Raw genomic sequence first — 144179 nt, 5'->3', positions numbered from 1 at the left:
ACACCCTCTGAAGCTGGAGGCTGCATGTAACCACTGACATACAAAAGACTTCTTTTCCCACCAAGCTGTCTGAGATGCTTTCAAAGAAATCTAATCGCATCCCTACAGCAAATGCTGTAGTTTCAACTGCAGTGTTTCAGAAAAGCCCTGTTCCGATGTGAACCAACGTGCCATCTGGGACCCTGGCCTCCTGCTGCGTAATAGATGTCCTTGGTTTGGTCTCTTAGCCACTTTCCCAGTTTAATCACCTCCCCCCTTTATAACAACCCAACTAGTCTGAATTGCATGGCTGTTTCATATCAGAAATTTTGTGTCATTTAAAACAGTGGCGATGTACTATGAATAGATGTTTCCCAAGAATCTATTCAAGGAGGAATTTTGAGAATTCCTAGCGGCTGGTTTCTTGTTTGAAATTCCTGCTGGCTGGATTTAGGTATTGCAACAGTCGACATTTTTATTTTTTTTTTTTATAATAATTTTTATTACATTTTTCCAAATTACAAAAAGAACAGAAAGAAAAAGCAGAATAGAAGAAAAAAAGGAAAAAGAACAGAAAATCACATCCATTTCAACAGCTTATTTCAAATTTCCATTGGACTTCCCCACATCTCCCGCATAATGCATTCTTGATAATAAAGTCATCAGCAAATTATACCCTTATTTCGTGTGTTTCTTTATATTTTCAGTTGCAATTTAAGTTTAGATCTCTTATTCTCCATTTACTCTAAAAATATCATTTTTACCCATTTAAACTTTGATTCTTTCACAAATGTTAGCAATTTCATAGATAATTAAATTCCATTGCTGGGGCTAACATTCCAAATCATACGACGTCTTATGTTTCATACAGCTTATAATACTTTTGCAAATAGTCTTTAAATTTTTTCCAGTCCTCCTCCATTGCCTCTTCTCCCAGGTCTCGGATTCTTGCAGTCATCTCGGCCAGTTCCATGTAGTTCATCAATTGCGTCTGCCACTCCTCCAGTGTGGGCAAATCTTGGGTCTTCCAATGCTTGGCGATAAGAATTCTTGCTGCAGTTGTAGCATACATAAAAAAAGTTCTATCCTTTTTTAACACCTTCTGGCCGACAATGCCCAGAAGGAAGGCCTCTGGTTTCTTGGGGAAGGTGTACTTAAACACCTTTTTTAACTCGTTATAGATCATTTCCCAAAAGGCCTTCAATCTTGGACAAGTCCACCAGAGGTGAAAGAATGTCCCTTCAGCCTCCTTGCATTTCCAACATTTATTATCAGACAAATGGTATATCTTGGCGAGCTTGACTGGGGTCATGTACCACCTGTATACCATTTTCATAATGTTTTCTTTCAAGGCATTACATGCCGTAAACTTCATACCGGTGGTCCATAACCTTTCCCAGTCCTCAGACATAATATTGTAACCAATGTCTTGAGCCCATTTTATCATGGCTGATTTAACTGTCTCATCCTGAGTGTTCCATTTAAGCAGCAAGTTGTACATTCTCGATATTACCTTGGTCTTTGGTTCTAACAACTCTGTCTCAAGTTTCGATTTTTCCACCTGGAATCCTATTTTTTTATCTAGCTTAAAAACCTCATTAATTTGGGCATAATGTAGCCAATTTTGCACCTTATCCTTTAATTTTTCAAAGCTCTGCAACCTCCAATTACCTCCAATGTTTTCTATTATTTCCCAATATTTCGGCCAATATGCCTCCATATTGGATGTTTTCCGAGCTTTGGCCTCTATTGGTGAAATCCACCTCGGGGTTTTACTTTCCAATAAGTCTTTGTATTTTTTCCAGACCATAAATATTGCTTTTCTGACAATATGGTTTTTAAACATTCCATGTGTTTTCCCCTTGTCATACCACAAATACGCATGCCACCCTAACGAATTATTAAAGCCTTCCAGATCTAGGACATCAGTGTTTTCCAATAAAATCCAATCTTTCATCCAGCAGAAGGCCGCAGCTTCATAGTATAACCTTAAGTCCGGCAGGGCAAACCCCCCTCTCTCCTTTGCATCAGTTAGTATTTTAAACTTTATTCGGGGCTTTTTGCCCTGCCAGACAAATTTAGAAATGTCCTTCTGCCACTTTCCGAAACAATCCACTCTGTCCACAATCTGCAAGGCCTGGAACAAAAACAACATTTTTGGCAAAACGTTCATTTTTATAGCTGCAATTCGGCCTAACAAGGATAGTTTCAATCTTGACCAAATTTCTAAATCTTTTTTGACTTCTGACCAACATTTTTCATAGTTATCTTTAAATAGATTCAAATTCTTAGAAGACAGATTGACCCCCAGGTATTTCACTTTTTTAACAATGTTTAGTTCTGTTTCCTTCTGAAACCCCTCTGTTTCAGTAACCGTCAAGTTTTTCCCTAACACCTTAGTTTTTTGTTTGTTCAGCTTAAAACCCGCCACCCGACCAAATTTCTGAATCAATTCCAAAACTCTTTTTGTACTAGGTTCTGGCTCCTGCAATGTTAAAACCAAGTCATCTGCAAATGCTTTCAGTTTATATTGTTTCGCTCCGACCCGTATTCCTTGTACCTGCCGATCCTCCCTTATCATATTCAGCAAAACCTCCAGGACTGAAATAAACAACAGAGGGGATAGGGGGCACCCCTGGCGTGTTCCTTTTTCAATATGAAGTTCTTCTGTCACCACATTGTTCACTATCAACTTAGCTTTTTGTTCTGAATAGATTGCCTCTATTCCATTCTCAAACCCCCTTCCCACTCCCATCCCTTCCAAGTTTTTCTTCATAAATTTCCAAGAAATGTTGTCAAAGGCCTTCTCCGCATCAATAAAAATTAACACTGCTTTGGTGTTAATATTTGTTTGTAAAAGTTCCAGAATATCGATAATGTTCCTGGTATTATCATACAAATGTCTACCTGGGAGAAAGCCTGCTTGGTCCTTATGGATTACTTCATTTAGTACTTTTTAAAATCTGTTAGCCAAAACATCCGCAAATATTTTGTAATCCACGTTTAGGAGTGAGATGGGGCGGTAGTTCTTAAGTTGAGTCTTTTCAGTTTCCACTTTAGGTATCAGTGTGATGAATGCTTCTTTCCACGTATCTGGTGCCCTCCCTCCCCCCATAATCTGGTTGCAAACCTCCATTAATGGTTGTATCAAATAGTCTTTTAAAATCCTGTAGTACTTGGAGGTGAGTCCATCAGGGCCCGGAGATTTGCCTAGTTGCATATTCTGAATGGCATCCTCGATTTCCTGTTGTGTTATTTTACAATTCAAGATTGATCTCTTCTCTTGAGATAATTTTGGTAGGCCGTTATCTTTCAAGAATTGTTCTATCTCAGTTGCTTCCTCGGATTCTTGTGTGTACAGTTTTTTAAAGTATTTCTGGAAACACCTTCTAATTTCTCCCGGTTTCTGAATGTTTTTCCCTTCAACTTCTAAGTTGGTGACATAATTTAATTTTTGTCTCTTTTTCAACTGCCAAGCGAGCAGTTTCCCACATTTGTTCGCAGATTCAAAAGATCTTTGTTTCATTTGTTTGATTTTCCATTCCACTTCTTGGTTAATCAATTTCGCATATTGTGACTGGTGAAATTTGATTTCTCTTAAAGTCTCTTTTGATTTTGGATTCACTCTTAATTTTTTCTCTCCATCACTTATCTTCTCCAATATCTTGTCTTTTTTACTATTCCAAAGTTTTTTCTTGATTGTATTCTGTTGTATCAGAAACCCTCTCATAACAGCTTTGCTTGCGTCCCAGATAATTCTTTTTTCCACCGAGGTATTCAAGTTAATTTCAAAATAATCCTTTAAAGTTTTTTGGGCCTTCTTTACGATCTCTTGATCTCTTAACAGGTTGTCATTCATTTTCCATCTGAAGGAGTCGGCAGTAGTAAATCTCATTTCCATTTTCAAAGCGTTGTGGTCGGAGCAAGTCTTTGGGCAGATTTCTATTTTTGTAGTCTTAGGTGCCAGCCCTCTAGTTGCCCAGATTTGGTCGATTCTTGTCCATGACAGGTGGGCCTCAGAAAAGAAAGTTCCTTCTTTACCTAGGGGGTTTCTCGTCCTCCATAAATCAATTAGGTCCATATTGTCAGTTAGTTCAAAGAAAGTTTTTGGTAGTCTTCCATCTTTAGTCAGATTCTGATTCTGTGACTTATCCATCAAAGTAGAGACGACCCCATTCATATCTCCCATCATAATGATGTTGGAATAGTCCAGATAGTCCAGTAGTGTCTCATGCAGCTTCTTATAAAATTCTGATTTCCCCTCATTTGGTGCATAGATTCCTAATATCAAAACTTTTTCTCCTTGGGTCGAAATTTCAATAGCCAGGATTCTTCCTTGTTCATCTTTAAACAAAAATTTTGGTGATAGATTCTCTTTGGCGTAAATCACCACGCCTCTCTTCTTGACTCTATCTGATGAAATAAATTCTTGGCCTAATCTTTTATTTGTTAACACCTTCCTGTGTGACCTGGTCACATGGGTTTCTTGCAAGCAAATTATATCCAAATTCTCTTTCTTTAGGATATGGAAGATCCTTTTGCGCTTTTCTGGGGAATTCGCGCCGTTAATGTTCCAACTATACAGCTGCAGAGACATCCTGTGTCAATCTGTTGTTACTCTTGTTGGGTGTCTTCTTTTTTGTCCAAATCCGAGGGTGGTAACTCTTTTCCTGACTCTGGTGGTGGCCAAGTAGCTGCCGCTCCTTTCTGCAAGTCTTCTCCGTGGTCGTGTAGGAACTTCTGGCTATCCTCTTTCGTTTTGATTTTTATCTTCTTTCCTTTGTATTTGAATGAGAGGCCTTGTGGGAACTCCCACCTGTAAGGTATTCCGTTACCTCTCAAAAGTCCAGCTAGGTCAGTGTAGTTAGATCTTAGATCCAGTAATTGTTTAGGAATATCCTTGTAAATTTGTGCTCTTCTGTCCTGGATCACAAGTGCTTTATTAAAATGTAGGTCGAGTATCTTGTCTCTCTCCTGCTTAGTCCTTAAAATAATCAAACAGTCTCTAGGTCTGTCCTTCCCGGCAACCCTTCCCAATCTGAATGCAGTTGTTATTTTGAAATCTGTATCTTCGTTTATACCCCAGAATTTAGAAAATTCTGCTGTTAAAAAGCCAATCAAGTCCTCTTTCTCAATCTCTGGGATAGAGCGTAATCTCAAATTATTTTCCCTGTTTCGCAGTTCCACCAAAGACAGATAGGCCTGCTGGTCAGTAATATGTTTATGGAGCGGCCTTACCTCTCCTTTCAATTCCTCCACTTCTTTAGTTACTGCTTCTACTTTTTCATTCGCAGCCTCGGCCAATTTTCGATTTTCGGATACCACGTCCTTTAGGTTTCCAATGTCTTGTGAATGCTTAGCCACCTGTTCAGAAAGTTTGGTAATTGAGGATGTGGCTAAGTCAATTTTTGCAGTTTGGTCATCCACTTTTTTGTTCAAAATTGCAAATTGTTGTAGCATTTCCTCTAGTAGAATGTTGGATCCCCCAGCTGCCATATCTTCACTTGTTGATTGTTCTGATTCTTCAGCTGGGGTTGTTGGTAATGGTACAGCCTGTAGTACCGCAGGGACTGAAGATCTGCGGGCCTGGGAAACCAAAGTTGTTTGTACCAATTTGCCTTTCCCTGCTTTCGACGCAGCTCTTGTTTTTGGTTTACCACTCATTCCACACTCATTCCACACCTGTCTTTGGATTCAAGGTCAAACTGTCAAAAGTTCCATGGGAAAGACAGGCCTCAGAGTGAGTAACCAGACCACAGAGAGACAAAACAAAGTCAGTTCTCAGGAAATTGTAAATCCCAAACTCCACTAGGGGGAGTGTTGTTCAGTTCATGAAAGAAGAAACAAAGTTTCAGTCGCCATTAAAGTTCCTACAGTTAGTTAAATTAGTCAGTGTCTTTAGAGAAGATCTTTTCCCTCTGGCAGAGCCCTCTCAATTTTGCCACAATAGTTTCTTAAAAGGTGCAAAATACAGTTACTTAATTATATCCACCGGTAATGCCTCTAAGTATCTGTTTCAGCTTTGTAAGTGTATCCGCAACACAACTTTTTGCCCGCTGCAAGTCCGGGACTAGGGATTTTCAAGTCTTTAAAGTTTTTAAAAGTTTTAGCGGAGAAGAAACCCCAAGCAGAATAGACACGATCACAGAAAAATAAAGATAATTTGCCTTTCCCTTCAATTTCCAAACTTCTCCAGACGTATGCTGTCTCTCATTTAAAAACCCTTTTGTACTGCTTCCAGCTTGTCAGTTCCTTTGCCTTTGATCATTAAGCACCTCCGGGAGACGGACTTCCTTTTTCTCGTCTCCCGCTTTCAGCCGAATTCACAATTTGTAATCCAATCTCAAATAAATCCTACTCACGAGTAGTTGATTTGTAATCCAATGTGAAGGAAGAAAGGTCGGCGCTCATCGGTAACAGCCGCGCGGCTTCACTCCCGCAGAAAGAGCGATGAATCCACAGCACCGCTTCCCCTCCGCGCTTCCGGAGCCCCTTACGGGGTCCCTTCTTCGTTTTGGGGGTCGCTCTCGGTGCCCGCCGGATCCCACGGCCACGAGCTCACTCTGCTCGTGGTTTAACTTAATGGGTCGTCGCTTCGCCGTAGCGAACAACCCTTTCCTGCGGAGCCCCTCTCTGCTGCGCAAAGAGGACCGCCATTACTCGTTTCGCGCCGCCTCCGGAAGTCCGCAACAGTCGACATTTTTAGAGGAATTATCAGCGCCTTCTGCTGCCACCTGCCGGACCATGGGTATTGCAGCTCCCCCAAGTTGCCTGTTTTTCAATGCTGCTCTTTGTTTTTTCCCTTTTTTCTACACTCTCAATTTTTGTTCCTTTGCAGAGCAAACAAGCAACTCCGACTTGCTGATGGAATCTTTTGGTTAACTGTGAGCCATGTCAAAGGATTCAGATTTCCATGTCTTTCTTTGGAAGACATTTAGAACTCGGCAGTGCCTTTGTTATTTTGTCTGGGTTACTGTTTTCTTGCAACTGCTGCTGCTGTTTGTTAATGTGAATAAATGTGGTTGGCTGGCTGCATCTCATCTCGCCCCCCCCCCCGGTGTGTGTAGAAAAGGAATGAGACAGGTACCCAGACGTGCAAACAACTGGGGTCCCCTGGTTCCTCATCCCTGCACTAAATAGCTGTGTTTTGAAAAAGCAGAAATTAGCAGGAGAAAAGGAAACAAACCGTTGGGCCCATTATCGAGTAAAATAAAAAGAGCACGAAAGCACCAATATTGTTCACAACAAAACAAAACAAAAAACAAATTAACAGCACCAAGGAAGTTTTGCAGCACTCCAGCAGATCCCAACGTCAGCTCCAGGTTGGGGAGACTCCTTGGGTAAGACACCCTTTCCATGCCCCCCTCCTTGTCCTCCTCCCTGGTGCAGGGCCAGGGAACTCTTCTCAGTGGGGACTCTGCAGGAACATGGCCCCTTGGCAACACAGGAACCAGCTCCTAGGGGCCGTGGGGGCTTTGGCCTCTGCAAAAAATATTTGAGGCTCCCCCCCAAAGTTGATGGGCATTGGCATTCAAATGGTGTGCGTGCACTGCAACATGTGATTGATTATGTGGGGCGGGGCATACCTGCCCCCCAATATTTTATTCAAGTTGCTCCCCTGCTTGGCAAATGATCCAACATACCGGCTGTTGATGCCAGCCCTAGGTCACCCTCAGGGAATTCTGAGACGACTTCCTCTTGGATTGTGTAAGAAGTCACTGTCCTGAAGGTCAGAGTTGTCTGCCCACTAACCTTAGGTGATATTAACTGATCTGTCAGAGGCCACCAGACACCTGGGGCTCTTGGGGGCACCTGGCTCCCCGCCTTGCAAGGGAGCGAGCAAGAGAGGGCAAGAGGTCAGAGAAAGCAGGATCTGTGCATTTTTCAGCAGCACCACATCATTCAGTCCCACTGCCCTGAGGATGTGGTAACAGTGCTCCACCTTATCCTAAAAGGTACTTTTTTCTTTTTCAAAATAAAAGGTGTTTTTATTGAGAGAGAGAGAGAGAGAGAGAGAGAGAGAGACCAGCCTACCACATATTATTGAAGTACATATGTTCTAAGCTGCATTCATAGTTTAATAAAGAGGTTGCAGCAACTTCCTGTACCCACTATCCCAGCAAAGTGAATGCCAATTGTTTGAAAATATATCTAGATTTTCTTTGTTTGGTGACTCATCACCACAATAGAGAAATACAATCTTGTTAACCGTCTTAATCAAAACGGATGACTCACATGCCACAAGTTAGGCAACCTTTCTTTGGAATCAGGGGGTGGGGGAGTTTCTGAGTCTCAGCTAAACCCACTTTTCCTTTCAGCTGAGCAAAACTGAGCAGCAGTTGCTAAATTGTGAGGTCGAAGTTCTCAGTTTCTTATTCCCACAAACGTTTGAAACAGAGCCGAATAAGGGGCATCAATAAGGAACTGAAATTTGTCCACCACGTGATGAATATGAGCATATACCTCATGGAGTTGCACTGCTTGCAATTGCCGCAGAAAATATCCAGTTGATGATTTGGAATGAAAAGTGTGCCATTTGCAAAAGTGACGCAACAATTTGAACAAATTTAAATTGGGAGCAACCTCGAGATGTTTCAATTAAATTAAGGTTGATTTAAATTTTGATTTCATTTTAATTGTATATTATATCACAGAATCATAGGATTGTAGACTTGGGACACCAAGGGTCATCTAGTCCAACCCCTTGCAAAGCAAGAATCACAGCTAAAGAATTGCTGACAAATGGCCATCAAACTTCTGTTTAAAAAACCTCCAGTGAAGGAGGTTTCACTGTCGAGCAACTTTTACCATCAGAGTTCTTCCTTAAGTTTAGAAGGAATCTCCTTTCTTGCAATGTGAATCCATTAGTTTGGGTCCTACATTCTGTAGCAGCAAAACAAGCTTGCTCCATCTTCCATGAGAGAGCCCTTCAGATATTTGAAGACAGCTATCACATCACCTCTCAGCCTTTTCTCCTCCACGCTAAACATAACCAGCACTATCAGCTGTTGCTGGTAAGGCTTCGTTTGTTTTATTTTATTGTACTTGCCATGGCCTCTGGCTACAAGCAATAAATATTTATCATACCACACTCTGTATCATTTCCCCTTCAGAGCCACAATTCCAATTAAAACTGCCACTTTTTGCAACATTCTTTGACATCTTGGGTAGCCTCATTTGCATGCAGCAACACTATTCACAGGTTTCAGCTTTTATAACTAGGTGAGGAAGTGAATTCATATGCAACTAATTATCTAAAATGCCCCTTTGAAGCATAAATTGCATTGTGTTTGAACTGTCCCACTGCAACCTGCTTTCGGTGCAGCAGAATCATGTATCCTAACGTGTGTGCCTTAGACTACCAATTTCAAAAGCTCTCTTAACATCAAGAAAAAACCAGTTCTGTCTCATAACACTCTTTGATCAAGAGCCACAAGCATTTTGTCTACAGAGTGTGACAAAGCAGTTGTAGAGAGAGAGAGTTCGATGTCAGACTGTTTTCGGGTTCTTCCTCCTCCTCCTTTTTACAGTTTGCACATATTTTACTGCACCCTGAGTTTGACAACCAACAATACATGAAAGATGGGAAGGCTACATTAGCAGAGGGTGCCAAATTGGATGTGTTTTTAAATGCAACTTTCTCTTCATGCCCCCTTTTTATTATTTATTTTTATTTAACAAAATGTATATAACACATGACTGTAGCGAAATCCCTAAGCAGTTTACAACAAGTGTTAAAAATTATCAACAGAAACAGTTAAAAACAATAAAAGACAATAAAAATTAACAGTAAAACATGACAACATATTTTAAGAGGGCATAGGATGTAAATCAGACCAACCAAAGGCCTGGTTAAAAAGGAACATTTAAAGGTGTATAACAAAGGCGCCAGGCAAATATTCCTGGGGAGAGCATTCCACAGATGAGGAGCCACTTCAGAGAAGGCCCTTTCTGTTACCATAAAGCACCAATGCTGCAGCAAGCAAAGGCTCCAGCAGCTCAGTCAGCTGCTTGTGGCTGGAAAGCCAGACAGGATGTTTGTGACTGTTGCCATGGGAACAAAGGGGCAGTCCATTCTGTACTGAGCACCGGATGTTAGCTCAGTGTGTGTGTTATATGACCCGTACTGGAAGTACATGGGTGGAGTTTTCTTCTTGCTGTTGTCGAGTGCAGACGTGTTTCTCTGTACTGATATGAGAGACAGAAATAAAATATGTAAATAGTTTTCTGTCTGCTTCTTTCCCCTCTTGGGGGACACCAAAGGGGAGAGACGAAGAACGGTGTGTTCCTCTCACACATCTGAGATGAATCGCCGGGACCTCGCCTGCTTATCAGCAGAGTGGAGATGCGGGGAGGTCGACAGGAATATCTGCCGGTGCCTACGCTGTGGCACATTCCTCTGACCCAGGCAGAATTCCAACAGTGGTAGCAGAGGATGGTTGCTGTCCATCGGACATCTGGATGAGAGGCTGGTGAATTGTCCTCCTCTGCTCCATGGAAGCCTGATTTGAGAGGCTGATTCTCTGCAGCCAGAAGCTGACCAGAAGAAGCTGACAGCCAAGCCGATGCTCAAGGTATGAGACTTTTAAGGGCTTAAAAGTGTGAATGCAGAATGATTCATTCACTGCTTCACGGAGAGCGTGTGTGGGAAAGCAGCTCCAACTTAGAAGAGGCCTGCATTCCGGGCATTTTTGTGGTTTCCTGTCCGAGGAAAGGATGTTTGTGACTGTTGCTAGGCAACGTCCTTCAGAAGGCTGTGCCTCAGAGAGGAGAAATGGAAAGTTACTCGGAGGGCTGGACAGTCAGACTATGCTTCAGAGAGGCGAAAACAAAGTTTGTTATGACTAGGTCCTCACGAACTGCTGGAAGGGACTTTCCAACGCAGCCAGTGTCAGAGTTGCCAGGTGTCAAGAGTGTAAACAAGCCAGCTATTGGATTTTAGGGGCTTGTGTTTTAGAGTCAAGGCAAGGACTCAAAATGGATGCCAAGAAGGGGGGAGGCTTGACTTCTCCACCCCTCCTGACCAATGACAATTATTCATCTTGGTCTGTAAAGATGAAGGCCCTGCTGCAGAATCAGAGACTGTTTGGGGTGATTGAGAATCCCATCCCAGCAGCACCAACGCGTGCTTGGGAGTCACAGAATGTGAAGGCTAGGACTGCTATAATTCTGTGTGTGTCAGACTCGCAGCTTGTGCATATACAGCATTTGGAATTTGCGCAAGAGGTTTGGAACACGCTGCGTACAACGCATCAGAGAGATGCTGGTTCTTCAGCATTGCTGTATTTTGAGAAGTTGACCAATCTGAGATTAGCGCCTGATGGAGATGTTCAAGCGCACCTGACAGAAATGAAGTATCTGCGTCAACAGATGGTGGAACGCAATTTCCGTCTACAGGAGGAAGTGTTTTGCTTCATGATGATAAACAGCCTGAACCGGACTTACAAGGTTGTTGCCAGTCAGCTTGGTTCTCTACCTGCTCAGGATCTGACCGCGGAAAGAGTGTGTGCCGTCGTCCTGAACGAACACGACAGACTTGCTGCACTGGAAGTGAAAGACAGAGGGAGGCAAGAACAGAGTTCAAATCTTCCCACTGCTGAATCTACTGGAGAGCATGCCGTAGCATTGAGTGCCGTCCGATGCCATAATTGTGGACAGACTGGGCATCTACAGCGAAACTGTAAGAAGCCGCGACAGTCAAAAGGAGCCAAGAACAGCTCTACGAAGCCTGAGGCGTCAAGCAAAAGCCGTACCAACTGCCAGGTGAAACCTGCAAAGGCTATGATGGCGAAAGGAACCACGCAAGATGTTGGAAATGCATTCATAATCGATACGGGCGCCACGAAGCACCTCTGCCCACACAGAGAACTGTTTTCGACGTTGAAGAAGCAAAGCTTCACTGTGAAACAAGCCAACGGTCAAGAACTGGAAGCGACCGGAATTGGAACTGTGTATCTTGAGAGTCTGAACTTGACTATAAGCGATGTTTACCTGGTTCCAGAACTGAAATTTAGTCTGCTGAGTGCTTCGCAGATTGCAAAGAAGGGACTAAAACTGTACTATGATGCTAAAAGATGCAAGATCTACAAAGATGGAGAACTGTTTCTTACTGCCAAAGAGAAAGATGGACTGTATTTGTTGACTTTTGATCAAAGTAATTACATGAAATGTAATACTTCTGATTCTAACGAAATTTCTCTTGCAGGTGTGACCAGTGTGGACACCAAGAAGGTGGCCAAGAGGGTCCACAGAGCTTTTCAGCGGGTGTATGCTGATGTGATTGGTCCTTTAGAACCATCTAGAGGCGGTGCAAAATATTACCTTGTGTGTGTTGATTGTTACACTAATTATTCTTGGGTTTACTATGATGAAGAAACCGCAAGAAACTTTAGAAAAGTTTCAGGAGTTTTGTGACAAGGTTAAAAGTATGCATGATGTTAACATTGATTGTCTTTTCACAGATGACAAGCCAGTTTTTCTTTTACAGGATTTCCAGAGGTTCCTGGATGAGAAAGGGATGAGACACAAACTTGCTACTTCCGAAGAAGCGTGGAAGAAATGTGTCTGTGTCAGGGTGAACAAAGAATTGCAAAAGGGGATGCATGCGCAATTGCTGAGTTCACATTTACCACATGATTATTGGGCCGAATCTTTAGCGTCCTATCTTCATGTGTGGTTGAGAAAAGTCTCAACAGAGTTGGGATGTTCTCCTTTTGAGAAGCTGTTTAATAGAAAACCTTCTGTTGCCTATTTCAAGGTTTTCGGGTCTCATGTGAGAACAGAAGCTCCAAGTGGGGTAAAGAATGCCAGAGGCATCTTCGTAGGTTATGAAAAAGGTCTCTACAGAGTAATTTTGTCTGAATCTGGTCAGGTGATTCTCACAAAATTTCTAGAGAGTGCTCCTGAACAAGAAAGAGTGATTGTTCACACATTTTCCACAGATGATTCTGATGATGATGATGATGAGTTTGATCTTATTGAGTTCAGTGGTACTGATGATGATGACACTGATAGCTCAGACAGCTCAGTTGTCACAGTCATTGAGAGGAAATCTCAAATAAAGACTAGACCCTCAGAAAAGGAGGATGAACCACAGATTAAGCTTAGTACTGGTTCTCCAGAGAGTTCAGAGGCTGAACCAGAAAGCAGAGAAGAACAGCAGCTCTTACGGAGGTCTGAAAGAGCAACGAAGGGTGTACCACCCAAGAAGTATTCAGAGGAGTTTGCTAACCTTGCATATGTTGCTGTTGTAAACGACCAAGGACAAATTGAAGCTGTGTCTGAGTCAGAGACAAAGGCACAACAGAGAGTTGTTAACCAAAGTAATGTAAAGTCAAACAACCAGAGAGGTACATTGGTAAAACCAGTGGCGGGTAGTTCCAAGGGTGGAACTGAAACAACAGGGGAATGTTATAAGTATAACAACTGTTTGTTTTCTTCTCTGGATGACGCTTTGCTCGCAGCACGCATTGATACTTTAGGGGGAGTATGTTACCATAAAGCACCAATGCTGCAGCAAGCAAAGGCTCCAGCAGCTCAGTCAGCTGCTTGTGGCTGGAAAGCCAGACAGGATGTTTGTGACTGTTGCCATGGGAACAAAGGGGCAGTCCATTCTGTACTGAGCACCGGATGTTAGCTCAGTGTGTGTGTCATATGACCCGTACTGGAAGTACATGGGTGGAGTTTTCTTCTTGCTGTTGTCGAGTGCAGACGTGTTTCTCTGTACTGATATGAGAGACAGAAATAAAAGATGTAAATAGTTTTCTGTCTGCTTCTTTCCCCTCTTGGGGGACACCAAAGGGGAGAGACGAAGAACGGTGTGTTCCTCTCACACATCTGAGATGAATCGCCGGGACCTCGCCTGCTTATCAGCAGAGTGGAGACGCAGGGAGGTCGACAGGAATATCTGCCGGTGCCTACGCTGTGGCACATTCCTCTGACCCAGGCAGAATTCCAACACTTTCTTGTGTTGCCACCCTCCAGACCTCTCGAGGAGGGGGCACACAGAAGATGATCTCAGGGTCCGGGTAGATTCATATGGAAAGAAGCGGTCCTTGAGGTGTTGCGGTCCTGAGATTTTTAAGGCTTTATAGGTCAAAACCAGCACTTTGAATTGGGTCCAGAAACTAATTGGTAGCCAGTGCAGTCGGACCAGGATCAGTGTAATATGCTCAAACTGTCTTGCTCCGGTGAGCAACCTGGCCGGTGAGTAAAGTATGCCTTCTTTGCTGCCTTCACTGTTACTAGGTAGGCTTGATAATGAGCCCTTACCAGTCTTCGGTTGCATTCATTCAGATCTCTCCTCCACAAGCCGTCTCCCAGCTTGTTTCCTCGCCCTAAGCTCTGGAGTGTACCAGGGGGCCAATGGGGTTCCACAAAGTGGGAAAGGGTGCTCAGTAGTCAATAGCCCGAGGTGTTCCAGAGGTTGACCAGTCAAGGTTTCAGGCCAGAGACAGCATAGGATTCCCATGAACTGTGTTTCGGTTCCCTGTCTTATAAAAGGGCACTCAGCATCAAAGCTTGGGCTCCGCATAGGAAACTTTTTGTCTCTGTCTTCTTGGCCGTGTTGGAGGTGCTTTCAGAGGGATAGAGTTGGTCAAATCTTTCAGGACCTTGTGCTCTGTGAAGAGTCAGGAATTTGTTATAAGAAAAACGGCTCCCTTTCCCTTATGGGGTATTCCATAGCCCATATAGTGTCCTTAAGTGAGTTCCCTATTGGCAGGAGAAAATAACATAGGCCAACCATAGTATATTGAGAAGCAAAGCGGCTCGTAAGCCTGATCTTTATTAAAGAAACAGTTGCAACAGGGTCCCCACTCACCACACGCTAGAAGAGAGCTCACTAGGCTTCTAGCTGGGTTGATAATTAACTGTTGATGTTCTCTGCTAGCCTTCACGGAAGTTGCTCATTCATTACATGCCATTATAAAAATGCTTCTTCCTGCCCATGCATTCATTGCCTGACTTAAATGACAAGGGGAAACATCCCTTCAAGAGGCTGCAGGAGCTGCTTCATCAGATGTGTAATTGTGTTTTGCTTGCAGCTAACACAAAAAGCTCACATATAGATTCATAATGCTTTAAACTTCAAAGCAGAGAAAAATGGCATGCATCAGAACTATGACATACTCATATGTTCTTTGCAGGCAGAATAGCCAAAGAGGGGAAAACACAGCTCTGACTCACTCTTTGGTGGTCTGTCCATGTCAACTGCCAACCTAGCAGTTCAAAAGCATACCAGTGCAAGTAGATAAATAGGTACCACAGCAGCAGGAAGGTAAACGGCGTTTCCGTGCGCTCTGGCCCTTGTCACGATGTCCCATTGCGCCAGAAACGGTTTAGTCATGCTGGCCACATGACCCAGAAAGCTGTTTGTGGACAAACACCGGCTCCCTTGGCCTGAAAGTGAGATGAGCACCGCACCCCATAGTCCCCTTTGACTGTACTTAACCATCCAGGGGTCCTTCACCTTTACCTTTTACCATGTCACTAGTTCCCCAGTGTCCATGGCATAGCGCTCATCTGGAATTTCTGTATTTGTTGACAATCATATTGTATGATTTTTAGCTTGCCAATTCTGAGATGGAAATAATTTCACTGATACTGGCACAAAGATGCAAGCTGCCCAATGTCTTTGTATTTTACAACCATCCTGTGATCCCAGCCATGTGGTCCTGCACGGTAACGCTCCACAAGTAGGCAGTAACATCTGGTGTCGCTTGTCACATGATTCTTCCTGGCATGGGGTCATTATGCTTGTAGTACCACTTCTGCTTGCACAGCGAAACTTCCCCACCCTCTCTTCCTTCATGCAACAACCCCAATCTACTCTAGGGGGTTCTCCCAACCCTCTGGAGCAGACTTCGGAGAGAGAGGGGGCGGGGAGGAGGCAGAAGAGGAGACATTCAGTTGCTTGAAAGGAAGTCTTTGTGGGTTCATTGACTTCCCTGGATACAAACCATGGAAATTCCCCATGACATGGGAAGAAGCCACATGAGAAGCCATGCTTGACATAACAGCTAGAAAGCTGCCACTGTGAAGCAACCCTCCATGTGAATAAGGTAAGATGTAGACCAGTCTTTAGATGAAGACAGGTGGGCCGTGACTATGTACAATCATATAGGCTAGGAGCTGGTCCACATGGTGCTCCCCAGATATTGTTAAACTACAACTCCCATCAGTCCCAGCCATCAGGGATGATTGTAGTCCATCAACATATGGAAGGCACTGTTTTGTCTACTCATGATATAACCCAACTGCCTGCTGGAGAGGATTTCATTAGAAACATTTGTGAATGTTCATTCATGTGTTGTTGTTTTTTTAAACAAAATCATCCAGGCAAGCCTTAAATGCATTTGCCCTCCAAAAATACCTAGGCATGAAATTCAGCTAAATCTGGCCAGGTGTCAGCTAAACTTCATTGGATATGTGGGAGTCACAAGTGTGAAGAAATACACAAGACGGTAACTTAGAGCAAATTTAAATGTGCAGAAAGCACCGATCTCAATGGTATCTAGTGCCCACTGGGGCTGATAGGGGAAAAGGCAGGCAAGCCAACAGTAGATGGAGACCATAGAGTTCTTCCCACTCCTGTTCATCCTCTCTCCCATCTACTAACAACCAGCACCATCTCCTGAACCAGTTGAAAGAAAGGAGGTAGACAGGTGGAGGCTGGCAGAGGGCTGATTGAGTTTGGTGAGGAAATGCCTCATTGGCCTTAATGGACCAGGATGATTCCCAACTCAGTACTCAGCCTGCATCCTTCATTATAAGCCTAGATGCAGAACCATTAATACACATCCATGTTTGATGCCCGAAAAGTCATGCTTCTATGTAGCAAGAAGTGCCTTCCATCAACTGAGTAGGGCTGGACTGTAGGTGGTTGTGACTAAGGGCTCAGCCAAATTTCCTCTTGCGCCACGTTTCTAGGCACAGGTCTATGCTTTCAAGCGCCACGTCCGAGCACTTTTTCTCTTGCCCTAAGCATATCCAATTGGGTGGAAGATCAGACACGTGGATTTGAAAAGAAACTTCTAGATAACGATGAGTGGAATGATGAAACTGGGTACTTTCTCTATGACCTTCCTGCAGATGCATCAGTCTGGTCTGATGATTATCTGCTGGAATTAATATAAGCCCAGTGAGTCATTCACTGGGATTTGTTTGCCTTGCCTTCAGATCCCAGTGCTGCGCACATGGGTTAGCTTGAAACAGAATTCGCTGAACAGGCTGCATCTACCCAGCTCAGTGAAGAACTGCGTATATTTACTGGGAGTATGTGACAGCAAAGCGTAAATCCGTGGCTATCTTTTGCATGTTTCATCAGGAGAAGGTTTTTAAAAAACAGGAAAGGCTTCATGATCCTTTGACAGTCCTCACCCCATTGCCACTTCCCTAATTTTAAGTTGTACATTAACTTCTGGACTTCAAATTGAGTTTCCTAGAATGAGAAATATTTATAGCAGGCCTACTTCCTCAAAGATTTTTTATTTTTTAGACTGCCACTTCCTCTGAACTTCACTATGCAGACACATTATTATTTTGTTGCCGTTGTCCTTCCACTTCACAAAAAAGCCTCAGCAATCTTGCCAAGATATTAATGACATTTCACTGCTTTTCCCCATATATACTTTTAAAAATTAAAATACAACAACCACAAAGCACTCTTTCTTACTAAGCAGCCTCTTTGGGATTTAAAAACAGAATAAACAACACAAGGAACACTTCAGCAAATTATCAAGCAACATGTTTCTCCAATACTGAGAGGCCTCCTGCATGTTCATCCTACCTATTTTTCCTACCTTCATTTCTTTCATTTTTCTAGCAGTGGACTCATTTGGCAATGCATACAGTTTGCCGGGAATTCAGGTGGCTTATTATTATTGACTCAGCAGCCTGTGTGAAAAGACAAAGAAAAATTGGATCAAATGGCCAGAGTTTTGAGGCAAATAGGCCCCTGAAAAGTGTAAAATGGGGAATTAATGGGGAAATAGTGTGGAGTGCAGAAAATTTTTTGATACTCCTCTTTTGATAATCCTCTCTAAGAAGTGAAGTCCAACAGATCTGTTGAAGGTAGACACCTGGACCTGGTAAGGAATTAGTGAGGGCAGCTGGCAAACAAGTATAAAATACTGTTGTGGGCTTGAAGTTGGTCTTTGGGGGTTGTAATGGCTAGGGAAGGAGGGAGAAATTAAATTCAGTTCACAAATTTGCACTCTCTGAAACAGTATGAGAAACAAAACACAGCCATCCTTCAAAATCCACACTTACCTAAATTTTGCAATGCAATTCTCCAGCCAAACCATATTTACAAAAATGCACAAATCAGGCTGAAGTGTGAATAAAAATGAACAACATACTAAAATGCATTATATTAAGAAAACTTGCAAAACTGTAAATATTAGTAAAAAAATCCTACCAAACTGTGTTTATCAGGGGAAATTCCCACTAAAATGCTGCTGAATTTTTATGATAAAAAGACCAGCAAACAAATCATTGCAGAAATGTGAAGAACTGAACAGAAGAATGGAAAAATGAGAAACTGAGAGAACCACAACTGGCACACCCTTCCATCCCTAGACTAGCAGCCCATGGGCTGGGGTGGAGCTGCCCTCATGAAACACAGTAATTGCTGCTGCTCAGAGGCGTAGCTGGGGAGGGCACTGGGTGCCACATCAAGGGGGGCAGCACTTACCGCGCCTGAGCCACGCATCTCTCCTGGGACTGACACGGTGACTTGGGCACCTACAGGCTCTGTACTGCCCCAAAAAGCAAGGCAGGTCTACAGGGCACCGGAATGGAACAGGGCTTGGGCACTGGAATTCTGGCACGCCCTGCCCCACCCTGCAGGCACCTTGTCCCACCCCCACAGGTTCCCTGTCCTGCTACGCCACTGCTGCTGCTTATCTGAGCGAGGCTGGGCAGAGGAGTCCTGGGTTGAGGTCCTGGGTTGCATCTGTCGGAAATCAAGCCTTTATCAGGAGAAACGGGCAACTCTCCCAGGCACCTGGCTTGGTCTCCTGTTGACCTCCCTGTCTGCTTTCCCAGCAAGATCCAGGCAGAGGTCATGATAGGCGATCCTTCTCAGCATGAGAAGAACACACCCCTCTTTCCTGCCCCCCAGCAGGGGAAAGAGATAGACAGAAACGTATTTACATGCCTTTATTTCTGTCTTTGCAGCGTTACAGAAAACATGACTGCTCTCTTCATACTCCTGCAGTCGAGAGAGAACAAACACTTCCTGTCCAGCTCATATTACACTCTGAGCTAATTCCGGTGCCCTCTGCACTGTGAATTGACTGTCCCTCTGTTTCCCACAGAACAGTCCCAACATTCCCATTATGTTTTGTTTTCAAGCTACCAGCAGCTCGCGGCTGCATTGCTTCAATATCATAACAGCATCATTGGTTGCCAACCTGCCAACCTCCCTGCTGACTAACAACTTGGTGATTCTTGATTGTAAGAGAGAGGGTGGGCCTTAAACATGTCCAGCAGGCAGATATAAATTATTGGGTTTGCAGGAGGCAAGAATCTCCTAAAATTGCTGGGTGCCAGGTTCTCCCAATGATGAAAGGTGGGACATTCAGTCTCAGAAGGGGATGTGATGTCACCACAGGAAAAAATGTACTTTTTACCCGAGACTTGGGCTGTGTTTTTAGGCAGGGCTTTGGGGAAGAAGAGTAGGGCCAGAGGCCGCGTGGGCTGATGGATGGACAAGCTGCGTTGAAGGAGACACAGAGATGGTGTTTTGGCTGCCTTTGAATCCAATGTTGTGCCACTGTGGGAGCAAGCCCCTCTTGAGATGTGGTGCTTGGAACCCTCTCTCCATCCAGACACAGATGTAAATATGTGTGTTAAATAAACCATATTTCATAAAGGCACTACAGCCTCTTCTGCCCCTCATTTTTCCCAAAGGAAACAAACCCTGGCTGAGTGCGAAAACCCCTGGAATTTCACACCGCTCGGTAAAGACTGGGGTGGCCACTAAGAATTGCAACCTGCCCTGGGACCTTGTGATGCAGGGCAGGTAAGAAATCTATTAAAACAGAACAGAACAAAAGAAAAGAAAAGTACACTGCAGTGACAAGTTGCCCGGGATCCTCCTGTTGCTAAGGAGATTGGCTTTATCAAAGGCTAAAGAAACTCCTCCTAGAAGGGAGAATATCTTTTCTCCTCCATCTTCTCCCTTCTCTGAGCATAAGGTCACCCAGCTGTGTCTGTGAAAAGGGAAGTGAGCTGCAGTTGTTGAGGGTCTACAGAGGCTGAGGGTCAGAGATAAGCTGGAGCTCAGAAAGATTTTACTTATGCTGCACCTGTATGTTTGCAAATCAAACCAAATCTTACAAAACACCAACAAGCCTCTAGTGACCTCATTCAAAGAAAAGCGAGTCTGAGCAAGCACTGCAGACGGTGGCTGTTTATTTAGCACCAAAAGAGAGGGAACACATTGCCAGGAAGAAGGGTACAGTACTAGAATTCAAATAGAAGCACCATACATCTCACCATAATAGTAAAGACTGGGAGCAGGTGATGTGGCAGCCTGCTCAGTCTGCTGTCCAGGTGCTGAAGTGTTAATGGGCAACTTCATGGTCCCTGCTCTATCTTTAAACTGGAATTGGATCAGACAGCCCTTCGAAGAGAGAGCTCTGTCTTCAGACAGCCTTTCCAATAGACAACTGTCCTCTGTAAAGCAGGATTAATTGCCACCACTGCATGGCAGTGTGGTGCTGAGCCATATTACTGTATTGTAGCGAGCCAGCTCAGGCCCATCCTATCTTGATGAGTTCACAGGGTGAAAAAGAGAATGAACAAAGGAGGGAACTTAACTGCCTGGGGCATCTAGGAACATAATTCTATGGTCTTAACCCCTTCATGCATTAACTAGCGCTAAGATTGCTAGCTATATTTGACCGCAATTTCCCACACAAATTGCCACCCCTCAGCTGCCTTTCTTGTAGGGAAAGTGAGGTGCTAAATACAGCCCTTTAACGGCTAAATTGCTCTCATCCTGTAGCAATTACTTTTGAACTGGACATAATTGCTCCCAAACATGGGGGGTGGGGTGGCACAGGTTCCTATTAGCAACAGGCCCCTGCTGTTTGTCCTGCCTGGTGGGAAGTATACGTATAGAGACTCTTTCTAGGAAGGGAAAGAAAAGTTTTGCATGCTATGCAGGCAATGAAAGCTGGATCACAGCAACCTACTGTTCTTTTCTCATCGCTCATCTCCACTTCTGCATTTACCTTGGGAGTGATTTTCAAAAAAAATACTGAAGAGAGACAAACAACAGCATTTTTTTTTTAAAAAAAGAAGCTGGTGGAGCATCACAATGTACAGGCCTCTAGTGGTGATGATAGCACTCCAATCAGTTGCTATTACAAAAGCTACTTTAGGCGATATGCCTTGGAGTATAATAGCTCTTCATAAAGCTTCTGCTATTTGTGACTACCGGCAAAACAAATTATTATTTATACAGAACAATCAGCAGGCATGACACTTTTCAGCTGTATAACGTAAGCAATAGAGAGGTCCTTACTAGAAACGAGCAAATTTTTCTCAGAACACGTATTTATTTACTTATTGTATTAACTTTGCATACTGTAATAGGTATGAGTTACTCGTGTGTAAACTGGTGCCTTTCTCGGTTAATTTGCCTTGTTAAACCTTTCTGACTGCACAGCCCCTTCTCATCGTGGCTGCCTCAGTCACTGGCAGAATCCGTCAGTGGGCGTTTCTTGAACCTCTTCCAACATAAAAGTTGTTTGACACCCAGTCTCCTCCTCCTCTCACTGTGCGGGAGTCTTCTGCGCAGGGAAGGCGTGGGCAGCGGAGGACCTGGGCTCTCCTCACTGGTGTCCAGTGAAGAGTCCTGGAGCCCTCTCTCCAATTCCCCCGTCTGCCCCCCTTTATCCCTGGTGTTGCGCTGATTGGCTTCCCCCCTCTACTGAGCTGTTTCTCCCCCTGCTGCTGGGTCCTTCGCCAGCATCATCTGGGAACCTCCCCTTCGCCTCTCCCTCCGATGTCAGTTCCCTGACCCATACCCTCCTTCATCTGAAAATCCCAGAGTGGTTCACAGCATAAGAATACAAAATAAAGACACAAAAAACATAATAAAAAACAAGACAAACCAATAGCCCCTACCCCCACCACATTTAAAAGAACATCGAATGATAATGAAGGTGCCAAGTGAGCTTCCCTGGGCAGAGCATTCCGCAAACAGGGAGCCACTGCAGAGAAGGCCTGTTCTTGCGTTGCCACCCTCTGGGACCTCTTATGGGGGAAACAGACAAAGAAAGGCCTTAGAGGATGATTGCAAGATCTGGGTTGGTTCATATGGAGAGAGGCAGTTCTTGAGGTACTGCAGTCTTGAACCATTTAAGGCAGGGGTCAGCAACCTAAGGCCCATGGGCCGGAAGTGGCCCATGGAGGTAGTTTGACTGGCCCCCGAGCCACCCCCGAGCCGAGCTGCCCACTCGTGTGCTGTGCTAAACTGGCACAGCACAGCATGGGGACTTGCTTCCGCGGCACCGCAAATTGTGTCTGCGCAAATGCAGAAAATTGCTCACGCGCACCTGCGATCCAGCCCACAGATGGATCTCTGCAGGACCAATCTGGCCCAGGCAAGATAAAGCTTGCCAACCCCTGATTTAAGGCTTTATAGGTCAAAACCATCACTTAGAATTGGGCCTGGAAACTAACTTGACTGGCAGTGCGGTAGGGCCAGGATCAGAGTAATATAATCAAACCGTCTTGCCCCGGTGAGTAACTTGGCTGCCAAATTCTGCACCAGATGAAGTTTTTGAGCCATCTTCAGAGGCAGCCCCACGTATAACACATTGCAATAATCTAAGATGTTTCCTCCACTCCCTGCCAACCCACTGTGAAAACCCACTCACTAAAGAAGGGTGCTGGGTAATGTGACAGATATTTTGAGTTTGCTAATACAGTGGTACCTCGCAAGACGAATGCCTCGCAAGACAAAAAACTCGCTAGATGAAAGGTTTTTCCGTTTTCGATTTGCCTCGCAAGACGAATTTCACCTATGGGCTTGCTTCGCAAGACGAAAATGTCTCGCGACTTTGTTTCCTTTGTCTAAAAACAAAGACATGTTTTGTTTATAAAGTTAATTTATTTTCTCTTCAATTTTTGAACTGCTCTTTACAGTATGTGTGACTTTAAAGAGCAGTTAATAAACTGTTGTTGTTCCAAATTTGGCTTTGTTTGGACTTTTTTTGACCATAGGAACGCATTAATTGATTTTCAATGCATTCCTATGGGATTTCGTGATTCGCAAGACGAAAAATTCGCTAGACGACAAAACTTGCGGAACGAATTAATTTCGTCTTGCGGGGCACCACTGTAGCTAAAACTCTCTCTAGAGGTCTAGACTAAAACATTTGTGGAAACATTTATGACTTCACAGCAGCAGCGTATTATATTTCTGTAAGGGCTGCCCAGTGTCCATTTACTCCCCACCCAGAAGTTCAAAGCATGAAGAGGCACTTCTGGAACAAAATGGCATGTTTAACTAAAATCTGTGAGAGATTTAACTTTTGATGGTTTCATAAGGAGACACGGTTTCATAAGAAGCACACACTTTTTCAGAGAAACCTTTAAACAGCACTCTTTATTGAACAAGTCTCAGGTAGACTTTCCCCACCTAAAATGGTTATCAGTGCTCTAACCCATGGGTAGGTAAACTAAGGCCCAGGGGGGCAGATCTGGCCCAATCATCTTCTGAATCCGGCTCGCAGACGGTCTGGGAATCAGCATGTTTTTACCTGAGTAGAATGTGCCCTTTTATTTAAAATGCATCTCTGGGTTATTTGTGGGGCCTGCCTGGTGTTTTTACATGAGTAGAATGTGTGCTTTTATTTAAAATGCATCTCTGGGTTATTTGTGGGGCATAGGAATTTGTTCATTCCTCCCCCAAAAATATAGTCCAGCCCCCCACAAGGTCTGAGGGACAGTGGACTAGCCCCCCTGTTGAAAACGTTTGCTGATCCCTGCTCTAACCAGTAACACCCACTTCTAGGATTTAACTTTCTCCCAGGGACTCAAAGGTGGGTTGCTCTCCCTAGCTAACCCCACCCAGATAGTTCAAACCCTAACTGCCCACACTGACAGTTACTACCCACTCAGGTAGCCAAAGACACCCCCCCATCATCCCCGCAGAAAGTCCCTCTCCCCATCTAGCCAATCCCCTACCTCTAACCAAGGCAGCCCTTATCTGACTGTTAAACTGTCAGCAGCTCACTTAAATTCCAGCCTCTCTCTTCTGATTGGCTGTTGGTCTGACCAGGGCTCACTGGTTGTAGGGTTAAGAAGAGGCTGACCCAGGGTGTGTCCATCACCTACCCAAATAAAAATATGGCTGTGGACGACCCCAGCTCCTATCTCATATTCCCCACATTTTTGTGGCTACTGCCATTCTCCCACACAATGCCCTGGAATAACATTAGAGCTTCATCTGCATTACTATTATTATTACTACTACTACTATACTACATTTAAAGCAGCTTCATACAAATTTTAAAAGTCATGGCCTCCCCCAAATAATTCTGGGAGCTGTAGTTTGTTAAGGGTTCTGAGAGTTGCTAGGAGATCCTTATTCCCCTCACAGAACTACAATTCCCAGAGTTCTCTAGGAAAGCGGATGGATTGTAAAACCACTCTGTGTCTACACAGTCAGAAGTTCTCTCTCTCTTTCTGAATTGACACACTTTACATTTCAGAATGAAGTTTGATCTCAGAGAAACATAGGAAGGTGCCTTATTCCAAATCAAAGTTGCCTATGGCACTGACTGACATCAGTGGCTCTTTAGGGTTTCAGGTGGAATTTCCTCCACAGCCCTACTTGGAAGTGTTTGGAATTTGACTCAGGCTCTATTGCATACAAAACGATGCCTTGCCGCTGAGCAACAGCCCTTCCCCAACTGTTTGGCTGATGGAAAGTGCACTACATTGCCATATGTTCAAGACCATTCCCAGTCAAATCCTCTTGGAAAGTCCCCAAAGCAGGCCAGGCCAGCTGTTACCTGCCCCTAACTCATAGCAATAATCTCCCAATAAAACTTAACTTATCTGACTGGCTTCCTTACATAGCTCTGGTAGATCCCTTGCTATAATTGACATTTTAATTATAATTTTGATATTAAAATATACTTTAATAGCCCTCAAGATAAAAACAACAACAACCTAGTACTGTGGGGTTATGGAACAGAAATGGGAGGAATATACTGAGGTATTTATGTAAGGTGTGATTGGTAGCGAAAGGAAAGTCATCTGCTTAAAGAGCGGGAAAGTGCAGACAAGCTTTATAGTCTGTTTATTACCTTAGCAGACATTTAGAGTGTTTGCACACAGCAGTTTAAAGGTGGTTCAAGGCATCCCATGAATGCACTTTCTTTTTTTTTTGTATCATCTACACAATGTCATCCTATCCAAGTAGCAGCTTGCACTCCCCTCCCATTTAATTTGGAATATGGGGATTATGGTTCATAGGGGTGAGCCCAGTTGCCCCACCATGGATGTCCCTGGGCACAATTTCATTTAAGCCATGAACAAAGATAGGGGCAGAAGGCTAGTCGTGGCACACACTCCATGGCACCAGCATCTGACAGCTGAAGCCCCCGTCTCACTTTGTCAAATGGCTGGGCCATCCCTGAAAAAGCCCACAGCACCCTCATGAGTGTATAGGAGCACTACATCTGTGCAAAGTTTGGCAGCATATAATCATTTATTTATTTAATTCACTGATTCGATTTATCTCCATCATATACAATCTCAGGGAGTTACAGATAGGTAGCCGTGTTGGTCTGCCATAGTCAAAATAAAAAAATTCCTTCCAGTAGCACCTTAAAGACCAACTAAGTTAGTTCTTGGTATGAGCTTTCGTGTGCATGCACACTTCTTCAGATACACTGCTATCCAGTGTATCTGAAGAAGTGTGCATGCACACGAAAGCTCATACCAAGAACTAACTTAGTTGGTCTTTAAGGTGCTACTGGAAGGATTGTTTTTATTTTGAATCTCAGGGAGGATTGCGATGTAAAATCACAGTACAGCTAAAACAACATATAGGCAACGTGAAGCTTGTAAAAGGGCACTATACTTGAATTATTTCAATTTCTGATCTCCAGGGGGAAAGGGGATGACAGACAAGCATTTGCCAGCCTTGTTCTTCCAGGCTCCTCTTAACAATCTCATTGCCATCTATTTCCTAGCTTCTTTGCTGCTTCCTGCACTCCTGTTCTCATCACATCCTCTTTGGACTTCTGATGGCCTCAGATTTGAAGTGTTGCTTTTAAAAATATCTATATATTTAGCTGGCTGCACATCCTTTGACATCTCAAAAGGTAGCAAAGATAGGTGCTGATAGGTGGTGTACTTGTGATATGAAAATCAACATGAAAGTAAAGGTGACAACTATAGCCTGGCTAAAAACCAGAGTCTTTCATTATGGGATAGATGGAAACAAATAATTGCAGCAGACAAGCTTTTAAAAGCTTGATACTACTTTGCATGTTGATAGTTACTTTGAAACTTTAAACTGGATGTGCCTGTGTATATTGTACAGTGCCTTCCCTTGAGTGGCTGTTTTAACTGGCATCTCACGAGCAGAGGGTCTTTAACCTCGAGGTATTAAAGCATAAAACTGAAGAATAAATTGCACTTTCACTGGACATCATTAAAATAAAAACCTCGTAAATCTACTTCCCTTCATTACATATCCTTTCCTCTTCAAAATGGATTAATGTCTTCACCAGAGAGCAGAAACTAGGAACAAGCCACTTCATTGCTATAGCAACATGGGCTACAAGCTAATGCATCCTTCCTCTGTTGTAAGCACTATTTGATAAAATTCCGCACACCAGCCAGATGCTCTCTGGATGTTCTGTGCTACAGCTGAAGAATGGCACGTTGTAGCTGAGGCTCCAATACTTTGGCCACCTCATAAGAAGAGAAGACTCCCTGGAAAAGTCCCTGATGTTGGGAAAGATGGAGGGCACAAGGAGAAGGGGACGACAGAGGACGAGATGGTTGGACAGTGTTCTTGAAGCTATGAACATGAATTTGATTTGACCAAGCTGCGAGAGGCAGTGGAAGACAGGAGTGCCTAGCGTGCTCTGGTCCATGGGGTCACGAAGAGTCGGACATGACTAAATGACTAAACAACAACAAAAATGCTTTTGAGTGTGACTAAGTTATATCAATGCCATTGGTGGAAGATTCCAAGAGCAGCTCAGTTCCTCCTTCCTCCTCCAAATTAGTATAGGGGGTTCAGTCTCATGGGAATTATTATTATTACTGGTTGGTGCAATCTTAGATTACATTTGGTATTAACCTCATAGCAATAGGCTGCTGATGCTGCAATATGGCCTTTTTATGTATGCCACGGATTGAAAGGAACAATAATCGCTAATAGTATGGGAGAGTATACTTGTGTTTTGAATGTGCAGGCATAGATTGAGGTGTGTGTGTAAGTGGGTTTGGAATTAATGTGGATATTGAGCCAGCAGAATTCTGTATTATGCGCCCCCCCCATTTTATCTACTGTGCAAGGGTGAGAGCCAAAGCATTGTGAGCAGACTGAGTAGCACTATAGGCTTCTCCTCCTCCAGCCCCCAACACATCCCCAAAATCTGCTCCAAAAGGTTAGAGGGAACCGCTTGGAGCAGATTCTGATACATGTGTTTGGAGACTGGAGGGGAGAACCCAGAAGTTATCTTGTGCTAGTGGAGTGCCTTTTCTACAAGTGGGTGGATGTAATTGGATCTCACCCTCTGTTATTTGGTGCTGTGGTCTGCTTGTCCTTGTAAACTACTCTGCAATCTTTTCCAATTAAACATACTTGAAACAACAACAGCTTTTCTTGACACGATGAATGGGAGATATGTTGGTTCAGATTTTGTCTGTCTTCTACCTTACTTTGCCTCATGGCAGCCTCTTAAATTCTAAGCCACCAGTTGGCTGAACTGGATTGGAACTACAATCCTAAATACATCGACTTATTAGGAAGACCCATGTCCTCTATGACCAAAATAAAAAAATTCCTTCCAGTAGCACCTTAAAGACCAACTAAGTTAGTTCTTGGTATGAGCTTTCGTGTGCATGCACACTTCTTCGGATACCTCTATGTCCTGTATGGTAAAATTTCCTTCCAGGCTGGATTATTTTAAGATTACATCCTGCCATAGGATCAAAGACTTCCAGAATCCTGAGCCATGGCAACATAAAATGATCTTAATACAGTTCAAAGCATTTTATAGTTAATGCTAGTTCTATTTTAATGTGGGGGGTGGGGGATCCTAGTCTGTCTCCTCACATGAATTGGGATCTTCAGAATTCCTCACAGCAAAGGAAGGATCTATCTCTTTGACCTCAGATGCTTGACACAACTTATTTGGAGATTTCTGTTTGGGAAATGTTTTATCATGCCATTTGGGTGTTGTTCACACACCAGGGCAAAATGCCAGAATCCTGCTTGCTTCTTGCAAGGCCTTTTGAAATGTTTGGCCTAGTCACTGCGAAGCGTGTGTTTTTTCCATTATTATATGAGGATGTTTATTCCAAGCAGAAGCTTTGCTCTTTTCATGGTGATGGTGCTGCAATTTCATGTGAAACGAACAAAATGAAAAGGATTGCAAGTACTATTATGTTTGCCCTAAAGTCAAGTGCCTGGATTTGTACAAAAGGCTTTGAAGTGTTCACTTGCATAATTATTGATTCGTAAACATGGTGTTTGTTATAGAAAAGGCTGAAAACAGCCACTGGATACCAATTGCAGTGGCAGAATGTTATCCTTTCAGGTGCTTTAAAAGCAAAAGTTTGTTTGCCTCTTTTGTGGCTGCATGAAGACTGACTGACCAAGATCTCTTGGAAATAACCCTTAGTATACTGAGTAGGATTTATCTACATTATGTATGCTCTTTCAGAACCTGAAGGGACCTCCAGTGTGGCTAAAAAAATAAGCACGGTAAAAACAAAACAAAACAGAACACAAAACTGTGGACAACCAGGGTAGCCAGCGGTTTAAAGTGTTGGTGCAAAAGAAAAATATAGGATGAGAATTCACTAGGTGCCAAGATCCAGGTTTGGGGCAAGTACTCTTTGGTGAAAGAACCTCAGCAGAGATTTTAAGGCACAAAATATGCAGCAAAGCAAAGCCTGGAAATATAGGCTGTTTGACCTTTAAAATATGCCCTTCCAAGTTTCCCTCCTACCCCGGCATAGGAAAAGACTACACTTTTGATAAGTTAGAAATTGATTTATTTACAAATTCTTCAAAGGTCTGGTTCATGTGCTTTTCCATTCATCAGTCAGTAATACATAGCTTAGTTACTAAGTGGCAAAAGTTCCTAGATTAATCAAGAGTGGCTTGTGAGAGCCATGCGGTTGAGCTGGAGCAACCAGCAGAAACCTCTTCACACGCTGAGTTTCTCAGGTAGACTGGGGGGTGGGCAGGCAGTAGGCTTGATTACTTATTTCCTTCCAAGGGAAGTGACATAGCTAAGCCTGGCAGGACAGCTTACTCTATGGTATTAACCCCCTCATGCATTAATTAGACTTAAGCAAGTTGATTATATGAGGCTGGTTATCCCACATAAAGAACCCTAAGAACAGAGATCAGAAGGGACCTTGGCATTGCCCAGCCACACTCAAGACTGACCAGGTCACCTGGTCACAAGTCTTCCCCACAATAGCAAGCTGTTGTGTGTTTCTATTTAAACTGTAGTCACTATTTCTAATTCTGCATCTTTCTATATAAATTAGCACATGCAGATTTTATGTAAAATGGCTTTCTCTTTTGTTTTCCTTTTGTGTTCCTTCATTTTAGGCGATGTGTAAATAGCCACTCTAGGCAATACTGAATCTTAAATGGTATCAAAAACAATATTAAAATATCAAATGTAACCCCCCCCCCATATTAGACATGTGAACATATGTAATGATGAACAACATATTCCCACATGGATTAAAACACGCATCCTCGACTCTTTCAGGGCTTCTATGTCTCTTAATTAAACCAGATTTACAGTAGCATACAACCACTTTGTCCATGTCTCATTTATCAGTACAATCATTTTAATGGACCCAAAGCAATAGGAAAATCCATTTAATTGGATTGGTATTCTATCATTTTAATATGACAGCCACAATTACTTCCAACACTCAATTGGGGTAATTTCGGGTGCAATTACTGTCACTCACAATTAGCCATATTAAAATTGCCAGCAAAATGTAAGCAAATATTTCATGCATTTTGCCCTCTCGTTACAGCTCTGCAGATAAGGAAAGGCCCACTCCTAATCCTGCTTTCAGTACTTTATGTACAGTCGCTCACAAAAATTAGCAGGACGCCATCTCCTAAGGCTGGCAGCGTGGGAGAATCAGCGGTACCTGACCTTTCCTGAATGGCCAGGTAATGTGAAAAGACTGGGGCCCACGGTATATACGGTTGTAGATCAAGCCATTCAGGTGCTTGACACAACTCTGCTGTTTTTACAGTCCCTGGCAAAGTACAAAGGTGGGAGGATTATTTTGTCCTCGGTGGCCATCATTCATGACTGACAGGCTGTGTTGAGTTTGGTGAATACTGAATTTGACACATCTAACCAGGTGGTCATAGAATCATAGAAGTGTAGACCTGGAAGGGTTGTCTCCTCTGCCCATCAGCCAACTGCAGCATCCATCATTCAGAGACCACTTCCAAATATTTTCTTGCATTGGACTGTCACAAATCTAAGTGAAGACCAAGGACTTGGAGAATTGGTTTGTCTTAGATGGAAACATTACGAGCAGCTTGACCAATCCATTGTCTCCTTCGACACACGGTTTGGCAACTTGGGAAGCACGCCAGTCTGCCAGCAGATGGCACTTACTTACCACTTAACTGCATTATCTCTGAAGGGTCCTTAACTTCCAAACTCACCAGGTGAGGAAAATCAAAATAACTACCTTCCCTCTGCTTGCATTTGTGTCCAAAAGCTGCACAGGGAAGCAGCGGCTCCAAGTTTAGTTCCACACATGAATATTTCTGGCATCACTTTGCACTTGTACACTCTGTCACTGTTAACTCTGTGTGACAAAAGGAAGGCACTCCCCCTTCAGTTAACGGAAACACCACTGAGTGGGGGTCTCCAGAATAAGGGCCATCCGAGTCAAAGAAGAGAAGAAAAATATCCACAATGAGCAGTAGGAATGAAGCACTTTTAATGCTGAGTCTCTCTGGTTTGCTCTGGGAAAGAAGTGAGGACTCTTCCTCTTTTACAGCCCCTCACACGCAGAGGCCTTCCCACAACAGGGTACAAACTGAGCTAAATCCCAGGTCGACATCACAGTCTAACACCACATATTTCAATGTAATTTATTGACCTGGCTGGAATGTGGTTGAGTTGCTGTTGTTCTCTGTGCGCCTTAAGCATTTCGAATGAGGTGGGGATTTTCTGCCACAAGTCAGAACTTGTGGACATTTCAAAGGGAGGGGATGGAAATTAAGTTGGGAAGGAGGGAGAGGAGTTCTTCCAACTCCACAGCCCCCCAGCTCTAGTACTCATTTAATTATGAAAAGATAATTGTGGGGGGCAGGTGGATTTGATCTGAAGGGGTCAATCTCCTTGCATCTTAAAAGGATCCTTCAGGAAGGATAGGCTTCCACAGTGCACCTAACATGCTCCCAGCGCAATTTCTGTTCTTATTTTCATGTTGCAAGAGTAGTTCGCTTGCTTCCCTTTAGCTATCCCCTCCCCAGGCCCCATCCGGCAAGAACGATACTTGTGAGGTGCCCTCCGAGGCCAGGAATGTTTTCCAGCACTACAAGTACAAATGCAACATCCACACATTGTCATTTGGAAAGGAAGAACCCATGGCGGTGGGCCATTTCTCCTGTTTTCCGGCATGCCCTCTTCCCATGTAGATGCTACAAGTGGATGTCCTCAGGTGGACATACTACTCTACTGATCCAGAACACTGTATCTACTTCTTAAGTGCCGCTGAAAGACACTCTGATCCAACAAACCCTCCCTGTGTGTGCAGGTTATCACAGACGGCCAGCCTGAAAGTGACTTCGAAATAGAAAGTTAGGGGAGGAATGAGGACTGGGGCCTTTTTTTGATGTGGCACCCTCCTTACGGAAAGCCCTCTCTAGGGAAAGTTGCCTGGGCCCATGCAATCGCCAATCTTAGGGAAAGTGGTTTGTTGTTTCTAGGAACAGAGGCAATATGTCTCTGAATACCAGATGTTGAGTAGCAATAGTAGAAGACCACTGTCTTCACTTCCAGATTGTGGGCCTTCTGTAGGCTTCAAGTTACCCATTGCAGGTTACCCAGTGCTGGACTGGACAGGAGTTTGGTCTAATCCAAGAGGGTTCTTCTTACATTCTAATAATTATGAGATGCTGCATTTTATGAGTTCAGGAATGGATGTATAGTGGTACCTCGGGTTAAGAACTTAATTCCTTCTGGAGGTCCATTCTTAACCTGAAACTGTTCTTAACCTGAGGTACCACTTTAGCTAATGGGGCCTCCTGCTGCTACTGCCATACGAATTCTGTTCTCATCCTGAAGCAAAGTTCTTAACCCGAGGTACTATTTCTGGGTTAGCGGAGTCTGTAACCTGAAGCGTCTGTAACCCGAGGTACCACTGTACCTTGTATTCAGCAGGAGTCTTCTGTGCCAAACTTTTTTTTTTTGGGGGGGGGTTCCTGTAAATTCTTTTTTTTAATAATAATTTTTATTAGTTTCCAATTACAATCCAATAATAGCCTCATTACTGTGCCTCATAAACGTTTGCTGAAAACAAAATTAACACCACTTTACTTGCTTTTAACTTTTTATGAAGTTATTGTTTGGTTTGGTTTTTATACTGCTGTAAACTGCTGTGACAGTTTTATGATACAGATGCCTATAAATATTTTTTTCTAAATAAATACTGGAATTTGACATACCTTTGTGAACCATCATGAGACTAAGAAAATACATTCCATGGCCTTTACTGTTACCAAGTAGGCCCCCATCAACAGATTAAACACAGGCAAGAAAAAACTACATTTGAGCTCTGTTTTCTAAATCAATACAATTTCTCAAATTTATTTTTAAGAATTACTTCTAATATATCTTTTTCACAGAAGGAGGGTATAGGGAATGCTCTCATTCCATCTGTAAACACTGAAATACAGATCTGGGAAACAAGGGAAGAGACACAAAAAAGTGCATTTTACAAAATTATCAACTAAAATATATTTTACATGTATTACATTTCAATTTAAATTCTACTGACTGCATTTTCAGTTTCAAAAATATTTCCATATCTAATAGATTAAAAAAGCATGAAATATTTTCATTTCAGATAAGACATTTCAAATCATTTACATGCTGCCCGCAAAACAGCATAAAACAACCACACAAGTCTTTAAACAATATTTCTTGGCCTGAAGTAGATTCTGACATTATCAGAAGCACGGAAGGGTTAGGGGTTCTCCTCTCCAGATAGGGGGCTTCTAGCCCACCCCCAGACCTGGGCAGATATACAATTTCTTTCCATTTGTACAATTGTGTGAGTTTGTTTTCTTTGTTCCTGCCTGGAGAGGAGGCAGGACGAAGGAGGAGGAGGAAGCAGTAGCAGACATCAGATTTTTCAGGAAATGAGTCTGGTCTCTCAGTTTTCCCAAAAGCTCTTTCTTCAGGGCAGTAGCACCCTGAACACGAGTCTCGAATCAAAAGCTGTGAGGATTCCCTTCACTATACCGTGAACAACACTACTATTTCCCCCCTCCCCGGAAAAAGAGGATACCTAGCAACGTGGTTTCTTTCCCCCACCCCCAATTACAGGGGCGGAGAAAGGAACCCCAAATCTGATTCTGCATAGATCAGACTACTCAACTCCTAACTAACACACACACACACACACACACACACACACACACACACACACACACACACATTTTCCCCATATCATTCTGGGAACATTCCCTATTCCAGTCATTCTCTTTCCCCTACAATTCCCTCTTCAACCAGGCAAATGGAAGAACAGGCAGCAACTACGGATCCCACAGTATTGCTCCCAAACCACCCCAGCATACCTCTAGACTGAAAAGAGTGATGCCAGCCCTACCCTTCCTTCCATCCAATCTGAGCCTCCCTCATGGTTAGGCTCTCTCGCCTGCTTGCAGGAAATATCACATGGAAACTTCTGTTCCATTCCTGTGCTATAACAAGGTGTGCTTCGTAGCACCGGCAACTCCCAAGAGCCCCCCGACGTGCCCAAGCAATGGTTACGGGGGGAAACAAAGCCATTACTTTGGCACTAGCCAGCTTGGATCAGCCACAGATTCTTGCTCGGAATTAGGGTGGGGATTTTCCCCATAACGGCAGGGAGCAAATCCTTCCCCTACTAAAACACAGTAGGAATCGTCTCCTCGTGACCTTGAGGTATAACCAGCCATCTCTTGCTTTGACCTTCTCAACCTCTCTCTCTCTCTCTCCCCTCCCCATCACTTTCCCATCTTTGGTATGATGAGCAAAATCTGCAGATCTCCACTCGTGCTCATGGCACAAGGAACTGAACATGGCGGGGCTACCAGGCAGGCAGAGAGAGCCCAGGTGGCGAGACTCCATTCCAGCCTGCAGGCAAGTACTACTTCTACTTGAAAAAAGACGACAATATTAAAGCCGTAGGAACGTTTCTATCATCGTATAACACTAGTTCAGTTCAGAACACTCCCTCCCCCAACACACACACACCCAAAAAGTAACCCCCACAGGTCCCTCGTTTGGGTGAGCGACTCTGGCCATCAGCAAGCACATCGACTGGTCCAGTGTTAATTCTCATTCTTTAGAATTAGTGCAATCTACAAATGGAATCCCAGCTTGGTGTGACCGGTTCAGCAGGCTCGTCGTATGCTGTCCTTTGGTTTGCTTTTAGAATTAACTGAAATAGCTTCGTGTTAAAGCCAAAACTAAAGTAGTTTTTTTCTTTCTTTCTAACACCTATACATGTAAGGCAAGAGGCAGAAGTATCCGTAGGAATCAGGTAGCAAGTTTTTATTCTCTCTCTCCAAAATGCAAACCTCTCATTGGTCAGTTCCTTTTGGGAGCCAGAGAGTCTCGCCTTGGTGGGCATGCTCAGATGTCAGTGTTAAGAGGAGATATTTTTGGGGGGTGGGTGGGGAGGTGTTTGGGAGAGGAGAGAGGTAGGCAGGCAAAAGCAGACCGGGCTGGTCAAGTTAGGATGCCTGTTTCGAAAAGAATGCAGCTCAAGCGGTACAACGTCCTTGCTAACTCTGGCTTTTAAGCCCTCCCCGAGGACGCTGGAGTGTGCAAATCCAGGTTCTATAAGGGCTGGAAATAAGAGCAAAGAAAATGGAATCGGGATGGGAAAGAATATCCACTCTTTCAACCAGCAGAAGGGATGCCTCTCCAAACATCTGGAGGGAAGGTATCGGTTTTGTAGCAGCTGTCAGTTAAGCTCTGGGAGCTGTTCAGGTTCTTGCCCACTTCTGAAGCAGTGATCCTTAAGGTTGGACCCTGTTTCCTCTCATGTGTGTGTGTATTAAATCTACGCAGCTTTTCATAATGGTCTGAAGTAATCCCATTGCATCTTTCCCACTTCCTGCTTTGGAGCTGAAGCTCAAAGCCAGTCAGGAAAGCATACAATGGACTGGACAACCCCAGAAAGCAAGTGTGGTCATCCTCCCCTTACCAAATCAAAACATGTTCAGCATGTGGCAAGGATAAACGTCTCCCAAACAGGGGTGCTTCTCCAACCTCAAGTATGACACTGATCAGAAGGATCTCTGCCTCAGCCTTCATATCGAGGACGCGAGATCAAGGGCCCACGGCAGCTCAGCTCTCTTCTGCACTAGTTCCCCTTCGGTATGCTCTAACCATCCCCAAGACTGGCTCTGGATTCAGTTTATACTGGCTTTTATCCCCTGGACCACCCTGCCCTTTCCCCTCCCTCCTCCCTCCCCCCTTATAAGATGCTCATTGTACATATATATATATAGATATAGATTTACAGAAGCAAGTACCTATATCTATATACACACACACACATTTCTCTATAGATATATATTTCCATTTATGCTCTTTATATGAAGTGCTGTGCTTTGAACATCTGCCTCGGCAGGAAATCTGCTCCCCAAACGCAGAGGATAGAGCGCTTGGGCATCGCCTCCTGTGCCCGAGGGCAGGGATCCACCAAAGCAGCACGTGCCGGCAAGGAGGTCAGGCTGCCCTCGGCTCTCCAGCCGCCGCCACTTGTCAACCCCACGGAGCTGCAGAGCTCGGCTACTGCGGATTCTTCAAGATGCGCCCATGCCGGAAGTCGTAGACATGGCGGCAGAGGAAAACCAACTCGGGGTCGGTGTCTTCTGGCACCTTGCGATGGGCAGGGGTGGAATACTCTTCCGACGGAGGAACCATCACGGCTTTCTTGCCCGGGATCCCCTCCACTCGGCGCTTTGCCAAGGCACAAAATCTGCAAAGGAAAGAATAATACGACATTTTTAGCATTATTAAATTCATATAGAACAGAATAAATGTCTAGTTGAGCCTCTCTAAAGGGCAAGCAAAACCAAGACTCTGGAATTGGTTATAGTGATCTTCCCATTTTGAATCTGCCAGAAAAATGAGAGGAGGGCCATGAAGGCCCATGATGCACTGATAAGACCTCAGAGAAAACACATGGAAGAAATGTATAGTAATGTGGCCCTCCTGACTGCTCTGCTCCACCCCAGTCATGTTGAAATCCAAAGAATAATAATAATAATAATAATAAATTTTATTTATATCCCGCCCTCCCCAACCGAAGCCGGGCTCAGGGCGGCTAACAACACTAAAATAGTGCAACATTATAAAAACATCATAAGAATTAATTAAAATCAGAATTGATGGCAACCATAAACTAAAGTATTGTAAAGATTGCCAAAGGAGGGAGTCAGGCTGTGCCCTAACCAAAGGCCTGGTGGAACAGCTCTGTCTTGCAGGCCCTGCGGAAAGATGTCAAGTCCTGCAGGGCCCTTGTCTCTTGTGACAGAGCGTTCCACCAGGTTGGAGCTGCAGCCGAAAAAGCCCTGGCTCTAGTTGAGGCCAGCCTAACCTCTCTGAGGCCTGGGACCTTCAAGATGTTTTTATTTGAGGATCGTAAGTTCCTCTGTGGGGCATACCAGGAGAGGCGGTCCTGTAGATACGAGGGTCCTAGGCCGTATAGGGCTTTGAAGGTTAAAACCAGCACCTTAAACCTGATCCTGTACTCCACCGGGAGCCAGTGCAGCTGGTATAGCACCGGATGAATGTGATCTCGCAGCGAGGACCCCGTAAGGAGTCTCGCTGCGGCATTCTGCACCCGCTGGAGTTTCTGGGTCAGTCTCAAGGGCAGCCCCACGTAGAGCGAGTTACAATAATCCAGTCTGGAGGTGACCGTCGCATGGATCACAGTGGCTAGGTCAGGGCGAGAGAGGTAAGGGGCCAACTGCTTAGCTTGGCGGAGATGAAAAAATGCCGCCTTTGTTATAGCTGTAATCTGCGCCTCCATAGAGAGGGAGGTATCGAAGGTTACACCCAAACTCTTGACGGACGGTGCTGGCACTAATTGCACCCCCGCAAGAGATGGGAGTTGCCCCCTCAATCCCATATCGTCCCGTCCCAGCCAGAGGACCTCTGTCTTCGAAGGATTTAACTTCAACCGGCTCCCACGTAACCATCCAGCCACAGCTTCCAAGCATCTGATCAGTGTGTCTGGGGCCGAGTCAGGATGGCCATCCATCAACAGATAGAGTTGGGTGTCATCAGCATACTGATGGCAGCCCAGCCCAAAACTCCGGACAAGCTGGGCGAGGGGGCGCATAAAGATGTTAAAAAGCATCGGGGAGAGAATCGCACCCTGAGGCACTCCACACACCAAGGAGTGGCGGGATGACAGTTCCCCCCCAAGCGCCACCCTCTGTCCCCGACCAGAGAGAAACAAGCGCAGCCATTGAAGGACTGTGCCCTGGATCCCCACGTCGGCGAGGCGGTGGTCCAGAAGTTCGTGATCAACCATGTCGAAAGCTGCTGACAGATCTAGAAGAATCAGCAGCCCCGACCCGCCTCGATCCAGCTGTCTACGAAGATCATCTGTTAGGGCGACCAGAGCCGTCTCGGTCCCATGACCAGCGCGGAAGCCGGACTGGAATGGATCCAGAGCCGATGTTTCATCCAGAAACCTACCAAGCTGTTCAGCAACCGCTCTCTCAATCACCTTACCCAGGAATGGAAGATTCGAAACTGGGCGGTAATTGGATAGATCTAAGGGATCTAATGATGTTTTCTTTAAGAGCGGACGCACCACTGCCTCCTTCAGTTCCCCTGGGAATGTCCCGGTGCCAAGGGACAAATTGATGATATCCCCCAGGGGGGCCCGCACCTCGTCTGGACATGCTCTAATCAGCCAAGACGGGCACGGGTCGAGAGGGCAAGTGGTGGGCTTTCCAGCTCGGAGGAGTCTGTCCACATCGGCTGGGGATATCCGGTCAAAGTGGTCCAGTACTGGACCCGAGGACAGTCGAGGGGCCTCCAGTTCCTTTATTGTGTCCAAATTGGTAGGGAGGTCATGGCGAAGCGACAGGACCTTCTCCGCAAAAAAGCTCGCAAATGCCTCACAGCTGTGTGTCGAATTGTTATTTAAATTTGGCTGTCCTTCGAGGGACGTTAAAGACCGAATTATACTAAATAATTGTGCCGGGCGAGAGCTAGCGGATGCAATGGAGGCCGAGAAGTAGGACTTCTTAGCGGCCTTCACTGCCATCTCGTAGGTTTTCATAAAAACCCTATAAGATGTTCTTGAGGCTCCGTCACGGGCACCCCGCCATACTCGCTCTAGCCGTCTGAGGTCCCGCTTCATTTTCCGGAGCTCCTCAGTAAACCAGGGAGCCCGGTTTCTGCGGGGTCGCAGAGGGCGCTTAGGTGCGATCTCATTGATGGCTGCCAGGAGCTGGGTATTCCAGCCCTCAACAAGCTCAGTCAATGAGTCGCCAGGGGGAGAAAGGTCCCGCAAGGCTTGGCGGAATCTATCAGGGTCCATCAGCCTCCGCGGGCGAGCCCAAATCGGCTCACCACCTAAGCAGGGTGGGGGTGGAACATCAATCCTGGCTTTCATAGCATAGTGATCAGACCATGGCACCTTCATCGAAGGAAACATGATCACATCTATACCAACGCCAAAGATCAGATCCAGAGTGTGGCCTGCTTGATGTGTGGGGCCCGAAACAAACTGGGAGAGCCCTAGTGTCGCCATGGAAGACACCAGGTCCAGAGCCTGTGAGGAGGGAGTGGCATCAGCATGGATGTTGAAGTCCCCTAATACCAATAGGTTAGGGAACTCCAAGGCCCAGCCGGCCACCGCCTCCAGCAGGCCTGACAGGGTGGCTGCTGGTGCGCTAGGTGGCCGGTACACCAGCCAGACAGCCAAGCTCACCTCGGAGCCCCACACTAGGCCAACACATTCAATGCCGGGGATCGATGGCGGTGGTAGAGCCCTGAAAGAACAATCTTCCCGGATTAATAATGCCACCCCTCCCCCCCGGCCCACAGTCCGTGACTGGTGGAGGACGGAAAAACCCGGGGGCGCCATCTCTCGTAAGGTAACAGTTACCCCTTCGCGCACCCAGGTCTCCGTCACACAAGCCAGGTCGACCCCCTGCGAGATGATGAAATCTCGCAGGGTGGCGGTTTTGTTGCCTATAGACCTGGCATTGCACAACACCAGTGACGGAGGTGAGTAATCCTTTCTCACCCTACCCTCGTCTCTCGGGATGGGGCGCAGATTGGAAGGGGTACGAGCATATCCGTATCTCGATCCCCTTCGCCTATGCCATCTGCATGTTCTGTTGACAAGGGTGACTGGGGGGGGGGCGGGATTCACTCGCTTACACAGCAATTGGACTGTGGATGATCAGCAGAAGCTTCTCTCTGCTCTTGCACTGTTGAATCCGTATCATTTGCATGCTGAGTTTGTGTAAGCATAGACTGGATTACTGCAGTGCACTTTATGTGGGGCTGCCCTTGGAAGCTCCAACTGGAGCAGATTGTGGCAGCCAGACTGCTCATGGGGGCACCTGCCCATCTACTACTGAGCCAGGTTCAAGGTCCTGGTATTAATTTACAAGACCCTGAACACCTGAGGTGCTAGGTAGCTTAGGGACACTTGAACACTTCTCTTCCAGCTCAATCACTGAAATCATCAGCACAAGCATTGCTAGTTGTTTCTCAAGTTCGCAAGGTTCATTTAACAACAACAAGTAACTGAGCCATTGGTGTCATGGACCGAGTCTTGTTGAAAACTCTGCAAGCAGATTCAGCAGACGCCTTCTGTTTCAATATTTTAATCCCACTAGGGTTATGCTGGCTATTAAGAATGTATCTTTCCACAATAGTTAGCTTATTTCTCAATTAAGATTTTTTTATATGTGGCTTTTGGTATGGTTTTATGTGTATATTGTTGTAAGCTGCTCTGATACTATTTATGAATCATGGTATAGAAATAATTTATATGAATAAATAAAATGAATAAACAAACAAACGAACCAGTTTTAACCCAATCTGATTTTTAAAAATTATACAGTGGTACGTTGGTTCTCGAACTTAATCCATTCTGGGAGTCCGTTCGACTCCTGAAACGGTTCAGCATCCAAGGCGAAGCTTCCGATTGGCTGCAGGAGCTTCCTGCACTCAATTGGAAACTGCAGGAGCCGCGTCAGATGTTTGGCTTCCGAAAAATGTTCGCAAACCGGAACACTCCCTTCCGGGTTTGTGGCGTTCAGGAGCCGATTGGTTTGGGAGCCAAGCCATACGACTACCAAGGTACCACTGTTGTACAGTCATACCTCAGGTTACAGACGCTTCAGGTTGTGTTTTTTGGGGTTACGGATGCGCCTAAACCTGGAAGTACCGGAATGGGTTACTTCCGGGTTTCGGCAGTCACGCATGCGCAGAAGCACCAAATCACAACCCGCGCATGCGCAGACGTGGCGCTGGGGTTGTGAACGTGCCTCCCGCACAGATCACATTAGCAACCCAAGCGTCCAATGTATTCCCTTTTCACAAAGAAATGCACAAGGCAGTCCTGTTTGTTAAATGAGGAAAACAACAGTCAAATTATTTAAACAGGAGCTTCTTTTAAAAGGGCTAGGGAAGATATAGGCGGTTTGGTTTACAGAAGGGGATGGCACTCTCAATTCCGTCCTACTGCACAGCTTAATCATAAGGCCTGGCCACTTCTTTATCTTATCTGGCCCCATGGGCTAGATAGGCGAGGATTGCCTTGGACGTCAAAACTATTTTATAACAATGAGATACTTTAGGAAATCAACAGCTCACAACTACAAAATTATACAGAAGACTGCTCCCTATAGTCCAGACAAACGTCCTTTAATAATACACAGGAGCTTAGATACACTTAGCAAACATTAAATGTTCCTTCTAAAACGGATTCAAATTTCTCTACTGGGGGAAGAGATATTCTCATGCCTTAAGCTGTCTTTAATGTTAGTGGGGTGTGGTATTCTGATTAAGACTGTGGATTATAAAACGGCACTCTTCAATTTCTTAAACGAGCTTTTAGCAATTCTCCTCCCAACCCCAGTTTTACTGAGAGAGGAATGAGTTGGCAGGTGGGTGGTGAGTGGACAGTTTTTTGTTTAAACTAAAACAGGAAAGAGGCCAAAGCGGTAATACTCTTTTCTCCTAGACATACCAAGAATAACCAACTGAAAATGGATTGAGATGCCCAGACAAGCACGACTAATGCCAAGGCAGAGAGAGAAGAAACACACCCATCAGCCAATGCAGCAAAGCAAAGCACACAGCATGCGTGGAAACTGCCTTTCTGGAACTCTGAGACAACAGCAAAAGCAGGGTAAGAGCACCACCTACCTGCAGTATTCTGCAAAGGTCAGGACATAGCACTTCTCCTCGATACAGGCAACACTGTTTTCATCCTGATGTCGGGATGCAAAGATCTCATTCTGCAAGAGAGAACACAGTTGGGACCGTAGAAATGCATAGCAAAACTTCATGTGCAGGGGAGGCAGTTGTCCTGCGCATACTTTTGTCTCTGGCCTGCTAAGACATCATGCCTGCATGTTTCTCGGCCAGCCACTTTGAACGTAGGCCGTGAGGCAACTTCTCATGGGACACATAAGAGGTGTTGTTCCAAGTAGAACCTATGAGCTGTTGTCTTTTTAGACCAGCCTTTGCAACCCTGGTGTCCATCAGATGGTTGGAACCCAAAGTCCTCACGTGGAGAGCACCGGTTTGGTGAAGGTAGTTTTAGATTATATAAGGCATTCACTGTTGAGATTCTCCTTTAACTTTCTGGGAGCTAAACTGCCCAATCTTAACATATGGGTAAAAGGTAAAGGTAAAGGTACCCCTGCCTGTACGGGCCAGTCTTGCCAGACTCTAGGGTTGTGCGCTCATCTCACTCTATAGGCCGGGAGCCAGCGCTGTCTGCAGACACTTCCGGGTCACGTGGCCAGCGTGACAAGCTGCATCTGGCGAGCCAGCGCAGCACACGGAACGCCGTTTACCTTCCCGCTGGTAAGCGGTCCCTATTTATCTACTTGCACCTGAGGGTGCTTTCGAACTGCTAGGTTGGCAGGCGCTGGGACCGAACGACGGGAGCGCACCCCACCGCGGGGATTCGAACCGCCGACCATGCGATCAGCAAGTCCTAGGTGCTGAGGTTTTACCCACGTATGGGTACTAAGGAGCAAGTCCAATTAAAACTAATCTCTTTATCCCATGTCTCACAGGGTCACACCAATCTACCTGATCACATGCAGGGGGAGGATGCTCCAGACCAAGTGTGACAGGAAGTCCTCCTGGCTGGAGTAACATCCACCTGTGTGTCCACTCAGGGCAAACAGGAAATGTTGTACTTGACTGCTTATGTTACATCTCATAGGTCTCTCTCTCTCTCTCTTTCTCTCTCTCTCCTTGTAGAGTCTTGTGACCTCTGAAGATGTGGCCGTGTATTTCACAGAAAGCCAGGGTGCCCTGCTGGACCCAGACCAAAGGATTTTGTATAAAGATGTCATGATGGAGAATTATGGGGACGTGGCCTCATTCAGTAAGGAACTTGACTTGACGTTCTGTAAGAACTTGAAGGATGGGTATCGCCTCTCCATCACTGGACAAATAAGGAGTCTGTATTAATTTAGATTTCTTCAGTAATTCCTTCCCCCTCTTCCTAACTTATTACACCTGGGTGAGTTGCATGATATACTTAAAAAGGTAAAGGGACCCCTGACCATTAGGTCCAGTCGTGGCCGACTCTGGGGTTGCGGCGCTCATCTCGCTTTATTGGCCGAGGGAGCCGGCGTTTGTCTGCAGACAGCTTCCAGGTCATGTGGCCAGCAGGACTGTGCACAGGATTACAGCCTTAATTTAATCTCAACAGCCACAAGGCTTCTAAGCCTTACTAAAATTCTATCATTTAAATGATTCACGTGAAGGTTGCTGGCATCTGATTGTCCTGATAGACAATGGAGTGTGCCTCTGGGGGTGAAGTCAAACAGCTGTATTAGCAGCACCAAAGTGACCTCCCTGGGGCACAAACCTGGGCAGTGTTTATGGAGGTCCAGGGCTGCCCAGACAACAAGACCCCACTAATACAGTCCAAAGGAAAGCAGAGAAGTACGTTTGGCACCAGCTTGGCTGCAGGAATTGCCGGAAGGAGGAGTACAAAGCGCTAATCATCTTGGAGGCTTCACTCCCAGATTTATGTGGGGTTTACTCAGCCTTTTCTTCTACTCAAGATACCACCCAAGGCAGTAGAGGTATATTGCCAGAAATAGGTAGAACAACTTGTGAAGAATTATACTCCCTAGAGTAAATGTAGTTTTTCATGTTATTTTGCAGCCAGTAAGAAAACCACTATGTTGCAAAATAGTTTTTATAAATGATACCATAGAGTGTTTTTTGACCCTTACGCTTTGCTTCTCCCTTTTGAGAAAATGTTAACTGGAATCCATTTTAACAGCACTGCTACTCTGCAAGCTTTGGGGCTTGGATGTTAATGTTTATATTTTACATGGAACTGTTAACTAAGACAGAACTGTCGGTTCAGAGACATTCAAGTGCATTTTAAAAGGTTGCACTGCCTTTCCAATCACTGCAGAAGTTGGACCAATATACAAGATTCTTCTTTCTGTTTCTGGAACCAGCTTGTCAACTCTTCAAATCAGATGCCTCCCGTATCCTCACAAACTCCTCCTTTCTTTCCCCACACAATTTTAAAGTATTCTTTTAACTTGAAAGGCAAGCAATAGCATACTCTTTCCCCCTGTGTCATTCTAGAACAGATATGAAGCAATCAGGAGTGGCTGAATCATCCTGTCAGCAGGGCAACACAGCTAGAACTAGTTTGATAAAAGGAATTCTAGGGTGTTGCAGTTTTTTGGTGCTGAAGAAACAAGGAGAGCATTTTTGTTTTTGCTGCTGCTCAAAAAAGTGCAATTGACCTATTAAACTGTGGGGAAGGTGATCAAACCTTCCATAACAAACACCTTTGTATTTATTGTACAATAAAAGAATTGCCTGCGAAGGGAGAAATGCAACAGGTGCAGATCTTTAAAATCTAGTATTTAAAAACGTCTCTCTAAATACAGCCGTACCTAGGTTTCCAAACAGAATGCATTCTGGGAGTCCATTTGACTCCTGAACTGTTCGAAAACCAAGGCTGGTTGGCTGCAGAAGCTGCGCCGGATGTTTAGCTTCCAAAAATTGTTTGAAAACCGGAACACTCAATTCCAGTTTCTGATCGTTCGTGAGCTGAAACGTACGAGTTCCAAGGCGTTTGGCAACCAAGGTACAGGTAACTCACAACTTATGCACATTTAACTTGCATGCATTCAAAAAGGGGAAAGATGTTCACAGAGGTAACGGCACACTTCCAAAGCAACAACAAGTTGACTGTAAAATCATGAATGTTCTGAATGAGGCAGTAGAGGGATGATTTTACACCGGAACTCAGATTACTTGCCAATTTATGAGATTATTAGAAGATTCCAAATGTTTTGAAATAGGCAGCACCTGTTAATCACTCTCCCTTCTCCCTGCAAGAAAATGACAGCACAATGATCCCCACCTGATCATACAAACCACCACACGGACACACTCAACTCACCTGATGCATGCTAGGATTGCGGCCTCCCTGAGTGTGCTCTGGTCTGTAGTACCACAGGAGGCTCATCATCAGCTCCCCTGGAAGCAGACAAGGTAGGTTTTCAAAGAAATCTCGTGCATCAGCAGGAGCACAGACATAGCAAAAGAAAGAGAGCTCCCAGCATTCCCTCGACTAGAAGGTGAGCCGGACTTCATGGCAGAAAGAAGAGTTGTGCATACTCATACATTTCTGCACCACTCTGGAATTGTCTCAGGAAGGCTCGTTAAGAAATATTTAAGTAAGTTATGTGACACTCCCCACTTTAAAAAAGTTGTGCGTGTCTTCACCCACAAAATTAACAGTCATGGAAGCAGTTAATTGTTTGCCCGGGATTGAATGACTTGTTCTAGTCAGCTCAGTCTTTACACTGCAGCTTTGGGTCAGCCTGTTTAGACTTCCTTCGGGCTGCTCAGATTGTCTCACAAGCGACAACCAACAGCTTCTACAAACAGGGCGGTGGTTCTGCCCTTTCAAAGCAAGGCAACACGGTTGTGGGTTGAAGCTTTATCTGAGCAATGCTCTTCAACCTTGACTTCCCATATGGATTGGACTACAGCTCCCATGATCCCTGACCATTGAGCTAAGCTGGGAGGGCAAGATAGGAGCTATAGTCCAACATCATCAGGGAACCAGAGGCTAAACTAAAACTGGATTAGAGAGCTCTAGAATTCCAAACCGCTTTCTCAGCCACACAAAGCCTCAGCTGTAGGCACTCTGGGACAATTGCACAGCATTCTTCTTTAGGAAGCCCAAAGGTTTGGATGCTCCTCGTACCCTTTTTACTACTGGCGTTTGGAATGTAACTTTTTATTTTTTGAATTCTTTTTTGTTAAGTTTTCAAGAATAAATAAATAAATACATAAGCAGAGGGTGCTGATACAATTGCATCACGCTATTATACTACCCTCAAATAACTAATCGGAACAAAACTAATTCCTTTCCTCCTCCAATCAACAGGCCCTTTGGTTCAAAGTGTCGTAAGAATGTCCTGTTACTCCTCAACAGGCAAGTGTGGAAAAGAAATGTGAAGCAAAATATAGTAAATCTACCAAAATAGCACTTTACTTTAAGATGTCCAAACCCTCGTATGTTGTGAAGGAACAGATAAATCCTTAGTTTTATCATTAACAAAGGTGGTAAAAGCCCACCACCCTCCCACAAAGTAATCTTTATCTGCTCATCCCCCAACTGCTTCCCATGTATATGTAAGTTCTCCCACTAAAGTTAATGCCATTTAACTTTTAAGTCTTGAGTCATCTTCAGCAAATTAAGAAACTTCACCTCAAAACCCAACCACCCCCTGGCCCGGAAAGGGAGAAACCACCTTGCTCCCCCACAGTACTTTTGCTTTTTGTTCCCACCTGCAGCACGGCACGATCCTAGCTGCTAGAAGACGGATTACAAAGCAGGCAGAAACCAGAGTTTCACGCTATTTCCCAGAATGCGAACTATAAAGAACATTAGTCTAATTAGTGGCTTCTGAGATTCTGGCTGTTAAAAGAATCACGTGGCAGCAGGTGTTGCTCAGATGTTACGATCAGTAGAGAGACAGTGCAACTGTTTGGAGGGTGCACATTCCCCAAGTACGTGGCTTGAGGCAAGAGCCAGAATTTGCAGTTCTTAAGAGCAGTAAGAGAAAAGGCATTCCTGTACTTCCCCCCTTGTTGTTGTTGCTGCTGCTGCTCACAAGGGAAGGGAAATGAAGGGAATAAAGTTTTTCACTTCACTTCGCACACTCTTGGCTGACCTGGCCAAGAGAAGGAAGCCTGCAGGAATGGGGGTTGGGGGGCAAGCTATGAAGGGATGGGGGATGAGGGTGCAAAGGGAAGACTGGCAATGGGGCAGCAGCCCCTAGTACAAAACAATTAAATAGGTTTTCTCGCCTGTCTCTGCAACAGAGAGGGCCACCAGCCAGATGCAATTCTCTGAAATGGGATGGATGCACTTGTGCCCCACATAGGAGGCAATTCAGGGATGACCAACTGATTGCTCTCCTGCACCTTGAATATGGGAGTTGCAGAAGACCTGGCCACGCAGGCTGAAGAACTCCCCGGGCACTAAATAAGAGGCTCTTTCTGTGATAATTACAGAAGCCTCTGAAGTGGCCTCCCATTCAGTACAAAGGGATGAGGAGAGTTATAGTTCGGCATGATCCGGAGAGCCAAAGGTTCCCCACACCTTAATATTCTTTTGGAAGCCGCCCAGAGTGGCTGGGGAAACCCAGCCAGATGGGTGGGGTATAAATAATATATTATTATTATTATTATTATTATTATTATTATTATTATTATTGGTTTCCGGAGCATCACTGCCGTACAGTGCCTCTGTGGTCTGTCTTTAAAGACAGTTCAGAAACTTCCAACTGTTTCAAAACACAGGTGCCCAGGAACTGGCCCCACTTTTATTGCTCCAGTTACACTGCCAGTGCTACTATATTTCTAAGCCAAATTTAAATGTCTCTTGTTGGCCTTTAAAGCCCTGAACAGTTTGGGGCCACCTTATTGAAGGACTGCCTTCAGTCTCATCAGCCTGCCTGTGTGCTGAGAGCCATTTCAGATGCTTGCCATGTGTGAGCCATCAGCCGGGGGACAGAAGGAAAAAAGCTTTTTCGGCAGTGACCCTACGTTTGTGAAACTGTTCCAATTGGGATTCGGCTGGCTACATCGTTACAGGCCCTTAAAGGGACATGGAAAACTCATTTGTTGACCGCCAACTTTTCACATTTTTAAAGATTTTAACTGGGCTGCTGTCCTTGTGACGCTGCTTTATTTTGAGATCTCCTGTTCCACTGGGCTGAGCGCTGCTTTGATATTATTGTGGCTGCTGTGGCTCGGTTCTGTTGAGATGGTGGGCTCACAATTCACTTCCTTAACGTGTTCTGCTAAGCCTACTTGTTGCCCCGTGGGGAACTTTGACATAATTGGCCTTCTGCTTCCTTCTAATTTGGATGCAATCATTAATAAATTACAGAGGCTTTGGCAGAGGTGTGGCGGCCTTCTAGCTCTTTAGTTCTTTGATAAAGAAATTCAGTATTAGCTGGGGAGGTGTGTGTGTGTGCATGCATGCATTTACAAGCCATCCATCACTTGCTACCTTCCATTCCATTTCTCCCTGACTGCCTACAAAGGAGATGGCAGTCATTTACCCATTCAATACCTGTTTTGGGGTCTTCCCATAGGGCTGATATCTTTGCCACATAAGGCATAGATTTCTTTCGTGGTCCAGATTTCAGGAGGACTGTGTCTCGGACCCGGATGATTTCTCCATCTCTCTCCACGGCCTGGTAGCTCTTGCGAACAGCTGGCTCTGGTTCGTTCTACAAATATTGACAAGAGAGAGCGCCGAGGAAAGAAGTGAGGCAGGGAAACAATGCTGAGAAACAGACGCCAGCTTCCTTGAATCCACCTACACCAAGCAGAAATCTTTCTGCCAGAAAGGGTGTGACTGCGCTGCCAGAGGAACCCATGGAGAAGCTGCAGCATACAAAACAGCAGGATGCATCTCTCTCCTCCCAGCAGGTTAATTTCAGAAGCAAAACATGCTGCTCAGATGAAAGGCAATGATTATGAAACCCAGAAAAGAAAGGGAAAAGAAATCTTCAAGCAACTTCAGTTTGTTTGCACCAGTTTTAAGGAAAGCAGCTCTGCAAAAAGTGGGGTACTTCAGCACTCTGGCCGCAGGCTTAACATCCCCGGGAGAAGAATCTGTTTAAACTTCTTTGCAGTAAAACACAACACAGGGCAGTCCCACATAATATAAGGATGCTCTATGATGAAAGATGTTGGAGCCTAACAAGGCTCCACTGGTACTTTTTTTCAGCGCAGAAGCAGGAGCAGGGTGGGGCAGGGCACATAAAGTCAATCATCATCATCATCATCATTAATTAAAATTGTATACAGTCGTACCTTGGTTTTTGAACAGCTTAGTTCTCGAACATTTTGGCTCCCGTACGCCGCAAACCTAGAAGTGACTGTTCCGGTTTATGAACTATTTTTGGAAGCTGAACGTCCGACGAGGCTTCCGCGGCTTCCAATTGGCTGCAAGAGCCTTCTGCAGCCAATCAGAAGCCACGCTGTGGTTTCAGAATGTTTTGGAAGTTGAACGGATTTCCGGAACGGATTCTGTTTGACTTCCAAGGTACGACTGTACTGCCCTGTACCCACAGGTCTCAAGATGGTTACAACATAAAACAATATAAAACACAGTAACACAATTTAACAATAAAACAATATAAAAACACAAAATACATAACAACAAAAACAACCCAACACATTTTAAAAGGGCACTGGATGCCAATCAGCCAAAGATCTGATTAAAGAGGAATGCTTTTGCTTGGCACCTAAAGCTGTATATTGAAGGTGCCAGCAAGCAAGCCCCATCATAAGCAAACCTCATTATTGGAGAAAAAACCCACAGTTTTGGCAGGCTGCTTACCACAACATAGACAGCCTTCTCGGAGGCTGCTCCAATGGGTATCCAGCCATTGGTGGCTCTTCTCCGGTTGATCCGTTGCTGCTTTGGATGAGAGTGACCCCCAACGGTTTTGCTGTCGGACACATGTAAACAGCTGGCGGTGTTGCGGAGGCCTGATTTGGAGCCACTGGGAGGCTTGGAGCTCTGTGGGCACTCACGGGCCATAGTCTGGGGCTCCGAGTTGGGCGTCTGCAAGTGAGGAACAGGTTCTGCAGCTGGTGGCACACTTGGTACCGGACATCCTGAGAGTGGGTGGGCAGGTGAAACAGGGTGCCCTGCCACAGGGATTGTGAGGCTCAGCTGGTCCAGAGACTTGCAGCTGTCTACAAGGAGATGAGGAGGGAGGGAAAGCAAAATATAGCGTGAGGCACTGCTTGTCGGAAGAAGGGAGAAATTATTGGGATGGTCCCTGAGAGCACGACTGTAAAGCCCTCCTTAACAATGACTAAGCACAAATATTACCATCGGAAGCCAAGTGTCAGGCTCAGAATAACAGCAGGAAGAATGACATCCTGGCTCCATAAAAAAATACTTTTTGCTTCTGCCCAGCTCACCTCCTCCACCACAGTATTTACGCAGCATTTTCAGTGTTCAAAATACTTGACTGCCCGGTGCCAAAATTGTCAGAAATGTTTTCAACCTCAAGAACCAAAGTCTCATTTTCCTTGCACCTTCTTTCTCTTTCAAGGGCAAGATTTTAGCTTGTATGCTCTAATTATCAGTGGGGGGGGGGAGTAAATGTAAAAACTCATTTTGACTGAGATATAGAAGGCAAAATGGGTCTTCCAGGAAAAAGATTCCTGTACTTCCCCATGCTATCAGATGCTCTTCTCCCTAGTCCCTACATAGTTACTGCTGCTTCAGGTGTCCCAGAGGGGCTATCTGCGCCATATTATTAGATTTTGAATGAAAATAACAGAAGATGAAAGAGGGAAAGCTCTCATCCCACCCCCAAGAAATCTCCTGCAACCAGAAGAAAATGTGGAAGATCCCTATGATTCAGTAACAGTTCACATGAGAAGACCTCTTCTGCTTGCCACACATGCAGAAAATCCAAACCTCTTGGGAGTGCAGCTGCAAAATCAGTGGCATGGGGGCTGCTGCCATATTTCTGGTCTACCTACCAAGTCAAGTATAAAAGCAATACCAAAACACCAGCGGTTCCTCCTGGCAGAATGCATGCAAAAGGGGCTTCAGTTTCTTAGGAAAAGTTAGAACAGAGAATGACTGAGAGTGTATTTACTTATGGTCTGTGTGTGTGGTTTGGGAGCTGCACGGTCAGGGAAAAAACAATGCTCTCCAGGCTTGTAAAGACTGCGGAGAGAATAACTGGGTGCGCTCTTCCCACCTTGGATCAAATCTATGCTTCCAGGTGCCATAAGAAAGCTGCAGAGATAGCGCAAGATAGTGCACACCCCAGAAATGATCTCTTTCAGCTTCTGCCTTCTGGAAGAAGGTACAGGGTTATAAAGACTAGGACTAGCCGCCTGAGAAACAGTTTCTATCCAAATGCGTTTTTGGTTTTAAATGAAGTGTAAGGTAGTCTCTATGTGAGCATATTGTATTCAATTATGGGGTATCAGGGTTTTTAGGCGTTAACGAGGCTGGGATAGCAGGCTTGCTGGTTTTGGAATGTCTGATGTAGATTTTTTCAATTTTGTTGTTCTGTATGGGGCAATGACAATAAAGATTATCGTATCGCAACTGTTCCAAAATAATGCAAAAGGCTGCTTCCTATGTGGGACTGGGGATCCTAGCTGTCACAGCCAAACACGCCTCGGCACAAAGACGTTTTTGAATGGCAAGAGTAAACATCGGTGGAAAGGTGCTTACCTAGCTCAGTTGGTAGAGCATGAGGTTCTTAATCTCAGGGTTATGGGTTCAAGCCTCACGTTGGGCAAAATATTCTTGCACTGCAGGGATTGGACTAGATGGCCCTTGGGATCCCTTCCAACTCTACAATTCTATGAGTCTATGATTCCCCAGCTGATGACCTGACCAACACTGCAAGAAGGGAGTTCTGAACATGAAGATAAGCCCTGGCCTGAACCTTTCAGAATAGTCAGCGGAGCAACTTCAGACGGCCTCCGATAAGTGAGGAAGTTCACAGAAATGGATGCTGCAATGAGTGGCGGCCCCTACGTACGCAGCCTTGGAAATCCCAGCAAATTAGAAGAATCAATGCCACAGCTGATTTCGATCTAAAGAAGCAAAGTACGGCTGAGTCTTTTTGCTGTGGGAAACTGCTGCCCTCTGCCTCCCACTCTGCAAGCTGTAAAACAAGGCTGGGAAGCAGTCCTCCCACCTCAGAGATGGGAGTATTAACAAGCAAGTGCCACAGCTGTAAAAACAAGGACAGCTAATAAAATATGACAAGATCTTTAAATGACCTGATTATTACAGGCACAGCCACCTTTCCAGGGCTCCCTCAGTTGTGGTGGCCCCGCCTTTTGATATGTTAAAAACATCAGTGCAGAATCCCTGAAATCAGAAAATGGAACGGAGCTTTCTGGAGAGGGTCTCTTCTCCTGGGGAGTTGTAGCACTTTTTGTATCTCAAATCTAGTTCTCAATGAGCTGGACAAACCTTCATTTGGGCTGTTAACACTTCAGGTGCTGACTTGTGATTGAATGAGCCCTTCATACACAAATGGACAAAGGTAAAGGGCCCCCTGACCATTAGGTCCAGTTGCAAACGACTGTGGGGTTGCAGCGCTCATCTTGATATACTGGCCGAGGGAGCCAGCATACAGCTTCTGGTTCATGTGGCTAGCATGACTAAGCCACTTCTGGAGAACCAGAGCAGCACACGGAAAGCCATTTACCTTCCCGCCGTAGTGGTACCTATTTATCTACTTGCACTTGACGTGCTTTCGAACTACTAGGTTGGCAGGAGCAGGGATCGAGCAATGGGAGTTCACCCCAGCGCTGGGATTCGAACCGCCGACCTTCTGATCGGCAAGTCCTAGGCTCTGTGATTTAGACCACAGCGCCACCCGCGTCCTTTCATACACAAATAATAATGCTATAAATCAGGCTTCCTCAACCTCAGCCCTCCAGATGTTTTGAGACTACAATTCCCATCATCCCTGACCACTGGTCCTGCTAGCTAGGGATCATGGGAGTTGTAGGCCAAAAACACCTGGAGGGGCGAGTTTGAGGAAGCCTGATATAAATCACCCACCTAGAACCAGTCTTCCTGAAATATCGTTCTCTAGCATTATGTCTCAGTACACAAAGAGGTAAGGGATGAATTCTAGCTTCCTGCATGACTCAGGGAAGCAACCAAAGATTATCAAGCTCACTGGGCGACCTTGGGCCAGTCACTCCCTCTCAGCCTAGCTTACCTCGCAGGGGTCTTGTGGGAATTAAATGGAGAGGGAGAAAACAATGTAGGCCACCTTTAAGAAAAAGGTGGGATATAAATGCAAAAAACAAGAAAAAAAGTAAAAATATACAAGCAGCTAGAAGGAAATTTGCTGCAATGAATCAAGCATTTTAGATTGGGACTGGAAGGGAGAACAAACAGGAGAAGTTTGGAATCTCATGGGTGGGAACAGAGAGACGGGAAGAAAGGAGTCACTGTCTGCACCCATGCAATAAAGTTGTCAGACAATAGATTTAAGTCAGGACAAAATACTTCGAACATTGCATTAAACAGAATATCCAACACACCAGCACAAAATACTGTGCTGGCTGAAGTGCTAAGATAAAAGGCTTTTAAAACAAAAGGATTAGGTGAACACAGATACCAAGAGGCTAGAAGTGGAACTTCCATCTTGAGTGTTCGCATCTATGAGTATCTGACACTGTGGCAACGAGGGACTGACACAACTGTTTTGACCTGTTTCTGATCTTCTCTGGCGCGTCTGGCTGCCAACAGCAGAGGGAGAAAGCTCAGTTAGGTGATCTGATCCAGCACAAAAATTCCCACAAAAGTTCATTAAAAGGCTAAATGGCAGTTCTCCGCTGCGCAAAGCATGTTTTAATTACGTCACTGAAGACTCAGCTGTTCAAAGGTGGCTGTTATCAGAATACCATCACATTGATATTGTCCTGAGTTATGGAAGACTCGGAAAGTAAATCCACCTTACTTAGTTCTAAATACCAGCTCACACCTTTAAAGCTGAAATAGCCTAAATATATCACAATTAAAAATACCATGAGAGATCCATGCCACTTCCACAACATGGCACAAATCTGTGCAGTCAACCACTAAGCTGACCAGATAGCAAGTCTCGCTGCAAGGATTGCGGAGACTGGTGCAAGGAGCCTCCATTTTGCCAGTGGTCTTTCACCTGTTATTGGATATTACTGCCAGCTCCATGACACTCAATGGATCTGGAGGAGGGCAGTCTGCAACAATCTTCTTGCCAGACTGAGGGAAAGTGAAAGAACTACAAGTGACTTTCAAGCAATTGCTTCTGACCCAACTTAGAAGTAACAGGCGATACATGGATTGTTTGTGCCAGCCAGATGAAAGACAGGCAGTTGAGGGGAGGGCTTCAATGGCCACTGGACCAATTGGCACCTGTAGACCAATTGACTGTATACAGTCCTGAGTACCATCAACTACCAACAGAGGATAGAGCTGTTGGTGGTTACTAGTAATGAGAGCTATATATGATCAGTGTGTCTCTGAGCACCAGTTGTAGGGGGATGTGAGTGGGAGTGTGTTATTGTGCCCGTGACCTGCTTGTGGGAGGCTTCTCATAGGCATCTGATTGCGTGCTGGACCAGATAAGCCTTTGATCTGACCCAGCAGGTCTCCTCTCATGTTTAGCCACCACTCAAACCTCCTAATTTATGAATGACACTCATCTTCCTTTAGCAACTTCATCCCTTTCTAAGAAAGGCAAAACTTGATTAAAGGTCTTCCCATGAATGAGTCAAAATATTTACACCACCTTACCAGTTCTGCCAACTAAACTACAATCAAGTTCTTGATCATAACACAATGTGGCATAGGGCACAGCCCCCTTTTTACAGAGTCTGCACTCCCCCAATTTCCTGAATGTGCTATGCAATCAATAAGTCTTTTGTGCAAGGTAAGATTTTGAAGGCACATAAATCCACCAGGTGAGAACAAAAATGGCACTATGGTAGCACACATATTTACACAAATACACTCTTTGCTCCTGTGCTTCTTTTTTGAACTGCAATATATTCCGCGAGCAGGAGAAAATCGTAATGCCCATCTTATCCCATAGTCCCAGTTTAAACATTTCAGCCATCTACCTAAAACCCTCCAGCAGTTTAATTGGATTAGCTATCCTTTCCTGCGAATCTTAAAAACGGTTTTCACAGCATGGCTGTGCACAGCCAGAAAGAGATGTCCACAGAGGCAACTGCCATCTCGGGGAGAGGAAATTACACCTCTTTATTGACTAATTGTGTAAATAACAGTTATTACAGATATAGAATTTTATAGTCCGGCAGCTTTTATTCTAGACACAGAATTTCCTAGCACAGCAACAGTGAGAAGCATTTTTAAATCGTTGGGATCAACATTTTACATGCAGTAAGAGAAAGATCCAGAGAACACATTGATGAAGCCCGGCTATGCAGACACCAGAAGCTGTACCTGAAACAAATGACCTATGAAGCTGCCTTATACGGAGCCAGCCTCTTGGTTTATCTAGCTCAAGCCTGTCCCAACTGTGGATCACTGGGTATTCAGACAACAACCCCCATCGACCTCAGCTAGCATGCCCAATGGTCAAGGGTGGTGGGGCTGTAGCTCCAACAATTTCTAGTGACCCAAGCTTGTGGGTCTTAGCTCTCTGTGGGTACCAGGCAGAGAGAAATCCTTTGACGTTGGAGATGCTGGGGATTGAACCTGCAGGTTTGTACATGCAAAACATGTGCTCTACCTACTGAGCTATGGCTTCTCTTGACATGGATTCGTGTAAGAACACAGGAAATGAGAACATACGGGTTGTGTATGACTGGGGTCATACTCTGTGCAGGCCCACCAAAATCAACGGAATTACTAATTTGTCCATTGATTTCAATGGTTCTACTGCAAATATGGCTTAATTAAATAAAACCCTATTTAGAGCAGTTTTTTTTAAAAAAAACTTATCTATGTTTTAAAAAACCAAGGTTTTTTGCTGTTTTTCTGTAACAAGCATGGCTTTCCCTCATTAAACTGGATTAAAACAAAACCTTAACGTAACCTTCATCACATAGAACTTAAGTTTTCTTACAAACTTACAAAAGGCTGCTTCTCTCTGTAAGGTAAAATTGTGGAAAGCTATCGCCAGTCACCTGTCATCGCCACGCAGCACAATAGTTTATGTACTTGCACTATGGCCTGATCCTGGGGGCCAGGGACTGGCAAGTCACCACTTATCCCTCTGTAAAAGGGTCATAACTCAGTGGTATAGCTGCACAGTTCCTGCGAGGGAAGCTTCCCACAGTCAATTCCTAGCATGGCCAGGGAGGGCGGCTGCTACCAGCAGATCTGAAAGTGTGTGAAATGAGTAGGCAAGCTTTAAAAGGTGTTGGAACTACAATCCACCAAGTGCAATTTTAGCTTAGGGAAGGGGAAGACACTGAGAAGAACTCAGTGGTGTGACCTACTGGAGAAAGTGTGTGGTACTGAATTAAGAATCTTTTTATGTTTAACTCAACTCAATTCTCTATAAGAATACTAAGGGCCGTAAAGAGAACTTTGCGATATGTACTGAGGCCTCTGAGTTTAGCCTCAAAGTGTCTGCGGACCCCCCCCCCCCCCGCAGTGGGATAGGCTGCACTAAAAACCACTTGGAGAATAAAACAGAATAACCGCTAAATGTGCTCAGGCAACCACTAGGGTGTGTTGACAGGAATCTTTAGACCCAAGCCATAATCTATTTTAACAGAGGTTTGTAAATAGCTACTTGCTTGGTTGCTAGTGAAGAGGAAGAATCAAGGCCAGGAAAAGTTGTCCCTCTTTTTAGGATTAAGTAGGATACTAAGCTATGCAAACCTGGCAAATGTAAGTCTTGATTTTAATTCTATCAACATTTAATGGTTTTTTAATTATTTCCTCCTCACATGCCCTTTAGCTGTTCTTATTTTTATCTGTAAGCCGTGTTGCATCACTGTCAGGGGAAAGGGGGTGGTGTAAATAAATATATAATAATTTATTTGTAAGTTGCTTTGGTCTGAAACAACTGTAGCTTACCCTGACTTTGTGGTTTGTTTCTGTCCAAACAAACCATGAGAAGAAGCCAAGAACAAACCAGTTTGTTGCAAGAGCACTGGTTTGCACATAATGTGATTTGTTTTCCCTGAGCTTGGCAAGGAGAGGAGACAGACGGGCGCAATTCACAGCAAGACACAGTTTCAGACTTGATGTGAAGTGAGAACAGGGTCGCTAGAGGGTGTGTGGGCAGGTGGCATTTGTGTACCAACCTTCACAACTGCCTTTTGTTTTGTTTCCTTCTCTTCCCTTTACAAACTGCTTGGCTTCTTCTGAATACCAGAGCACTAGAGAAGGGTTTGTGGGGCACAGTGCCTCTGGATGAGGAGCAGCTTGGTATGCTATTCAGCATGACCACCAAACTGCCTGCCCTTCCTCTACCTAGTGGGAAAGGATAGTATTCAACCAGCCAGGATCTCTCCATGTTATCAGCAGCGCCGTACACATATTAGCAGCCAGATATGTGGAGCTCTAGGGGACGCGGGTGGCGATGTGGGTTAAATCACCGAGCCTAGGACTTGCCGATCAGAAGGTCGGCGGTTTGAATCCCTGAGACGGGGTGAGCTCCCTTTGCTTGGTCCCTGCTCCTGTCCACCTAGCAGTTCGAAAGAACATCAAAGTGCAAGTAGATAAATAGGTATCACTCTGGCAGGAAGGTAAACAGTATTTCCGTGTGCTGCTCTGGTTCGCCAGAAGTGGCTTAGTCATGCTGGCCACATGACCCGGAAGCTGTACGCTGGCTCCCTCGGCCTTTAGAGCGAGATGAGTGCTGCAACCCCAGAGTCGGCCATGACTGGATCTAATGGTCAGGGATCCCTTTACCTTTATGTGGCGCTCTAGAAAAGTTGGGCAGCTGCTTTCCCCCTGCACCCTCCATAATAGCCTTCCATATGGACTGAGCTGCTCGCTTGGAAATAAAACAAGCAGAGACGAAAATATGAGGTTACCACTGAAATGTGAGACTATCAGCAGAAGTTTCCCACACTTAAAACTATTTGTTTTTAAATATATGAAGGCCCATAAGAACTCTCGGGGGGGGGGGAGTGTTTTGCTTTCATTTTCCTGCAAAGCCTTCTTTTTTTAATTCCCCCTACCCAAATTGAAAAAATTTGGGGTATGACATGTGAAAGGATAGAGAAACTTGTTTCAATCCAAGCATTACTTCAAGTTTTAGAAGTGCTTGATGGATATGATGACAAATATGAAAAAGCAGAAGCTGATAATAATAGCTCAGAAAATGAGACTGATTAAATTTCATGTAATATTCATTGAGTCTTGGTTCCTCTCCCCCATCGGCCTTCACATTTCTTTCAATGGAAATGAGTGATGTGGGGGACTGAAAGAAGCATGGCTGACTTAGGCTCATTCATTTCAATGGGTATGCTCTTGAGTAGGACTTAGTTGAATACAAACCACAGTAATTTTCTTTCTTTACTCTAATGTTGATGGTTTATCCTGTTTTTATTGGGGGGGGGTTGCCTACTCCTCACCAACTGGTAAAATGAGAGATGCCATGTTCCTTACAGCGCAGCATAGCTTTTTTTTTTTAAAGGAAATTCAATACGTAATTATAGTCTGAATAAATGGCATTTCTAATATACCAAACATCATAAAGTAATGGCAAAGTTGAACATGATATATTTTATGTTCCTAAAGTACCCAAATGACTTTCAAAGTGTACAGGATGCTAAAAACCCAAACATTACTTACCCAAACCCAAACATTACTCCCTGAATTCCCCTCTCCAAAAAACAAAACAAAACTCTCCAAATCCCCCCCCCCACGGTTTCAAAATTTCTGGAAATTTTACATTTCTACTCAGGTTCTTTTCATAAATGAATTTTTCTGAGGGGAAAAAACCTGAAGCTGAATACCCACATTGGACAACCTGTAAGTCTGCAAGCCTTTCATCTCACACAGCAAATACGGCACACGGTATGTGTACCCCACTTGCAAACATAATTCAGTTCAAGCCATCTGGTAGGAGAAACTGGGCTGCTATGGGCAACTATTAAAACATATCGCTGCAAGACAGGTCATGCTAGGAAGTAAGATGAGACAGTCGCTTCAAGGAATGTAAATGTCAAGGCCAGCACAGTATCCCAGCATCTGATCATGGAGGCAAAACTAATTCATTCTCAACAGGCTACAGTAAAAAGCCGGCAACCCACATTGTAAAGCCTCAAGTACTCTTAAGTATGAGCAGCCAAGTTTTTCTTTTTCTAAGGCATGGGGAAATCCCATTTCAGACTTACCTGCTGCAAAAGGCATCTTATAAGGGTAGCAGTTCCGCCCTGCGTGCACAGTACTGATTCTGCTCTCCGGTACGTGCATAACTCCACAAAGGCTGTAACTATTAATTGCCGGTCCTTCCCCACAACAGTAGGGAGAGCTACACCAGTGAAATGGCTGAAACGAGGGGTCTGGCGGTAAAGAACCCGGAGACACCAAAAGCCCCTCGCAACCCGTCGCCTGGGTCAGCTCATCCTTCGGGTAAACAGAGCAGTGAGTGTAATCATTGTATCCGCTTTGGCCATAATAAACATAAAACCCATTCAATGGAGTCAAGTCCGACGATTCGTAGAGGCAGCCACAATCCGTATGGTTTCCTGGCACGGGCAAAGGGTGGAACTGAGGTACTGGGAAGGAAGGCTGATGAAATTCCTGCTTGGGAGTCGGAGATTTCTCTCCGGGTCTTCCATATTCAGGTTTCATAGAGGCTTGCCCACCCATGAGCAAAGGCAGTCTGTGATAGAAACCCTCCGGGCCTTCGCAAGAGTTAGGTAGCGGCTCGTAACTGACAGACTCCGTTTCCCCCAAAATTCTAGGAGGATCCTGATGGGCTGCTTTTGTAAATACGCCCTCAGCGACTCCTTGCCAGCTATGATGACCTTCTATTTTTACACTGGACGTTTCCTTTTTGGATTTAATGCAGTTTTTCCCACTGGCTTTGGCCCATTTGAGCTTGGATTTGGAACTGTGGTTTTCAGGCTTGCTCTCTTTTTCGCCAGTGGATTTACTCCTGGGCTTCAGCGGCTGGTCTTTCTCATGGGTCAGTTTCAGAAACGCCGCGGCGTTGAGACTGGCCAGTCTCTTTGGAGCAGGGTGGTAGGAAATCCCACCATCCTCCCGCCCTTTCCCGTCGACGACACCATCCAGCGGCTGAGGAGCACACTTCGGACTTGGTCGGTTTTGGTTCTTTCCCTTTGCTGCCTTGGAGCTCTGCTTTTCCACCAAGGGCCAAGCGCCCTGAGTACTGCAGCATATATTCTTAGTGCAACAAACTCCGCCGACTTTGGGGGGATCTTTCCGGAAACGCCGGCCGGTTATTAAGCCGTCGTCCCGTTCGAAAAGCAGGTTGTTGACTGCCTCTGCGTTCAGCGAGGCTAGCCTGCGCTTCCTGGGTTCTGCAAGACACGAATCGCTTCCCTGCAGCCCGGTCCCAGAACACGATATTGTGCATCTCCCTGCCGATGGCTCTTGTTTCGCTGCTCTCACGACCTGAACACGATCCGGAAGGCAGGCGGGTCTGAAGTCATCCATACAATGGGCGAGACCTCTCTTCATCCCACTCTGCGTCTCCTCCGACAGGGATCCGGCAACATCCTCCAATCTAGTGAGGAGCACGGAGCATGTTTTTTTATCCACGGGTGAGCTGAGGCGTTTTCTCAGTGGATACGTCTTTCTGAGTTCCTGCAAATTCCTGCTTTTATTCACGCCTGCAAATCGACTCTGGCAGGTTTGCCCCTCAGCGCCATTGCCTCGCTCGCAATCCTCCGCCTCAGTCCTATCCATTCTCTCACCGTCAATCGGTGACAAAGCTTGGCCAGCAGAACCAGCTGAGTGTTTCAGAAGTAAGAGCTGTTTCTTCCGGGCATGCGTCATAGGATCAATGTCCACCCCTGAGAACAAAGAGGAAAATGTCTTAATATCACGGGTTGAGAATATCGCACAATACACCAAGAGATGGCAGGGATATGTTTTAGAAGCATTTGCCCTGTAGGAAAAAAATGTGGACCCTTTCAGTGAGGGAGAGCTTTTCGGTCAAATTAAGAACCTAGATACATTAAGATGGGGTTTTATTTCAAATTGAGGAGCTTGATAATTATACGCAAGGCTAAAGGCCCAACTAAGCCTCCCTTTCTTCTCAGATGTGGGCTACCTCAATCACGTCAGCTGGGTGAACGCTATTTATGATGTAGTTACTTCATTAAAACCACATCTACCCCTGTTTCCAATGAGAATTTTTCACTTGCAGTTCTCCCGCAAAAGTGGGAAACCCCACTTTTTTTTGGGGGGGGGGGCGGAATGGAAGAATTGGTTGTCTCTGTGAGTGCCCATATGAGAGATAGAAAGGGATGAGGGCAAGTATGCATTTGTCTGGAAGGGAGGAGCAGATATAGATATAGATACTGCTATATAGATGATATAGAAATAGATATAGATATGTGTGTATGTATACTCTCTCTCTCTCTTAGTATACTAAGGAGTTCAGCCATGGGATGGTGTAATAAAAACACAGTGAGAGGGAGGAAAGGAACTCTGCACATGTTCAAAGGAGGCCACTTTGCACACAGGGAGCCTTGCAAGGTGTTAGGAAAAGAGGAGAGAGGGAGGGACATGGGAATAATGGTGGAAGTTCAAACCCCTAGTACTAAGCAAGCTGCGGAAGAGGAGGGCCAGTAGTTACAATGTGGGGGGGGGGGGAGAGAGATCCAGGAGGCTAACATGGGGGATGATGTGTGTGCAAGGCGGGGAGGTTAGAGAAAATGACTGGGGAGCAGCCGTGAACGTGATGCAAGGATACAAAGCAGGGGTGTAGAATAAGAGAGAGAAGCAACCCCAGAAGTGAGGTTGGGAAGGTTAAAAGGGGGCTTGATAGCTGTGTGGGGTGGGAAAGGAAAGGTGTAGGGCACGCATCCCCAAACTCGGCCCTCCAGCTGTTTTGGGACTACAATTCCCATCATCCCTGACCACTGGTCCTGTTAGCTAGGGATGATGGGAGTTGTAGTCCCAAAACAGCTGAAGGGCCGAGTTTGGGGATGTCTGGTGTAGGGGGTTGCCAGGGGAGAGTGGCAGAGCCCTGGTGAGGTGTAAAGGGCAGGAGGCTGGCAACAGGGCGGGGTGTGCACTGAGGAGGGTTGGAGGGCAACATGAGCTAAAACGGCAGCCCCGTGTGTTTTTGTGTAAACACAACACAATATGGGACACAAAGTACTGAACACCCTCATTTCCCCCTTTCTTGCCATTCTGTGTTAATAATCGAACACGGCTCTTCAGCAGAAGCAGCTATTTTGTGGCAATCTGCTTTAAAAATTTAAGCTGTCGTATGGGAATTGGGATCCTGGAGTGTGTCGTTTTAATTCATGTTTAATAAATGCTGTTAAAAAGCTCTAAAAACCGGCTCATAATCTATTTGAGCTTCTATCTGCACAAAAAGCACCAGAAGGGAACAGAGTGGTGGTGGCCTGGGCCGCGGAAACCCTGTGGGAAATGCGATGGGCCTGAGTGAAAGTGCACTGTGCGCAGTGTCAGAAATGGGCTGCAGAGACTGCGAGAAGGAGGGTGGGAATATGTTGCCGGCTTCCAGGCAGGCATAGTAAACGGAGGCATGGGGGAAGAATAAAGGTGTGCTTGTTAATAGCCACCTAACTTGGTTGCATGCGGCAAGAGCCTGGAGCCTGGATAGCCCAGTGGGTTAGAGTGTGGCCCTGATAACACCAAGGTTGCAGGTTCAATCCCTGTATGTTCTAGCTCTACAATTCTATGATTCTAAGAAAGAACCATGCACACTTTCAAAAAGGTGGTTCGCCCTCTTACCATCTTTAGGCACATATCAAGAACGCAGGTGTGTTGTGGGGGGCGGGCAGGATAGTGAAACTTTGTGGGCCTACTTGGAAGTAGGAAACGGCCACCCACAAGATGGCTAGACTACCAAAGGTTTATCACATAGGTTAGATGAGGCATCTTTGCAGCTCTGCGCTTCAGGGTTAGCTTTTGCATGATTTGTGGATTTATCTCTTGCCCTCCAGGGTTTTGCGACCCGCTTGAGAAAACATCCAGAATAATGCAGCGCGCCACATGGAAACTTCCTATTTTGAAACAGGCAAGCAACAGGGCTCTGAGGAACAGAAACCGGCATTCCACAGGCGCAGAACGGCTGCAGCCGCTCCCCATTTGTTCAAGGAGCTTCCACTTGAGGCCTGCCGCCTGCCACACATTTTGTACACCAGTCGCAATCAAATGCATGCATCACATCTGATAGGAAGAGGACACCCAGAAGAGCCTGCTCTTCCCTTTAAATACAGGAGGGAAAGTCTCTCAAAGACACCAGTGCTTTTTTGCCCTTAATTGGAAAAGGTGCAATCATAACTCCACCTCCCTCTCCCAGAGCCTTCATTCAACCTCTGAAGGTTGCTTTCGGATAAAAGCACAGAGTCCACCCCGAGACAGCATCAAATGTGTAGCTTGTCCTTGGTCACCCATTAAAACCTCTGCACATTTTATCTGCTAAAAGGTAGAATGGAAGCCTCTATATCTTCAAAAGAGGCAGTACAGGTACAACAAAGCCCAAACTGTTGTTTCTCCTTCCAATGAATGGATAAAGTCCAACTACTACAGGGCTATTGCCTTTCTGTTTCTATTATCTTACAGCTTCTTGATTCGGGGGGGGGGGCTCTTCCATATGGTAGGAAACAACCCAAACTGTGGCTGAAACGTATCAGTACAGTGGTTAAGTACTTAATTCGTTCCGGAGATCCATTCTTAACCTGAAGCACCACTTTAGCTAATGGGGCCTCCTGCTGCTGCCGCACCACTGCTGCACGATTTCTGTTCTCATCCTGAAGCAAAGTTCTTAACCTGAGGTAATATTTCTGGGTTAGCGGAGTCTGTAACCTGAAGCATATGTAACCTGAGATACCACTGTACAGTGGTACCTTGGTTTAGGAACAGTCCGGTTTAAGAACGATTCGGTTTACAAACTCTGCAAAACTGGAAATAGTGTCCCGGTTTGAGAACTTTACCTCAGTCTAAGAACGGAATCTGAATGGTGGAAGGGCACCGGAGGCAGGAGGCCTCATTAGGGAAAGCGTGCCTCGGTTGAAGAACGGTTTTGGTTTAAGAATGGACTTCCGAAACGGATTAAGTTTGTAAACCGAGGTACCACTGTACAATATTTAGACTGCCTGGAGGAAGTCAATGGCAACTGAAACAAATCTATTCCTCTCCACCCCCTCCTTTACTTAGAATAACCTCTAATATTAGGCCAGTGACAAGGTTACTTCCTACATTTAGGCTTGGAAAGATTAGGCTGCTGATGTACCCTTTTTTTTGCTTGAATATGACCTCAAGGGTGAACAAGTTTTAGAAATGCTGGGCAAAGACAACTCCTTCTGTTAAAAGTATGTGGCTCATTTTGAAGCCCTGTTGCTGTTCTGCTGACAGACAATTCAGCTATCTCAATCTTGGCGCAGATCATTCATTAGATTTTCTCAACAGCGGGAGAACATTTAAAGTGACTTGCACCAAGAATTCCATAAACTATGAACCCATGACAGAATGTGAAAGACAGTTCTTAAACCATGAAAGTCCATTAAAACGGGCAAAAAACAAAACATTGCAACTGGGCAAGCCTACATGCATTTCTTATTTACCATGTACCAAACTCTACAAATACCAAACTCTAGGCTGCATTTTAGCAAATAAACATGGAATTTATTTTCTCCTACTCTGCACATATCGGCCAAATCTGGACACAATGGTTTGTTACATGCTCAAATCTTGAGTTTGTGTCTCCCCCTTCCCTCTTTTGACATGACCACAGGAAGACTGGAAACTTGTGCTTCCAGTTTCAATTAACAACAGTTTAGTGCTGTATTTGAACCTTAAACCATGGTTTATTTTAACTATCGCTAGCTGAAACAAGCCAAGTTCACAAAGCATGTTGTGAGGTCAACTATGATTTACGTATTGGTTTAAACAAGCAAAGAGTATCTGTAGAATATATTGGTTTAGAAGAATGTTAACTGTGGTTTGTCTTGGGGGGGGGGCGGGGAGGAACTGCTTCCAAGCTCATTCCCCCGGCTGAATTTCTTTTATTTTGAAATCCCTGCACTTCCGTATTAGGATGCAGTTGCATCACTGACTCCCTGCCTGCCCCCCCAACTGTTGTCCATGCATCCTCAAAACCTGCTCCAGAGGGTTGGGTGAGACTCCGCAGCACACAAGAGAGCAAAGTAAGGCGGAACTCCCCTCACCAAGCACTGGATACAATCCACCATAGTTTGGAATGTTTTGCATACGATTTAAAGCTTTCAAGAACCACACCTTTATGGTGACAGCACAGCACCAATACATCAAGTGGCAGACTGAATTCTGCACTACCTCCATAGGAACCTAGTGGGACACACTGCATCAAAACTGAGGCTTCGTCATATTGATACGATTTGTTCCATAGCTTTGAAAAACATGGCTTACATGTCCCAGGACAATTAATTGTTTTGGGACTAAGGTATGAAATTTGCAGTCCATTTTATGTGACAGCATCTTCAAAGTCCCTAATCAAACCCAAATCAGGATTGTTCAATAGCTTTTAAATCTCTGGAGGTGGTGGTATATTAGGCTATTAGAACAAATAGCAGCTGCTAATAAGGGGCAGAGGAGAGAATGCTGGTTTGAATGTGCTACTGGTCTTATCTAATACAGCAATTCTTGAGTTTTGATCCCAGTTAATGCTAGTATGGCCATAAAGATTATGTCTACTTCCCTTTACCTAACTTGAACAGTATTGCAAACTTATGTGTCCCAGGTCACAAAGTACAGAGACGAGTTTCATCATCTAGTTACACCACGGACCTGGCACTTAATCAACTGCATTAACAGCGTAGAAGTCAACACACTGGCCATCTAACCTCTCTCTCCTAGCAATTGTGATTTGGGCAAGGGAGGCTAAGGAGAGCTGCCAGCGTCCTGGTGACGAAACACTCAAACCATCATCATAAAACATAAATGCTGCACTTGGCATGAAGAGGAGGCCCTGGCAATTCACTCCCAATTCCCAGGGTCCTTTGAGGAAACCATGACAAGCAAGTTTAAAACCAATTGGCATATAATTAGTATAGACATAACTGTGTAGATAAATACAGGCACCATGAGTAAACTTGTCAAGTTAAATTTGGCGAGGGCTTTCGTGGCTTTAGGGAGAGCTTCTCCTGGCACCTGTCAAAATTCGACTTTCACGCAGTATCCCACCTTGAGCTTAATCTGGCAAAGCCCGGTATCTGGTGTGTGCAAGTGGCAAAAGTGGAGCAGGGTGGAGCAGTCCTCGTCAGAGTGACACAAAGCCCTGGAGCAGGAGTGGGCAAGCTCTAGGTTTGCAGGTTCTACTTGTTTTCCACTGACATCAGAGTCAGGTGTAAAACAGTGGCTCCGCTAAGAATTTAGGAAATGCCCAGCCAAGGAGTTTGTGATCAGTATGAGAAGTAATCTCACACCCAAATCCACGCCTGGTTCGCTCCCTCCCACCCCTCTTTCTGGTCAGCCTAATTTGGGAGGGGAAAGCTTTTAAGTTGCTTGACAACACAGATAGAAAACCTTACTGATTTACTGCAAATAAATCAATCTATCTGTCTTCTGCACCCCCTGACCTAGAATATAGTTTAAGACAGGTTGGGAACATGGTGGGGAACCCTAGTCGCTGGAGCACCGCAGAATAAAACCCAGAGGTACCACATGGAATATTTTATACAGTGGAACTGAAGTCTCTCCTCCTCCTGGCCCATAAACAATCCTATGAAAAACTAACTGAAAATGCAAAAAGAAGTTACAGGTCCAAACTCTCAGAAGTCCTTCCCTACACAGTTCTCATTCTAATTGCACAAAACTTTGAATAAGCAACGTCTTTGCCTTCCTTGCAAAGTAAAGTACAGCTATGAATAAAGGCCATTTCTGAAATTGGCAGTTTCTTCACTGCTCAGCTCTAGAAATCTGTGCCAAAAAGAGCTGCTGATCTTTCCAGCTATCACATAACCATTGGCGTACCTGCTGGTAATCTTTTGTCAGACCAAAAATGCAAGCGTATGCAGAGTAAGCAGCTTTTTAAATTTTGTTTCTTGTTGAATACGGTGGCTTCAAACATATGGGTCCCTTGAATCTCTGCGGGTGCAGACCCCATCCTAGCAATTATATCACTGTCAAGCAATCACACTCCACAGTAAATTATAGGACACGCTAAGCTGTTATCAAACCCAGCGCTTGCCTTTGCTGCAATGTTTGATTTTAAGGCCATGAGGCAAGCACATATGAATGCAGACACAGTAGTTGCAGGCTCACCGCTTACACAGGATTCTGCTGTGGTAGGCTTGCACCTTCCCTTAGAACCCACTTCTAATTGCAAGCATTTAAATCCTTTGGGGTTTTGCACTGCTGGCTAGGCTTAATTTCTGGCCAAGTGAGTAGTGCCTTGAATCGCTTGGCAGAAGCACAAAACCCACAAGGACAAACCCACAAGGATAACACAATCACCAAGCTTTATTCCAATGGGAAGATAACTGACCCTGAGGATTTAATAATAATCAGAATGAAGGTGAAGTGAAGCAAGAGAGGAACAGCTAGGAACAGTACCGAACTTCGCCCAAATCCATGAAAATCCAAACTTGTACCTTTGGGGAGAAATCATACCTTAGAGCAGCAGTTTTCAACCAGTGTGTCGTGGCACCTTGGGGTGCCCTGAATGAAGGTCAGGGGGGCCATGGGCAACACTGGCCTCTGTCTTTCTTTCTTTCCTTCCCTCCCTCCTCTGATGCCCTCTTGCATCTCTGCCTCACAAAGGCTTGCAAGGCTGTTTGTTGCAGCAGCCCTGGCTATAAGCTCCACAGGCGAATGGTGTCTCTGGGGCTGGCCAGGGGAAGCTGGATGTCAGGAGCTGAAGCGGCTTCAGAGTAAGCAAGCAAGCAAGCAGGCAAGGAAGTCCACCCAGCCAGTCCACCAGCCCTTGCTGTTGGGAATGGATGGACAAGTCCCAGGCCCCTGTGGGGCAGTGTGAGGGGCACCTCTCTTTGGGGCAGCTCAGAGACCAGGGGCGGGGGCGGCAGCTGCCTGGAGGACTTCCAAGGAGAGAGGAGGGGAGAGGAGAGGAGGCTGAAGGAACCCTCCACAAGGGAGGGGGCTCGGGAAGGGGTGAGGGGCTGCCGGCTCTGCAGGCAAGGGATGACATAACTGGGCTACTGAGCCCCACAGGGGTGCCGCAGAAAGAAGGTAGTTGGTCAAGGGAGCCATGGGCACAAAAAGGTTGAAAACCTCTGCCTTAGTGGTAAATCCATAGAATTCTAGAGTTGGAGAGACCCTGAGGATCATCTAGTCCAAGCCCCTGCAATGCTCTAACCAACTGAGCTATCCATGCACATGGATTTGCACACAGAGTGTCCACAATTCAATCCCTGGAGCAGCCAATTAAAAGAATCAGGCTGCAGGTGGTGGGAAGGACCTCATGGAGACTGTCCAGGGCTAGACGGACAAAATAGTCTAACCCAGCATAAAAAGGGGTTGCTTATGAAGGTGACCCAAAGACTTGCAAAGCCTCTGGGCACAGCATTGTATTTATTTATCTGTTTGTTTGTTTGTTAAATTTATATTCCGCCCTTCATCCAAAGATCTCATGGCAGCTCACAAGATAAAAATACAGGCTAAAAGCCCAAAACAAATAGTTAAAACAAAAAGAAAGCGAAGCCCCCCTCCAAACACATCCCAAAGGCTGTAGAATATTAATCAGCCCAAGGCCTGGTTGAAGAGGAACATTCTCGCTGGGCGTCTAAAGATATGTAATGAAAGCACCAGGTGAGCTTTCCTGGGGAGAGCATTCCTCAAACAGGGAGCCACCGCAAAAAAAGGCCCATTCTTGTGTTTCCATCCTCCAGACCTCTCACAGGGGAACTACACAAAAAAGGGCTTCAGATGAAGATCACAGAGGCAATCAAGCCAATCCTTTCAGCACCCACACTACATGCTGGCCAGTAGTATATAATTCCCCCCCTCCCAATAAATAAAAAGGGAAATAAAAATTATAAATATTCCCAATTATGTAGCAGGTGCATAGGATCTGCTGCATATTTCCACCCTTTGCTGTGGCAAAAGTTAAATTTATTCAAATGTTCAGGGTACGATTTTGCTTCTCTTTCAGTTTCAAGAAAACTACAGACTGTTTCAAATTTTAGAACCACAGTTTGTTAGTGTGCTTAAAAAATGCTATATGAATGATAAGATTCTGTTTCTATATTGTCAATTATAAGCCTCCTGGTTTGAGATTGATATGAAAAGTGAAAAAGGAACTAATCTGGCATGACCTGATGGCAGAGGTGGGAAGAGAATTTCCTTTGCAGAAGCATTCTGAAATGCCTGAAGAGGGAAGACATAACAGCTGATTCAATGTTGTTCACAGCCGTGGATAACAATTTCAGAATAATATTTTAGGTTAAATGCCATATGTCTACCAACTATACTTCAACATCTGTCACATTCATGAAAATATGTAAATCATGCTCAAAGGCATCTAAAATATGCAGATTTCTAATCTGGTGCTGAATAAGTTGCTCACTTCTGTAACAGACACATGAGAGTACATGCATTCAGAGCGAGCGTGAAAATAAGAGTTCAAAAAGGAAGGATGAAAATGCAAAGAGAGGATTTGCAAAGTAGCAAATGTAGAGGAGGACGAGCACAAACCAGAAGGGGGTGGCTAATAATCTGCATTTTTATGTTCCATGTCCAATTTGAGCTAAAGTCTGGGTAGAAACTGGCTTGTTAAGGCAAAAGCCCGCAATCCCTGGGTTTAGACCTAACAGGAAGCCAAGGCTTCGTTTATCCTGCTTTCGCCAGAAGAAGCAAAGCAGGAGCTGGATTATCATCACGTGTGAACACACCCACTGTTGTTGAACTCCACTTGAAATGGATGTGAAAAGGCAACCAATAGGGCTGGATTGAACTAACCCAGTGCGCTAGCCAGAGGAAGGACTCCTGCTACTCTAACCAGGCGTTCCTCTGTCTTCTCTCCCTGCACCTTCCCCAAATCCACTCAGGGTGGTTGGGAGGACCCCCAGAACAGTGCAGAGGGGGAGGAGAGGGGAGATTGCTCCATGGGGCAAGCAGCAATGCCTGTGCTGGTGGAACGGTAGTGTTAGCGCAACAGGATAGCTCAATTGGTAGAGCAGGAGACTCAATCTCAAGATCGTGAGTTCAAGCCCCATGTTGGGCAAAACATTCCCGCGCTGCAGGGATTTGGGCTAGATGATCCTTCCAGCTCTGATTCTATGAATACTGAATTACACCCTTTAGTTTTTAATAACTGCTTTTAAAACACGCACACACATGTCAACACAGACTGCCTCTAAGATGCATGCTTTGAAGCAAGAGTGTGAAAAGAGGAAGCCCAAAGCGGCCTCTCCAGTCAGTGTATGGAAAACTGCATCACAAGCAACTGAGTTTGTCAGCTGTGCAATGTTAAGTTCGCTGTGCGGAGAACAGCCTGGAGAAGCGCTCAAGACAAAGCAGCAAGGCTGCACATACTTCTAGACAGGTATATCCATGACTTGCTGAGTCCTCTATCTCTCATATATCCGCAGTTGCTCTCCCACCTGCACATGCCGTCTGCACCTCTATTTCCCTCAGGCCCCAAAGTTGTTGCAACATCCAAGTCCTTTATTCAGCAGAGGCACAGTGAGCTAATATTCTAAAAACTGAATTTAGATTTTTGCCAGTGGCAAACGTTGCCACCCCCCAGATCTTTGGCTATGACCAAGAAGCATTGTGGCTCTCTGTTACTCAGTCTCACTGCTGTTGTTGGGGCAGCAAAAGTACAGTCAAAGCTCGGTTGTCAAACGGAATCCATTCTGGAAGCCTGATCGGCTTCCAAAACGTTCGACAACCGAGGCGCAGCTTCCGACTGGTTGCAAGAGCTTCCTGCACTCAAGAGGAAGCCACATCGGAAACTGGAGCATTTACTTCCGGGTTTTCGGTGTTCGGGAGTCGAAAAATTCGAAAACGGAGCCGTTCGAGAGCCGAGGTATTTGCAAATAGAGCAACTGCAGAGCTGATCACCCAAACACCCCAAAGTGAAAAGGAGCAACAATTTAGCAAAAGCTGTGTAGTCACTGCGACAGTTTATTTATAGACCTAGCCAGCTATGGATTTTGTTTGTGGTTTGTTAATGCACTTTGACTTATCCCTTTTGTTTTAAGTCCAAGTATATTAACACACCACGAACAAAATCCATAGCTGACTAGCCCTATAAATGAAGCTTTTATAGATTATCCCCCAGTGTTAATCTATGTCAATGACTGAAGTACCCACAGATCTTTGCAAGGCCCAACTATTCCTTGCTCCTTCTTAGCATAAGCTGCGGAGGGGGCGAGAGATCCTTCAGGCACATTCTTCCCGCAAGGAAGGACAACAAGTACTAATGTTCTTCCTGACCTTCAGAGTTGTGTGGTATAGATCACAAGAGCGTAAACTCCAAAATCTCAATGATTTATAGCAGCAGCAACTCTTGACAGTTGCCAGCGGGGGCTGAAACTTCTCAGCTGGGGTGGCGGGTGGTTTTTATTATGGTTTGTTCCCTGTTTCTGAAACATCTGCACTGCTGAGGACTGACAGGGCTTTAAGGGCAGTGAGAACATTTTGGCAGCTCAGGGAAGTAACACTAACCCTTGGGATTTCCTGACCAGCAACACCTGAGATACTTCCTTGGGAAGGCCAAGTTGAAGGAAGGTGTCCCCAGAAGGGACAGCAGGGTCATCCCTTGGGGGAGGAGTGAGGGGCAGGGGCACTGTCCTTACTGTACAGTGGTACCTTGGGTTAAGAACTTAATTCGTTCCGGAGGTCCGTTCTTAACCTGAAGCACCACTTTAGCTAATGGGGCCTCCTACTGCCGCTACGCCACCGCTGCACGATTTCTATTCTCATCCTCAAGCAAAGTTCTTAACCCGAGGTACTATTTCTGGGTTAGCGGAGTCTGTAACCTGAAGCGTCTGCAACCTGAGGTACCACTGTATTGGTGTAGATTCCCCTCTCTGCATGGGAGGCAGGGAAAGGAGGGGTGTTGGGTGGGGTCTCCCCATGGGAGAAGCAGGTTGATTTCATGTAACCACAAAAACCTAGGGTGCATATCTGATGCCTTCAATAGGAATCAGCAGTGAGAGGACTAGGGCTGGGCAATATATCAATATATCATCCAAAACCGGTTTGAAGTTTGTATCATGTTATCGGTTTCATCGTTTTTTGACCTGGCAATATATTGCAAATCACGATGTGTGCACTATGCAAAAATCACAATGTGGGGCAAACCGTGAAGCCAGCCAAGGCCTCTATATAGCTCCATCCTTATTTCAGATACTGTGATCTACCATTATATTGTGATGTTTAGCTGGTGATATATCGCGGAGTTGAAAACCAGATATTGCCCAGCCCTAGAGAGGTCGGAATGGAGAGGTGATTGAAGCCACTTAGTGTTGGCAGGAGGGCAGCTCCCTGTGAGGAGTAATGAGACTTATGTTTGAGCACTCTATGGTATATGATCAAGCTGCTATGAAGTACTTTAACTTTTAGCCTCTTTATGCATTTTCTAATGCAAATTTATTAACTGCTATGCATTTCATAAAATAGGACCAAACTGATAGGAACTGTGTGCACTTTAATTTTTAGCCTTCAAAAAAAGAATTACACACTTTGTTACCTTTAAATCATTTGATATAGTACTACCAGGCAGTGTCTGCTGGTTTTATTATTGATAGTATATAATTGTGACTGATTGATTGATAAAAATGCAAGAGTTTATGTTTAAGTAGACTTTGTTTTTGGAAATTTGACTTACGTTCTTCTTTGAGTTTGCTTTTGAAAACTTAATAAAAAGTATTTTTTTAAAAAGATAAAAATTGATGTGTGTTAATGATTAAAGGCTTGTTTTATAATAATTTAAAATGCTGTAACGTTAATATTTGGCCACCTCATGAGAAGAGAAGACTCCCTGGAAAAGACCCTGATGTTGGGAAAGATGGAGGGCACAAGGAGAAGGGGACGACAGAGAATGAGATGGTTGGATGGTGTTCTTGAAGCTACTAGCATGAGTTTGATCAAACTGCGGGAGGCAGTGGAGGACAGAAGTGCCTGGCGTGCTCTGGTCCATGGGGTCACGAAGAGTCGGACACGACTAAACGACTAAACAACAACAACAACATTAATATTAGCAAAGTGAGTTGTTTGGATTGTCATTATGTTCTCAAAGAAACTAGTATTCAAGTGTTATTGTAAGGATGTACTAAATTGCATTTCTGTTGTGCTGTGAGTCACTTTGGGCATGCATACAAACTGAAATAAAATTTTAAAAAAGATACACAGCCCTTCACCAAAACTGGTCACAGTAATTGTTTACAACAAGATAAGCAATATGAAACACATATAAGCAAGAACATTAAAAATAATTCTCATAAAATATGTAACATAATAAGCAGCATCACAACTTAAAAATGACACAAACCCTAAGCCTCTAAAGAGGCAAGTATTTACCTGTAAGCAACTCAACTGTTTCCTATGACACCTTGTGATGCACTCCCTGTTGAATCTAGCCACTTGAACACAATAAACGATTCTGAGAAAAATGAGCAGAACTATCAATCTACTTGTTGTTATTATTATAACTTATCACCTGCCCTTCACTCTAAGGTCCCAGGGCAGGTTACAATTAAAACAAAAGATTAAAACAGTTTAGAACAACTTACAATCGCAGAAATAAGGTAAGTCCTAAAAATATGCATCTCTGGTGTCAAAAGCCAGGGTAAAGAAGTGTGTCTGCAGCATTTGCCAAAAGCTGTACAATGTAGATGCCAGATGCATCTCTGTGAGGAGGTAGTACCACAACGAGGCTACCACGAAGAAGGCCCTCTCCCAGAACACCCCCCACCTGAGCTTTTGGGGGTGAGGGAACTACCAAAGGGTCTCGTTTGAACACCTGTGGGGAAGGAGGTCATTTAATACAAACTCCACTCATTTTGTGTTGAAAGCAAATCAGAAAAGAAAAGCTATGGGTGCACATTGTGGACACAGTATGGTACATTTTATTGCAAATATGATATTTACTCATCAGAACTCTGGATTGGCAGGAGTCCTTCACTACTTGAGCAACTGTTCCTATTCCTTGATGATACTAGAATGCTTCAGGCTAAACCTATACATGAAGCATTTCTGGTAAGAGCAGCATAATGTATCGGATCTTCCCCCAAATTATCAATGTTTATAGATTAAGAGCAGGCCATGTGTAAGTTTCCATGTAGTATGACTGCCAAAGACACTTAGAAATTGAAGCTTGTTACAAAGCCTGATGGACATAATCCAAGGAAATGTAAGGGAGAAAAATCAAGGTACCGTATTTTTTGCTCTATAAGACTCACTTTTTCCCTCCTAAAAAGTAAGGGAAAATGTGTGTGCGTCTTATGGAGCGAATGCAGGCTGCGCAGCTATCCCAGAAGCCAGAACAGCAAGAGGGATTGCTGCTTTCGCTGCGCAGCTATCCCTCTTGTTGGTCTGGCTTCTGAGATTCAGAATATTTTTTTTCTTGTTTTCCTCCTCCAAAAACTAGGTGCGTCTTATGGTCTGGTGCATCTTATAGAGCGAAAAATACGGTAACTGCTTGCCTTTGAAACTTGAACATGCATGCATTCAAATATACATGCAATAAAAACCAATTTCCATGCTACTTGGGATAAAAACAGCAAGTGATGTGAAATTTACATTCAGCTTCATAGCAGAATTAAACAATTCATTCAAAGAGCAACAACAGTGGTGTCTAGTATACTTTGGGGACGAAAATCTTGCTACTATAAAAACTGTGCCAAGACACTCTTGATGGTTCTGTTTCATCCAAGTTGTGAGTGGCACTCTTCATGCTAAAAACAGATGACTAGACTTGATGAAATGCCACATGTGTCATTTGACAGAAAGGCTGGCACTGCTCCTAACTGTGCGGATAGCAAAATATTGACAGGTTACATCTAAAACCAAACTCAAGCGACAAAGAGTCTTACAGTTATAAATATTAACACATGTATTTAGTCTTCCCATTTCTTGTATTAAGTGACAGATTCTACTCCATCCAGAAATTCATTCTCAGTTTTGTTTTTAATCCAGCTATTTTGAATGATCACTCCCCGCATCGTAGGTAAAAAGTGCTCCACAGCATTCTTGCCCTTTTGTTTAGAAGTCAGAGATTTTATTTCAATCAGCGTTCGGGGGGACGGACCATCTCTTTCCCCCCACTGGCTAAACCAGCAGTGTTCACACTGTGTTCCAGAGAACTGTGAGATTTCTCAAGAGAAAAATGTGAAGACTGCTGTACACACATTACATACAGGCTGAATTGCAGGACGTTAAACCGTATGACCCGGTGGTTCCTTTTAACCATTTGTAATTCTACAGAAGCTTAATCATATCCAAGACCAAAATATATGGTCGCTATGAGACATAACACTTAATGAAAAAAGAAGATTCTCACTTGTTATTATAGCGTCTACAATTGTGTACATCTCGAAATATGACATTTGTGACATGTTTGTATTCGTGGTGGGCCGTCTCCAACGTTTTACTAGCACAAGAGACTTGCACTAGAAGAAACAAACTTTCCTCTCCTTTCCAGCTCCCATCCTGTGTACCCACTGAAGAAGATGTGGGGGGCTGCAGGGGAAGGAGAGGAAATGAAACGACCTTGGATAAAACCCTGTACAATGGAACTCGGGTTATGTACCATCCTCCTTACAAACGCTTCGTAACGAGCTCCGCTAACCCGGAAGTAGATGCTCCTGGTAGCAAACTTTGCCCCGGGAGGTGAGCGGAAGTCGCGTGCCGGTGGCCCCATTAGCGAAAGCACACTGGGTTAAGAACGGTTTCAGGTTAAGAACGGGCCTCCAGAACGAATTAAGTTTGTAACCAGAGGTACCACTGTAATAGGCCTGATTTTAAGCGTGGTTACCAGAAGCCAATCCTATTGTGTTCAGTGGGGCTTATTTCCAGGAAAAGGATTCCAACATTACATAACTTACTGGCAAGACCAATAAACTAAAATAATATCCCCAATTAACTGGATATGCAACTTTTTTCTCAAACAGCAGCTTTTAAAAAAGGGCAGGGGGGATAACAGGTGTTTGTCCTTTTCTCACACACCGAGGTAGGAATGCCTCCAATTCATACATGTACCACAACATCTAAGAACGAAGAAAGAACAACTTCTTTTCAGGCTTTTGCATTCATTCACATACAAATATATGAAGATTTGAAATGATTACTGAAACTTGTTCTTCCTAGATTAAGAGATTTTTAAAATGAATAAATCAGGCACAGTGATAATACCTTGCAAGGCTGTTGTTAAGGATTGCAGAAAACAAAGGTGAAGAGTGCTGAACATTTTAGAAGTGCTACTTAAATGCTAATCATTCAAATTATAGGTTATATATTAACCCCACCCTTGCAGATTATCTCAGTGCCTAATGAAAGACAGTCAGGTCGTGTATCTGTAGCAGTGACCAGAGGAGGAATGAGAGCTGGGAGGAATCACAGAGAGAAGCGCTGTGGTGCACCTGTAGATGCCTTCACCTGCCCCAGCTGCAACAAAACATGTCTCTCCTATATCAGTCTCTACAGCCACAACAGGCGCTGAAACTCTCCAACTGTTTGACTTTACCCCCGAAGGTACACTCTTCCACTTTCTCCCAAGACAGATGGATGCCAACAATAATCCTAGGTAAAATATTACGAACAGCTCTGAGAAAGGAGTGAGTTTTTGCTTTGCTTCTCTTTGGATTCCACTCCTTCCATCTAACTACCTGAAATGTCATATTGCCAGCTGCAATCTGAAAAACGTAACAAACTCAACAGATTCTACTTGGGTAAAACTGCAGTGGGCTATGAACAAGTGCCATTAATACTTTAAGACTGATTCTACCTATACAAACTTCTGGTATTTCCAACTCTCTCGTTGCTGCAGAGCAGGGAAATAGAGAAGCTTAAAGTTTAAATAAATGAGAACATGTGGATTCCATTCCACCTGTCATTGAAATTAGAAACACAAAGCAAAGGGAAGCTTATTTTAATCAATCATCTCCCATGGGACTTTCTTTGGACTTTATGGCTACTTCACAGCACCCAATACAAATTTAGCTGATGAATACTATGTGAATATTCACATAGTCCTGTTTTATTTCCCCTCTTTCCTCCACTTGTTTCCCTAAATCCAGCAAGTTCTGCATTTTGGAATGAATCAAAAGTAGTGTGGTGCTATTTATGGAATACACTGAAGGGTGTACTTGCAGGTATTGCAAACGTCAAGGCTGCAATCCTGTCCACAGTTCACTTGCTTAAAACTAACTGGAACCAGCAGCTTTTAAGTCACCCAACTGCATGCAGACTCACAGAACTCTGAAGGAACCCCAGCTTTCTGATTATATTGCTCTGGGGATGATTTTCTACATCCCAATCACATTTTCAAACTCTGCATTCTTACCCTTGCAGTCAAGGTTTGCCACTGAAAGACTAGGCAGGAGGGATGTCATCCTACCAAAGAAATACATGACCCAAGCAAGACCCATCTCTCAAAAGCACCAGCAAATCCCCCATGAGCAGGTGGTGAACCACTGGGGACAACTTACGAAGGGAATCATGTTTGCTGTTCCCGCACTAGAAATACAACTAGCATGACTGCAGTGCAACATTATTCTCTCTATTCCGCCAGGCTTACGCAGGCAACTGAGAAAACATATTTCCACAATAATCAGCTGATTTCTGGTCTTAAATGTTTTATTGCATGGTTTTATGTTTAACATTTCTATTTTTAAAAAAGTGAAATAGACATTATCAAGAGGTCCTGTTTCTACTCCTCAGTTTCTGGCGAAGACAGCAAGAGTCTCAGCTTCTACCTTGGAGGTGGGGACAGAGAGGTGATGGTTTCCATAGTTTCCACAGGGAGTGGAAGTATCCTTGCCCGTTTCTCTACCTGCAAGCTAGAGAGAAAGGTGGTAGATGACTTGGAACACTTCCGCCAGCCAGCATCAAATCAACTCCCTGCTCTTCTCCTCCAGCTCCAAAAACTTTGGCGTGGAGAAGGTATAGTGGTACCTTGGGTTAAGTACTTAATTCACTCTGGAGGTCCGTTATTAACCTGAAACTGTTCTTAACCTGAAGCACCACTTTAGCTAATGGGGCCTCCCGCTGCCACTGCACCGCCGGAGCACGATTTCTGTTCTCATCCTAAAGCAAAGTTCTTAACCCGAGGTACTATTTCTGGGTTAGTGGAGTCTGTAACCTGAAGCGTATGTAACCTGAAGCGTCTATAGCCCGAGGTACCACTGTATCTTGAAATTGTCTCCAGATTCCTGTGCATGCACAGCAGTAGACCACAGGTTTTCTACATACGAAAGTCACAAGCAAAAATTTAGCACTCTCAAGCTGATTCAGTGGTATGGGTTTGCCACCCAATGACAGTGATTGAATGACACAGTGGCCTAAAAGTTTCTAAAATCAAAACTGGAAAATGCCATTTTAAAATGAATCCCTACTATACTATGCTCCAAAACTAAAGTTTTACCCATCGTGTCTCTTATTCAAGCACACACGTTTTTGGCCAGGTAAGGCCAGGTTATGAGAACCTCAAGTTATTAAACACCTCCATCAGAACAGACAGTTTCTACCAGCCACTTTCCTGTAAAAGTTAATTGCCTGGCAATTAAATATTTCATTACTAAGCAATTAGCACTTAAAAGGTTTAAGTGCCGAGCACTCAGCTGCATTCCAGAACTGCACAGGAGGCAGGGAAGGCACCAATCCAGGCAAGGAGGGCACCGATCCAGCAATCCAGGTGGCACAGGGGAGACCAGGTATGACACAAAAGCATGTGTCAAATGCCATATTCCTGAGAGAAGACTCAATGAGGGATGAGCTTATCATCTGACAGTAGGGCTTGCATATTACAAAAGCTATAAACTGGTGTCCAAACAGCAAGGAATGGATGTTAATAAAAGGAGCTGCAGAACCCTCTGAGAAATTTTACTAGGAAAATGTTTTGCTTTGGTTAAAATTCCTTGTGCTCTGGGTTAACAGGAAGCACACACGCGTACAAATGCATCTCAAACCTTCGCTCTAGGAAGGAGCTGGCAGCAACGGCATTCTAGAATTGCAAAGTTGGAAGGGACCCAAGGGTCATCTAGTCCAGCCCCCTGCAATGCAGGGATCTCAGCTAAAGCATCCCCAACAGATGGCCATCTAGCCTCTGCTTAAAACTTCCAAAGAAGGTATTCCAATGTACAGTGGTACCTCAGGTTAAGAACGTAATTCATTCTGGAGGTCCGTTCTTAACCTGAAACTGTTCTTAACCTGAAACACCACTTTAGCTAATGGGGCCTCCCGCTGCCGCCACGCGATTTCTGTTCTCACCCTGAAGCAAAGTTCTTAACCTGAGGTACTATTTTGGAGTTAGTGGAGTCTGTAACCTGAAGCGTCTGTAACCTGAAGCGTCTGTAACCCGAGGTACCACTGTATTCTGTTCCTCAGCTCTTACCCTCAAGAAAGTTCCTCGTAACGTTTCTGTTATAAATATAGAAAAAGACAGAATAAAAGGTGGAACATAGAAAAAGGCTTTATTTCTGTTCAGACTATTTGCCCATCTAGTGCAGAGATGGAGAATCTGTGGTCTTCCTGATGTTGTTGGAACAACAAGTCCCATCAGCCAACATGATCAATAGCAACAAAGGAGGGTCAAAGGTTCCCTTTATCAAGCCCATTATTCTGTACTCTGAGGAGGAATGGCAGAGGTATTTCCCAGAACCTGTTGCCTAATTCCCCCATCCTCCCTTTTATAAAAAGCTGCAGATACCAAAGACTGAACCAGGGAACAGAGCATGTCCTCAACCAGGTATGGTTGAGGAATGGTCCCTACCTTAAGTATGGCTGAGGTTAAACAACCTCTGGAAATGCATATAACATACAAGATTCCCTAAGTAATGAGTCAGTGTTGACTGGAGGAAAAGAGAATGCTGAAGCAGGAATAAATGGCTCTTGGGAACAGTGTCACCATACTAAGGAATGAGATGGAGTTATGATGGACACAAAGTAGGCTTGCTGTTGGGCCAAGGAGGCAGAGGCAATAGTTGGCTTTGCAGGGCACAGCCTTAGCCAAAGATCCTACACAGATCGGTTTACCGGGGGGGGGGGGGATAAAAGGAAAAAGAAAAGAAAAAAGACATGCAACTTACAGGAAGAAGAGAACAAAAGCAAAATTCCACTAAGTGTTATGCAGAGTTCAATCTTGTCAAGTATACAAAAATGCAAACGATTTCAGTTTATATAAAATACTCTTTAACACACAACACAGAAATACTGGGCTGATTACGTAGTAAGAGGAAGGAAGGAGGAGCTTTGCATTCAACTCAGATACTTCCTTTCTCAGTGTAACAGCCCTTTCTTTCACAGTATTACATCTGTAATGTTCACGCAATGAATCTGTTCCAAGCCTTACTGTGTTTACACGACTTACTAGCTAAATTCAATTTTTTTGTACTTAGTAAACAAAGAACCAAAAGCTTTACTGCTACTAGTAAAAAGTAGTTAAGGATGACAATGGTGTTATACAATGGGTAGGCAAACTAAGGCCCGGGGGCTGGATCCGGCCCAATTGCCTTCTAAATCCGGCCCACGGGCAGTCCGAGAATCAGTGTGTTTTTACATGAGTAGAATGTGCCCTTTTATTTAAAATGTGTCTCTGGGTTATTTGTGGGGCATAGGAATTCATTCATTTCATTTATTTTTTCAAAATATAGTCCGGCCCCCCACAAGGTCTGAGGGACAGTGGACTGGCCCCCTGCTGAAAAAGTTTGCTGAGCCCTGTGTTATACTATGCAATCTGTATTAGAAAAAGTCAAATGGAAACCACCACTAGCAGCAAGATACTCGCGATGATTTTTCCTTTTGGGAGAAAACGCAACTTAACAAACGAAACCTCCACTGTTGGTCTCAGGAGTACAATTTAAATAGACTTAACCCAGAATTATTAGACAGGTATAAAAGAAACACACAACCCTTTGACGGCAAACACAAATAATATGATTCATCAATTTCAAAGTAATAGGGGTGGGTATGGTGCTTTAAAATTCCTAGGAACAGCCACACACACAATTTCTATGAGGCTTTCCTTCCAAGTTAAAACTTAAAACAAAGACAATTTTATGAGTTCTTTGTAAAAAAAATGTCAAAGGATGTGCTATAATGTGCTTAATTGTGTGCTGTATAGAAACAGTTTGGCTTTGGAATCCTGTTGTTCCATGTTAAAAACAAAACCCAGCCATAAATTCAGACCATCAGAACTTTATAGCAACTACTGTACTACAAAATATTTGCCTATCTGAGTAACTAATAGTACAAAAGTAGAACATCATCTGATGTTCTTCTGAACCTTTCAGTCTGTTTCTGGAGGATATCAACATGGTTTCTCTAAGGAAAGGTTCTGCCTTACTAATCTTTTCAAATACTATGAGATTAAAGGCATACATATCAACAGAAACAATGTAGACGTTATGTATTTTTGTTTCTGTAATGGTTTGGATAATATTTCTCACAAAAGTTGTGGGATAGGATGTGTCCTTCTATGGATTAGAAGACAGATTTTTTATATAAAAAACACACCCAAATATTTGGAGTAATGGGTCAGCAATGTTGTACCCAGTCCTGCAGATGATATCCGTTATTCGGGACGATGAAAACCTATTCAATGGCAAACAGCTCCCAAAAGAATATTTCCAGGGTTAGCAGGCAGTAAAATGGTGAATGTAATTCAAAGTATTTGATTGGCAGAAGATTTGAGGCTGATAAAAGAAAGTTCCTCTTCACAAAGTAGTTCTTCAAAACAAAACATAATTAATAAGGAATCGTATCCAACAAAGTTGTCCCCTTAGCACACCTTTGACTCTTTTGTCATTCAAAAGTTTAGCCACTTCCCAAAGTTCCAATGCCAAAGGAAGATAAGGCGATTATAGCTGAATTAATTCTTTGCATCTGTCTTCACAGGGAAAGATAAATGAAAGATTCCTGTGCCTGAACTAACTTTTGCAGGAAGAGTGTCTGAGGAACTGAGGCAAACAGTGGTGTTGAGAGATGAAGTTCTAGGCAGAATAGACAAAATAAAAACTGACAAATTGCCAGGTCCATATGGTATCCACTGGAGAGTTCTCAAAGAACCTCTCAAAGGGGAAATTGCTGGATCTTCTAACAAAAAAATGTAATTTGTCGCTAAGATCAGCCTCTATATCTCAGGACTGGAAAGTGCCCAATGCAACACCAATTTTCAAAAAAGGATCAGGGATGGGGAGAGGGAGGTTAATGGAAATTGCAGGTCAGTTAGCTCAACATCTTTTTGGGGAAACCTGGCGAAAAGTATTGTTAAAGATAAAATAGCCAACCACACAGAAGAACAAGCCTTGCTGAAACAGATCCAGTATTGCTTCTGCAAGGGGCAAGTACCGTCTCACAAACCTGTTTGAGTTCTCTGAGAGTTTCAGTAAACATACTAGAGGTGTTCCAGGTCACATAGGAACCAGTTAAACAACAGGAAGCAGGAAGCAGGAATAAATAGTTTTCCCAATGTAGGGATGTAGAAAGTGGAGTGCTGACCCACCAAGGATCAGTACTGGGACCTGTGCTTTTTAACCTGTTCATAAATGATCCACAGTTGGGTTGAGCAGTGAGGTGGCCACATTTGCTGATGGTACAAAACTGCTCAGGGTCATCAAAACAAAAAGGGACTGCACAGAGCTCCAAACTGACTGAATGGGTGGCAAAAAAACGGCAAAAGCAATTCTATGTAAACAAGTGTAAAGTGATAACATGTAGGGGCAAAATATATTTATTTCACATAAACACAAAGTGACACATTTTTTTCCATGTGTAGGAATGCTGTGTGGGAATCCCCACCTTAGTCATAAGCTCCCATACATAGTGGAATGATTTCTACATACAGGAAATGAGTGCAGCAGAGCCAATTCATGCACTACATTTTTAGGGGCATATCTGAAACATCCCTAGTTATGCATCTAAAAATGTGAAGTACAGTGGTACCTCGGGTTACAGATGCTTCAGGTTAAAGGCTCTGCTAACCTAGAAATAGTACCTCAGGTTAAGAACTTTGCTTCAGGATGAGAACAGAAATCATGCTCCGGCAGCGCGGCAGCAGCAGGAGGCCCCATTAGCTAAAGTGGTACCTCACGTTAAAAACAGTTTCAGATTAAGAACGAACCTCCAGAACTAATTAAGTCCTTAACCCTTAACCACTGTATGAATTTACAAAAAAAACCCTATCAAACTAGTAGTTACTATTATTATTAGTTATTTATCTATATGCTGCTTTATTTTAAAAAAAAGTTTTCAAAGAGCTGTGAATATGCTTCCCAGCTGTGTTGGTTGCTAAACCTGGGCTAGCATATAATTTGCTAAATAGCCAGTGTAACAAACACAAAGGCCCAAACTCCCTGCTTCTCTTCACAACCCCCTTTTCTGCCCACAGACGTCTTCCGTTCATAAAATGCACACACAGTGTTTGCATCATCCTACATATCGAAAGAAAAACATCACAAACTCAACAAGGTGCTAAGTATTGCCACTTTCTCTCTCTCTCTCTCTCTCTCTCTCTCTCTGTGTGTGTGTGTGTGTGTGTGTGTGTGTGTGTGTGAGAGAGAGAGAGAGAGAGAGAGAGAGAGAGAGACGAGAACCCCAGACAGTCAAAATCCTCACTGACTGGATTCTTACTCCTTCTCCAAAATCACATAGGAGTCGTGCCATTAAAATATTGTGGTTTTGGAGTTTGCCTTCATTATGGATGACCTTGCAGAGCTTTGTTTGTCCCCTTTCACCAACTGAACCCAGGCTGAGCCTGTAGAAGGATACTCTGCTATGCACCTCGGAACAGCTGCTATAGGATTTCTATTGAACAAGTGCCACACCCATTCTCCCCCCTTTTCAAAGCAATGCTTTGCTTCTTTATGTCCCTTGGTCCTAATATTAATATATCCCCATTAGGGCTGGGCAATATCAGCTTTTCAACATCGTGATATATCAGCAGCGAAACACTGTGGTCTGGCAATATACCGCGATGTTGAAAAATCAAGCTGCGTTGGCCTCAGACTTCGAGGCACCGGGTGAAATTGCCACAGCTCTCACCGCCGGAGCGGAGACAGTTTCACCCCAGCGCCTAGCGGGCTGGGACAAGGCAGTTTGTTTCTACGGCTCAGCTGGCAGAGCCATCCCTGGTGCTCCCCCCGCTTGCGCAAGGGTCAGCGCCAGGCTGGGGGATCCTTTAACTGCTCAGCTGAGGGGAGCGGCAAGCGCACACTCCTCAGCCGAGCAGTTAAAAGATGCAGAGGGAGGAACAAGCTGTATCAGCACCTTGCCAGTGTAGATTTTTTCTTCCCTCTGCGCAGTATGAGGGCAGAGTGGGATGGCGGTTTCACCAGCGATATATCACTGAGTGAAGCCAACATTGCGGTTTGCTCCTCATACCGGTCCTGGGCGATGTATTGATACATCGCCTAGGCCTAATCCTAATTGGAGCTCTTGAAAGTGCCTGGTCAATTGAACTTAGGATCCACCCAACCACCCACTCAGCTACAGTGTATACATGCAAGGAGAGGTATCTGGAAATCACAGAAGAATCACAACCTAGCTGACCGTTATCACTGGACTGAGAAAAACATGCACAGAGGGACCTTGGGACCATTACTATTAGCTACCAATTCTTGTGGATAGCTGAACATCTGCACACAAACTCAGTAAACACTAAAAACATTCACTTGGTCGCAAATAACTTGGGATCATCCACTGCCAAACACAGACTATTAATCCTAGTAGGCATGTAAACCAGCTAAATGTTAGACCAAATGTTGCATTAACAGCATCATTTATAAATTCAATTTCTGGATGCCTTTCCGATCTACAGGACACAGATGAAATGCAAGGTGTTCTGGCTAAGATTTTCCATTCGAATAGTTCTGTGTAATTCAAAAGCTGACTGCATCGTACCAACACGTTTGTATTTATAAGATGCACATGCTACTTTCCCAAAAAACTATGCTGAACTATGCAGTTTCCATCAAACACTGAAAAGGTATTACCTGAACAGAATACATGAGCAGAAACCAAAGAATATGAACAAGAATGTTGAAGAATAATCAATTTTTTTAAAAAAACAAAAAAACCCCTCCTATCACCGGCACACACACACAAAATTTGGCCACACCACTGATATGCAGCGAAAATCTGCTTAACAGCTTTTGTTTCCCAAAGGCACATTTCTCAAGCCATGCATTTTATAGACGCAGTCCTTCCCACTGCAAGCGCCAGTCTACCAAGCAGCGATCCCTTTTTAAGCCTCCTCATGCTTTCATAAGCACCTCCTGCGTCTGCCCCTAGACCTCCTGGAACATACCCATCCCAGCAAGAGAAAGAAACCTTTGCCTTTATCACTAATTGTATCCTCACAGTAGGAAAGATCAGATAAATCCCAAGACAGGCACTTCTATCCGGATTGCACACAGGCCAAGCAGCCACATACAGTAAAAGACACGCATCTTATGTAGTTAAACCTCCCAAGCGTGAGGGGGAAGGTGGAATCATTACTTCCATGACCTCCATAGAGCAGCTATGATTCCTTGGCCTCTAGTAGTCTTCCTTTTCGCTGATCAAAGGTGCGTCTCACACTCCACCATTTGATGGAAGAAAATAGATGCTCTTCTCTCCCGTCAAGTAAACAAGTAAATTAATGGCACTGAGAAGGCAACTTCAAAGGTGTTTTGAGTTAAAAACACTTTACAAACTTTACAATTTCTATCTCGTAGAGAGCACATTTTCACACCCTTTATTGGAAGTGTGTATCGCTTTTTATCATCACAACAAAAACATTTCATTCGTAGAATATGAAATTTTGAAAGTACACTACAGTTTGTAGAAGCCAAATAGAATATTGCACCTGCCAAGTAAGCCACAATTCAAAGCAGAATACAAGGTTATCACACGGTGGTTACAACACTAGTCCTGTACCTATTCTACAGAGACGATTGAAGAGCAACCTGCAGCTGCAGCCCACTCCTATGGATAGACTCAAGAGCAGTGTTTCCCAAACTTAGGTCTCCAAGCTGCTTTTGGAGTGCAGTTCCCATCATCCCTGACCACTGGTCCTGCTAACTAGGGATGATGGGAATTGTAGTCCAACAATAGCTGGAGACCCAAGTTTGTGAAACACTGCTCAAGAGAGCTGTCATGCAGAAGGTGGGTCAGACTTGTTCTCGGCTGCTCCACAAGGCAAGACTAGAACCAACCAGTGAAAGTTGAAGGGAAACAGACTTTAATTATACAATAAGGGAAAGCTTCCTAACCCTAAGAGCTTTGAGCTCTGGGAGGTGGTGGGCTCCCCTTCACCGAAGGCGTTTAGGCAGAGGCTCCATGGCCATCTATTAGGGAAGCTATAGTTGCACCCTGCATGTAGATTTCACACTGAGCAGGGGGTTGAGCTAGTCTGCCACTACAGTCCCTTCCATGTCTATGATTCTAAGTCCCACAATGGAATATTACTCCAAGTGTGCACAAGACAGAGGGTGGTACCAAACAAAGTTGTCCTGTTTGTGCCAGGGCTTCTGCCTGAGCAACAAAACTTCACCTTTCCTTTCCCCTCCCTGTGCGTCCCCCCATTCCGCTCGGGAGGGTTGAAGGAACCAAGTAAACAGATTTGGGGGCTGCATGAAGTTCAGTTTTGCACGCGGGACGACTTTGTAGGATACAATCCTTGAAGTCATAGATGAAGTTCTTCCTCATTTCTATCCCTGCAGAGAAGACTAGTTTCGTTTTTAAGATGGCAATCTTCACTATGCCAAGCCAGCGAGGCAAGACCTATTTCTATCCCATGGCCTCCTTTCACCCTAATCCCCAAAACCAGAAACACCTTCTTTAGCATTGCCTACAATACCTGTTCTCCATGTATGGATGATTAGGAAAACAACACTTTCTACTCTCTATAGGTTAGCCAACAACAGCACCAATTCAAGTTTCATTATTTATATTCTGCCCCTCCTCTCTCAAAGGAGCCCAGGCCACATTCCAGAAGCAAAATAATGTCTACTAAGGCTTCAACCATGTTTTGGTGGTTGTAGCACAGTTGTGGTATACCCTGGGTGTTATTAGGTCTTCGCTGGTTGTGCTTACATTGCTGGGCACTACTGACACAGCAGCCATTTTTCACGACCAAAAGCCACTCTCATTCTATAGATGCTTATTCCAGTATTTACAGCCTAATCATCAAAAAGCATTACTACCCACGGGTACAGAAGTACCATGAAGGTGTATACAAGGGAGAGAGAAACCCCTTGCGCTTGGTTCTTTGCTGTACTGGTACCAATCTTTGTTCAGCTTCTTAAGTTTGATGTGGAATGATCCACCATGAAAATGTTTCATGAAAGCTTGCTATGAGCTGCAATAGTGCAGGAAATTAGTGCGAAAATAAAATTACAAAATTGCACCTCTGGCTACCAGAGACATCTCTCAGACCCAAACCTCTCTTCCCAAATAATCTTTGCTACATATGCTAGACAGCTCTTACCAAGGATCATGCTATTTTTGCAAAAATTACTTAGGCCATCACTTGAGGTCACCTTCAAATGCAAACACCACATCTTGGCCAGCATTACCCAGCATGAAGGACTGGGCGATGTTGGTGTCCCAAAATACAAGCTCTTAAGAGTCAGAAGGCAGGAGCTGCAAGGATGGTTTTGTCATGCAAGTAGAGAAAACCAGCTCTCTGTGCTGCATACTTTATTTGGTCCTTTGCAGTCCTTACTGTTCTAGTCCTTACTGCTTTTTAAACAAATGTTATTAAATATATATAAGAAAAATACAAACCTAAAACAGTAACCATAATCAAGCTCCCACTCCCACTTTGTCCAACACAAACACAGAGTATGAGAATTAATCTTATTCTTATTAAGATTTATATACCACCCTTCATCAAAAGACAGTTCAGGACAGTTCACAAGATTAAAAACACGAGATAAAAGCACAAATCAATAGCTAAAACAGAAACAAGAAAACAGGGTGGTATAACCAGTGCTTTTTCTCCCCCCTAGAAAACTAGGTGTCGGTACTCGCCATTAAGTTATTATAGTGTCACACTTTTTAACAACTGCGTGCCCTTGAGTACCCCCTTTAAAAAAGCACGGGGTATAACCAAAAGGCCTTTGTGACTTCAAAACATTATAAGGAATGTCAATCACTTCTGTATTTCCGGTCATAGAATCATAGAATTGTAGAGTTGGAAGGGGCACAAGGATCATCTAGTCCAGTGGTTCTCAACCTGTGGGTCCCCAGATGTTGCTGGACTACAACTCCCATCATCCCTGAGCTCTTGTCTTGCTAGCTAGGGGTGATGGGAGTCGTAGTCCAACAACATCTGGGGACCCACAGGTTGAGAAAGGCTGATCTAGTCCAACCCCCTGCAAGGCAGAAATCTCAGCTAAAGCATCCATGACAAATGCTCATTCAACCTCTGCTTAAACACCTCCAGACCTTTGATAAATGAAAGAAAACATATTTTCTGAAGAGTGTAGCATTTAGTAGTATTTTAAGACTTTCTGATAAAATGCTTTCCATGACAGATTCATTGACATCCAATGAAGCTAAATGTTGGAAGATTTAGGACAGATAAAAGAAAGCGCTTTTTCATGTGGTGCATAGTCAAACGATGACGCTCGCTCCCCTAGGAGGTAATTATGGCTTTAAAAGAGGATTAGACAAATTCACGGAGGAGAGGACTATCAATGGCTACTAGCCATGATGCCTATAAACTACCTGCACTGTTCGAGTTAGCAATGTTTCTGAATACCGGTTGCTGGAAATTGCAGGAGATCAGAGAGTGCCCCTGAGCTTGTGTTCTGCTCCCGGGTTTCTCACAGGCATCTGGTTGGCCACTGTGAGAAAAGGATGCTGGACTAAGATGGGCCACTGGTCTGGTCCAGCAGGAAATTCATATGCTATCATCAGTGTCCAGATCACAACTGACATATGTGAACGTATGCACCAAGTACAGGATGTGGACTCAGAAATCACATACCCAGAGAGAGAGCTTGGGTATTGTATGAATATGCCAAATCGACTAACAAATAGGCCTGGACATTGTTTGGGGGACTTGTCCTGGGAAAAACAGCCCCAAAGTTAGCCCTTGGCCAGTTTTAGAAATCTCAAACAATGATAATGACGACAGCCCTGTTCTAACTTGCTGTAATCGCTGGTGAAGAGATGATGATGCAGCAGGCTGTATAGAAACATCCAGGTTTACTGTACATTCGTGTGCTGCCCTAATAGAGGGAACAGGAAAGTTCTTCACCTGATGTTAACATTTCCAGGACAGCAGATGACGCCAAACAAAAATGCAGAAAAGCAATGGAGAATATTGCTTGACTAGCAGTGCAGACTAAACGACTTTAACCACTGTGATGAAAATAGCCGTTTTTTATGTACTTATGTTTTCTCTAACTACAGTGGTGCCTCGCAAGACGAAATTAATTCGTTCTGCGAGTTTTTTCGTCTTGCGAATTTTTCGTCTTGCGAAGCACCTCTTCAAGCAATGCACCCTGGGTATTAACGGTTTTAAGAAAAAGGAAACAAACTTGCAAGACGTTTTCGTCTTGCGAAGCAAGCCCATAGGGAAATTCGTCTTGCGAAGCAACTCAAAAAACGAAAAACTCTTTTGTCTTGCGAGTTTTTCGTCTTGCAAGGCATTCATCTTGCGAGGCACCACTGTACTGTAGAATTGTCACATGGTGGGAGTTATAATAAATGAACCCCTGACCCATGAAAAGATTACACACACTGTCTCGATCTCCCCTAGGAAAGCTGGAAGCGTCACATTTTGCATGGATGCCCCCAGCAGCAGACTCCAATGCCTGATCTTCTTGTTTTCTTAGAGCTTAAAAGCCTCCCTCCCTAACTTCTTGCTTTATACCAACGAGATCAGGTGTTAAGTAATTTCTTCAACCCATCAATGCTGTATCAAACCTTTTCTTGCACATTCCTGCCACTATTTAGCAACATTTATGTCTCCGGACAGCGCTGGCCCCCGGCCTATAGATGTGAGATGGGCGCACAAACCCCAGAGTCTGTCAAGACTGGCCCGCTCGGGCAGGGATACCTTTACCTTTACCTATGTCTCTTTATGGTTGCCAAAGTCTCCCCAAACAATTCAGTAGGGAATCCAGGATTTCGGCTTATCCACCCAGCTTCACATAGACAAGTCCTGTTTCAATTGAGCTTCAGCCTTTACCCCAAACGTTCATATCTGCATGCATTTTTTTGCATGAAAAATACTTTAAACTAAGCTAGAGTGAAGATGACAATGCAATGACAAACCTAGACAGAATCTTAAAAAGCAGAGACATCACCTTGCCAACAAAGGTCCGTATAGTTAAAGCCATGGTTTTCCCAGTAGTGATGTATGGGAGTGAGAGCTGGACCATAAAGAAGGCTGATCGCCAAACAATTGATGCTTTTGAATTATGGTGCTGGAGGAGACTCTTGACAGTCCCATGGACTGCAAGAAGATCAAACCTATCCATTCTGAAGGAAATCAGCCCTGAGTGATCACTGGAAGGACAGGTCCTGAAGCTGAGGCTCCAATACTTTGGCCACCTCATGAGAAGAGAAGACTCCCTGGAAAAGACCCTGATGTTGGGAAAGATGGAGGGCACAAGGAGAAGGGGACGACAGAGAACGAGATGGTTGGACAGTGTTCTTGAAGTTACGAACATGAGTTTGACCAAACTGTGGGAGGCAGTGGAAGACAGGAGTGCCTGGCGTGCTCTGGTCCATGGGGTCACAAAGAGTTGGACACAAAAGTGAAGATGCATACAGCATAAGTACATCTTAGTGTCTGTACTGCTAGCAATAATGTAAAGTTTGCTTTATTTACCTTTCAGGAATCTTTTGGGGATTTAAAATGGTATATATAGCAAACTTAGGAATATTAAGTATTTTTTTTCAAAACAATTTTGCACATTTCATACACGTTATGAAATATTAGAATATATAACTGAATCCATGTGCTACATCCCATTAGTATATTTTTGCCATCAGAAAAGGAATTATTTGTCCTCCTTCCCTACATTTCACTGCCAACCTTAACTATTTTAATTATTTCCCACAAACTCACTAGAGACTTCCAAAGCAGGTGCACTTTCTGTCTTGCAATCTCTATTTTCGCTGCCATTATGTTGGAACCACTTTAGCATCCTTTTTGCTAATACGCAGACATCTAACATATCCGAGTAAGATTGTTAATGAATCTACACATAAGGAATACCCAAAGTATTGAGTATGCTTGTATCCTGAATTTTCAACCCACCAATGTTTACAGTCTGCTCCTACTAAACCACACTTCCAAATATAGCCTAGAATTTCTTGAATCTTAGAGGAATCACATATGTATATATGCATTACTCCATATAGTGGGGGGGGGGGTTTAGACTATCAGCTATTGATATCTGGAACTATTTTTTTTAAATGTAAATCCATGCATGTTCAGCTGCTGTAATTTTTAGATCTCTTTTTCCAACCTCTTGTAAAATTTCATTCTCAAGTAACACCTTAAAAACTGATTAAAGACCAGTTATAAGTATGGGCTCTTAACACCTCAGATTTAGTAAACTAGCCCAAAGTACTAATATTCATCACCTGTGGAAGATAAGCAGTTAGCTGGAAAAATGTACACGAATGTGCATTCCGCATTTTTTAAAAATTCCCCTCTGCTAAGATACTAAGTAGAATTAAATACAATCACATTCTTGGAAGCTCAATAGACTGTCATATCTAGAAACTAGCTAGTTTTCCCAACCAATTAAAACACCTATTGAGATTAATGGATTAACAGCTGTAAGAAAATGGACCCTGTGTTCTAAACAATAATAATGTTACCTGCTACATTAAAAGGTATATGAGGAATTGTGACAGGATAAGAATACCTTAGAACACAAGGATACGCCACTCTTGTTTACTCCAAGTTGAAATAAACGATAACAATACAAAGGTGTGAGAATACATTTTTACATTATGTTCCTCCTTTATAACCAGAAATCCATTTTGGACTGATACTGCCTGGCCCACTAAGATGAAGGTGGATATTATTTTAAAATGTTCTTGATAAAGTATATACTTCCGGCCAAAAGAGAAATAAGTTTAGCCATTTACTGTTATCTATGATATTCCATATTGATTCTACTGATCCTGATCTCTTTAAATCTTATCAGCTAAAGGACTGTGTTTGTTTGAAATTAAATTCTAGAGTTAGAAGTGACTTTAATCCCCAAATATTTTATTGAAGGTTTCTAAGGAGTTTGAAAGAAACTATATCTTGCTTTTACAGCTATGTGATATGAAAAGTCATAAATTCCGACTTGGTTGTTAATCCAGGATGAAGACTAAACTCATTCATTAGTGTTGTGGTTTCTTTTTTCCTTCACTTGCCATATTAATCAATTTTGGGCCTTAATCAATCCTCCCCTTTCCAATTAGAAAAAGGGTTCCCATTACCCACTGAAACACAACTGGCTCATGGATAACATAAAACTTTGCCCCAATGATATAATGCATTAGTCTGTGCAAAACTGAAGGTGAAGGAATAATTCCGGTGAAAGAACTAAGCACCACTAAATTAAAGAAGTATAACTTTCATCAACTCCACAGACCTATTTTGCTCCTCTTAACAGTTAAACAAAATACTGCACTTGAAATCATCTCAGGCTGGAACTGTCTGGAATTGGATTTAAAATTTCCTGCCCAAAAAAATGCCCCCTTTTTCAAGGCTATCAACACAATTAACTCTATACAGCAATCTTCTGAAATCTGTATTAGGTTGGTATCCTGATCCCATGGCAATTTTGCTTCTGTATGCATTTCTTGCTGACTTTTCAAAGTTGCCTATACAATCTCTCACTGCTTTGCCCTTGTTCTGTTGCTACTCTAGCGACTGAATCAGCCAAATGTCCTAGCAGAACACAAGAGCGTCATCAATTAAAAAAATGTTTTGTTGTTGCTGTTGTTGTTTAAGGGAGCTAATACCGGTATATACAGAAACGTCACAAGTTACCCTAACTGATTTGGGAAATCAAGAGTGAGCAACCTATTGTATCGCAAGGAATTAGTCAGCACAGGGGCTCACTCATAATTTTGTTAGTGCACACACACAACCCATGGTTGTATCCTACCCTGACAAATCCAAACTTTTTTTACGTAGCACACATTCACTGTGCAGCGCTCCTTACTTTCTCTATTTTGTTCAATACAATTAAATTACAGTTATGCACAGGACTATAATGGCAATTTTCAATTAGTTCAGTTGATTAGCTAAAAACTAGAAGTTGTTCCCACAATAGCCTCTTTGCATTATTCCTTCATCTGGGTGTTTACAACTACTTATGTAGGTTAATAGGGAGAGGAAAATATGCATTGCACAGAAGCAAAATCCAAATGTGTCATCTCAGTATCCTCTACTTGATGATCAAGGCTGGTGGTGAGTTTCCTTTTTTTAATTAACAGGTATTAATTAAAATAGTTATGTTATTTGTGGTACCAATTGATAAGGTATAATTGCATGTCTGACTACCAAGGCTCACCAACTATTTCAGCTGTTTGTTTTGCATCTAATGATTGCTGGGAGTCGAGCCTCTGTACTGGAATAAGTCTGAACAGTATTTGAAGAAAAAGTATTCCCAGCCTTCTATTTCAATAAAAGTTTCAAATACTGCACAAGAAGCACCAGCAATTATTTATTTTTATTTTAAAAAAGGATCACAAGGCTGAGGAAAACAGTCTCTTGTCCCAAGAGCTGACTCCTCCATGCACCCATCTCACATCCTCAACACATATTAACGGACAAACTTTTTAACAACCATAGCCTGAAATCAGGGAGGCACAAGGCAAATGCAGGAGGAAAAGAATGCCAGAGGTGCCTACCAGGTTCAAAGAGTTACTCAGCAGCAACAGCCACAGAATAGTAGTTACTGGAGTACATGGCAGGACAACAGGCCCTGGTTAAAAGACTTACAGTCTATAGTGCGACACAAGAGAACACAAGAACAGGCTGCTGCATCAGGCATTGGCCCATCTAGTCCATCATCTTGTTTTCACAGAAGCCTATCAGTTGCCTGTGGGAAGTTGCAGTGGAGAGGAAGGGGTAGGAAAGACCCACGGTATAAGCAGCCTTTTGTAACGCAACTCTGGATATACCGTATTTTTTTGCTGTGTGTCTTATGGAGTGAATGTGTGGTCCCTGGAGCCAAATTGCCCAGGGGCGAAAAGCAGCTCATGCTTTTTTCTTTTTCTTTTTTTTTGAAAGAGGGAAGTGGGTGTTGAAACAAAGCCGCTAATCACCAAGCGATCGGGGAGGGAGATAAGGGAGCTAGAGATAAAGGAGGCTGCCTGGGAGGGGGGAAGTAAAAGCCCATGGATCCTCAGGATTTTTGCAATGGGTCACCCCAAATTCACCATCAGATCACACAGCATGTCCATGGCTACAGCCTGCACCAAAAACACACACACATCTACTGTTTCGTGGGGCCGCAATGGTTACAAACGTGGTTACAAAGCATGGATCCACATGGATTCTCAGTATTTTTGCACTGGGCTACCCCAAACTCACCGTCAAATCACATGTCTGTGGCCACAGTATGAACCACAAAAATCATACATCTACTTTTCGATCAATTTTTTTTTTTTCTGTTTTCCTCCTCTAAAAACTAGGTGCGTCTTATGGTCAGGTGCGCCTTATGGCGCGAAAAATATGGTAACTTAGTGTCTCTGTCCCCGTAATATATTTTATTCAAAAGGACAGTATGGAAGAGTTACTGTTCTATTAAAAGTTGTGAAGGGCTATAAAGAAGCCAACATTCCATTTATTTATTTGTTTGTTTTGTTAAAGGAGGAGAACAGAAGCCTTCAAAAATGGCACAGAAACTTTCAAGGATTGGTTCAAGGAGGAGCTGTAAATATTGTGGCAGCCGATTCGGTACTGCTACGTGAATGACGGGATATCATTAGGAGTGTTTCTTATAAGGGAAACAAATGGGAGAACAATGGGAAAATGCAAAACTGTCTATGAAAAGTCACACCGCGCCCCACTTTCAAGGGTCACTAATCCCACAAACATTGGGTAGAGGACCCAAATCTAAAGAGTGTCTTAAGTTCTCTCACTGTCTCCTATATGAAGCTTTGCCTCGACAAAGGGCCTTTTTAAAAGTGCTGTAATAAAGAATGTTGCAGACTGTGTTCATAGAGATTAAGGCAGGTTTTCAACAGGAATGTTGGGCTGGGGGTTCTATCTAATGCTTAAGCAAATCCACTCAGAGATCAGAGGATTTCTGGTCCTAAAGGTGCTCCGATTTTCTCTTTGCTTTGAAAGATCAATGACAGGTGCCTTACTGGGGCAAAGGTCACAAAGAGGAAGCATCCAGAATGAAACTGACAGGTCTTGCTTACAGAGGGAATGCCCACCATTCTGGACCTTGCTGTGATTCTTCTCTTAAAAGAATGAAAATGAATCCTTCGCTTGAATCAATTTGCTAGAAAATTCTGTATTTTTAACAAAGGCTCTCAAAACGGCGTTTAACTCACTTGCAGCATATCAACTGCAGCTCGCTTGATGCAGCATCACAGCTGAGGAGTGTGGACTCGGAAGTCCTTGGTCCTCACAGCCTCAACCCACCCAACCCCACCTGCATTATGGTCATAACAATACAGTGGTACCTCGGGTTACAGACGCTTCAGGTTACAGACTCCGCTAACCCAGAAATAGTGCTTCAGGTTAAGAACTTTGCTTCAGGATGAGAACAGAAATCATGCTCCAGCGGCGTGGCAGCAGCAGGAGGCCCCATTAGCTAAAGTGGTGCTTCAGGTTAAGAACAGTTTCAGGTTAAGTACGGACCTCCGGAACGATTTAAGTTCTTAACCCGAGGTACCACTGTATTGACCTACCTTGCAGGACAAGAAGTTATAAAAGATTGCAGAAATATGCATTCAAAATTATTTGAATAGGCATTGAAAATGCACGTTATAAATGCAGTCGTACCTTGGAAGTCGAACGGAATCCGTTCCGGAAGGCCGTTCAACTTCCAAACGTTCGCAAACCAAATCACGGCTTCTTATTGGCTGCAGGAAGCTCCTGCAGCCAATCAGAAGCCGCAGAAGCCCTGTCGAACGTTCGGGTTCCAAAAGAACGTTCGCAAACCAGAACAACCACTTCCGGGTTTGCAGCATCCGGGAGCCAAAACGCCTGAGTTCCAGGGCATTCGGGATCCAAGCTACGACTGTACTAAGTCTTCAAGCCCTGCTCCACAATCTACTGACTAAAATGCAGTTGATAGGTAAACACTGCAAGGCTACTGTTTTGGCTTCCAGACTTCGGAAGTATCTAAACACTTGAACGTCCAGCCCCCACTTTGATTCTGCTTTGGCATTTCATGAAAAATGATACTGCTCAGCAAGGCTCTGGTCCATGACTGTGTGCTCTTCTCTTTCATGATGATGATTTTACGCTAGGCTATTTCTTCAGAGCCAGTAGTTTTGATTAAAAATAGCAGAACGTTGTTAGCACCTTTAAATACTCATTAACGGAAAGTAGAGTGAAGAATAAAAGTATTTTAATAAATAAAATCCACTTCCCTTTTATTTTGAGATGATTATTAATGCAGGCAAGAATTCCAGTCTGGGGCCCGCTACATACAAGAGACTACCTGCAAGGATCCCTTCAAACCTTGTTTTCTCTGACTGATTTACACACTTGTCTAAGACGAGAAACCCATCTCTAACAAGGACTCCAGATTTCTGTTCATCCTACTTTGAGCTGGGAACATCGGATAGGCGACATCTAACTTCTCCAGAAGTGCAACACAGCACGACACTATTAGCATAGTGAATTACTGTGAATTACTGAAAGCAGGTTTCAGTAATTAAATGTTGGGGCTTACTCTTTTCCAAAGTTCCCAAATGGCCATAGACACTGCAAATCCTCCTACCCTTTTTAATGTATTTCACACTTATTCAATGTATATGTACAATGGTGCAGCTTGTACAGCTTTTCCTGCCTGCTTTATACTGAAATTATATTCAATATTCACAACGTTCTCCTCGTTCTTCATTTGGATGCTTAATAGGTAATCCTGTTCCAGCCCATCTTCACTGCTACATGCTGATACCTATTCCCACCTTTCACTTTTGTCCGGTTCATCTGACTTTAAGCAAGCATGGACCAAGCCCCCTCGACGTCCAACAGAGAAGCTACTGCATTTCTAATACTAAAAAAGGGCTGAGCTATCAGCACTAGAAAATTCCTTTAGACCAGGTACTTCCCGCCCCTGTGTGGCAAGGTGCTTCATATTCTAACTGTAATCAAATATTGGATGGGTAAAAATCAAACAATACAACTTAAAAAACACACTAGCAAATGAAAAAGTCAGCATATATCCCTGAAGAGAAGCATGCACTAGATCAGCTTACAAACACGATACAAGCAAGATTCTTGAACCAGCAAATATTCTGATTTATTATGATGCCAGAGATTCTTTCAAATGCATGAATTCCTCAAGCACTCTGTAAAAGTCCCTTTGGAATGTCACAAGGAAAATTTAGCATTGCGCCACCTACTTGAAACCAGAACTCTGGATCTCAATCCAATCTACAGAACACATCTAGCAGCTTGCAAATGCCCTGTAGGCAAGAGCTTTAGACATGGATAATTTGGAAAGAAGGGCAGCCAGTGAAACCAAAACCCAAAGCCACGGTTTATCCATGGATTCACCAGGTGATCTCAGGCATCTGCCTTGGATCAATTTCTTACAAAATGGAAATTAACAAAAGTCGATGCAATAAGGAAATGTTACATGCCTTAAGGATTAGTCAGGCTACATATCTAAATAAATAAAACGTAATGATCCATCTAGAACTGGCTAATCTCATAAAGTCAGAAGCATCCGGAAAGGAGCAAGAGCTGATCGCTGATCGCCTGAAGTTACTTTCACATTTTACTACAGAAAGCAACACAAGCAACCGGTTTTGTTTTCCATACAGATAGAAACAAATGGAAATCAGTGTCATCTGACGCTTAACTTCATTCCTCTACATATATGACAAGAAACCTTAACTTAGAAATAAAAACAGAAAGTTGCTTTCCTAATCCTAACATTACTCTTCTACGTAAACACAGCTTCCAGATTTTAGAAGCTCAAGTCAGATGTGTGAACATGTGGTCTACATAATGAAACAGAATGCCTGATGTTCCACACTGTAGTTATGCATAGGGAGTGACATACACACTTTTCACAAAACAGTCGTCCAACATGCAACACTGAGTTGCTACAATCTGAGTACAAGATTAATTTAATGCTGTTACCAAACATTTTTAGAACACTCATGAAGTACCACAAGAACCCCTAAAGATAATTTTCGCAATACTCCTTCAATCCTCTTTTCTGTTTTTAAAAGAAATGAAGTTCTAAAATGAGCCTGTAAAAGGTTTTTAAACAGGCTGGAGATATACACTGTGGATGACTAACCAATCATATTTTAACCTTCCCACAATTTTGCACATCACCTGCAAACAGAAATGTTCCATCAACTGCACCATTTCAGTTTTCCACCCGTTCCTGCCTGTTCAGAAGGCTATGGTGGGAGGAAAGATAACCTGTCAGAAACACTGATGTGGATTTCATTCTGGGTACCCATTTGTTCGCTCTCTGTTGCAACTGTCAGACAAGGAAGGGAAGGGGACTCCTTACGTACACTCTCTTGCTACTCTTAGGACATGAGGAGGGTGTGAAAACTGGTGTTAGCATCTTCTCCCTAAGTGCAAGGGGTGACATTTAAAACAGGAGAAGAATGAGCTTGTGGATAGTAATAAAGTACATTCCAGTACTCCTTACTGGAAGGGAAGAAAATTCCAAATTTGATAGCCAATGCACTCAAAAATGTACATCTGATTTTGGCCTATGCAAACACTACACATCCAAGTTATGATAAACAGAGAAATACCACACAAAACAAATATTTATATTCTATTCCCTGAACTATTAACAATTACAAAATAATTATCTCCAGGAACAAGTAACACATCCGCTTAGCTCCCTTTGTTTTTGCTACCACTTCACAAACGTCTTCCACTATGTTGATGGCAGCTTTCAAATATCACAGCAAATCAGTAACTTTACTTTGCCTCACTGAGGCATGTCTCTTGAGCCAGTCTCAAGTTATTAAGTGCCTTGTTCTTTCTAGAGAAAACCCATCAAGATTCAGTTTCCGATGCCTCTTTCCCACGACCACTTTCTTTTTTTAAACCCTCTTAGGTTTGATCGCTTCTGTTCTGGCGCTCGGTTCCAAGTTCCTGTTCCAAAAGACCCCTCACGAGAAAGAGAGAGTGTTGCATGCGTCTTTGTCTTTTACAGCCCATGTTAAACAGGACATCTGTCTCTGTGTCTGGTTTATCCCAAAAGGTGCCTCGGATAGACACAGCAGCCCTCTCCCAACTAGGAAACAAGACTGGGTGACAATGTCGTTTTCCAAGAGGCAGGGGACAAAATTAGGAAGGGGGGGAGGAGAGAGAGAGAGATAGCGCGAGCGCCAAGGAGGCCCTTCACGTGGTCTCCCATGGGTTCAGTTCCTGCCTTTCCCCCCGATGAATCGGGAGGGAGAAAGGGGGTGTTGTTTTCTCGATCGTCGATGTAAAAGTTAAATGGCTTTATTACATAACTTTAGACCTTAAAGCTAATCCCAGGAAGCGAAGCGGCAGCCTGACCCTCGCTCGCATGATCCAAGTGGGCCACCGGGGAGTCGTTGCCAGAGCTCAGCCCACCTGCCACCGGGGGCCATTTCCTCCCTGCTCTCCGGCGGCCGGGTGATGGGCGGGGAGAGACGGGAGCAGCCCGGAGTGTCCTTCAGCTCGGGCAGAGGACCAGCCCCAGGGCCACGGCGCCCTTCGGGGAAGGGGGATCGCCGCCCACCCCCAGCGACAAGGCAGGCCCCCGGCGACACACACACTGGAGAGGGATAGGAGGAGGAGGAGGTTGCAGGGGAGCGGCGGCGGCTGCTACTGGAACCGCAGCCAGCAAACCACCCACCCACCGTGACACGAGGACGATCAGGGAAGCGGGCTGAGCCGCCCGGAGGGACACGCTGCCTGAAGACCGCCACCGATCGTCCTCCCTCCCTCCCCTCCAGGGCCCCGTGCCGGCACCAGCCGGATCCCAGCAGAAAGTTCCCGGTGGCCCCCGGCTGAAGCCTGCGCGCCGCCTCGTCCCGCAAGAGCCGCGCCCCCCTCCGCCCCCCGCTTCCCCGGCGGCACCTGTTCCCATCACCGGCCCGCGCCCGGCAAGTTCCTCGACGCTGCGCCCTTCCAAGCAGCGCCGCCGCCGCCTCCGGCTTGTGGGGCTCGCGAGGTTGGCGGCGTCGGCGGGCGGAGCCCCATCGCGCTGCCGGCCGGCCGGTGCAGATTGACGGGCTGACGCCGAACTCGCTCGCTCGCTCGCACTCACCGGGGCGCTGGCGGGCTGCTGCTCCTCCGTCGTCGTCGTCGTTGCCGGCGCCGTTCGGCTCAAGCGGGCCCACCCAGGGCAGGCGGAGGCCCCGGCCGGGCTGGAATCCGGCGGCTGGAACGCCCCGGGGCGCCCGAGTCCCGGGCTCCACGCTGCTGCGTCAGCGCCGCCTCCTCCTCCTCCTTCGCCGCCGCCGCCGCGTAGCCGCCCGGCTGCGGGATGGGGACTGGAGGCGCGCCCCCTTCTGGGGCCCGCGCGCTCAAGGCCGGAGGAGGGGGCGGCGGCTGCTGCTGCTTCTCCTGCTCCCGCCGCGGCTCCCGCTCCCGCCGCTCCCTCGGCCGAGGAAGGCTCGGCTGCCGTCCTGCCGCCGCTGCTCCACTGCTGCTGCCGCCGCCTCCGCGCCCGCCGCCGATGTGCTCTAACTCCCCGAAAGCAGCAGCGGCAGCAGCGAGCCCCTTGCTCCGCTCAGGCTCCGTCCTCCCTTCCTGCTTCCTCGTCGGCAGCCAATCGGCGCCCTCCCCAGCGCCGTCCGCTCCGACGCGCCCGCCAATCGCCAGGCACCTGGCCCGCCCCCGCTAGCCAATCTCCGCACCAACCACCCGCCCCAGCCAGGTCCCAGCGCAGCTTGCAAGGCAAGGCAGGCAGGCGAGGCGGGCGGCTCCCAGCGGACACGGCATGGCCACGGCCGCCCAGCCGGGGGAGGGGCGTCCCCACGCGAGCGGCAGCATCCTCCGCGCGCGCCCCGCCCCCCCCCGCCGCCCAACCTGTCTTCTCGGCAGCCCCATCGCTCTTTTCCCGCCTGCCCAAGTCCCCATCTGCTTTTCCCATCCTCCCCTGGACGTGAGCGGGGCGGGGGCGCCTTCCCTCCTCGCCTCGGCCGCCCCTCGTGCTTCCCCACGCGGCTTACCTCGCGGGGAAGAGAAACGCCTCGAAGAAGTTTATTTAGCCCGGCTCCGTCCGCCCCCCGCCCCCCCAATTCTCCCCCTCCTCTTCCCGTGGCTCTTTCTCGCCCTGTCACACAACGGACTAGCCGTCACCTTGGTCGGCCACCAACAGCACCCTCCTCCTCCTCTTCCATTCGAGCGCCTCTTCCTTTGTTGCATCCAGTCCCCTCGGGAGATTTTCCATATTCAGGTCACCGGCTCTACTTGTCAGTCACCCTCCACGAGAAGCCGCCCACATCGACCCGAGTCCCTCTGCTTTCTACCCATCTACTTTGCCCAGAAGTTCCTAGGCTAACAATCCTCCTTTCCCTCAACTTTCCCTTACTTATTGGACTTTCATCTCGACCAGTCTCTAAAGCTTGGAGGAGCATTTGTACAGCTAAAGAAGAATCGCCGCCCCCCAAATCCCCCATCTCCTTGCTGGCATTCGGGAAGGGAAGGGGTGGCCTTAGCAGCCTCACTTCCACTCTTGGGTACTAGACTGTCCTTGCGCCTCATCTCTGCAACAACAGGGCACCTGTGGACCATAGCTGTGCACACCATAGACAAATGCAAGCTTGATTGCATTACCATTTAAGATGATTACATAGCACTGAATATTGAACCAAGTCCTCAGCACAATATCAAGGCTGCAGAATAAATGAGCAAAACATTGCATGCACCTTGGTAATGTTCATTGTGTGTGTGTGTTCCTCCTTCAGGGAGCCTAATGTAAAAATGTCAGGTTAATACAACAGGCTTTTCAATTTTGTCTTCTAACTGTCCAGTGTTCGTTCATTCTCATTTTCCAGTTTTGCTCATAGAGAACCAAAGGTTCTTTGCTCTGTGCTGCAAAAGACTTGGTTTGGGGGCATTTAAGCTGATCTGGGATCATTTACTGCAGAATAATCTCTTGAAGGCTGTGGGCTACCTACCCTCAGGCTGCTTGCAGGTTGTGACCTTTTGAGCAGCTGGATTTTAATTCCAGGTCCACACATTACCCACCTTAGATCACACGGAAACACTCTACCACCCCAAATTCTAACCATATTAAACTACAATGACTGATAAAAGGCCACATGAATGCATACATAATCCATTTTGCTTCTCAAGCTACAATTCCCTAAAAAAAATGAATCAACAAGTAATCAAAGAGTACCATGACACTAGCCTACTGCGTGTACATGATTTCACTTTTGTATTCCTTGTTAATTATTTTGGAATAATTAACTACATTTCTCTTGCTGTAAACAAACACTACTATAAACTTCCATTTCTGCTGAAAGCACATACACTTTTTGCAGTATTTTCCAGGAATCCCAACAGAAACTGTTTATTTTCCCAGGAAATGGGGGAGAGCCCTTGCCCTGGGTGAATGTGGGCTCAGTATATGGCACAACAGTGGAAAAAGGAAAAAGGTAATGGTTCACATTCAATTAGTTTTAATACACTTTAAATTAAATTAAATTAAAGTCATCTACATCTGCAGGCATCTTGGCGTATTGTAATTTTGCTCAACTCTTCTTGATCTTTCTGGTGCTCCTTTTCAGTTGCTGCTTCTGCACCCACTTACATGCTTACTGGTTCATTCACATGAAGAAGCACAAGGCAACTCCTATAGTGGTGCTTTGGGATATATAGGCAACTCCTATAGTGGTACTTTCCAATAAATGAAACCACTTCCAATGTTACATGCCCGTTATCTGAGGATCTAATATTTACAGGCCTAGTACTTTCTCAAAGATCTGCTTATGACATCATTATCACGATAATCTCTTAGACACTAACAAAATTCAGTTGTAGCTCAAGTGTTTATTTATATATCAATCTCAGACCAGTTTCTAAAAATGAATTGAAAATTTAAACACTGCTTGTGACTTGTGATCATAGGGAAGGGTGAAAGGTTCAGAAAGGGGGAAGGGAGGTTCCCTGCCTGTCACTACTTTCTAGAATTTACAAGACGGTGAGATCAAGTTGTTCTGAGAAGTGTAAGGAGGTCATCCACATCAAGTGATCTTAAGCATGCATGTTGAATCAGGTGCTTGAAGAAGACTAAATGCAATCCCCAAGAGCAATCCCTAAAACACTGGTTCAGCCAAGGATATATGCATTAAAAGTGAGGTCCACATATGAAAAGTGAGAAATTTCATTTCATATGCCTAGAGCAGCAGCAATCCTGGTTTTTGTATAATTTCTGTTTTGTTTATTGGGAAAATGTCTACATTTCTTGGAAAAGTGTCTGAATTACAACACATTTCTCTGACTCATCTTAAAATGAAGCAGCTGTCACTGCTGGATTCTTTAAGAATGATTTCTTTAAACGGGGGCATCTTCTGCTTCAAAATACTTACAAATGCATCATCCCCCCGCTTCCCTCAACTCCCCCTGCCTCCCAAAATAGCTTTGTGAAATTGCTATCTGTTCAACTGTTTTAAGATACAAGAACTCTGAACGGCGACACGATGAAGCAATTTCTGTATCGCTGTGGGGTTGGTTGTTCACAACAGCTAGAGATTCCAAGGATGCTATCCCACATCAACTGGGCTAGCAGAGATGGCACTGCCCAGGTGTAGCCAAGTGTTGCTTAAAGTAGCAGACAATGCTGTACTTTTTCCTTTAGGGTACTGGTTGCCACACTTCCAGTTCAGAATAAGCCAGAGAACAAAGCAGAAACCTATGATTTGGGCAGAGCCTAAGAGCTTAGCTGAACTGGAGGCGTGGTTGGTTGTTTTGCACATCATGCTAAGTCAACCTTTGGCCTATGTTGTTCCACATTCCTGGAGAGTGTGGCCACTTAGTGCCCTCTCCTAAAAAAGCAAACACAAGCTGCAAACCTTGGTTACAGCTTGTAACTTGACTGGAGCAAGCCAAACCACAAGGTCGGGTTCGGATGACACACTAAGCCGAACCAAACTACGGCTTAGCTTGCAGCAGCAGGACCAGAGATGGAGCCATGATCTGGAGGCCACACACTCCTATATTCCCACCAAAGCTTAGTGTTTGGTTTAGAGTTATGTGTGAACTAGGTAGTTTTTAGAAAGCGTTTCCAGGGACATGATAAAACATTTGCTCCAGTTTTAATGGACTTTGAATATATTTACTGACTGAAAATAAAAACACTAAATTGAAAGGCTCTGAATTGACTAGAAGGAATGGCCATTTCTTGATTCCGTGAACCAGATTCATATGCACACACAAATAGCACAAGACAAGCTTTGTGTGTGATAGTGCCCTTAGTGGCACACCGCCTTCTCAATCTAACTAGGTAACCCATGTTGGATTTAGGGTGGTGTGGGTGGTTTCCCCTCCCCCCAGAGGGCACTGAGCCAACTGGGTGCAAAATTGAGAAGATCCATAATTGAGAAGATCCATTTGGGGGCACTAAGTCCAGCCCTGTTGGTAACCCCACAAACTTGGATGTCAGCAGGATAGAGGAGGCTGGACTTGGTTACTAATTTCCAGCTCCTTATTAAAAAGTTCAAAGCACAGCTGAATAAGGAACTGAATTCTATATGCACCTCGAATTAAGCTTTGGGGCTCCTAAACATGACCTGCGTTCACACCCATTAAAGCGCTTTATAGAAACTCCATTTTGACCAAAGAGAGTGCTGTTTTTCTTGAAAGAGAGTTTCTCTGGCATAAGAGCCTCCCTAAAACTGAGGGCGCAGGGGAATATAAAATTCCATTTATTATTCAGGCTGGTTATGTAGGAATACAGAACTGGGACCTAGCAAATAACCTTATGGGAAGAGCTCAATGGTAGAGCATCTGCTTTGAAGGCAGAATGTCCTAAGTATAACTCCCGGTATCACCAGGCAGGGCTGGAAAAGACTCTTCCCTGAAACCCTTGAGAGCCACTGCCACTCAGCTTAAGTGATGCTGAGCTACATGGACCAATGGTTTGTCTCTGTGTAAGGCAGATTCATATATTCCTATCCTCAAGTGGGTAAGAAGGGCATCAACTCATTGACATGAAATAGCTCTCTGGTCCTCCAGTCATATAATAAAATGTAGTGTGCTCCGGCTTACACGTTTTACTGAAAATAAAATTATTTTTATTTTCTAGTTATTTTCATGCTTGCTCAGTACTGTAATGCTTTCAAAGGCTTTTTATGATGCTGTACATCACCTGTTGTGTTTTGTTTTTGTTTGTTTCCCCCAAGAAGGCGGTATATAAATTCATTCATTCATTCACAAATAAATGCTAGCATACTTCCATTATTTTCATGGATTCTTATTATTTAATATTATTATTTATTGTATTTCTTACATACCCTTCACCATAAATTCCCAGAATGGGTTACAACAATATAAAAACACAATATAAAAATCAGTACTAGTGTCTTTTTTAAAAAAATCAGAAAATACGGTGGGCCCTGAAAATGTTCTACCATACTAATCCACAACTCCTCCATGAGGTCTTGTTTTTCTTGCACCATAGACAGCAGAAGATTCTTTTCACCACTCATTTCCGGATGGGCAATAGCGTCGGACTGTATGGACTGCCTCAAACAATTTCCTGAAGGCCATCCAAAGGGGCATCGTCCCACTAGAGAGTTGCAGCAGGATCATTGAATGTGCAAAAAAGATCCCCAATTCCCAAAACACTAATAAGAACTTGGAAGTTGTCTGAGATCATCAGTGGGAATGTCCAGAGGGGCAGAATGAATGTTTTGAACAGGAGATACAACTATAGACTAGCTGGTGGTTAAGCAGCCAGCCCAGAGCTTCATATACTGAATACTGTACTAGAGACTTTGGAATATATTTTTGAAGTATATTTTTAATCAATGAGTGGTTATTGGTGTCTGTGACAGCTATAGGAAGACTTGTGAACTTTACTCTTAACCTGACCTTTCTCAGCATGGAAGAATACATGTTCAGCTAAACCTTCCCATTAAGATTTGTTCATATAAGAATGACATTTCTTTACCTGCTGAAAAAGAAACTGTCCATTTGTACTCAAGAGCCTGAAAACAAAATCAGTCAATCTGAGACCAACTTTTGCTATTCTCAAAACATACATCCCTACGTATAAACATCTAGTAACATAGTCCAGGGTGTCCCCAGTAGAGAGTGAGTAAGAATAGAATAAGCTTTCAGGTATTCACTTTAATCTCCAGAAAAAAGAGTATATGTTCAATTCTGGACCATACTTAGGGGACCACTAGATAATATGAATTGTGCAATACAGCAGGAAGTGGTGCTGATGAGTTCATGGGTGAACTCTGCCCTCCAGCTTCCACCTTGATCAATAGCATGGCTCAGTGCTAGAGAACAGCGTGACGCTTGTAACATCATCTCTCCTGATCAAGTACAGCTTAGGTCTTGTTTTTGCTTACAGTGTGCCAAAAGACAAGGTGGAAAGAACAGTCTTACGCATTAGGGATATCCTGAACAGCTTTCACCTTAGAACATCTCACCAAGTTTCTATACAATGGGAAAAGGGAACTGAAATGGGGGGGGGGTGAGGTGTACTTTGCTCAGCCTACATAAAGCATAAACAGTTTACTTTTGCCACCAACGTAGGTATCCTCAACTTACTTCCTGGTGGGAACTTCTTATTTTCCTGAAACACTTCTGATGGATAAGCCATCTGTATAAAAGTTGCGCTGATGAAGGCATCTGCAACTGAAACATCTACAGCAGGTGTGGGGATGCTGCTGAACTACAACTCCCATCAGCCCCAGCAAGCACAGCCAAGAGCCAGGGATTATGGGAGTTGTAGTTCAGTAATATCTGGAGGGCTAAAGACTCCCCAATACCTGATCTACAAAAATTCCTCTCTTTGGCAATAGGTGCACTGTGGAATACAGGCACCGTATTTTTTGCTCTATAACACGCACCTGACCATAACATGCACGTAGTTTTTAGAGGAGGAAAATCCGTAGGCATGCCACCCGTAGGCATTCCCTCCATAACACGCACAGACATTTCCCCTTACTTTCTAGGAGGAAAAAAGTGAGTGTTATGGTGCAAAAAATACGGTACTTGTAGAAAGTATTCTCTCCTACTAAATAGTTACATTGAAATTTAGGGACAGGAAAAGCTAGTGTATATAGAACAACTAGCTTAAATTTACTGCTATCATTTGTTGATACACCTTTATGTTGGTCACTTGTGCAGTCTGACCCTAGACATATTTAGTTGAAAGAATGGCCCACTAGGCTGTTCAATGGGGCTTACTCCCAATACCATATGTGTGAATAGACTGCAAGCTTAGTTAAGAACCTACATTTATACTTTTAATACAGAAAGAGAAAAGGGAAAAGGTGTGGCAATAAGACCAGGATTTACTCACTGTACATCTGATCTTTTATGAATCAAATGGAATGCTAGAGCTTTTCAGCTGCTTTTCAAACAAGTGTACGTGCGTTGTTTTAGGCAAGCTAGCAGACAGTTTAGGTGGCATCGATCCCTATGAAGGTTGAAAAACTGCACTCTTCCCTCTCTCCCACTTACAGGGATTCCTTGAGGCCCTTTGAGAGGTTCCTTGCCAAAAAGAAATAAATGAGATTTAAAAGCAACAACACCCCACTAATATCAAGGTTTCAAAGGGCCGCCTGGAAATGTACCTTGTCTACCTGTCAGCCCCATTACAAGGTATTCTACTCTTGTTTTTATGTGTGAACGGAACGGACAGGCTCCTTGAATTGGAAAGGAGTAAAGTCTGTTCTGCCACCATAAAGTAGAAACATATATATTCATCAGCACCCCTACAACTGGTACTGCAATCTGAAGGTAGCAGCAAATAGCTTCAGAGGTCTCAAACAAGGGAGCTAAGTCGCATAATAATAAAAAAAGGCAAAGCCTTCACCAGCTGAACAAAAACAAAACAAAACATCATTTGCACGGCACTGAAATGATATCAAGGTAGATGTCAGGAAAGCCTCTCTGAGGAGGTTATTCCATAGCCAGGTTGCCATCACTGAAAAGGTAGTCACCTGCTGTACCTCACTTGGCAAGGGCACTCAGAGTAGAAGGAATCTCACCCCCCCCATCAATATTTCCTGTTTCCAAGCAGACACATGCAGCTTCAATAAGAAAGTTGCAAGCGACTTTTTAGCAAGGATTTTTCATGGATTACATGGTCCTTTTCTCACATCTCTGCAATATCCAATTGGTTCAAATAACAACCACCCCCCAACATTGGCAAAAATTTAAGATCAAATTATCTGGGATTATTATTACTCCAGCAGCCACAAATGTTTTTTTTAGCAAGGTTTCCTATTTGACATTTCTAAATCCTTCCCATGTAAAAAGGACACACCTTTCACTTGCTACGCAAAACACCTGGAGAAGGAAAACAAATGTGCCTGCTCTTTCCATCTGAAAGAGGTCACTGGGGTAAAGGGACCTTGCCTACCGACAATCACAAACAGCACCGGTGATGAAGGCCTGCTATAGTTCCTCACTAACTACCTCTGCAATAGGGTGGAGAAACCACAAGCAGCGTGGGTTACAGCAAATCCTGCAATCCATGATAGCAAAGAGGCTGAATGCTTTTTTTTAATGCAATCCCTGAAACTTGTGTTATATGGCTGCATGAAGCTCGAATTAAGAACCTAAGAAGAGCTGGATCAGGCAATGACTAATCTAGTCCAGCATCCTGTTTTCACAGTAGCCAATCAGATGCCTGTGAGAAACCTGAACACACAAGCCCTCTCCCTTCCTGTGGTTTCAAGCAACCGGTATTGGGATACGGTGGCACCCTGGCTATGAAATACCCTCCTCAGAGAGGCTTGCCAGACATCAACCTTGTCTGCACTGTACATTTCCGAGCGCAATTCAAAGTGTGAGTGCTTACCTTTACAGCCCTAAACAGCGTCGGCACTGTATACCTGAAGGAGCATCTCCACCCCCATTGTTCAGCCCAGATACTGAGGTCCAGCTCTGAGGGCCTTCTGGCGGTTCCCTCATTGTGAGAAGTGAAGCTACAGGGAACCAGGCAGAGGGCCTTCTCGGTAGGGGTTCCCACCCTGTGGAATGCCTTTGCCTTCAGATATCAGGGAAATAAACATCTGACTTTTAGAAGACATCTGTAGGGAGGTTTTTTGTGTTTTAATATTTTGTTGGAAGCTGCCCAGAGTGGCTGGGGCAACCCAGACAGATGAGTGGCATATTATTATTATTATTATTATTATTATTATTATTATTATTATTATTATTATTATTTCATTGCCAGGCAAATGCCTCTTCCTCTTGTCTAAGGAGCTGAGGTTTGCTTTTCTCATCTGAAGTAAAGGATTTTAGGGCAGATAATTCACCTAGTGGCATTCTGTAAGCGAGGCTGTTGAATTTGCCACCATGAACCCAAATAATAATAATGATGATGATGATGATGATGATGATAATAATAATAATAGCCAGAGAAGGAGAATCTGGTAATTCTTCATTTAAATTGTGTTTCTCCGCAAGAAGAAAGAAGAGTAAGTGCTAGCTAGCTGCAGGTAGATAATGCTGGTGCAGTCACCAAATAGTAGCATGACTAGTAAAAGGTAAAGGTACCCCTGCCCGTACGGTCCAGTCGTGTCCAACTCTAGGGTTGTGCACCCATCTCACTTAAGAGGCCAGGGGCCAGCGCTGTCCGGAGACACTTCCGGGTCACGTGGCCAGCGTGACAAAGCTGCTCTGACAAGCCAGCACCAGCGCCGCACACGGAAACGCCGTTTACCTTCCCGCTATAAAGTGGTACCTATTTATCTACTTGCACTTAGGGGTGCTTTCGAACTGCTAGGTGGGCAGCAGCTGGGACCGAAAGACGGGAGCTCACCCCGCCGCGGGGATTCGAACCGCCGACCATACGATCGGCAAGCCCTAGGCACTGAGGCACCCACAGCGCCACCCGCGTCCCTCCCAGTAGCATGACTAGGATGGGGCAATAAAACTACCTGTCCCAGATGGAATTTAGATAAGGACACAGAATGGGCAAAAAGGTGTTGTAATATATGAGTCAGTTACCAAACGAATGTGACATTATGTAACGTGTCGTTTTCAGTACAAAAGAATGAACCGTGTTTCCAGAATGGTAGATGAGGAGCCAGGGAGACTTAGTGTAGGTAGGAGTCAAGGCAGAATGGGACAGATTCAGCCTCTCGGTGCTCCTGTTTGTGCCTCTAGCCGAACACGGTGAGACTCATTCAACCATTGATCCTGCTAGAAGGAAGGAAGGCGAATATGTGACCCTGGACAGCGGCAGGCAGCAAATGATTTATTTACTTACTCACTCCGTATCTATCAGAGGAGAGAGAACGTTCCAATTTTTTGCTGCAGTATCTTTAACAGTCCACAGCCAGCCTTCAGTGGTCCCTGGTGCTAATTTCTGCTGGGTGGGCACAGAACTAGGAGCTTGCCCCAAGCACAGAAACAACCAGTTATGGCATTCCAATTAGGGAAATATGTGAAGTGAATAAAACAGGACGCTGGCCTCCCCGGAGAGGTGAAGCACCAGACGTATTAATGGAGTGCAGAGGTAGATTTATTGCAAGAACCCCATTGCACTCAATTACCAGCTACTACATCTTGAGCTCCACTCTCCCTCTGAGTGCAGTTGTCTTGGCAGACTCCCTATGGAGGCACCTGCTCTCTGTACTTCTGGCTGGAACCCACTGGGTAAGGAGAAAGCATGCATGAGCTAGTTCACCCAATCAGCGTAGGCTATTCCACCTTACTCAACTGCTGCATTGGTCGATGGTGCAAAATCCTGATTTAATGTTTCTGTGTGTGTGTGTTATAGATATTTAAAAAGATATTAACTTCCTTGAGTTCTCTCTCTTGTGAGACTCTAAAACACATTTCATATCCACACAAGCTAATCCTTCCCTCTCCTTTGATCTGCCAGCTAATGGGCTAAGTAGGAGAGTGGATGTTGCCAGCTGAGCTTCCTGGCAAGGCTCAGGTGGCTTCGTTTTGACACAGAAAAGCTTTTCCACGGCAGACTCTGAGAGCTTCTTAAAAAAATGGAAAATGTTGAGAGAATAAGAAATATTTGTGTGTCTTGATATCCAGTTAGCCAAGGCGAACCCTCTGATTTGATTGCCTGTCTTTTTTAAAAGATACCAACAGGATCATAGGTCTTTGATTAAATTAGAGTTGCTTATTTTTCAGGAAGCCTCTGCAGCTGTACCTCTTTAACCTTTTATCATTTATTATAATCTTCCAAAATATTACACATCAATCCAAGGAGGAAATAAGGTATTACTAAGGAAAAATCATAATTATTAAAGCCTTAATAGGATTTTGATGTGCAGAAATTAGCTGCTGATCATATTTGTCTCCACGCTGTGGAAAGTTTCGACTGGTTGTCTTTGCTGATTAGACTGCTGTTCAAGGCACAAGAGCAGGGTAGGGTGGTTCCCCTGGTCAGTTGGCAATCCTAGATTAAATACAATCTGAAAGCACCATTGGTATGCCACTTCTTAAGGTTTGGAAGCCAGTGAGGAAGAATTACTGACAAACTTTTGATTATCAAAGGGAATGAGTGATATATGGATATGGATAAATATGCAACAGAAGCAATTAATTTCAAATTTTTCAATGTGAACTGAATGCCATGGTTTAAGAATGACAAAGTAACCCTTGAAGTGGCAATGTTATTTTGGATTACATGGTGCCTCTCTGACTTTAACACTCAAATGGAAAAGTATTAAACTATGCGGAAGAAGGGTTTTCAGCAAGTACAGCTTGGGGAAAGGTCATAGCTTAGTGGTACAGTGCATGCTTTGCATACAAAAGGTCCCAGGTTCAGTCCCTAGTGTCTCTAGAAAGGGAAAATTGGAAAGATTTCTGCTTGAAATCCTTAAGTACTGCTGCAAGTCAGGGTCAACAATACTGAGCTGGATGAATCAACGGTCAGACTCAGTGTAAGGCAGCTTCAGATGTTCATGGAGTGGTGAGAAATCAGAAGCTTGTTCAAGTTTCTTGCTCTATGCAAATATTTAAATGCATAAGAAGTTTGTTCTTCTTTGCATTCAGTCCCAATGACTTGCAGGAGGGTGGAGAGGGGCAGCACACAGCAATTCTCTGGTACAGTGATGGCCAAACTTGGCCCTCCAGCTGTTTTGGGACTACAACTCCCACCATCCCTAGCTAACAGGACCAGTGATCAGGGATGATGGGAGTTGTAGTCCCAAAACAGCTAGAGGGCCAAGTTTGGCCGTCACTGCTCTAGTACAACATGGAATTCACACTTCCCATTCAACATTTTGCTTTATGATCAAGGACATCACAAACAGTGGAATGTCTATAAAGAGCCCATCTTTTCATATGGGCCTTTCTTGTGAAGAGAGCACTATCATCAAAGATGGGGGATTAGCGCCCACCCCCCAGGCGATGATTCACAATCATTAAAAGAAATTAGAATTGCTCTTCCAAATGCAAACTTCCAAAGAAAGAACAAGGAAACCCACCTTTCAGTCGCCCTGGTTAATTGCACAAAAGGGCAGCTCATCGTCTGTAAGAAGGCCATTAGATTGTTCTTAGGTAATCTTGAGTATGTGCCCTCACTGCAATTTAGTCTGGATTTAAGAATCCTGCTCAACCCCCTCATTCAGACATCTTTAGTGGACTCCTGGGAATGAGTAATCCAGGCTTCTCAGTTGGCGATGGCCATTGGCAGCTGTGTGATGTGTTGCTTTCTAGGGAGCAAGTGGGATAATGGAAAAGGCTGCCCTTCCTATACTGTTCAAATCACACACATGCATACATTACTAGATCTACACCCTGATTATCCATTTCTCCTTGAAATTTCCTCCCCCCAATCCACAACCACAATGCTCACGTCTTAAATGAAGAACCAGCCTTACCATGAAGAAGAAGAAGAAAAATGGGGGACAAGTAAGAAGAAAGGGGATAAAGAGAAGCCGCTCCCCATATTTCATAACACCAGATCTTTTGGGCATCCAATGAAACTGACTGTTGGACACTTTCACGATAGACAAAAGAAAGTACTTTACGACACAGCACACAGTTAAACTATGCTATTCGCTCCCACACGAAGCAGTGATGACCACCAATTTGGATGGCTTTGAAAGAGGAATAGACAAATTAATGGAGGATAAGGCTCTCCATGGCTAATAACCCCGAAAGATGTGTTCTGCCTCCACTGTAAGACGCAGGATGCTTCCAAATCCCAGTTTCTGGAAAACCACAGGAGGGGAAACTCCTGCTGAGCTCAGACGTTTGGTTGCCTACTGTGAGACTGGCATATGAGTCACTCCTGAGAACCTAGTGGAGCCAGGGGCAGGCAACCATGGGTCAAGGCACTGGCCCCAGCTCATCAGGGCTACCCCTAGGCTGCAAAACAGTTTCCAACACATTACAGTGCCTCAAATAGCAATTATTATTATTATTATTATTATTATTATTATTATTATTATTATTATTATTTTATTATTATTATTATTATTATTATTATTATTATTATTATTATTATTATTATTATTTATACCCCGCCCATCTGGCTGGGTTTCCCCAGCCACTCTGGGCGGCTTCCAACAGAATATTAAACATTCATTTTTTTTTTTAATATACTTTTTATTAAGTTTTCTTCATCATACACAGCCAAAGAAGAAAAAAGGAAAAAACCCCTCCAAAGAAAAACAATACACATTAAAGAAAAACATTAAGTAAGAATAAAAGATTAGAAAAAAAAGAAAAGAAAAGATACATACAAACAATTTACTAATAACAACTTCCTTCCCTTCTGATTTCGGATTCCTACCTTTAATGATTTCAGTCTAACAGCTGGTATAGGATCTTTGATTATAACATTGGAAGATTAGGTCAAACCTACTGTAGTTGATAAGCTGCTAAAATTACTATTGAAATAAACCATAAATTTGTTCCAGTCTTCTTTTAGCTTTGTATTTTTTTGATTTCTAATTCTTTGTGTCATTTTCGCCATTTCTATAAAGCCATAAAGTTTCAGTTGCCAATCTTTCACCGTTGGTAAGGTTGGGTTTTTCCAATTCTGGGCAATTAACATTCTAGCCGCCGCTGTTGCGTATTGGAATAAGGTTTTGTCCTTTTCCGGTATTTCTTTTCCCACCATCCCTAGTAAGAAGGCCTCTGGTTTTTTGGGGAATGTGAGTCTAAATATTTTTTTTAATTCGTCATATATCTGATTCCAAAATTTTCTTACTCCCTCACAAGTCCACCACATATGTATGAAATTCCCTTCATTTGTTTTGCATCTCCAGCAGGCCTTGTTACCAGTCTTATACATCCTATTTAATTTTTCTGGGGTTAAATACCATCTATATATCATTTTCTCTAAGTTTTCTCTAATAGCAGCACTTGCTGTAAATTTTATTCCCTCATTCCATAATTTTAACCATTTCTCCTGTTCTATATTATATCCTAAGTCTCTTGCCCACTTTACCGTGACTTCTTTAATTTCTACTTCTTTTGTATCCCATTCTAGTAAGATATTATACATTTTAGATAGCAGCTTAGATCTACTTTCGATTATTTCAATTTGGAATTTTGATTTCTTTTCACTCATTCCTGCTTTCTTATCTTCCGTCCATCTTGCATTGATTTGATGATAATGTATCCAGCCCTTCAATTTCCCTTGCAGCTCCTCATATGGTCTTAATTTCCAGCCTTCGTGGGATCTTATCAATAAATCTTCATATGTTAGGTTTTGTTCGTCCAAATTTGTTTTCTTAAATGATAAAATATCTATTGGGGATAGCCACCAGGGTGTTTTAGGTTCTAACAGTTTTTTGTTTCTTTCCCAAACTTCATATATCGGACCTCTGATAATATGGTTCGTAAAACTCTTATGTACTTTTCCTTTACTTGACCAGAGGTAGGCATGCCATCCAGACCTGTTTTCTACACCTTCAAGTTCCAATAAGTCTTTGTTTTCCAGAGTTATCCAATCCTTCACCCAGCATAAGCAGGCCGCTTCGTAATACAATCTTAGGTTGGGTACCGCCAGTCCTCCTCTCTCCTTTCGATCTGTAAGTAATTTATATCTAATCCTTGGCCTCCTTCCCTGCCATATAAACCTAGAGAGTACTTTCTGCCAGTCTTTGAATATTTTGGTCCCTCTGATAACCGGAATATTCTGGAAGAGGAACAACATCTTAGGAAGAATATTCATTTTTATTGCCTCCATCCTGCCAAGCCACGAAAGGTTTACTCTGTTCCAGACGTCCAGATCTTTTTTAACTTTGTTCCAGATTGTTGTGTAGTTATCTTCAATTAAGTTTATGTTTTTAGATGTGAGCCAAATACCTAGATATTTTATTTTTTTGGTTACTTCAATTCCATGTTGTCTCTCTAATTTCCCTTTTATCTCATTTCTCAAATTCTTTGTTAAGATCTTGGTCTTTGATCTATTCAATTTGAATCCAGCTAGCCTGCCATATTCTTCTAATATTTCCAACGCCTTCTCAGTGCTTCTTAACGGTTCTTCTAAAGACAACATTAGGTCGTCTGCGTAAGCTTTTAGTTTAAACTCCCTTGATCCTATTTTTATCCCTCGTATGTTCGATGTTGATCTTATTTTATTTGCTAGAACTTCCAATACCATAATGAACAAAAGCGGGGAGAGGGGACAGCCTTGCCTGGTTCCTTTTTCGATTTGGAATGTATCTGTAAGATTATTATTTATCACCAGTTTGGCTGACTGTTTTGAATATATTGCCCGTATTCCTTTCAGGAATTCACCCTCTATCCCTGCTTCTTCCATGGTTTTTAGTAAAAATGACCAAGAGACATTATCAAACGCTTTTTCTGCGTCTATGAAAATCAAGGCCGCTGGTATGTCATTGTTGATTTCCAAATATTCAATTAGGTTTATAATATGTCTCACATTATCTTTCAGGAATCTGTTCGGTAAGAAGCCTGCTTGGTCCTTGTGTATTAAATGTATCAAGCATTTTTTTAATCTGTTTGCCATAATGTCGGCAAATATTTTATAATCGTTGTTCAATAAAGATATTGGCCTGTAATTTTTAATACACATTTTATCTGTATCTGGTTTTGGGATTAGTGTTATAAAGGCTTCCCTCCACGACTCAGGTATTTTCCCTCCTTTTAAGATGTTGTTCATAGTATCACGGAGCGTCGATGATAGCTGATTTTCCAGAACTTTATAGTATTTGGCCGAAAGACCGTCCGGGCCTGGAGCTTTTCCTATTTTCATTTTTTTTATGGCATTTTGGACCTCTTCTATACTAATGGGTTTGTTTAGCTGAGATCTTTCATCCTCTGTAATGGTCTTCCCTTTATGACTCTTCAGGTATCTATCTATTTGTATTATATACTCTTCCCCTTTCTTATATAGTTCCTCATAGAACTCGAGAAACTTCTTTCGTATTCTTATGGGGTCTACTATCAGATCTTCCTCTACCTTTATTTTATTTATCATATTCTGTTTCTGTCTTTTCCTCAATTGCCAGGCTAAAAATTTCCCTATTTTATTCGCTGACTCAAAATATCTCTGCTTCATTAGTTTGATTTTCCATTCAATTTCTTGACTCGTCAGCATCGAATATTGTGTTTGTAGCAGTTTTATTGTTCGGATACTTTGCTCGTCCTTCGGGTGGTCTATTAATTTTTTCTCATATTCTCTTAGTTGCTTAAGAATCTCTTCCTTCTTCTGCTGTCTTATCTTCCTTTTGTAGTTATTTTGCTGAATGAATAGGCCTCTTGCTACCGCCTTGCTGGCGTCCCACACCACTTCTATGTTTGTTCCTGTGTTCAAATTTAAATCAAAGTACTCTTTTAGAGTATTTTTAGCCTTTTCCAAAACGTCATCATTTTCTAGTAGATATTCATTTAGTCTCCACCTGAAGCTTCCCTGTGTGACGCCTTTGATTTCTAGAGTTATCTGGTTATGATCTGAAAAAGTTCTTGGGTGGATTTCACAACTTGTTGCTCTTAAGGTAAGTGCTCGCGATGTCCAAATTTGATCTATTCTGCTCCAACTTTTATACACTTCTGAAAAAAAAGTAAACTGTTTTTCTGTCGGATGTAGATATCTCCATATGTCTATTAGATCTAGGTTTTCTTCCAGGTCTTGAAATGATTTTGAACTTGTTCTAATTTCTTAAAAAACTCAGTTCTGTTTGTATTTGGGGCATAGATGTTCACTACATTAATCTTTTCTCCCTGGAAATTGATTTGAACCCCTAATATCCTCCCCTCCTCATCTTTATATATCATTTTTGGCTCCCATTTTTCCTTCACATATATTGCTACTCCTCTTTTTTTTTCCTCTGTAGAGTTTATAAATTCCATACCCAAATGCCAGAATATTAAACATTCAAAGCTTCCCTAAACAGGGCTGCCTTCAGATGTCTTCTAAAAGTCTGGTAGTTGTTTTTCTCTTTGACATCTGGTGGGAGGGCGTTCCACAGGGCGGGTGCCACTACCGAGAAGGCCCTCTGCCTGGTTCCCTGTAACTTGGCTTCTCGCAGCGAGGGAACCGCCAGAAGGCCCTCGGCGCTGGACCTCAGTGTCTGGGCAGAACGATGGGGATGGAGACACTCCTTCAGGTATACTGAACCGAGGCTATTAGCAACAGTTCCAGAGCGTGAAAAATTAGGATTTTCCTCCCAGTCATCAAGCAAAGGTGATCTGCACAAGAGGTACAAAAGTTTATATTTCATTTTGTTCTTATGAGCCTGCAAGCCTCGCGCACCCGGCAGGAGGTCCCACCGGGTGCGCGAGGCTTGGGGCGGCAGCCTGTCGCCCGAAGCACGGGGAGCCCTCCGGAGGGCTTCCCCTGCTTCGGGCAGGTGAGCGCAAGGCTTGGGGCGGCAGCCAGGGCTGGGGGGGGGGGGAATAATTTTTTTTAATTCATTTCCCCCCCCAAAAATGAGGTGCGTCCTATGGGCCGGTGCGCCTTATAGGACGAAAAATACGGTAGTTCATAATTCACAACATCTCCACCCCTTCCCCTGCAATCTTCAGCGTAAACTCCACACCCTCTAGCAGGCAATCATCATTTTACTCCAGTTATGTATTAGTCACTTTTCAGGGCCAAGCCCTCACAAAGCAACATACAAATAAAACAACAGAACTTCTCTGAAGCACTGGGTGGGTCCAAAGAAATGCACAAGAGATGCTGAATTAGATCACAAATATTCTTTTAAGGAAAGACGACAATATCTTCTTGAATGCCAGAGCTGAAAGGGCTAAATGTATGTTAACTGGAAGAGAGTTTCACAACTGCAGGGCCACCACTAAGAAGGCCCTGTGCCATGTGCTTCCCAGTCTAAATGATTTTACCAGCAGGCACATAAGCAGGATCTCAGATGCAGATCTTAAATTATAGGCAGGGTCATATGGGAGCAGGCAATCCTTAAACTAATCTGGACCTGTATTAATACCAGCATGCTGGAAAGGAACTGGAAATTTGCGCAACTGGTGCAAAAGTTACATGCTCAGACCTTCTGCTCTCCCCACATCCCCTTTAGCATCCTAGCAGCTGTATTATGCACCAATTGAAGTATCCAGCCTGTCTTCAGAGGTAGCACTATTGCAGTAATCCTGTTTAGTGTGTGTTTCATTACCTGTCCCCACATTCTGCTTATCAACTTTTTTCTCCACATCTCACTATGTGGAGAGGGGGGGAAATTGACCAACAGTTAAAAGCATGCAATTTGCATTTCCCACAGAGGCCTTTGACATGGAAAAGTTTTGACAGGAAAAATTAGAAGGGTGAGTGGATCTGCATTTGCATTTAATATGATAGATCTTGCCGCTTTATTTGCTTGAGTGTCAGTGAAATGCTACATTTATTACCAATTATCGTTTCTGGCACAGCCTTAAGGTGAAACGCATCGAGATTTTCAAAGGTTTATATACAGCTTTGATAAATCAGCTGTGTGTGATCTGCATCCCTGAGGCATTGGCTTTAGCTAATAGATGGATGGGCAATACCACAAACTAGCAGCCACCAGCTGCTTTTTTTGAAATTAGGATTCTCATAGCTAAACAACATGAGATTATAGGACTTGATCCATAACGCAGTGGAGGCAGGCAGGGATTGGAAGCACAGTATGCCTCTGAAGGCCAGTTGTCGGAAATCTCCTTGGCCAACACTCTGTCTCCCCAAACTGCTTTTTAGCCATTTCTTTCTATCTTCCCAGCTGTGCTCCTAGACTGCCACAGGGCCCTCATATGCTTTAAGTTAAGGTTACCAGAATTTTTCCAAAGAATCCGGGGACACTTTTTTTAAAAAAAAAGAGGGAAAAATGATTAAAACAGTTTTGTTTTGTTTTTAAAAAAGAAGAAATATATTCTGTTCTGCGGGCAATTGGCTGGGTGGCTGGGTGCTCTCGCTCCTGGCTTGACTTGGGTTGTGGGGGAGTCAGCAGTTCCCCCAGTTGATGTGCTGGGCATCCCTGGTTCCCCCTCAGCAGCTGCAGCAGCAGTCTCAGCAGCCCGGAGCCCAGTGGCGTAGCGTGGGGGGTGCAGGGGGGCCGGCCGCACCGGGCACAACATCTGGGGCTTAGGGGGCGCAAATCCACGGGTTAGGGGGCGCAAATTCACGGGTTAGGGGGCGCAAATTACTTGCCTTACCCCGGGTGCTGACAACCCACGCTACGCCACTGCCGGAGCCAGCCTGGTAGCGCAGTTACTCGGCTGGCTCCAGGAGCTGCTCGCTGATGCCATGGCGCCCGCCATTTTGCCTCACCGGAAGTCCCCATACAATGTGTCTTGTGCCGTTGAACCAATCACACAACATTCACAATCACACAACATTCATTCCCTACTAATAAATCTACAACACTTAAAATATAAATCTGGCGACAGTAAATGAAATCCGGGGACATTCCGGGGACGGATTTTGTCCGGGGACAGATTTGTAAATCTGGGGACTGTCCCCAGGAAACAGGGACATCTGGTATCCATACTTTAAGCACTACCCCGTTCGACAGGAGAGAGTGGAAGCCGTCTTAGCCAACATTTGGGGCGGCAATACCTTGGAATACTTGAGGACAGTTCCACCTCCTGTCCGCCCCTGACTTCCCACAGCCATCACTCTGCCTACTTGTGCATCAGGCCTTGGCCACAGGCAGTGGACCCAGAAGGTTGTCGATGAGGTAATATAGTTCTCATACTAATAAAGGTGCCCCACCCAGTAAAAACCTTGACCCAGTGGTATGAGTCGTACCACCAAGAATGGACTCCGTATTGTTGAGTAAGACAAAAGGTCTCATTCTTAGTCAAACTGCTATGCAACACCTGCTCAAAACAAAACAATGAACCAGTTGGCCCCTCTAAAACAGGCATGGTCAAACTTGGCCCTCCAGACTACAATTCCCATCATCCCTGACCACTGGTCCTGTTAGCTAGGGATGATGGGAGTTGTAGTCCCAAAAACATCTGGAGGGCCAAGTTTGGCCATGCCTGCTCTAAAAGGACACAAGCATCTTATGCACGTAAGGACTACTTGCTGAATCAAACCCCCAAGGCTTATCTAGAGACCAACACTCTGACCAGGATCCAAAGAGCCACATTAGGGACCTATATGGGCTTCAGTATGCCCAGTGGGAATTTTTTAGCGTACACACACACCCTGAGCAAGAGCAATGACCATAAAAATGCACCAAATAGCTGTGTCAGGACAATTGGTCTGACCCACCCAAGTTGTGTCAGCAGCACAGTAGTTATTAATAGCCTGACGGCGCTTAAGAAACAGTTTCTGCATCTTTCTTCCCAGAGAAGCAAAGTAATTGCTGAAGGCTAAATGCATTCTTGCATTTATTGTACTGTAGTTATCAACTGGAATGATGTTACTCCCAGGGTCTTAAGTTAAAGAAATATTTGTGTGCTGCTTTTATAGCTTTTAATTTTTATTTTTTTTTGTAAAAACAAGTGACAGAAGAAGGTGGACTGCAGTGAGCAGTCAGGCTGTACAGACGCACACCTGCTGAGTAATACCTCAGCTCTGTATAGGGAAGTTTTTAATGTTTGATGTTTTACTGTGGTTTCTTTCGCACCCTGTGAAACATAAATGCACAGTTTTTTAAAAACTGGGCAACGGCCGCCTGCTTGCAACTCCCAAGCCTCCCCCGATCAGTCAAAACAAAGGGGGAAGGGGGCAGGAGATCGCACAAGACAGATCCTATGGGCACAAGACACATCATATGGGGACTTCCGGCGAGGCAAAATGGCGGGTGCCACAGCAGCGAGCAGCTCCTGAAACCAGTCAGAGCCAACTGTGCTACCAGGCTGGCTCTGGGCTGCTGAGACTGCCACATTTCCCAGGGACAGATTTGCAAATCTGGGGACATTCCGGGGACGGAATTTGTCCGGGGATTGTCCCAGGGAACCGGGGACGTCAGGTAACCCTAGGTTAATTCCCTTCCACTACTTGGACTAAAATTAGAGCCCACCATGACTGCCTTAAAGAAAAATCTTGAGGTGTGACCATGAACTGCCCACTGCATCATGTCTCCTTTGGCTCTTTGACAGGGAGCACTGGAATAAGTAACAGGGCAGTTTACTCCTAGGTAAATGGGCACAGGCTCACAGCCTGAGAATATTGGAGGCAGGGAATGATTCTCCTTAATGTGTGCAACACAGCAATATTCAGTAGGCCCTTGGGGAAAAGCAGGAAATAAATCTGAATGAATATATTTAACTACGGGCTTGCCATTTAAAGAGGGGGATCTGCCAACCTTGCAAGCAACCGACATTAATAAAGATGCATGAGCATCATCATAGGAAAGAAAAGGGCAAGCTCAAAAGCTTAGGCTGAATCTGCACTGCTAGCAACAGCCAAAGGATAAATTGTAAATAAAAAAAAAACCTGGATTCAGGGAGTTACAATCCAATACAATGACTGAGTCACACCCTCCCCCTTAACTGCTTTTTAAATACAGTACTCCTTTTCAGAGTGGGCTCTCTTATTACCATTCCAGCTAAGCTGCTTTAAACACTTCACATCTAATGAGGCTCTTAAGCACTACAGGTTGCCTTTGGCTCTAAAAGCTTTAAAGCTAAAGGCATATATGAAGAAGACTGGCTCTTTAAGATGCCTCTGCACACTATAGAAACAAGTCGCAGCTTCTGACACCTGCAATTCTTATAAAAGAGCTTCCATACGTACACAAAGAAAATGCTTACTGGCCCCTTTCCCTGCATTAATTCACCACGGCTGTGCAAATGAAAACCAAGGTTTGCAGCAAGTTGCTCCTCGCCACTTGATTTTCAGAGCTTTCAATCATCTGTTACACATGGCTTTTGGGGGGTGGGGTCACTCCTTCGGAGACGTGGGATGAACAAACCGGACCCTTTCCGTCGTATCTGCACCCACAGCTGCAACAGCAATGTCATGGGATAAATCTTCCTGCAATACAGTGTACTCGGAAGAACAATGTAGCACAGCACAATTCAGAAGTGACACTGTGCCAATACTTGCCTTCACTGGACTGTGCACCTGATACGTAACCAACCCACTGTTGGTATCCGTCTGTCACAAAGGACAATGGAGGGCGCCTGGGGTGGGGGGAGTCATAGAGCAATGCAAAATGTGTGGTTTGGTTGCCCACACAGATATGCATTTGATGTGTGAAGCTAGACAAGCACCTTCTTCGCAAACTCTTGCTTTGATTGTCAGGTAACCGGAGAAGACGACACACACACAAAAGCTTATTTATTCATTAACCAAACAGGATCAATGCTGTGGCCACAAATAAATGAGCAAATTGCTTACATTAAGCGTGTAGAAATGGGGATCTCTGCTTAGATTAATAAAAAGAATGTGCCCTAGACCCTTTTCTTCATTAGAACACTATTATCCCTGAGCTTTATCGCAACAATTTTCTTTTATTGCAGCCATTGTGGGTACAGTGGACAAAGCACTGCAAGGCCAGCATTCAAAACATGGGAGTCTTGGGAGTGGAAGGAGGATGAGCAAGGCTCTGCTCTGTGGTAGAAATGCTCTTTTTCCTTGGAACTTAACTAATGCCAGGCACAATGGTTGAGGATAGGCTAGCTGTTGGTGCATAATCTTGCTTGTGTGCCACGGGAGATGATTACCTTTTATTTAGTTGCAGGAGGTATGTGCTTCAGTGCTAGTGAGAGTGATATGAGGAAAGATTCAAAAGAGAAAGAGAGAGAAAATTACCCCCCTACACACACACACACACACACACACACACTATTTAGTTTAAAATAAACAGGACATGCAACATGGCACTGGAAGATGAGCCAGAGAATTATGGCACACTTAATGCTTTAACTATATCCATCCCAACAGTAAAACAATCCTGAGGGGCAAGAAGCATGGTTCACCAGCTGTTTGGATCAATGATTTGAAAGCTGGCAAAGAGCAGCTTGTTCTTATCTCAAGGGTGGTGTAGCACAAATCTCAGGCAGCCTCTGTCAAGGCCCCTACAGCCTCAGGTCAAATATTAGGAATGGAAGGGACTAATGAATCCGCAAGTTTAACCAACTCTTCTGAAGACGGCCATCTGATATCCAGGCAACCCTGGCATAAGCCTCTCCTAACTTACTGAAAATCTTTAAGTGAAATTTCGAAACAATCCCTCAGCAGATTCGGCTGCTGCTGCTATAGTTGGGAACTTCCTCCTAAGCTTAGATTCATCACTCATAATCCCTCTCTGGAGTCTGCTTCAAGAGTAAACCGGCAAATCTTGTCCACTTAACCTTTTTCTATCCTGTTAAAGAATGGCCTTATGGAAAAACACATCACATTTGGTCTCTCTGAGACCAGTGTCTTTTACTATTCTCTCCCCCCCCCCTTCTATAAACAGCACTTTCAACCACTGGATCCTGACACTCAGTAAGTTGACAAATTCTCACAGGTCTTGTTCTTTCACAGTCCCACAGAAATGAATGGCTCCCACCAATCACGGTATATAGAATATCAACTGCGAAGAACATAAGAGTCAAAACCTGCCCAACCCCTGCAACACGGAGATAACTCGTGCCGAGAGTGGGATGCAGGTACTTTCACTCCTACCTCACCTTTGCAGCTCCTTTACCTTTTCTGATCACAACTGAGGCAATTGGGGATATTGTTGACATGGTGCAAAACCTGATTCCCACCCCTGATGTTTTAATGTTTCTGAGATAAACCTGTCAGATACAAGATGAATCTATGCAGCAGTTAAGACCTTCCTAGAACATTTGTCTCCTATTCCTTTCTGCCACTATAGTTATTATTTAAATTTTGTAAAAATTACATGTGCGAAAAAAATTAATCAGACTGCAGTGCTATCATTTTGCAAGCCAGGCTCACTTAGGTCACGGAGGGTCCTGCAAAGTCAGCACCGCAAAACTGCATGTTATAAGGAACCCTTTAGTTAAGGGCACAGCCAGCATTCTGATTAACAGCTTCTTCTTCAAAGGGCCCCACGGCGCACACGCAGAATTGGACTGTCTTGGAAATTGCTGCCCTCTGTAGCGAAACACTGTGGGAGATCCTCTGAAATGGTGCTGTGCTGTGCTGACTTCATGTAAAACCTACACTTTCTCGGCTCCTGTGCCACTAAAATTGGCAAGTTTTCCAATTGATTTCACAATTCGGTCTTTATTATATGCCTATCAGCATAATGGAAAGAAGGCCTTGCGGGGGGGGTATGCTATTTCTCTCTGCAGCACTTCACTTTTCCTCCATCAGAGAGAATAGGAGGAACATGAGGAAGCAACTCAGTATTGTCTCCACTGACTGGCAGCTGCTCTCTGGGGTTTCAAACAGAAATCTTACTCAGCCCTGTCTGGAGGTGCCAGAGACAGAACCTGGGACCTCTATCAAGAAATGCCTTATGATCAACCACTGGGCTATGGTCCCTTTCACCTTAACAGTGGGTCATCCACTTATACTAGAGAAAGCAAAAAAGTGTACTCCAAGATACTTAGTGTGATGTGTTATAGAGATGCGGGTGGCGCTGTGGTCTAAGCCACTGAGCTTCTTGGGCTTGCCGTTCAGTGGTTTGAATCTGTGCGATGGGGTGAGCTCCCGTTGCTGCATCCCAGCTCCTAGCAGTTCGAGAGCACACAAGTACAAGCAGATAGGGACGCGGGTGGCGCTGTAGGTTAAACCACAGAGCCTAGGACTTGCCGATCAGAAGGTCAGTGGTTTGAATCCCCGCGATGGGGTGAGCTCCCATTGCTCGGTCCCAGCTCCTGCCAACCTAGCAGTTCGAAAGCACGTAAAAAGTGCAAGTAGATAAATAGGTAATGCTCCAGCGGGAAGGTAAACGGCGTTTCCGTGTGCTGCTCTGGTTCGCCAGAAGCAGCTTAGTCATGCTGGCCACATGACCCGGAAGCTGTACGCTGGCTCCCTCCGCCAATAAAGCGAGATGAGCACCACAACCCCAGAGTCAGTCACGACTGGACCTAATGGTCAGGGGTCCCTTTACCTTTTTTACAAGCAGATAAATAGGTACTGCTGCGGCAGTAAGGTAAATGGCATTTCCGTACACTCTGGCTTCCGTTCCAGTGTCCCATTAGACCAGAAGTGGTTTAGTCATGCTGGCCACATGACCCGGAAAGCTGTCTGTGGACAAATGCTGGCTCCCTTAGCCTAAAAGCGAGACGAGCGCTGCAACCCCAGAGTCGCCTTTGACTGGACTTAACTGTCCAGGGGTCCTTTACCTATACCTGTGATGTGTTAAAACTGCTTCTTGCTCCTGGTGATCTATTTTAAGAGATTGGGGACTAGAGAGATCCATAATATGCTCCTTTGGCCAGCAGTACAGCAGATTGTAGGCCGTTTACTCTGCCCCATGGAATTTAACAGAAACTATTGAAACTATTGGGACGCGGGTGGCGCTGTGGGTAAAAGCCTCAGCGTCTAGGGCTTGCCGATCGAAAGGTCAGCGGTTCGAATCCCCGCGGCGGGGTGCGCTCCCGTTGTTCGGTCCCAGCGCCTGCCAACCTAGCAGTTCGAAAGCACTCCTGGGTGCAAGTAGATAAATAGGGACCACTTACTAGTGGGAAGGTAAACGGCGTTTCCGTGTGCGGCTCTGGCTCGCCAGAGCAGCGATGTCACGCTGGCCACGTGACCCGGAAGTGTCTCCGGACAGCGCTGGCCCCCGGCCTCTTGAGTGAGATGGGCGCACAACCCTAGAGTATGGCAAGACTGGCCCGTTCGGGCAGGGGTACCTTTACCTTTACCTTTATTGAAACATAAACTTGCTGTACCTATGGAGACCCATCCTTGGCTCCATTTCTTGGTCATATAATCTCTGTAATATATAATCTCAATTAACATATGCATTGAGATTATAGATAGATAAGTCATATTATGCTGATTTTAAATAACTATAATGTTTGTGTGTGTGTGCACGCAGGAAGGAAGTTACCTTTTAATGCCTGAAATCAGGAAAAATGATTACCAATGAGATCTAAAAGTATCCTTATAATCAAGTAGTATTTTTTTTTCTAAATACACCCACAAATATTAAGAATTCTCACCTAATCTATTAAAATTTGGCTTTTGAAAACATATTGCAATACTTTTTGAAAAAATGCAGGGGAAAAGGAATTATGGAACAACCGCCAAGAACACCAGAACACCTCTTGCTGTTTAACTAGGATGGATAGTAGGAATTCTTCAGACAATCTTAAGATCAAAACAGGGGGAAAGCAGTCTTTTCTTCAGTGTGTTGAACTGAACTGTAAGGTATAGATAGAAAACAGCAACTTGAGTTATGCCCAGAAGCATAATGCAAATCTAGTGCTGGAGCAACAGTGTTTCTGCCACTTGGTAATGGCAACCTAGTCAGATGGGCGGGGTATAAATAATAAAATTATTATTATTATTAATTAAGAGCAGGGTGTGGGCTACCATGATCTGTATTAATTTAAGTGCTTGCTTCATACTGTGCACCACACTCTTTATTGAGATATCAGATATTCTATTAATTGTAATAAGGACAATATAGCACTGCAGAGCTTTATAAGGAATGAGAGGACTCTACCCTCAGGGGGCTTAGAATCTAGACAGACACAACCAAGCAAGGGGAAGGATATGAAGTTGCAGGATGAACAAAGGAAGAACATGCAATTATTTCAGCCACATTTACTTACCGGTAGGTTACAATCCTATATCCACTTACCTGGCAGTAAGCCCCACTGAATTTGATGAGGCTTACTTCTTCTGAGTAGGAATGCATAAGTTTGTGCTGTTAGTTTAGTCTCTAGATAGGAAGGACCTGCAATAAAATATTATTGTGTTCTGTATGACAACACACATTTAACCAATGCAATTCATTATATATATATTAAAAAACCACTCTTTTGGCTCCTTTCCTGGTCTTGCACTCTGTCTCCCAAATCTCTTCCCTCAGGAACTGATGTCCCTTGAATTAATCCCTCCAAACATCCCAGCTGTCTGCATTTGCTGCTATTCTGATTCTTGTGAGAATTCACAGCAGCTTAGAGTAGCTTATTTTACTTCACATTATAGAAGTTTATAAAATTATGCGTGTCAAGTTTATAAAATTATGCGTGAAGTTTTTTCTCCCTCTCTCACAATACTAGAACTCATGGGAGCTGAATGTTGGAAGATTCAAGACAGCAGGAATGGTTAACTACGGAATTCACTCTTATAGGAAGCAGTGATGGCCACCAACTTTAATAACTTTGGCTACCAGCCATGATGAAGGCTGTGCTCTGCCTCCTTGGCCAGAGACCATGTGATTCTGAGTACCAGCTGCTGGAAACTGCAGGATGGAAGAGGGCTCAGGTTCTGCTTGCAGGCTTCCTATAGGTATCTGCTTGGCCACTGTGAGATCAGGAAGCTGGACTAGATAATAATAATATAATAATAATGTATTATTTGTATCCTACCCATCTGGCTGGGTTTCCCCAGCCACTCTGGGTGGCCTCCAACAAAGATTAAAAACACATCAAAATGTCACACATTAAAAACTTCCCTGAATAGGGCTGCCTTCAGATGTTTTCTAAATGTTAGGTAGTTGTTTATTTTCTTGACATCTGATGGGAGGGCATTCCACAGGGCGGGTGCCACTACCAAAGAAGGCCCTCTGCCTGGTTCCCTGTAACTTGGCTTCTCGCAGTGAGGGAACCACCAGAAGGCCCTCGGCGCTGGACCTCAGCGTCCGGGCAGAATGATGAGGGTGGAGACACTCCTTCAGGTATACTAGGCTACTAGCCTGATCCAGTAGGTTCTTAGGATGTTCTTTAAAGGTTTTTGTGGGCTATGATGAAATGATCTCTACTCCATGAAATGATCTCTACTCCATGAAATGATCTCTACTCCATGAAAGCTTATGCCATGACAAACTGTTTAGACTACAGCATTTTCATTTTCAAGACTCAAGCACAATTTATCGGCATAACTGCAAATCTTGTGCTATCGCAGCATCCTACCCATGGGAAGAAAGGTAAATTCTGCTCTATGCCAACCCCCTTCCATCCCCTTAAAAGGCATATGGCAAAACCACTCTCTTCTGGGCCAAGTACACAGCTTGAGGCAGACTGGATCTCCTCCATCATGCCCTGTCAATAGTCAATCCAGTGTTACACATCCTATGCATAAGATATGATGTATCCTACAGTGAGTTGGAGGGGGAATTGGGAGATACACTATAGATACGGCATACCTGTTTATTTCAGATCCTTAACTACATCATATACTGTGCAAGCATACAGATGCAATTCACTGTCAAATGAAGAGAAGGAGAATTGTTATTTTTGAAAAATACCCAGCCGCTGATGGTTGACTGGAATTAGAAATGGCTTTGCTACTTGTTTTCTCCTATCTACACTATCCAATTTAAACTATTTCCCACACCAGTTAATGGGTGACCAGCAGGGAAGGGTTTCTAATAACCTGTCAGCATCGGGTGATAACCACAGTGTATGAAAGGCAATGGATGGTTGCCAAAGAGGGAAAAGATCCTAATAGTTGTCTGAGTCCTGTAAGCATTTTTCTAATGAAATAGTTAATTCTTTTTAACACTGAATAAAATTCAAGGGTGAGTCTTTTCACAAATGCATGATTAATGACCTATCTCTCTGTTTGAATATGGCTATAGAAAATCATGTCCCCAAATATATTTGAAGTCTACATTGCAATTTGACAGAGAACATACAATATACAACCTTTATTGTGTTCAACCTCAAAACTGATGAAACATAGGGCCTCATTAATTTCTTTTGTAAACACATGCCAACTTGAAGGTTTAAAAACAGTGAGCCTAACATTTGGGAGTTAGTTCCATTGAAATCTTAAGCAAATGTGCTTATAATCAACATGTAAATTACCTGTTTGGTTGTCATTATATGACTAATGGATAGATGAATCCAAAACTTCAAAGTGTGTATTACTTTGAGAACATTTAATGAAGTCTCTCTCTCAGCTAATAATGATTTCTTGTTTAGAAAATATATATAGTATAAAATCAAAAGAGAACAGATATTTGTTTCACCCAAATCCAGCATTCTCAATGTTTATCCAGTATCTGAACATAGAGATTAAAATGGCTGGCAATTATTTGAGACAGCAAAGGACATCAATACTAGCACATAACTGTGGGTGTTTCAAAATAGAACTAGCAGCAACCAGGAGAACTTTTCACTATCTCTATCTGAATTACTGAAAGACTTTATATATACTATATACCAGATACCGAGTACCTTACAATAATTCAGATGGAGATGTTGAAATATGCTTGCTAATAGTTTAAAATCAAGATTGCCATTTTCGAGCAGGGTTATGTTGCCTCAAACAACTGAACAGGCAGAAATTCATCAGGTACAACTTTTCCCAGAGTGGAGGTGTTGTGATAAAAAACTTTCAGCTGATTTTCTCCCTTTACGCCATTCAAAAGACAATAATTTTAGCAAGTAAAAATGGTAGCCCTACTCAAAACATTCTGCTGACACAGTGGCCTAGTAGGGATAGTTTATTGTTAGTAGCCCATCATTGCTCTCAAGACAGCACTGGCTTTCTACAACTGTCTTATCACAACTCAAGATATTGCTTTTTAATTATTATTATTTTTAAATAATAGAGCCCTATGTTTCCCCAAGGGACAATTCACCATTAAAATTCAGCTACAAGCCCACCGTTTAAAATTCCCATTTAGTGAGTTAACTGAATACACCTGCTCATCAATGTTTTTAGTCTTACTTGCTGAAAGACACATTGCTCAGCTTGCTTCCCCTTCATCAATCTCATTTCAGTTTTCATCCACAGTGCCAGCAAAGAGATCTTGTCTGACAGATGTAGATCAAAGGAGCAAATTTGCAAAATAAAACCAAGGGGGGAAAAGCAACGGAGTAGTTAAGGGAAACCTGCCACAATCAACTATATTCATATAGGATGATTTTAAATAATACATAGCACACCTCCTCTAATCATATAAAAGCAGCAAAAGCTGACTCCATGGAGGTATGTAAGACAAAGCCTTTCACTCTCATGTTTTGAAGCTGTGTGCTCCTGGGAATAAACATATTGCTACACGTTTCTCCCCCCCCCCCCCAGAAGAGACAGCTAGTCTGTCCTCCTGGGTGAAAGCTGCAAGAAGAGTTTCCACAGTGAGAAAGGCCATTCTTCATACAAAAGTGAACAGAAGTCCTAAGGGGCTACTTTGGAAGCAGTCTGCCTTCTACAGAAATCTCTTATCTAGCCCACCTTGCCTTCAGCAAAGGCTAGTGCCAGACACTGACTTCCAGTCTGTTTCAAGGCCCAATACGAAGTGCTGGTCCCGGTCCTGTCCCTTCTTAACTTTATTTTCCGGTTTCTAAATACATATAATGAACAAATCCCCAAAGACCACCACAGCATGGCGGCTTTTGGCCATTCCAATACTTCAAAATCTTCATCCACCCCACCTGAGGTGCAGTGGCTGTTTATGGGGAACAGGGCCTTTTTAGCATTGGTGCCACAGCTTTGAAATGTTTTCCCAAATGCTCAATTGGCACCACTCATATTTCGTTCCGCTGCTGAGCAACACCCTTTCTCCTTTTCCCAGCTTTGGTTGCTCTGTTTCATTGGGGAGCCTGCTTTTATTGCATTCCCATTTTTATGTTGTTTTGATGTGTCCGCTTTTATGCTATATTATACATTTTTATTGTAAGCTACCCTGGCAATGCAAGGGGACGCTGGGATTCTCTTAGAACCTCGTGAAGCAATACATGTCTCGGGGCATATGCAGAGTGCTTTTCTCCATCAGTCAGTAACTTAAATCTAAACAGATAGGTAGCCGTGTTGGTCTGCCATAGCCAAAATAAAAAAATCCTTCCTATGAGCTTTCGTGTGCATGCACACTTCTTCAGATACACTTCTTCAGGTATCTGCAGAAGTGTGCATGCACACGAAAGCTCATACCAAGAACTAACTTAGCTGGTCTTTAAGGTGCTACTGGAAGGAATTTTTTTATTTTAAATCTAAACAGCCAGCGATCCCAGGTCCGAAACCCAGGAGCAAGACGATTCAAGCTGGGAGGATGTGGCTTCCCCAAGCCACCTCCACCGCCGGCACTTTCTCTTTCGGAGCGTCAGCCTCAGCTAAGGAAAGAGCTTCGAGAACAATCGAGAAACTTCGCCCAGGAAGCGGCTCGGAGGCTCTCAGCCACAACGCTCGGCAAGCTGCAAACAGATAAAGGCTCGTCGGGAGCCGCCGCGCGTTGCCGGCCCTCCAAGCGCCGGAGAGTTGCAAAGATTTAGGGATAGCCGAGCAAAGGCGGCTCTGGTCTGCGCCAGGCGGAGAGCGAGCGAGCTTCTCGCGGCGGAGCGAAGGAAACGGCCCTGCCGAGCCCATTGCAGGCTTGAGGAGCGGGGAGGGAGTCGGGGGCAGATGCCGCTGCCCGCGTCTTCCTTTTCCCAGTCAGCCATTCATGCCGGCCCGCTTGTTGTGCAAACGGCAGCCGCGCGACCACCCACTCGCGGCGGCGGCGGCGGCTGCTTCTCCCAGGCAGGCGTCGCCCGCGCTTCGGTAGCAGCTCTTTTCCTGGCTGGCCGGAGAGCGGCAGCGCCCTCGGAAAGTCTCCGCCTCGTGGCCTAGAGCGCAGGAGCCTCAGCCCAGGCCCGAGAAGAGGTGGCGGCGTTTCCAAAAGTACCAGCAAAGTTCTTCAGCTGTTTTTTTTAGGACGGCCCCAACACTTTTATAAAAAGGAAACTACCAAAATGGTTGAGCTTGGGGAAACCTCATTTTTGGCGCTTTTTCCATCACGTTGTTGCCACTTATCCGGGTTTTCAAGACATTCGGCCAATTCAGCAAAAAAAAGAAAAAAAAATTTTTTTTTTACTTAAATTTATATACTGCCCTAAACTTGGGGGTCTCAGGGCCGTTCGCCCCCAAATCAGGACATGTTAGGAATTTGAAGGCAACCCTGTTTAGGGAAGTTTTTAATGTCTGATGTTTTATCATGTTATTAATATTCTGTTGGGAGCCGTCCAGTGTGGCTGGGGAAACCCAACCGGGTGGGCAGGGTAGAAGCAATAAATTATTATTTTCCTGGTGTATGGAAAGTCTAAGTTTCTCTGTCTCCTCTCTGCCGCTGCTGCACCTTCCTGAAGGCCAACCCTCTGCTTCGAACCTGCCCAGGGTGCTGGGGCGGGAAAGGGGCGTCGGGGCGAAGGGAGAACGTAGGGCTGCAGTTTCGAGGGGGGAGGGAGCGGGCATCACGGCGCAGGAGCGAAGTGTGAGCTTGGCGGGTTTCAGGCTCTTAAGGTTAACTCAAAGGAAGTCAGAAGCAGATCTTGCTCTCTTTCTTTTGAGTAACCCTGTTTCAAGTGCAAGAGGTCAGCTGCAGAGCACGTGAAGTGGATTCCTGCCCCTTGAGCATGTGCAGAGCGTGCTTCTACCAGCGGCGATGCTGTACATTTAGGATGGAGGTCAAGGCGTTCAGACGGCATTTCGCACTACTCACGTGTGGTCTCTACAAACCAGACTCTTTCCCCACAGTTTTAGTGTGATCTGCTGCAATGGGGGCCATGGTTGTAGCCTGGAAGTGAACTGGCAAGCCGTGCAGCTGTTTTAAAACAGGAGTTATTGTGGGTTCTAAATGGAACCCCATCTAGTAATTTGGCTTCTGCGTCTTTGAACAGTTAAGTTTCTAAGTCATCTTCTGTTGATGGCCAGGGAAAGAATATAGATACTGTATTTGAAGGAAAATTCCCTGGGTGCCAAGATTGAAGTTTGGGGCAAGTACTCTGGTGAGAGAACCCCAGCAGAGATTTAAAATCACAAAGTACTCAGTAAAGTAAAGCATGGAAATATAGGCTGCTAGACCTTTAAAATATACTCTTGTGAACTCCAACACTTCCCTCTTCCCTTAGCATAAAAAAACACACCACACATTTGGTAAGTTAAAAATGGTTTACTTACAAACTTCAAATATCTGGTTCATGTGCTTTTCCATATAACATTCAGCAGAGGTTACACAGGCAGTAAAATTTGGTTTAGTTAGAGTGGTGAAAGTTCCTAAACTATTAGTACAGGAACTCAAGAAAGGCTTGTGAGAGCCGTGCTCACATGTTGAGCTTCTCTGGTAGACTAGGAAGGAACAGTAGGCTAAATAGCTAAGCATGGCAGGACAGCTTACTCTGTGGTCTTAACCCCTTTGTGCATTAATTAGACTTATGCATGTTGGTTATAGCAGAGTGGTTATCCCACATCTTCAAGGAAAGCCCATGTACAGCACATTCCAATAATCCAATCTGTAAATTACATGAGTTTGGAGCACAACCACCAAGTAATCTCTGCCCAAAAGCGGCTGGAACTGGAAGCAGGCACTCCTAGCCACCAAGACCACCTGAGGCTCCAGTAACAATCCTGGATCCAGGAGTACCCTTATGCAATGAACCTCTTCCTACGGGGGTTTGATCTGGCCCGGAAGGAGACAATCTCCCCACCTCTGGGGCCCAAGAAATTGGAGCAAGTAGCAACATGTTTTATCAGTATTCAGCTTGAATTTGTATTGACCCATATCTAGCCCCTTTCCACTTCAAACAGCAGCCTAGCATGCTTCAAGCATATCTCTTCTATCTTTTCTAAGCTAACCTTTTAACCAGGAAGTTGTAAGAAGCAATACTTGGTTCTGTTCACTTATACGGACGACTTTATAACTGCTCAATGACGATCGGGCCTATATGTTAAATTACATCTTTATCCAATCTGAAAAGGTAAGAGAAATGCTTTTGATTCATTCTAATTTAATGGATTTGTGGTGTCACACTAAGCTTCTACTGTATATTTTAGAAAGTTGTTTGTTCACCATGCATTTGGATACCTCTAAAGATATTACGGCCATTTTTTTCATGCTAGTTCCTGAGATCAAGAAGCAGGTTTTCATCTATGCTTGGATACAATTGGATGCCATTTTGAATCAAGACTGAACCTTTAAAAACTGCACCATTTAAACCACCAATTTCAAAACTGCCGATTTTTTTATTGTTGTTTCTTAGAATTCCCAAGCAAAGCTGGGTCCAAGGCTTCTAGTTCACAGTATAGGGAAAAGTTTGGGTTTTCTTTGGCAACAGCAATATGTATGTTGGAAAGAACTTCAGATGCTTTATGAGAGAGGACTGGTTTTCTTTTGACTTTAGGCCCTTTCACACATTGTAACATTCTACATGGTGATATATAGAAGGAAAGTACTATACTACATGTTTATGACATCTCTCATCTGTAGAGCCAATTTGCTGGCATGAAACATGGTGATTTCTACGCAGATGTGTACTCTGTCTAGGAACATTGCAGTGTATAAAGTGAATCTGAGAGAAACAACACCTGCCTGCTACTGAATTGCTAACTACAAACTCTAAAAAGGATTTACCGTATTTTTCGCTCTATAACATGCACCCGACCATAACACGCACGTAGTTTTTAGAGGAGGAAAATCTGTAGGCATGCCACCCGTAGGCATTTCCTCCATAACAATCACAGACATTTCCCCTTACTTTCTAGGAGGAAAAAGTGAGTGTTATGGTGCAAAAAATACAGTAACTTGGATTTCTGGAATTTTCTGAAGTCAGTGTTTTATCCAAAGGCTGCTTCATATGTTCATCTCTTTGGCTACGCCACATGTCCAGGGCTCTTACAGAGCTGCAATAACTTTTAAATGCCTCCCTATGTGAGTCTGCTAAATAGTGTGGGAAACACAAAGCCCAGTACTGCCAACCCCAGAGAAATGCAATAACTGGTTTGATACTTTGTTCTCCAGCAGAACTCCATGGTATTTAAGCATTCTCATGGCTACAGGGATCTCAACCACGTGTCTGGTTTTCGGTGACACCACTTTCAAAAACAAAAATGTTTTTGAACCAAGCACAACTTGGTATTCTATTTTGTGTTTATGTTCTCCTATGTCTGATTGTACATTTTATTATCTTTTCCCTAAGTTAATTAATCACCTTCCTTTTAACCAGTTAATTGTCTGATTGAGTAATTTTAATTAAATTTTGCATATCACCCAAACTTCATTGTAGGTGCTTTTTTGAGTTATTGAAGTGCGAGGCAACATAAAACAAATCAGAAAGAAATGCTGTGTTTACTGTTTTGATTTCCTATTACAGTAAAACACCAGAACTGAAATAGCCATATCTGGCTGACCATCCTATACACAATGAGTAAGAATAATTCAGCTGAGTGCAATTCTCAGTTGACATACAGTGGATTCCACTGTAAAATACATAAAATGACTTTGTCTTCAGACCTCTTTTAAAACACACCTATTCGTGTTAAAGGGCTGAATTGTGATCAGGAAAGATGCTTTCATATAGCCAAAAATCTGCCTTTGCTCCTGGATCCCATGTGTGCTTTTTCCGCAGTGCCTCCACTTGTGAATGACTGGGCAGAGAGTTTCCTTGTCAGCCTCAGAGAATTTCTTCGTTCTTTTTAATCTCTCATGAGAAATGCACAGTGGAGCACTCCTGTCATATCAGAGTTAGAATGAATGAGATAAGGATTCTAAAGCACTCTGTAGAATTCTTGTGCTGTATACATGATTAATAACAATGAAGTGACTGGGCATTTTGGAGTGGATTTACCTTAGTTAGTGAATTTCCTTATTTCCCCTTGAATGTTCAGAGAGCAGTGATTAATATTAATGTGCAATTAGAGAACTGGAAACAAAAGCTGGAAATGGAAAGCATGCCATTAAAAAATTGTAATAGACTCCAGTCTGAAGTGCGAGTCTATAACCTCCCCAACAGGCATTCCCGCCCTCCTGCATAATCAGCACTTACTATAAAAGGCATCTCCACATTCAGAACAATTCTTACGTAGATCCTAATTAGAGAGGAGCTCAGTCATTGCCTGTGTGACTTCTCTGGCTATCTATCAAAGCCTGTTATTTTTAAATAAGGGGTCTTCCTGCTCCAGAGTTTCTGCTCCTACCCGCTCCCAAGAATGAAGCTCTACTGCTGAATTTATAACATTACATTACATGCATTCCCATGGCAACAGACTGTGATGTTGCAAAAAGAGAATTATGACTTCACTACAGGTGCTGCCACAAAGAGAAGCTGGGTTACCCAGGAGGAAGTAAATATTCAGAAAGAACATCTGATGCAACAAGGAAGGGAATAAAGCTCAGCAATGACAGAATGGCTGTTATTTGTGCCAATGTACTGTATCCAAAGAGCATTTGCTTAATTGTGTTGCATCTCGCCTCTATGTACTAAACCACAAGCTAGTCAAAACTGAGCTATGAACATAGGGAGAGTGCCTTACAGTGTGTGTCAGGGTGTTTCCAGGCAGGTGTTTATTGTGGGAACAATGCTCATCATGGAAGTTTTTCACTGCATCTACACGGCGTTCTGAAAATGCTAGCTCACATTGTCTTCTCATTTAATCCAGCAAAAAGTCTTTTAAAATAAACCTGTTGTCAACAACCTATTTGATGTCTCAACAATTCATTTGCAGTATTTGAACCCCATCTGGAAGCACCTTTTGTCAGACAACAGGTCCATCTTATAGCCCAGTATTATATACTGACTGGCTGTGATTCTCCAGGGCCCCAGGGAAAGGTCTCACCCCTGTCCTACCTGGAGATGCTAAGGACTGAATTTCTGCCTGCAGAGCCAGTGTTTTGCTGCTGAGCTACAGCCCTTCATTCATTTAGGCTAAAATCCCATGTCCACTTATCTGGCAGTAAAACCCATTGGAACGAAGACTTTTATCTGAATATATAGGATTGCAGATCAAGGCCCTTAACATGTTCATCAGGGGTTAGTCCTGGATTTAATGCTAGGGTTTAATCTTAAGAGTATGAGAAGTTAATGCTGACGTAGAATGCATAACGTAGAAGACAATGGAGAAACCCAAAACTTCTGTCACTGCAGTGATCTGGCAGCCATTTGTAGCATTGGAGTTTGATGGATATATTGCAGCAATGTGCAGAAAGACTCTGGTTGAAAGGATAGATAAAACTTAAAAGATTTATTACTCAAGGCAAACAAAGTCATTGCAAATAGATGTGAAATTAACATTGACACGTTAGCTCATACTCAGACTAACTTGGAAAAGAAGCAAGAAGGAAGTAAAGCCTGAGAGTTGGTGATCTACTTTACAAACAGGTAACCTTACTAAAAGAGAAGAAATCAGTAAGGGATCAATAGGTTGCTTTTTTGTCTATTCCATCCCCACGGATTCCGATAACTTACTGCAAGCTTTACTGTTGCTTTACTCCTACTAAGCAGCATGCCCCAATCCACTCTCCACCAAAGTAGTGTGGGAGATTTAGCAGCCCACCCTAGCAATGCGTATTCTTCCTAGTTAGCATGAGAAGGGGCTAAGACCACAGAGCTGAATTCTGATAGGCAAAGACAGGCCATAGAAATTTAACTGGTAGGGAGGGCTCTGTGTGATGTCAGCAGCATCATTATCATCATTATGTTAGTAGTCCAGTCTTCCTCCAAGCAACTCAAGAGCAGCTATACATGGAACAACCTCCATTTATTCTTACAACACTCTTATGACGTAGGTAAAAATGAGTGGTGATTACCAGTGCAGTGTGAACCTATGGAATGCATGGCTGAGGTGGGATTCAAACCCATGTTTCCCACGTCTCTAACCACTACACCACATCTGATATCTGTATCTGATAGACATACAGAAAATTAATCCCATTGTGTAATATGTCGGTGTCTCTCTGGCTTTGCATAACAAAAGTGGGAGGCAAATAACAGAATTGTAATTATTGCTGCTTACTTCCCACTGTGATAGAAACAAATTTATTGCCTCCTGTGTGAATCACACCCAAGGGCATCTCTCTGGCTGTTGTTGGAGGGCGAGGGCTGGATTAGATAGATCCGATTCAGGAAAGCAGTTCTTATGATGATGTTGTCATCGTTCTGCTCTTAGACAGACTTCTCTAACCCAGTGCTCTCCAGATGTTTTGGACTACGGTTTCCATCAGCCCCAGCCAATGTAGGAGCTACAGTTCAGCACACCTGGAGGGTACCAGCTTGGGGAAAGCTGTCCTGGAGATGATCACGTTTGGGGCTGTTTACAAATCTGCACTGTGTTCTTTATCACCCAGGGCCTGTGGCTTGTGGCAAACTACACTTTAAAACAAGGAGTAGTGTTAATAGTATGTAATGAATTACACAAAGGGCGCTGCTAGGGGGTGAAAAAGACAAAATATTAACTTTTTGTAAAACATTTGAATTTTAATGCCGAGTGCTGACCTAGAACCTTGCATTTTCTTCTGCTTGCTTTTGAGGACTGAGAAACGGGGGAGTAACTGGTAATATTTTATTTCATCATAATTTGGCAGCTGGAGCGAGGGGGGGCATCTCTTTTCCCCCTTCCCTCACCTAAGTCCCCTGTTACTACTTTGTGTGCTGTTATTGCCAGCCAAGCCGCAAGTAGAGTGCTTGACAGGAGGATAAGATCCAGATTTGCAAACATCCAGCATAGAATATCTACATTTCAAACTCAGAGCTTTGTGCTATAGCAGCCTTTGCAAACCTGGGGCCTTGCCTTGAGTGCAAAATAGCCTGGCACCAGCACTGGCTAGGATTACCAGCTGCTTCTCTTTTTGTACCAGCTTCTGCTCCTGTGCCTTCAACAGCAGATTGATCGGCTGATATCAGCAGTTATAATGCTTATTTGTCTACTGTGAGAAGCTTTTTGTAGTTTAGTCGTGTCCGACTCTTCATGACCCCATGGACCAGAGCACGGCAGGCACTCCTGTCTTCCACTGCCTCCCGCAGTTTGGTCAAACTCATGCTGGTAGCTTCGAGAACACTATCCAACCATCTCATCCTCTGTCGTCCCCTTCTCCTTGTGCCCTCAGTATTTCCCAACATCAGGGTCTTTTCCAGGGAGTCGTCGTCTTCTTCTTCTTCTTCTTCTTCTTCTTCTTCTTCATCATTAAAGATTTTCTTGATTTACAGAAGTATGTGTAATGTCTCTTGTATTTTTTCCATGTAACATTTTTACAAATCAGTTTCATTTGTTGAGACATTAGGAAGAAAAGGGAGGGGGGAGATGGGGGGGTCGGGTGGCAATGTTTCTATTTTGCTTAATTTCTGTTGGGTTTGGTGTCAGCGTTACTCGTGCAGGTTCTCTGCTGTTCACTTGTGTTCCTTTGGTGGTGAGAGAGGTTGGGGTTTGCCTAGGGTGTGGTTGTTTAGCAGCCAGAAACACTATAATCAGACACTGGAGAGACCTGTCAGGAGTAAGCATGGACCAATGGTACCAAATCATATGGGAAACAGCCCTAATAGATAAATTAACCAATAAACTGAAACTGACACAGGGGCAAACAGAAGAAGACACCCCTTTACACAGCACAACAAGACAATGACAATAATCCACCAACAGCATACAAATCAATATGGCTAACCTGATCCAAAACACCCCCCACCCCCCTCACACACGAAAACAAAGATCATCACCGTCTTATCTTCTCATGAGGTGGCCAAAGTATTGGAACCTCAGCTTCAGGATCTGTCCTTCCAGTGAGCACTCAGGGCTGATTTCCTTCAGAATGGATAGGTTTGATCTTCTTGCAGTCCATGGGACTCTCAAGAGTCTCCTCCAGCACCATAATTCAAAAGCATCAATTCTTTGGCGATCAGCCTTCTTTATGGTCCAGCTCTCACTTCTATACATCACTACAGGGAAAATCATAGCTTTAACTACACGGGCTTTTGTTGGCAAGGTGATGTCTCTGCTTTTTAAGATTCTGTCTAGGTTTGTCAGGCCAATATCTACAAAGGAGTAGGAGTAAACCAGGTCTGCTATTCTCTGGTTAGCTGCCTGCAACCCTAAAGAGATCAGGGTGTTTGTACCGAGCAGGGGGCCAGAAAATCAAGTGCACAGAGATGGGACAAGGATGTGATGAAAGCCAAGCTTCAGTGCTCTAGCTGTGAGGCTGGCATGGATCTAACTTGGGCAAACAAAGAGGAAGAAGCAGAAAACTGAGTAGGTGAGACAACAAGGGATTGTCTGATCACTTCAAATCTCTGAGGTTCTTCTGCTACTAGAAGGCACAGTCTGCAAGTAGCAAGGGTGACCCACCCTATTTCGCCACCTGAGGAGAAATGGGAATGTCCCACCCCTGGTTGCCCTCCGCCACCTCCCCCTGAAGTCTCGCTTACCAGGGTCATGTGACTGTGACGGCTTCCAGTGAGATATCGTGGAACTCTCACAAGATCTTACTGAGATCTGACGGAAAACCGCCACTGCATGACTCTGCCAGCTGTGGTAGGGACAGGTTGGGCATCCATGGGGCACCACCCCATGGGATTCTGCCACCCAAGGCAGCTGCTTCAGTCTGCCTCACCGGCACAGTACTGGCAAGTACTGTGTTGATTCAAGGGAATCTGCATGCTTTTTCATGCTTCCAAGAACTAATTATTGATCGTTAACTATGCTGGGATATACTAGTTATGGGGAGCAGTTATAGCAGATAAAAATATTTGGCTTGAAAATTACTACTTTTAATTTCAGTATCCCATTCACACATGGAAACAATGCTTGCAGCAATAGTGCATTTCAAACATTGTTACTGTGGAAAAATAGGTGGGTGTAGAGAGAGGAACTGGAAGAGTTGTGCTATTCTCTTATTTTAACAGAAAGCAATTATCTTTGCATTTAGTCAACCCTCCTGTCTCTACAGTTAGGCAAGGATTTTCAAAGTCAGCAATTTACATTTTGCAGAGCAACATGCCCTCATCACTGTAGCCCGAGTCTTTAATATGCAGGAATCTCAGCATCCAGCTGGTAGATTTATGCCTGGTGGAAAATAATACAAATTGCAGAGAACTTTCAAGTCTCCTGAGTACAGAACAAACTATAATTAATTGATTTGTTAAACGCTGATAAGATGCTCGATCCTGTTCAAAGCATGGACTAACATCCCTGACCTGACATTTCTTAGATTTCAGCAGAACTTCCCTGACCCGACATCTTAAGAGGCAAACACAGGGAAGGGATTGAAACCGAAAGACCAGAGCAAATGTGTGTTTGTGTATATGTATTTTAAACCTTAACTATTAACTTCAGTTTGAGAGCCAGTCCCAATCTTCTATTATTATTATTATTATTATTATTATTATTATTATTATTATTATTATTATTATTTACCCACCCTTCATCCCAAGGTCCCAAATTATCAGAGTGTTATTTTAGTCATGTAATTGTCTAGCTTATAATGGTAATTGATTAATGAAGGTGAATGAATTAACCCCAATTAATTATAGTCATTAGTGGACTGGCGCCTTCACACTCATTTTGTAGCATACCTAATCTACTATTGGCAGGGTGAACATACTTCAGGGAAAGGAATGTGTGATCCATCTGTCCTCCTTGTGGTAGGTTAACCTCCTTACCTACCAGACTGCTGGGGAAAGTGCTCTGTGAGAGCTTCAACAATGTTGTGATGATGCATTCATATATTTCGATAGAGAGCCGACGGTGCTTTATGGCTCAGAGGAAGTAACATTTTCATATTTCAACTTGCATGTCTTCCTAATCATGCTCTAATTTAATACTGCTACCTTACTAGTGGCAAATTCTGAAGTGCTGGCATTCCTCATGATACCACATCCCTTTTAAGGCTATGCTGCAAAAATGAACTTTTGACCATTGTAGACATTATGGCTTCAATACCGAGCCACTTTCCCCTCTCATATCTACCCATTTGAGCGGTTATCATGAGTTCAAGACCTTGCTAAAACTGTTTTGGTTAGCCATAAGAGAGTTTTGGATAGGTTTCCAAAATAAAAGTGTAAGGTTACCTTGAATCATGCATGTCATTGTCACCTACCTTTTCCTCTGCTTGGCTTATTTATTTGACCTGCAGAACATGGACCAAAGAGATGGCACCATTGTCCCTGCAGTGAAATCAATGGCAATGCTCAGTCACTGCCCATCTCTGCACCAGTGTCAAGGGTGGCAGGCCAGTGCCTCATTCCATAAATCAGGACTGGGGGACCCATGGCTTCTCATTATGTTGTTGGACTAGAACTCCCATCAACAGCCACCAGCATGACCAATAGTCAGGGATGATAGGCGTTCTAGTTCAACGATATCTGGAGAGCCACAGGTTCCACACCTCTACCCTAAATCTTAAAGTGGCTTTTGCCACAAATGACAACACATCCTTCATACTTTTTGCCTTTAGGTTGGTAACTGTGAACTGCAAAAAACCTGAAGAGATTGGATTTAGCCCAAGGGCCTACAGTCACTGACACCAATTCTAGGTTCTCTTCTGTTATGGAACAGTTCTGTTTCCTTCACTTTCAAGCGGCAATATTTTGTCAGCGAGAAAACATGGGTGTATCCCTCCTCCCCATAAGCTAGCAAGTCTATTACAATTGTGATTATTGTGCGGAATGAATTTTCAGGGAGCATTTACTGGAGAGTGCTGAGTGAAAGTGCTGCCCCTCACAAAAGCCCCTGCTATTTTGTGAATGCTTTAAAAAAATAAATTTAAATTTAAAAAAGATTGAAAATGTTCCCAGGGATGGTAAACAGCTCTGTACCAACATTCTCCTTCCACCTTTTATTATTAAATTTGGAGAGCATTAAGCCCATAGCTGTCAACTTTCCCCCTTTTTAAAGGGAAATTCCCTTATTCCAAGTAGGATTCCTCGCAAAAAAAGGGGAAAGGTTGATAGCTATGATTAAGCCTAATCTTCTGTTCTACTTTCTCCCTGCCCTATCCTTAAATTTCAGGAACAGTGAACTTAATCCGCTTCATTTTCCTTGCAGGCTTTTGCATACCCTTGCTTCATATTGAAAGAGGCTTCTCCTCACACTCCACATTCTTGGAACCATGTGTTCTTCTCTTTCCCTCTTACAGCTTATAAATGGTCAAAAGCGGATGTTTATGCTTGCAAAAGCAGCTACTTTGAGTCCTCTCTGAAGCAACAAGAACAAGTAACATAGTGGGGTAGAAATATAGTTCATCATACCACCAGCGCCACACAAACAAACACCCTGTCCCGAAAACCACAGAGGCTAAAAGGGGTGGGCCTAGCCAAAATGATCGTTCCAGCCCATCTCAGCACAGATCTTGAGCCTAGGCAAACATTTACCTCATGCTGAAAACCACAGAGCTCTGTTTGTATATAGAAAGAAACAAAACAGTAGCAGGAGATGCGGGGGGGGGGGGGAGTGTAGTGGAGTCACAATAAAAGGGGAAAGAGAGCAAAGTGCTCACAGCCTTGGGAAAGGAAATAAGCCAAGGGCAGTATTTCCAAAGAGGATCTACATTACTTAGAAGTTTGAGCCATTTAGGGTCAACTCAGACATGACAACCATGCAATTAATTATTGCATTATTACATTTTCTGCATCCCCCCACCCCAGCAAAAAGAAATATCTAATAGCTGCTGTGAGGAGTGTTGATGGATCT

The 144179-nt window shown here is 44.1% G+C and overlaps 1 protein-coding gene and 3 long non-coding RNA genes across 7 annotated transcripts; 2 read left to right on the top strand and 2 right to left on the bottom strand.

Annotated features, from left to right (window-relative positions):
• Window positions 1-24325: 24325 nt before the first annotated feature.
• LOC309542678 lies at window positions 24326-45140 on the top strand. 3 transcript variants are annotated; one of them, XR_014224362.1, is made up of 4 exons: window positions 24326-24745; window positions 30262-30403; window positions 41707-41874; window positions 42963-45140. It is a non-coding gene; the product is annotated as an uncharacterized lncRNA (long non-coding RNA). The 3 variants fall into 3 exon arrangements; XR_014224363.1 differs by lacking the exon at window positions 24326-24745 and adding an exon at window positions 24767-25354; XR_014224364.1 differs by lacking the exon at window positions 24326-24745 and having other exon boundaries at window positions 28162-30403.
• On the bottom strand, window positions 33040-100941 carry BAHD1 (bromo adjacent homology domain containing 1). 2 transcript variants are annotated; one of them, XR_014223816.1, is made up of 8 exons: window positions 100467-100941; window positions 59103-60749; window positions 49621-49982; window positions 48343-48502; window positions 45148-45224; window positions 41892-41983; window positions 33905-36459; window positions 33040-33860 (listed from the first exon to the last, which is right to left on the bottom strand). XR_014223816.1 is itself a non-coding variant. In XM_082239771.1 (7 exons), exons 2-7 carry the CDS (start codon window positions 60730-60732, stop codon window positions 36270-36272), a joined length of 2511 nt encoding a protein of 836 aa, XP_082095897.1. In that variant the 5' UTR covers window positions 60733-60749; window positions 100467-100941; the 3' UTR covers window positions 33040-36269. The 2 variants fall into 2 exon arrangements, 1 of the variants encoding a protein (XP_082095897.1); XM_082239771.1 differs by having other exon boundaries at window positions 33040-36459.
• LOC309542876 lies at window positions 55898-63467 on the top strand. The gene is made up of 2 exons (XR_014224477.1): window positions 55898-56640; window positions 62880-63467. It is a non-coding gene; the product is annotated as an uncharacterized lncRNA (long non-coding RNA).
• Window positions 100942-135836: 34895 nt separating the features above from the next.
• Window positions 135837-136743, bottom strand: LOC309542605. The gene is made up of 3 exons (XR_014224311.1): window positions 136553-136743; window positions 136355-136442; window positions 135837-136237 (listed from the first exon to the last, which is right to left on the bottom strand). It is a non-coding gene; the product is annotated as an uncharacterized lncRNA (long non-coding RNA).
• Window positions 136744-144179: the final 7436 nt, after the last annotated feature.

This window comes from Podarcis vaucheri (genome assembly GCF_965113315.1).
Source record: "Podarcis vaucheri genome assembly, chromosome: 1".
Classification (NCBI taxonomy): domain Eukaryota; kingdom Metazoa; phylum Chordata; class Lepidosauria; order Squamata; family Lacertidae; genus Podarcis; species Podarcis vaucheri.
This window is presented reverse-complemented; position numbering and strand designations above follow the sequence as displayed.

Excerpts from the sequence above, each read along its gene's own strand:
- BAHD1 (XM_082239771.1), bottom strand. The coding sequence starts at position 60,732 with ATGACGCATGCCCGGAAGAAACAGCTCTTACTTCTGAAACACTCAGCT. Across the intron at positions 49,983-59,102 it reads TAAGATGCCTTTTGCAGCAG|ACAGCTGCAAGTCTCTGGAC; the intron begins GTAAGTCTGAAA and ends ATCTCCTTGTAG. Across the intron at positions 36,460-41,891 it reads ACCTTTGCAGAATACTGCAG|ATTTTGTGCCTTGGCAAAGC; the intron begins GTAGGTGGTGCT and ends TTTCCTTTGCAG.